This window comes from Alnus glutinosa, chromosome 2 (genome assembly GCF_958979055.1).
Source record: "Alnus glutinosa chromosome 2, dhAlnGlut1.1, whole genome shotgun sequence".
NCBI lineage: Eukaryota > Viridiplantae > Streptophyta > Magnoliopsida > Fagales > Betulaceae > Alnus > Alnus glutinosa.
The window spans coordinates 30,324,876-30,469,054 of record NC_084887.1 but is presented as its reverse complement, the minus strand read 5'-3'; the positions used below and the strand labels follow the sequence as shown (position 1 = coordinate 30,469,054).

Sequence of the window (144,179 nt, the reverse complement as noted above, 5' to 3'; positions counted from 1 at the left end):
TTACACTATCTTATATTTTAGAAAAAACAATATTAAAAAGCCACCTCAGCTACTAGCCATTTTCAATAAAACCCCATAAAGTGATAGGGTGAAGTTTGAAATATCAAACTACTATTTTGTGTCAAAAATATCACTTTTATGTCGTTCTCCCTAAATTACCCATATTTTCATAATAACTAAAATTAAAAATTAAAATAGAAATGCCACTTTTTCAATCCGTTTGTTTAGTTATTTATTTTGATTTTAGTGGCTCTTATCCATTGGGACCCTTCGCCAATAAAGATTATCTCCCCCCCCCCCCCCTTTAAACAAATAACTTTATTCTTTTATTATTTATCTTAACAATTTCACTTTCTTTCTCTTTTTTCTTTTTTCTTTTTTTCTTTTTATTTATGATGAGGAACCTTTTAAGACATGGTCATTTCATGTACACACTCATATCAACCAAATTCTGGACACGTGCAAAGTTTCTCCTCTACAAGAATCAAATAAGACTCCTGCTTTGCCAAGCATTACAAAAAAACATGTGAATACTAACGTATAGAATTTTACACGTGAGTGATTACAGTAACGTGATAATTCTTTGACGCGTTATCACATTACTGAAATCTATAGTAACGTGTAAAATTTATTTCATAACTCTTTTGTAACGTGAAACATTTTATACATTACTAGACAGTAACGTAAATATATACGCGTTACTAAACACTAACGTGGTAAATTTATGCGTTACTCTAGAGTAACGTGCAAATTAACCCATTAGTTAATATATGACCTAGTAACGTGATATTGTTCACGTTACTCAATATATAGTAACATGCATAGTAATGTTTAGTTTTATTACATTATTGTCTTTGCCACATGTTAAAATTGAATATTTGTATGCATATAAACCTCCCTAATTAACCATATATACCATATGTTTTGTAATAGAGATATCTCTAAGCAAATTGTTTGTGGCACTTTATTACCTATCGCAGATGCAATAGTCTAACTCTTTTAAATAACCCCATGTAACGTAGATATCTTGCGTTGACATATTTTCACAAAGATGCCAAATTATACAATGATTTCATCACATAATATGATACTGCAAGAAAGAGTACCAAAAAGCACTTCATGATTGAGCTACCAACAAGAACTTCATGAGCTATTCAATTAACAAAAGGATAAATATATATTACATCTTCCACAAAATGGGAGTACCAAAATATACATTGTCAAGGGTTTGTAGACCAAAACACAAAAAGTAATTACTATAAAATTGTACTTTCCTTGTAATATATTATAAAACAAATAAACTTCATGATTACATCGGTAATACACACAACACATAAACCTATCATCATCGTCTTCTATATAGTCGCCGGAATTCCATCCGGACTGCCTTGCCACCAAACAATTTGGCGTTCTTCCATAGTTGCAGCATGTTTCTACATAGCAGTAGGGTTGTTGATCTCTGGCTATGTGATTTGTTGATCCAGATGCCTTGAACATAGCCTTTTATTTTCCTTCGATATTCTTTTATTCTCGAGCCTCTTTGCCAGCAAAAAATTAAAGAAGACAAAATCCGCAAGCCCTAATGCTTTAATTGACCCCCATAGCAAATTAAAATAACACTATGTATGTACGATGCTTCAAGGTGTCCCTTTTCAGAAGCTTTTTCCAATAACTTAAGCCCTAGTTTCGGATTCTTGGAAGTGAAGTATCCACGCATGCCTTCTCTAAATATTGCTTCTGGGTTTCCACTCTCTTTGCAACGTCTTAAGAACATAGCTTCAGCATTTGTAGACCAAAATAGCAGAATCTTCTCCAACGATACTTGTTGGAAGATATGATCCTCCTCTGCCAACCCGCATAAATCACTGCAAGTGAGTTTTGCCTTGAAGAGGTCGGTGAAGGAAGATGAATGAACCTTTGTAAGAACTTTCATCAACATGTCGTTTGGAAGAGAAATAATGTCAACCTTGTGCTTCTCTTCATTTAAATCGGTCATGTCGATATATATCTATAATGACAAGTTTAAATCAGTTTATATAAGCATATAAAAAGACAAACATAGATTCATACTAAAGTATTTATAAACATCCATTACCGAATTTAATGGATTTATACTAGTTTAAATCTAATTTTAGTATGAATCTAATGGATTCATACTAAAATATAAAACCTAAATGGATATATATATATATATATATATATATATATATATATATATATATATATATATCTGCTGTTTGTAGACTTAGTTTGATCCCAAACAGGACAGTAATTGTGAGATTCATGGAAATATAAACAGCAGATATATTTATTTACTATTTAGGTTTTTATATTTTTGTATTAAAATGCTTGGCCAAACAGGTTTCTTGAGAGTCAAAAAGCAACTAGGAATCTCACATTTACTGCCTTGTTTGGGATTAAACGCAAGTCTACAAACATCATATATATTTATTTACCATTTAGGTTTTTCCATTGCTCTCCTCTCTACTTCGTAGCGTCTGTTTTCTTCACTATTCTAGCCTCCTTGTTTTTATACTTTTTGTTCTTCTTCATGACACATTCATCGCTGTGTGCACGGAATGCCAAAAAATTGATTTCATCTCGATGTCAGGTTTTCCCGCACAGACTGCATCTCTGTGGTGCTTTTTTTGATTCAATGCTAATGTTACAAATAAATTTCAATTAAATCTGTTAATTGATATTCTTATCGCATTTTGCAAAGAAATTTGTTCCATACTTATAGCTAGAGCTCAAGGGTTTCTCTTTCTTCTTAGGCGCCATTAGCGATGGATTATTGGCTGTGTGATTCATTTGGCATGCACGAAGTCAGAGAAAACAATCGTGGGCCTGGGGGCATTGAGCAATTGGGTGAGGAAAACGTAAATGTAGAACTAGCTGCAAGTAGCGCTCATAAATACTACGACATGTTTAAAAAGGCGGAGAAGCCACTACATGAGCGCACTAAACATAGCAAACTGAGTGCTACAGTACGCATATACAACTTGAAGCGTGTTGGCGGAGTTAACAACAATATTTTCTTGGCTTTCCCTGAGCTCATCAATCAGTTGCTGCCTATGTGTGAGGACAGTTTGCCAACTAATACATACGAGGCGAAAAAGTATCTCAGTGACATGGGGCTCGGGTATCAGAAGATCCCTGCATGCTGTAATGATTGTATGATATTCTGGAAGTCCAATGGGAAATTAGAGTCATGCACCATCTGTGTAGAATCTAAGTTGAATGATGAAATTCATTTGTCTCATAAAAAAGAACAAAAAGTATAAGAACAAGGATGTTGGAATTATGAAGAAAACAGAAGCTACGAAGTAGAGAGGAGAGCAATGGAAAAAACTAAACGGTAAATAAATATATCTGCTGTTTGTAGACTTGCTTTTGATCCTAAATAGGTCGTAAATGTGATATTCCTAGTTGCTTTTTGACTCTCATGATACCTGTTTGGCCCAGTATTTCAATACAAAAATATGAAAACTTAAATGGTAAATAAATATATCTACAGTTTGTAGACTTACTTTGATCCCAAACAGGGCAGTAAATGTGAGATTCATGGGAATATAAACAACAGATATATTTATTTACCATTTAAGTTTTTATATTTTTGTATTGAAATGCTTGGCCAAACAGGTTTCATGAAAGTCAAAAAGCAACTAGGAATATCACATTTACTACCTATTTGGGATCAAAAGCAAGTCTACAAACAGCAGATATATTTATTTACCGTTTAGGTTTTTCCATTACTCTCATCTCTACTTCGTAGCGTTTGTTTTCTTCACGATTCCATCCTCCTTATTCTTATACTTTTTGTCATTCTTCATGACACATTCATCGTTGTGTGCACCGAATGCAAAAAAATTGATTTCATCTCGTTGCCAGGTTTTCCTGCACAGACTGCATCTCCATGGTGCTTTTTTTTATCCAATGCTAATGTTACAAAGAAATTTCAATTAAACCTGTTAATTGATATTCGTGTCACAATTTAGAAAAGAAATTTGTTCCATACCTGCAGCTGGAGCTCAAGGGTTTCTCCTTCTTCTTGGGCACCATTAGCGATGGATTATTGGCTGTGTGATTCATTCGGCATGCACGAAGTCAGAGAAGACAATCGTGGGCCGGAGGGCATTGAGCAATTGGGTGAGAAAAATGTAAATGTAGAACTAGCTGTAGGTGGCGCTCAGAAGTACTACGACATGCTTAAAAAGGCGGAGAAGTCACTACATGAACGCACTAAACATAGCAAACTGAGTGTTACAGTAAGCATGTACAACTTGAAGTGTGTTGGCGGAGTTAGCAACAATATTTTCTTGGCTTTCCTTAAGCTCAACAATCAGTTGCTACTTGCGTGTGAGGATAGTTTGCCAGCTAATACGTACGAGGCGAAAAAGTATTTCAGTTACATGAGGCTCGGGTATCAGAAGATCCCTGCATGCCGTAATAATTGTATGTTATTCTGGAAGATCAATAAGTAATTAGAGTCATACACCATCTGTTGAGAATCTAAGTGGAATAATGAAATTCATTTGGATCGTGAAGGTCAACCCAGTCTGTGCGGGAAAACCTCGCACCAAGATAAAATCAATTTTTCGGCAATCCGTGCACACAACGATGAATGTCTCATGAAGAATAACAAAAAGTATAAGAACAAGGATGCTGGAATCGTGAAGAAAACAGGAGCTACAAATTAGAGATGAGGGCAATGGAAAAACCTAAACGGTAAATAAATATATCTGCTATTTGTAGACTTGTTTTGATCCTAAACAGGGCAGTAAATGTCGGATTCCTAAATGCTTTTTGACTCTCATGATACTTGTTTGGCCAAGCATTTCAATAAAAAAATATGAAAACCTAAATGCTAAATAAATATATCTACTGTTTGTAGACTTACTTTGATCCCAAACAGGGCAGTAAATGTGAGATTCATGGGAATATAAACAACAGATATATTTATTTACCATTTAGTTTTTATATTTTTGTATTGAAATGCTTGGCCAAACAGGTTTATTGAGAGTCAAAAAGCAACAAGGAATATCACATTTACTACCTATTTGGGATCAAAAGCAAGTCTACAAACAGCAGATATATTTATTTACCGTTTAAGTTTTTCCATTGCCCTCCTCTCTACTTCATAGCGTCTGTTTTCTTCACGATTCCAGCCTCCTTGTTCTTATACTTTTTGTTCTTCTTCATGACACATTCATCGTTGTGTGCACGAAATGCCAAAAAATTGATTTCATCTCGGTGCCAAATTCTCCTGAACATACTGTATCTACATGGTGCTTTTTTTGATTCAATGCTGATGTTACAAAGAAATTTCAATTAAACCTGTTAATTGATATTCGTATCACATTTTACAAAGAAATTTGTTCCATACCTGCAACTGGAGCTCGAGGGTTTCTCTTTCTTCTTGGGCGCCATTAGCGATGGATTATTGGCTGTGTGATTCATTTGGCATGCACGAAGTCAGAGAAGACAATCGTGGGCCTGAGGGCATTGAGTAATTGGGTGAGGAAAATGTAAATGTAGAACTAGCTGGAGATGGCGCACAGAAGTACTACGACATGCTTAAAAAGGCGGAGAAGCCACTATATGAGTGCACTAAACATAGCGAACTGAATGCTACAGTAGGCATATACAACTTGAAGTTGTTGGCGGAGTTAATAACAATATTTTGTTGGCTTTCCTCAAGCTCATCAATCAGTTGCTGCCTGCGTGTCAAGACAGTTTGCCAGCTAATACGTACGAGGGGAAAAAGTATCTCACAGACATGAGGCTTGGGTATCACAAGTTCCCTGCATGCCGTAACGAATGTATGTTATTTTGAAAGTCCAATGGGAAATTAGAGCCATGCACCATCTATGGAGAATCTAAGTTGAATGATGAAATTCATTTGGACCGTGATTGTCAACCCAGTCTGTGCGGGAAAACCTGGCACCGAAATCAAATCAATTTTTTGGCATTCCGTGCACACAACGATGAATGTCTCATGAAGATGAACAAAAAGTATAAGAACAAGGATGCTGGAATCGTGAAGAAAACAGAAGCTACGAAGTAGAGAGGAGGGCAATGGAAAAACCTAAACAGTAAATAAATATATCTGCTATTTGTAGACTTGCTTTGATCCCATCTCGGTGCCAAGTTTTCCCGCACAAACTACGTCTCCATGGTGCTTTTCTTGATTCAATGCTGATGTTACAAAGAAATTTCAATTAAACTTGTTAATTGATATTTGTATCACATTTTACAAAAAAATTTGTTCCATACCTGCAGCTGGAGCTCGAGGGTTTCTCCTTCTTCTTGGGCGCCATAAGCGACGGATTATTAGCTGTGTGATTCATTCGGTATGCACGAAGTCAGAGAAGACAATCATGGGCCTGCGGGCATTGAGCAATTGGGTGAGGAAAATGTAAATGTAGAACTAGTTGCAGGTGACGCTCAGAAGTACTACGACATGCTTAAAAAGGCGGAGAAGCCACTACATGAGCGCACTAAACATAGCAAACTGAGTGCTACAGTACGCATGTACAACTTGAAGTGTGTTGACGGAGTTAACAACAATATTTTCTTGGCTTTTCTTGAGCTCATCAATCAGTTGCTGTCTGCGTGTGAGGGCAGTTTGCCAGTTAATACGTACGAGGCGAAAAAGTATTTCAGTTACATTGAGCTCGGGTATCAGAAGATCCCTGCATGCCGTAACGATTGTATGTTATTCTTGAAGTCCAATGAGAAATTAGAGTCATGCACCATCTGTGGAGAATCTAACTGGAATGATGAAATTCATTTGGACGGTGATGGTCAACCCAGTTTGTGCGGAAAAACCTGGCACCGAGTAAAATCAATTTTTCGGCATTCCGTGCACACAACGATGAATGTCTCATAAAGAAGAACAAAAAGTATAAGAACAAGGATGCTGGAATCGTGAAGAAAACAGAAGCTACGAAGTAGAGAGGAGGGCAATGGAAAAACCTAAACGGTAAATAAATATATATGCTATTTGTAGACTTGCTTTGATCCCAAACAGGGCAGTAAATGTGAGATTTCTAATTGCTTTTTGACTCTCATGATACCTGTTTGGCCAAGCATTTCAACAAATTTAACACAAGAGGACATGGACCGACTAGAGGGTGACATTTGTGTCACTTTGTGCAAGATTGAACAAGTATTCCCCCCCGATTTTTTTACCAGCATGGTTCATTTGGTCATTCACATTGTTCGTGAGTGCAGACTAGGGGGCCTCGTACAGTATAGGTGGATGTATCCAGCAAAAAGGTAAAATATTGATTCTGTATATTCATTATTTTAATTAGTTTGTATTTTTTATATATCACAATGACTAATTGGCTGTGATTGACTGATTTTAAAATGTAGGAGCCTCGGGGTGTTCAAGTCTAATGTGCGCAATAAAGTGGCTCCTGAGGGCTGCATTGCGGAAGGCTACATAGCAACCAAGTTGGTGACATTCTGCTCGAGGTATCTGAAAAATGCACCAACCTTCCACAACAGATCCCAACGAAATCCTGATGGTCCAAAGGGGGCGGAAACACAAGTCAACCTCAATCGTACTCAGTTGAGCCAAATTCACCGATATATTACATTCAACTCTAACGAGTTTAATCAATTGCGAACGTAAGCTAAAAAAAGTTATAGCATGTGTTATATTCTATAATGTTGTAGCTTGAAATGGCGAATAATAGATAATGAATTTAAATTATAAATTTTAGAATGCACATGGATACGCTTAAGTGATTATGCGATAGAGGGCGAACTACGGACGATCAGTTGGAAGCCCAACATCATCAGCAGTTCTTCAGTTGGTACTGTGACTATGTAAGAATAATTTGATGTTTAGCTATTACATGTTTAACTTTTGGCCTACCATTTTACTTAATATTGCTCGCAGGTCGATCAATTGGATGATCAACATAGGATGGAGATGAGTGAGAAGCTAGTTATGCATTGTAGGCCCAAAGGAGAGAGCAGTTAGGTACAACTAACACGTGGTTAACGGCAAACTATTTCGGACTGTTGCACATAATGTTGGTAAGAGGACTCAGAACAGTGGCGTGTGTGTGCCGGCCATTGATGGCTTAACGTAATACGGAAAGTTAACGGATATAATTGAAGTTGAGTACTACGACCGGACTAAGTACGTTATGTTCAAGTGTGATTGAACGAACACCACGAGGGACAAAGGGTACAAGGTGGACGAGTATGGCATGGTACTTGTCAACTTCAATCGCCTTATCCACAGGGTAGACGGGAAGACTGATAACCTGTACGTGCTAACTTCACAAGTTGACCAAGTTTTTTACGTCGAAGATGAAAGGAACCCTGGTTGGGCTTGTGCCGTGTGGACTGAACCTAGGAACGTCTACAATGTTGGTTAGGGTGACAGGTCTCATGATGCATCTAACACCTACCACGAGTGTGAGCCGTTCCTATTAACCAGAATTAACGATAATGATCCGAGTGATGATTTTGACCACGCCCGACCATACTCAAATCCAATCTTAGCGTAAGTAATTCGATAAAACTTAACTGGTTTTCTCTTATTTATTTATACATTAATTGGCAATTGTTAATGAATTGGTGAATCATTTGTACATGTGGTAATAATTAATGTATGCATTAGGTAAGCGATAAAGTTGTCACGTTGTCAATCAATTAAAATCAATTCATGTTCGAGTGCATTATGTATAAATATATAATATTAATTTGGGTGCGTTGTGTATTTTGCAGGTTACCCTAGCACTTGACAGATATTCCACACCTCGTTTAAATGTTAGATCATCTGCTTGCAGCGGTTTAGGTAATAATTAATTATTTTTTTGTTATATCCTTATTTTTTTAGTATTGATGGCATTTCTTTATATTCCACATGTTGCTCCTTAAGTGTTAGTTTTAATATAATATTATCGTATTTTTGTTTATTGAGTTTGTTTGTTTTATCATTTATAGGTAATATGAAGCATGTTGTTGCGCATCCGTTAGTAGCTGTTCATGTATCGGCGGTAAGAAATTCGACTCATTCACATCTGTTAGTAGCTGTTTTATCATTGTGTTTTGGGTGTATTCTTTATATATACTTGTTTGTACATATATGAAAACATAAACATTGGTTATATTATTTTCAACATTTGTAATTTTTTATGATTGATTCTCAATGTATATTGTTGTGCTTGTTCTTTAAAATTAAATGTAAAATGTTGTGATTGTTGACGAATTGATGGATGGAAACATACAATTTGTTGTGATTTTAGGAGGATGGGATGGATGTAAATGGTCAACCGCTAAAAAAAATATTTGAAATACAGTAATGTGTGAATATAAATACGTTACTATATAAAGTAACGTGATAAATATTACGTTAGAAAATACAGTAACGTGAAAATTAGTTGTGTGTTATAGCATTCACTAACCTAACAATATTCACGTTACAAATCACAGTAACGTGAGGGATGAGTTTTGCATTACAACATCCACTAACCTAACAATATTCACGTTAGAAAATACAGTAACGTGAGGATTAGTTGTGCATTACAACATCCACATTATAAACCACAGTAACATGAGGATGAGTTCTACGTTACAACATACACTAACCTAACAATCTTCACGTTATAAATTATAGTAACATGATAATTAATTATGCATTACAACATTCACTAACCTAAAAATATTCACGTTGCAATAATTCAATAACGTAAAAATCAATTATGTGTTACAACATTTCAGTAACATGTTATTTGCACGTTACAATAACTCAGTAACGTGCAGTTTCACGTAACTCGAGCTCAGTAACGTGAGACATTTGTTGCGTTACTGGCCAGTAACACGATGTCAGATTTCCATGTTACAATACACATTTTAGCAACTTAAGGGATACTAACCTCAGCTTTGCTTTATTGGGGTCATGTTATTGGGTTCCAATAACGTGAAAAACGCATTTCTACATTATTGACTTTAGGTTAGTATTTACAAATTTTTTTGTAGTGGACGGACATGTCCCTGATAAATTGTTTACACTTAAGGAGATTTGAACCTTAAACCTCATGAGAATACAACTAAAACAACAATTTCACTTTTAACTATATAATTAACGAAGAATTATTTGTTATTAAAGAATGAAGTCTAATCTTCTATTTCGTGAGAGAAGAACCTCTTCCTTTTCTCTTAGAGAGTAAGGCAAACCGCATTTTAGTGAGGTCCTCTGCCACCATTGGTGGCTTTGCCAAGGGAGGAGAGAAGGTATTCTTTATCTTAGTACTCATCTCTTTCCTCTCCTCCGTTTGGGATCCCCTCCTCTCCTTGTTCCTCTTCTCCTCCTTTTCTTCTTCTTCTTCTTCTTCTTTTTCTTCCATTTTTTTTTTATCCACAAAACACTTCAACAGCTTCCTCTCCGCCTCTGGTTTGTCGAACCCAACCTCCACACCTTGCTTTGCGGTCGATCCTCCACCGCTGGTCATTTTGGTCCTGATTTGGTTGTTGTTTTTAGATTTGGTCTGTTCCAAGCCCGATCTACTCCCGACCCTTTTTAAAATAAAATATATAATTTTTAAGTTTTGTTTATTTATAGTTTTAATATATTTATATTTTTTTTTATTAAGATCGACACTTGTCGCCATCTTATTAGCGCTAATATGGCACCTAACGGAATCTGTAAAAATTTATAACAGAATTTGACTCTAGGGAGTAATTTGTAAATTAAGTCAACTACATAAATTTCTAAATTAATTATGATTTTAGAGGGAATCATTTGTAATTTATGCTTAAAAAAAAAAATTGTAATCTTCTATTCGGTCACTTTATTACACAAATTTTATATTAAAGAATTTAAAGTTTAAATTTTTTCCAGGAACCAAAAACTATAGGAGATTTGGGTACCCTGGACAAACAGAAACGACGATGGGACTGTTTTTATTTTCGCTGGACAAATCGTCTTCGTAGGAATCAATCGCAACCGTTGGACACTTGAACTAGATTACCAAATTTAACAAATTGAGACCATCCTGCCGGGAGGATTAGTAGGTGGAAGATAAGGTGAGGGATTTGGAGGATTTTTTTTTTTTTTTTTTTTTTTGGGACGGGTTTCGAACTTTCGAGAGGTTCATTTTGTAAATTTGTATAGTGTTTTGGATATTTTTATTATATTTATATTTTATTTTTCTCTGGGTTGTTTTAATTATGTTTTGACAATGAAATCGTGAATTGATTTCAGGCCCATATTGATTATTGAAAAGTAAAACTTTATTAAAAGTTTTAGCTGTCCATATTGAAAGTTTTGAAAAGCTTTTGATATAATGCGTTCACTATTTTTTTTTCTTGATTTTCCTAAAATCTTGGAAGGACGGAGAATCGGTGGCGGCGGAGTCAAGATTTTAGGTTGACGGTCAAGAATTTTTTATTTTTTAGAATTTAATTATAGTTCAATTAAATTATTGTTCTCCATAATTTTAGAGAACTTCAATTATATATATTTATAATCAATAAAATATAAAATATCTACTCATATAAATAAAGAATAAATAACCATATTTATAGTGTATTTGAAAAATTATTAGTTAAAATAAAAAAATAGCTTTTAATTAACTATTTTAGATAGAAATATATAGAGGTCATTGGAAATTTTAAAATAATATAACAATAAATTCACCATTTATTAATATATACAATATTAATTTTATTTTCGACTAGTTACCGAATGACAAGACCAACAACTGCCAAGCAAGTTAAATAGGAAAGAAAAGAAAAAGCCGTTGCAAAGAAAGATAAAAGAAAGAAAAGAAACAAACGCACACTCCAACCCCCCACCTCCCTTCTTTTATGACTGTTGCTTAACGCCACCCCCACCTTTCGTTTCTCTTGAAACACCACTCTGATTTTTCGAGTGCCTGCTTTTCTTCGATGGAGTGCGCCGCCGAGAGCCACAGCCCGGACGCCAATCCCGAGGCCGACAGCGCGCTGCAGCGAGCGCACTCCTCGTCCTCGGCCGTCAAGCGCGCGCTCCAGCTCATCCAATTGGACGACTCGGATTGCAGGCTGGAGGCGGCGCGCGAGATCCGACGGCTGACGAAGAGCTCGCAGCGGTGTAGGCGCCAGCTCGCCCAAGCCGTGAATCCGCTGGTCGCCATGCTCCGAGCCGGCTCCCCCGACTCCCATGAGGCCGCACTCCTTGCTCTCCTCAACCTCGCCGTCAAAGATGAACAGTAAGTTTGTTTTCCGTTCTTCGCAGGGGCGTCGCTGAAATTTGTGGATAATTTTTTAGTGGGTTTTGGAATTGGGATTCGAATTTTATTATATGATTTTCGTTTTTTTAATAATAGTGTAAATTAAATAAATATCCTCGGATCCATCAATTTGCGTGACAAATAATAGTCAGTACGGTGCTCGGAGATTCTGCTCCTTTTTTTTAAAAAAAATTAAAAATAAATAAAATAAAAAATCTTTGATTATCTGATTGGTTGGTGAGAAAGTGGGTAGAGAGAGAGAGAGGGAGAGAATGATTAATATCTTTATGCCTTGGAACCCGAGATGGGCCTTCCTTCTTTTTATTTTTTTGGATGAATGACTTTCCTTAATTTTCTCAGGGACCGAACACGTATGCCGGCATGGGTGTTCAGTTACATATCTGGTAATGAGTTTTTTAGAATAATTGATCGGTTAGAGTTTTAGGACGTAGAATATGCGACAGACTATGCTCTGTTTGGATGCTAAGAAAAACCCTAAAAGGCAAAACAAATAAAGAATTTTGCTCTTTCTTATGTGGGTTTCATTTTTTGTAAAACGAAATACTGTTTGGACACGTAGTAAAAAAAAAAAAATTGTTCTCGAAAATAGTCTAAACCAATGAATAAACTGTTAATTTGGTGGGGGGAATTAATTTTCGTTGTTTTGACCTTATAATTGTATATAATTTTATCTGCTTTTCGATGGTTAAAAGCTTCACACCTGTATCCTTTAGAAGGAATTGGATGCTTTTATGGTTGAAAGCCCTATGGGATTCGACTGAGGGTTGGTGGGTGGGTGGTGGTGGTTCCTTTGATTCACATGTTACTCGTTCTTTTCTTCTTTTTCTTGCTTTTGCCTTTTCTTTTATCTTCTCTCTGAAGTTTTCTTATTGTAATTTGGGTTCCTGTTTGGTGAGGTAGAAAACTTATACCTTGTGTGAGAGTGAAGGATTCTACCATTGTTTATTTTCCACCCTTTTGTGTGTTTGCTACTTTTTTTTTCTATCAAAGTGGTAGTGTTACTTTTTATCTTTCTATCTTCTTCTTCTTTTTCTTTTTGTTTTTAAACTTCACTTTTGATTTTCTGGCAACAAAAAGAGTAATAGTTACTTAGCAATTCAGGGGAAAGGATTATTATGTAGTCATTTGGATAAAAGATGTTATAATTGGAGTGTCCTATATTTGGGATTAGAGTATCTATATTTTTTTCGAAGTTAGTTGAAAATTTCGGGTGATAAATAGAACACTTTCTAGCAAGAATCTGGTCGAGGGAAGCTGTATTCAACTGTGTTATGTCGCTAGACCTGGGTATTTTTGTTGAAGGAATCATGCTTTGTGCTTGGGTAATTCCCTCATTTTATACATGTCCATTAATACAGATTCTGTTGAGCTCCAGTCTCTTAATTTAAGTGTTTCACCTTTTTGTTTCGATCTGCTAGAGTTGTGTAATGCACAATAGCCACTAGTTTCTTGATCAATGAGCCTGGATAATATAATTGTCTTTACTAGCAGATTGCAGACGAACTAATTTAGTGTTTAATGGATGTCTAAAAATTTCCCTTCTTTTATCTCGCAGGAATAAGATCAACATTGTGGAAGCTGGTGCGTTGGAACCCATAATTAGTTTCCTCAAGTCAGAGGATTTAAACCTGCAGGAGTATGCAACTGCATCTATGCTTACTCTGTCTGCTTCAACCATCAACAAGCCAATTATAAGTGCTTCTGGTGCCATTCCTCTCCTTGTGGAAATTCTTAGAAATGGAAGCCCACAAGCCAAGGCAGATGCTGTAATGGCCCTTTCCAATCTCTCAACACACCCTAATAATCTTCACGTCATTCTTGAAACAGAACCAGTCCCTTCAATAGTTCATTTGCTCAAAAGCTGTAAAAAACATTCAAAAACAGCTGAAAAATGCAGCGCTCTCATCGAATCTTTAGTGGGTTTCGATGAAGGCAGAACTGCCTTGATATCTGAAGAAGGTGGGGTGCTTGCAGTTGTGGAGGTGCTGGAAAATGGCTCTCTCCAAAGTCGGGAGCATGCAGTTGGAGCATTGCTGACAATGTGTCAGAGTGACCGATGTAAATATAGGGAACCAATTCTTAGAGAAGGTGTAATACCTGGACTTCTTGAGCTCACTGTTCAAGGAACACCCAAGTCTCAGTCTAAAGCACAAATGCTCTTGCAGTTACTGAGAGACTCTCCATATCCAAGATCTGAGCTTCAACCTGACACACTGGAGAATATAGTGTGCAACATTATCTCTCAGATTGATGGAGATGAACAATCAGGTAAAGCGAAGAAGATGCTAGCTGAGATGGTGCAAGTTAGCATGGAGCAGAGCTTGAGACATTTGCAGCAAAGGGCTCTTGTATGCACACCAACTGATCTGCCTATTGCTACTTTTACTTCTGAAGTTTCTTCAAAGCGATTGTTTTAGTTGCGGCTCTGTCTTTTCTTTTTCTTGTTCTTTTTTCCATATGGGGTTTGTAAGATGTAATTTTCCATAGCGAGAAGAAAGAAAATAAGGTATAGTGATGCCAGTCCAGGCCGTTTGTGGTGGTACCGGGTGACTGGTAAGTGTCAATAAACCTTAAAGTTGTATGGTTTAAAGCATAATTTTGTAAAGAAATTGTTGTATGAATGTTATACAGATAGTTAAAGGTTTTCTTTCTCCTTTTCTTTACGTGCCTTTCTTGATATGACAAGGGTGGTGAACATATATATGCATAGTTGCAGAAATGATCGATGAGGGCGAACGTATTGGTAAATCCTTTGACTCTCATGTCAGGGTCTGTTTTGTGACAGCAGATACTGTAACTCCGGGGCAGCTTCTGGTTCAACACTGATGGGCGTTGAGTCAGCATCTGTCTGTTGTGTGTTGAATTGATCTTTGCTTTCACGAGCGTCAAATTCCTCTCATTTGCTGGCTTGAATCCTCCGCCTGTTTTCTTCTTTTTTTAAGATTTTTCTGGAATCTTTATACAATGATTCCTAAATTGACAAAAAGAAAAAGATGTTAGGTAGGGTGGCCAAACTAGGCTTGTCAGAGGTGGGAAATTCTTAAACGTTGCACTCCCTTGTCAATCAAGTGCAACGGTTTTCTTACTTTTCTTTGTTGAGGTTTTTGTTTTTTTTTGAGTGTTTTGTTTTCTAGTCGAAGGTTAGGATTGGAGTCATGTCATCCCCTCCCTGTGCAGCGAATTGAGATCTGTTGTAATGCTTAAAGAGTGTTATATTGGGCGTAATAGCTCTTATATGAGCCATTTATTTAAAATGAACAACCTAGATTCTGAAAGAATCAGTGGCTTGAACCTTGTGCAAATCACAAGGGTAAGTGAACTTCTCCCTTTGGTTATGGGGGTGATTTTCCACCTCTCCTCCAAAATTAAGGGAGGTAATTGAGGGTGCGGGACCATCCTTTAGCGGCTTAATCATACGCAAAGGCGAAATTAGAATTTTAGGGTTTGAGGGACAAAACTAAAAAAAAAAAAAAAAAACTTTTTATGGGGGTAAAAAGTTAATTTTGAAAGAATTTGTATAATTTTTTTTTTTTTTTTTAAAAAGAAAATTATGGGATCAATTAGAGCAACATGCTTCTACCTTTGGCTATAGGAGTGGTTGAACCATCTTTAACCAAACCACCTATTGGGGGTGGCCGAAACACAAAGAGATGGTTTGCCCACTCCCAAGCCACCCCAATGGTCGAATTGGTGTTGCTCAACCATTCAATGCTCAAGGGGGTGGTCGAACCACCCCCAATGGCCGACTTTGTAACTTGCATTCGGTGCAAACTTGGTATACAAGCCACTTCTTTTTCTCTCTTTATGTGTTGTTGCAAAATCTCAATCCCTATGCAGCATTTACAAATTGACACATGGTTAAATAGTTAAACCTTTTGAGATTATGCTTTTATAAGTTAGACACAATCATGCTTCCTTTTAATTGAATTCTATGTTGTGCTTATTATAAGCTACATATGGTGCATAACTCATGGCGATATGAACTGCCTGAAAAGTGAAATGCCCCTTTATATTAATCTACTTCGACGCTTTATCTCCCGTTAAGAAGTGCCTTGGAAGCATTGAATTTATATTCATGAACACAAAACAAAACAATACAATACTGATAAGATAGAGAGAAAGCAGAAATATATGAAAGACTTTGTTATTTCTAATCGATGAGAAACTGTATAATGAGCACTCCTATTTGCAATGAAAGATGTGGGTATAATGTATATGATAAAGAAAATAAGGAAAAGCAAATTTGCTACATTATACCTTTATAATTGAATGAAAATATAAAAAATGTTTGTAATTTTTTATACGTGCGAAACGCTGAAAAATATTTTCGAATAATACTTATTATGTTAACCACCAAATAATTAAATTTACTTATCAAATTATGTTGCTTATTCACTCGCATGGCATATTGTAGTATAAATTGTTGTACCCTAAATATTTCCCATTCTTAACACCACAATGCCAAAAAAAAAAAAAAAAAAAAAAAAAAAAAAAAAAAAAAAGTTACACACCAAATTTTCTACCTATGAAGCAAAGAGTTTTTTTTTTTTTTTTTTTTTTTTTAAAAAAAAAAAAAATTTTAATTTTTTTTTTTTTTTTAAAGTAGATCCACCTTCCATATAAAATTAGCAATTTAAGCATAACCTTCTATACGGAAAAATCCATTTAAACAGTGAGGGAATTTCTCAAGAAAAAACCCGTTCCTCACTAAGAACAAGTGCTTCATTCACAAGACTGTTAGCAGTCTTATTGGCAATTCGCTGAATATGAGAGATCTTCCACTGACAAAGACCATTTAATACCCCACAAGCCTCCTCGATAATATGACCATATTTACTTAAATTGCAACCTTTCTTTCGCAGGCCTGCACCACCTGTGAAGCAATTGGCAAATTATTGTCCCTTGTTTTTCATATCTTTTTAAAAATTTCCATGCTTTTAGTTATGTCTCAACTTTTTCAATGTTAGTAATGTGAAAGGGACAAATGATTTATGTAGAAGGAGTCCCCTAAAATAAGTCAATACTTAAGATTGCACAAGCACCATTTTATTTATGAATTTGTCATACTTAACATGCTTGGGCCAATCAAGCAAAAAGGATTTAAAGCCGAATCCTTTAAGATAAAGAAGGCAACAAAGTAGGAGAAGTGGTATCTAAGACCAAAAATCACATAAGAGTGCAACTTAAATCCACTTGAACCATCCTTGACTTGAACATATTACCATAAATATTTAGCAATTAAAATTGCTGTTAAGCAAATCATAAATCAAGTTTAGATGAAATAAATTCTTAAATGTATATGTGATGTAATTTTGTTAGAGCAATCTGCTCTATTTTCTTAATTGAAAAATGAAAGTAACAAACTTATTAAAAATAAATAAAAATCCACTTATCCACCAGCCAAATCTCCAACAAATCCAAAATTAACGATTTTTTCTCAACTACTTCGAATTCAAAATGACAAGACTACCTGATCTTATCTTCAAAACCCCATTAAATCACTTCAACATATTATATATATATATAACAAACTTTCACTCTAAACCCCTTGAGGCTTGAAGTTTTCAATCTTAGATCATAATTAATTAATTGCTTTTCATAAGAATGGGCATAGAAGAGCAAGAAATTTCAACGATTGAAGAAGGTGTTGGCACATCCACCACCGCCAAATCCGATGGTGACACTGCCTTTTGTTCATCAGCTTCAGTAGTAACCATCACACAAAAGGTAGTGAATAAAAATAGTCACTGCTCTTCAGTCTTCAATATGTATATATATATATATATATATTCAGTTGAATATTTTGTGATGAGGTTTCTAAAATAAGAGTCTCTATTTTGGTGGTTTATATTATTTGCAGTTGATTGCAGAAGTGATTGGTACGTATTTTGTGGTATTTGCTGGCTGTGGCGCAGTCGCAGTCAATAAGATCTATGGTTCGGTCACATTTCCGGGCATATGTGTAACGTGGGGTTTGATAGTCACCGTCATGATTTATTCTGTTGGTCATATTTCTGGAGCCCACTTTAATCCGGCGGTCACCATTACTTCCGCCATCTTTCGTCGCTTCCCGTACAAGGAGGTCAATGTTCTATAAATGCTGTATATATATATATATTCAATGAGCTATGCAAATGAAATAGCTCTCTATTTACCAAATCAAACATTTTGGCCTCAAGAATTCACCCACATGGCTTATTTATAAACAACCAAGAGTTGATGGATCAAGAACAACCATGTCACAAGGGGTAATAATATTTGCTGATTAATATATTTTTTCCCCCAAAACACAAAAGGGTAAGGAGACAATTAGGGGCTGGTCTTCCTAAAAGTAAACCTAACCCTAATAGCACCTTTATCTGATAGGGCACCAATCAATGGACCCGTAACTTGGGAGATTCATAGGCCCTCCTTACAAATGGTCAAGCTATAACCTAATTCCAACCCCACTAGAGATTTAGTGATAGGAAGTTGGTGAACAAAAATTAGTGGGCATGAGTCTCGTTCCATTAATGTGTCTATGGAGAATTGAACTCATATTCTCTCCTCTCTAAACACATTAATTCCACCAGCCTCACACAACTCAAACAATGGAAATCCCTAATCTCACCCATTCCCTAGTTGCCATCCGTTCCTCCCACTCAGCTTTTGCCACCATTTGGCACCAACTCTGATGAGTTCATATCTTTTGTCTTCACCACCAAATTGGGCCCCTCTTATGACCCAACCAAGGGAGAGGCCTTTGTAGCCTTCCATCCTGTTAAATCAGCTTAAGCAAAACAATGCCAGGATATTCTCCTTGTCGAATACTCATTATTTGTCATTTTTAGTCTCCGAAAACCACACCTCACCAATAATCGGAGAATTGACAGCTTGATAAGAGCGCAAATCTCTGGGCTCACAACACAACTCATCGGGCCACTACCACCAGCCTTACTGACAGCTTTTCCACGTATTTGTACCCCTTATTAAATCTCCCCCTTTATAGTGGTAAAGATCCTCCTGGTTGAATTTTTTGTGTACTTTTATTTGTTATAGCTGTTTGTACTGTTTGACTAGCTCGTCTAAAAAGGAAAAAGAAAAAAAGAACTGACATTCTCCTCCTTACCAAACCATAATGGGAGTAACCCTCTTACCAATTTAGTCAACACCTCTTTGAGACTTTGATGATTTGTTGACTAATATCCATCAGGGTGTTATAGCATCTATTATTCCAATGAACTGCAGGTTCCTCTGTACATAGCGGCTCAGCTAATGGGATCAATTCTTGCTAGTGGCACATTAGCTCTAGTGCTTGATGTAACCCCTGATGCTTACTTTGGAACTGTTCCTGTTGGATCTAACAGCCAAGCCTTGGTTCTGGAAATGATCAGCTCCTTCCTTTTGATGTTTGTCATCTCCGGCGTTACCACAGATAGCAGAGCAGTATGTAATCCACAAATACCTCAGAATTTCTTTTCATACATGAAAAACTTTATTGTGTGTTGAGCACTTGAGCATCTAAAAAATCTATGTTATATTTCATTGTTCTTCATATTTTCAGACGCAAAAGATATGGTAAAAATCTATGTTAAGCCCGTTCTTTTTTTCTTTTTTTACAGAGAAGTGAACTAGCAGGGGTTGCTGTTGGTATGACTATATTATTAAACGTCTTCGTTGCTGGGTAACTCTCTATTTTGTGATAATGTTCGGGTACTCTTTTTATTTAGACTGACATGGCATCTTATGTGGATGGGTCCAAGTAATGATGTGTTACATATTATATCGTTACAAAACTTTTCAAATGATAAAATTTTTAGTGATTGACGTGGTAATTAAGTGTCGATTAGTTATTTGACAGTTTAGAAAAAAATAATTGCAGGCCGGTTTCGGGAGCTTCAATGAATCCGGCAAGGAGCATAGGGCCTGCTGTTATTAAGCATGTGTACAAAGGATTGTGGGTGTATATAGTAGGGCCAATTATTGGAACAATTTCTGGAGCATTTGCCTATAATCTCATAAGATCCACAGACATGCCACTTAAAGACTTGCTCCGGAATGGATCATTCCTCAGTGGTGCCACAGCTAAATAATTGCAGGCTATTTCCAGGACCCTCAGTTCCATTCCCCCCCCCCCCACAAGAAGCATTTTGTTAGAGGTATTTAATATATATAACTGATTATTAGGACAATTGTATATTTGTGAGTTGGCCAAGACCCTGCAAATCGTTTACAACAATTACTGTTTTTTTTTTTTAAAAAAAATAATAATAATTTGACGTGCTAATTTTGCTTTATATAGAAGTTTCTGCTCATGCTTTTTTTGAGATGAGAACAAATTTATTTGTAGAAGTTTGTATAATTATATTCTAGTAATTACGGAATAAACAGGATTGATAATATATATATATATATATATATATATAAATAAAACTTATACGTCAATTCTACAGATTCAATGATTGATTTTAAGAAGAAGAAAAAATACTCTCAAAAACACATTAACAATTAAGAGTCTAATCATAAACAATTAGGCATCTTATATGGAAGTGAAAGTGAATATTCATATGTCGGATCATCTCCGGATTCTTTCATTTCTCTTTGAATTTTGTATAAGAGTTTACATATGTTTTTCTTCTTCGTCAAAGATATGCACTTGGCCTTCCTTTCCCTTTCCCTGTATGGCGTAATAGGAGTGTAAAAGCATGTAGTTATTAACTACCTAATAATTTTTAAACGTCGATAACCATTAACTGTATTATCGTTTTTGTAAGCGGGTTAGCAATTTTAGAAATAGGCAGAAGTAGTTAATAACCGTTAATCGCATACCTTTATATATTATATATTTGTGGCGCATGAAAACATTTTTATCCTCTAGTTTATTGAGCTTTGTTACATTTTGAAACCCAATAACATATTAAATAGATCCCAAAATCATTTAAAATAAGCTCTAAAAGGATGCTTAAAGTAGTCCAAAACACTAAAATATACTCAAAATGTCAATTTCTAAAAGGCGGCTCTAGTTAGTAATTAGAGACAATAAACGCTAACCGCAATCAGTTGTGCTTCCATAGAACGCACAAAAAATAAAAATAAAAATAAAAAAAATCAAATGATATATTGAATTGTACTGGTTTTTGATATAAAAGTGCACAATTATCATAACTTCTGTAAATGATATGAGTTAGTAAAAAGTAGTAGATGTAATATAGAGTAAAACGTTTTGTATAGAAAAGTGAAAAGTTTTGTATTTTAATTAATTTTTTATTTAAATAATAATAAAAATTTTATTAATGTGATATAAAAAAAAAAAATGTGAATGTTTTGGTAATTTGTTATTAAAAAATGTAAAAAATGTGAGAAAAATAGAGAATGATTACGGCCCATTATCATGACATGGTCAGAGGCATCTCACTTTTTGGTGGAAGCGTTGTCAACTCAAATGGGAAGAGATTCTGATGATTTGATGCATCCTCTTTGGATTTTGTGTAAAATGCAAACATCAGAGTCCCGATTGGACATTGACGCCCGTGAAGTGCACGTGGGCGATTGACGGTTTCTCTTGATGGGCTTCCTCTGCGCCCTTTTACAAACAACCATGCGCCCTCCGCCCGTGAAGTGCACGTGGGCGATTGACGGTTTCTCTTGATGGGCTTCCTCTGCGCCCTTTTACAAACAACCATGCGCCCTCCGCCCGTGAAGTGCACGTGGGCGATTGACGGTTTCTCTTGATGGGCTTCCTCTGCGCCCTTTGCGCCTTTTTACAAACAACCATGCGCCCTCCGCCCGTGAAGTGCACGTGGGCGATTGACGGTTTCTCTTGATGGGCTTCCTCTGCGCCCTTTTATAAACAGCCATGCGCCCTCCAGCCACTTCTGGCTTCGGTAGAAGGCCGGATTGGAATTTATAAAAATTATTTGTTCAAAATTTTAGTAATTTAAACAAATAATATAATTCTTTTTTAGAATCTCTAGTTCTTATAAAATAAGTATTCGCATAATACAATTATCACTTTCAAGTATTCGTATTCGTATAATTATTGTGGATATTAATTGCTGTTATTATCTGTTATCCGTATATGAAATACTGACTATTTTGTGTCTTGGAATTGTAATTTATACTTATAGTAAATACAAAAATACATTATTTATAGTTAAACATTATTATTCATATCACACTTACTAATTATTTTGCTATAAAATTTCAATCCCATACATTATTTACCATCTTGCACCATCTATTTGTAGTTGGTAAATATAAAAAATATAGGAAAACCGCTATCCGCATATGAGGTAACATCAAAACAAAATCGTTTTAGTGAATTTAATTAAATATATATGATATTATAAACCGTATCTGCATACTCTAAAACTATTATTTGCATATGTGAATAGCGAATCTGACAGTTATTATCCGCTCGCATTTTCACCCCTAATTTGAACTACTCCATAATTTTTTTAGAATCATCTATTTTTTTAAGATTGCTTAAAATCATACGTAATAATGCGAGATAAACAAAATGTCTTAATTTTTTTTGCCCTATTTATGGTCTAATATCATAATGATGCGGGATAGACAAAATGTCTTAGGGCTAGTTTGGCAACTCATTGTCATTTCTCTCTTATTTTTTTTCACTTCTTTAAAAAATATCAAATAAAAAACATTATAACTTTTTTACACTTTTTACATCACATCAATCCTTTTTCTATTATTATTCAAATAAAAAATTCACTACAAAACAAAACTTTTTCACTTTTCTATAAAACATTTCCAAATTTTATATCACATCAATCACTTTTTACTACACAACACACAAATATTTCACAACCCAATCACTTACAAACAAGCCATTTTTTTGACCTATTTATGGTCTAATATCATAATGAGTAATGCTACATTCTACATTCTTATTTTACTGGATTGATATGACAGTATTTATTACTCCTTATATATATATATATATATTCAAAAGCTGATAATGAAAATTTTCACATCCTCATAATAAAATGAGGATGATATAAAAGTGTAGTATTAACATTGTTCTATCACAAATAGTGTTTACACAAAATATTTAATTAAAACAAGAAATAAACAGCAAACTCATGAGTCAAAGTTCATTATGTTATCATAAAAAAAAATTATAAGTTATTTCAAAATTTTAAATTAATAAAAAATTAATTAATATTTTAATAAATACAAGAGTTGGACTACCCCGCGCAGTCCGACGTGGGTGTGTTTTCTTTTTTTCCTTGAAAGTGCATTTTGGGTGTATTTTCTTTTTTTCCTTGAAAGTGTTTTTTTGAACCTAAAAGCATGTTTGATGTTTTAAGAGCATTTATGATAGTCTCACCAAATTTTACTAGTTAAAATAGTTAAAAATTACTTTATTCTATCATAACGAGCCACTTTTTCAAAGTACCTTTAACAGCTTCACTATTTTAACTATTCACAATCATTATTCTATTTTTTTTTCATATTTCTTTATTCTTTTTATATTTAATCTTTTTAAAATGTTTATCTTTTCTTAACGGTCGTATTTATGAGTACAAGGATGTTGTGTTGAGAGTTGAGAGACGAAAATGGGAGAAAGAAAGGATAAAAGTGGTGTTGTGCTGAGACTGATTCGTGTGAGAAAGAAAGGAGAAAAAAAGAAGGAAAAAAGAAAAAAAAAAAAAAAGATAAATTACAATTTTTATAGTTTTTTAATGATTTAGTGAGGGAATAGTACTCACCAAATTTTTTTGGTTAAACTGGTGAGACTGCTATGAGTAATTTTTAACTATTTTGGTAAGGCTATTGAGAATGCTCTAAAACGCAAACCCAAATATGCTCAAATAGTAGAGTATGTTTAGGATTGTGTTAAAAAATAAAGCTTTTAAATTAAAAAATAGCTTTTTAGAAAAAAGTTTTAAAATGATTGTGCTGAAAAATATAATTTTTAAAGTAAAAAATAACTTTTTTAAAAAGCTTAATTTTTGCTTTTCCCAAAAGGTGTGTTTTTGTACTTTTTTTTTTATAGTAAAAAGAATAAAATACTTTTAGAGATTTTTTTTTTCCTAATTTTTTTATTATCAAACATACCTGTTTTTTTGTTTCACACAAATTTTTAGCCATTAAAAGTACTTTTTAAGCTATCTAACACAACTTCATTTTGGAATTGTGTTGAAAAATATAGTTTTTATAGTCAAAAAGAACTTTGAGAAGAAAAAAAAAAATTTCATTTTCAATTTTTTTTTCTTTCTAAAAGTGCGTTTTAACTATTTTTTAAGGAAAAAAAAAAAACAAGTAATTTTTTTTTGAGTTTTTTTACAAAACATAATAATTGTTAGCTTAATTTGTACAACTTTCTATGTATTAAAAGTACTTTTTAAACTTTTTAACATAATTCCAAGCAGTCTTTTAGTCCGCAGTACTTGGCTCTTGTTCTCTCTTTTTCTTTTTCTTTTTTTAAATATTTATTTTTAAGTACATAAAAAACAAATTGCAAACAATAACAACAATAAAGGGCTAGGCAGCCCAACAATAAGTCTCAAACTAACCAGAACAATGTGAGTAAATAAATACAAGGGATTGTAACAAATGAACGATGCGACCTTATAGATTATTGTCATGGACACTAAGAGAAATGGCCACCAAGAAAGTGGTGAGACAAGGCATATCAGGGACGACGCAACTAAGAAGCACGTGATTGAGCACGAATCTCGAAATATCCATCAACTAATCCAAAACCCACATAAAGAAACTGTTGCAACAACACACCAGAAGGAGAACCATGACAACAAGGAAGGCATTGATAGAGGTCGAATCGAAACCATCGATGCGAGACAGAGTCTAGAGAACACCGCAAAACGGTTTGCACCATTGGTTGTATTGGCGGAGGAAACAACAAGGACGTACAAGTGCACGAGGACCATGCGCAATAGTGTGAGGGCTAGGCAGAGAAGCGAATGGCAGCAGTGGGGAGTGGAAGAGCCAAAAAAGACAATAATGAGACAAGTTAGTGAGCAACAGATAGAGATAAGCGGCGTGACGAATTAGAGAAAGAGGCACAACAATTTTGGAGAGAATGAAGCTACGATTCTAGGAGGAAGGGAAGAATCCTCTACGATAAATTGCCAAAAATGATTGATAGATCGCCAAAAGGCGTTGGAGAGAGCCTCACAAGAAGCGAAAAAGCTCTAAAGAAAATTCTAGGAAGAAATGTGAGTTTTTTTTCCTGTAAGAAAAGAAAAACCCATTGGCATTAAGCACGGCTGGCTAGCTTAGAGAGCAAGTCGAGAGAAATATAATAATATATATATGTACATATTTTTTGGTTGAGAGCAAGTCAGTCAGAAGGGCTGCTTTTTTAATAAACGTTTTAATTATTGTTACTTGGCTCTTGTTCTAATTATCACCAACATTGGAGTCAGCCCTCACCAACAGAGAGCACTAGCACGAGCACATACAAACAAAGCAAGCACACCCATACGCCTAAAACTAAACGGAATTGAAATGGCCAATGGGAAGATGTATTTTATGCTTTAGATCTAGCTGTATATCGTCGACTCAATATTAACATTTTTTTTTTAAAAAAAAATTTAAGTATAAAATCGTATACACAGCTAAATATCTAGTCAATATTAACATTTTTTTTTTAAAAAAATTTAAATAATTCAAATATAAAATCGTATACACAGTTAAATACGTAAACTTTAAATAAAATAAAAATAAAAATGGAGAGATCCTTGTCCAAAGAAAACCTCTGCTTCCCGATGCAAAAAAATGGACTAATTAAAGTACACTCTCCCACTCTTGTTCAGATTGAACAATTCCGCACCCGCTAAAACCCTAAACTTTCTCTCGATTTCCTCCACTTTCCCGGGAAAAGTTCACAACGACAACTAGACCTAGCGCTACTCTGTGAATGGGGGATCAGTTGGAGAGGCTGGGATCGGACGCGATGGGGCTGGTGGAGGGGGCGAGCAGCGCCAAGGACGAGCTGTGCATGGAGATCGACCCGCCGTTTCGCGAGAACGTGGCCACGGCCGAGGACTGGAGGCGGGCGCTGAACAAGGTCGTCCCCGCCGTGGTCGTGCTTCGCACCACCGCCTGCCGCGCCTTCGACACCGAGTCCGCCGGCGCCAGCTACGCCACCGGCTTCGTCGTCGACAAGCGCCGGGGGATCATCCTCACCAACCGGCATGTGGTCAAGCCCGGTAGTTATATGTATTCCATTTCTTCTCATCAGTTTAAAGAATAAAAAAAGACTCTTGAATTGCGCTGTCTCTTTGTTTGGTTTTTTGAGAAAATGTGGGAAAAAAGAAGAACTTGAAGCACTTTAAAAAAAAAAAAAAAAAGCCGTTGGAATTTTGGGTGCCACGAGATGGAGGAGGGCTTTATATTTGTTTTACTCCTGTGGCTGTCTTTTTTGTTTATCTATGCCGTTCACTGATATATATTTGCTGGTTTTGTAGGACCTGTAGTTGCAGAGGCTACGTTCGTGAACCGTGAAGAAATTCCGGTGCATCCTATATACAGAGATCCGGTAAGTGGACTCTTTATGGTTTTATTATTCTTTTTTGATCTTAACTGCAAAAATTCTGGGTAGCTAGCAACTTAATTGGAATTGCTGGTTCAATATTTTCCCTTTGTGATATCTTGTTTGGTTGGTGATTCTATTTTTTAGATGATCTGTAACAATTTATTGGAGGCTGGTTACATTAGTGAGTCCATACTTGAATTTTGGAGATGCTATGTGATGTCTATTTTTCTAGGAATAAGTGAGCTCATGCCTATTTTGTGGTAACTGAAGCAATAATTGCAATATACACATGCACAAACATACTGATACGATCTTTATTTTGGTGGCTATTTACAAAGAAATGATTTTTGTAATTTCTTTTAATGAACAAAATCATTAGAATATTAGTTAAAAAACACCTTGGGACTACGGTATTTTTTTCTCATAGAATTGGAGAGATTAATATTGGTAAAAGAAGGAACCATACTATGGACAAAAGGAATTCCTCTGGATGAGACTATAGACAGCACCATGCCTGACATCATTATCTGCATTTTGACAATGCTTGCACCCCCAAGAGAAGTTGGAGTCCTCACAGAAATGTTGATAAAGTTTGTGATATAAATGTTGCATTGCTCTCTCAAGATATTCTATGGTGAGTCAAGTAGGAACCATGTGGCATTATGCAGCCCTGTTGTACCCAATTTGTACCAATAATCTTTTATTCTATAACTTTAAGTGCAAACTGGAAGTTAAAGCCCCCTCCCAAAAAAAAAGAAAAAAAAGAAAAGAAAAAAGAGAGAAAGAAGAAAGTTCAATTCTCAATTTGTTGACATTAAGACTTGAGTTGTGTTCTGTTTCCAATGCAGACCTTTAATAGCATTTATATGAATTTTTAAACGATTTTTTTTTTCTTCCCATTTATGCATGCCAATTTCTCTCTCTATTTTTCTGTCTACTCTCTCCCCTCTTGCCCCCCCCCCCCCCCCCCCCCCCCCCCCCCCCTTTCTCTCTCAACTGACCACCACGGCCTTGGAGGTTGGACCCTCCATGTTGTGACTCAACCTCCATAGGCATGGAGGCCGAGCCATGGCCATGGCCATGGAGGGGAGGGGAGGGGAGAGAGAAATTGGGTGGCATAAGTGATAAAAAAGAAATTGGAGGGCTTAAGTGGAAAGAAAAAATTATTCGGTTAAAGATTGATGCAAATGCTAATGGAGGTCCTTGAATTGGAAACAGGCCATAACTTGGGTTTAATGTTAAATAATTGGAAACTGGAGTTTTAAAATCCAAATGGCTCAAAGCACAAGGGGTGTGAAATATATTCCTCCCGCAAGCTCATTAGTATCTTCCTTTTTTTTTTTTCTTTTCCTCTTTTCTCTTTTCCTTCTTGTTTTTCATTTTGTCTTTTGCTTGTTTTATTTTTATAAATAATTCAATTTCATTAAAAGCACATAGGGGCACAACCATAGTACGTAGGAAGTATACAAGATAAACCCCTAATATAGAGAAAAAGAGGAACACAAATCCAAAAATCTCATAAAAGTAGAAATGGGTAGGCTTTTGAATGCTGCTATCCATGTGTAGAGAGATTGTAAGATATTTTTCAGCTCTAACAAAGCATTCTCTCGATCTTCAAAGCTCCTTGCATTTCGCTCTCTCCAAATACACCACATTAGATGCAAAGGAGCCAACCGCCACACTTCCAAATCATTACGATTTTCCATTTGTCCTCTGCAACTCACCAACAATTTTCTCACCCCTCTAGGCATAACCCAAAAGATACTTGGTGGACATTAACTAGGAAGAAAGATTCCCAAACTAGTTATAGGAGAAAAAGGGATAATATATATGACATCTCTCGTACTTGGGCCATTTGGATTTTAAGATCTAAATTTTCAATTTGTTGACATTAAGACTTGAGTTGTGTTCCGTTTCCAATACAAGACCTTTATTAGCATTTATATGAATTTTTAAATGATTTTTTTTTCTTCTTCTTCCCATTTATGCATTCCAATTTTTCTCCTCTATCCCTCTCTCTCTCTCAACTGACCACCATGGCCTTGGAGGTTGGACCCTCCATGGTTGTGACTCAACCTCCATAGGCATGGAGGTTGAGCCATGGCCGTGGAGGGGAGAGAGAAATTGGGTGGCATTAGTTCTAAAAAAGAGTTGTTGGGCTTAAGTGGAAAGAAAAAATTATTCGTTCAAATATTGATGCAAATGCTAATGGAGGTCCTTAGATTGGAAACATGCCATAATTTTGTGTTTTGATGTTAAATAATTGGAAACTGGACTTTTAAAATCCAAATGGCTCAAAGCACAAGGGGTGTTCAATAAATTCCCCCGCCCCCAAAAATAAGACTAGTGGTACCTTTGTAACCTTCCTAAATTATGTAAATGAATGAAAACTCACGCAAGTTATGTAGCAATTTTGATTGGAAATTTGATTTGATCTTTGGGTGTGGATTGGTGTTTGGCTTCTTCACGAGGTAACAGATCTCTAGGGTTGGTCTGCCTGGAGTTTGTGCTAAAGAAGTTCATTAGTATCTTCATTTTGTCTTTTGGTTGTTTTATTTTTATAAATAATTCAATTTCCTTAAAAGCATAAAAGGGCGCAACCATAGTACATATGAAGTATACCAGATAACTTTTAATATAGAGAAAAAGAGGAAAAGAAAAATCCAAAAATCTCAGAAAAATTAGAAACAGGCAGGCTATTGAATGCTGTTATCCATTTGTAGAGAGATTGTAACATCTTTTTTTAGCTCTAACAACGCATTCTCTCGATCTTCAAAGCTCCTTGCATTTTGCTCTCTCCAAATATACTACATTAGTAAACACAAAGAAGCCAACTGCCACACTTTCAAAGAATTACGGTTTTCCATTTGTCATTTCCAACTAACCAACAATTCTCTCGTCCTTCTAGGCATAACCCAAATAACACCGAAGTAATGAAAAAGCGAACTCTATAATTTTCTTGCAATCTCACAATGAAGGAGGTGATCAATAGATTCCCCACTTTTCTTGCACATACAACATCAATCCACCTCAATAACGTTAATTTTTCTTTAGTTATTCAAAGTCAAGATTTTTCCTTTAGCCGCCATTCACACAAAGAATGCCACTCTCGAAGGAGCCTTAACTTTCCAAATACTCTTTCACGTAAAAAAGGGGAAGTTACATGAATGGATAACACACGATAGTAGGACTTCACTTCAAAATTTTTCCGTTTAGAAGGTATCCAGTAAATTCTGTCCTCACCTCCTTACCCTACTCTTTGAGAATACAACAACTCGAAGGAAGAAGAAACCACTTCCACCTCCCAATCATGCACTGGTCTTGTAAAGAAAATATTCCAAAGAATATTTCCATTTCAGAATTGCAAATGAAATGAACCACCACCCACGCATCTTTGCAACACGTAATACTAAATAATTCCGGATAAACAATCCTCAAAGCCTATTCCCAACACTATAAATCATACCAAAATTCCACCTTTGATCCATTTAGTATCTCAAACCCAACATATTTAGAAAAAACTTCTCCCCCCCCACCTTATACATTTCCACACTCCTTCTCTAAAGGGCCTGACAACCTCCTTAGAACACTAACCTCCTCTCAAACTACCATACTTAGCATCCACCACCAATCTCCACGAAGTCTCCTCTCTTAGCATACCACCACAACCACTTACCCAACAAGGCTCTGTTAAACTGAATCAGATTTTTTACCCCCCAATACTTCTAATTTTACTGGAGTACAAATTTTTGACCACTTCATTAAATGGAATTTTTGATGCTATTGATGCTATTGAAGAAAGAAGGGTATTAGGGGAAGAGGAAATCTTGAGAAAGGTTGAGACTGTAAGGGAGCTTGAGAAGTGTTCTCTTTTGGAAGAGGTGAGTTGGAGGCAGAAATCAAGGATGTTGTGGTTAAAGGAAGGGGATAAGTGCACTAAATTCTTTCATTCTATTGCCAATTCCAATAGGAGGTATAATTCTTTGAACTCCTTAGTGATAGGGGACTCTCTTTCCTCTGATCAGTCAGAGATCGGCGTGCACATCGTCAAGTTCTATGAGAAGCTGTTTACGGAGCAGTGCAGGTGGAGGCCTTCGGTTGAGGGTATCTCCTTTGATTCTATTCTAGAGTCAGAGGCCAGGTGGATAGAAAGAGCGTTTGAGGAGGAGGAGGTCAGGAATGTAGTTTCAGCAATGGAAGGAGATAAGGCGCCAGGTCCTGATGGCTTTTCTATGGCCTTCTTCAAAGAGTGTTGGGATGTTTTGAGGGGGGACATTATGGGGGTGTTTCAGGAGTTTTTTACCGGGGGTTCGTTCGAAAAGAGTCTCAATTCTGCGTTCATTTCTCTTATCCCGAAGTATCCAGGTGCTATCGATTTAAAAGACTTTCGACCTATCAGTCTTGTGGGTGGTGTTTACAAAATCATTGCCAAAGTTCTAGCTAATAGACTTAAGACGGTTTTGGAAAAGGTTATTTCGAAATCTCAAAGCGCCTTTGTCAAGGGGAGACAAATTTTGGACCCTATACTTATTGCTAATGAATGTCTGGATAGTAGATTAAGATCAGGGGAGCCTGGAGTCATGTGCAAAATGGATCTGGAAAAAGCTTATGATCATGTTAATTGGGATTTCTTATTGTTTATACTGAGGAGATGTGGATTTGGGGAAAAATGGTGCTCATGGATAAAACATTGTATATCCTGTGTGAGATTCTCAGTGTTGGTTAATGGCTCACCTAATGGATTTTTCAGTAGTTATCGTGGGTTGAGACAAGGGGATCCTCTTTCACCCTTGTTGTTTGTTTTTGTGATGGAGGCATTGAGCCGTATGATTTCAGCTGCGGTAGGAGGGGGCTTAGTCGAAGGATTTAGAGTGGGTAATGTTTCATTCTCACATTTATTATTTGCAGATGATACTTTGATTTTCTGCAGTGCTCGCCAAGCTCAGTTACGTTATCTTAGAAGCATCTTTCTTCTGTTTGAAGCCGCTTCGGGATTGAAGGTTAATTTGGCCAAGTCAGCTTTAATCCCTGTGGGAGAAGTAGCTCAAGTGGAAGGCCTTGCCGATATTCTGGGGTGTGGGGTTGCTAATCTACCGGTGAAGTATCTTGGCCTTCCGTTGGGGGCTTCCTTCAAAGCTATTCATATTTGGGATGGTGTTATTGAGAAGGTTGAACGTAGGTTGGCCAGTTGGAAAAGGTTGTACCTTTCCAAGGGAGGAAGAGTTACCCTCATCAAGAGTTCTCTTTCCAACTTGCCCACGTATTTTCTGTCTTTGTTTCCTTTACCGGCAAGTGTTAGTGCTCGTATTGAGAAGCTACAACGAGACTTCCTGTGGGGAGGAATTGGGGATGAGTTCAAGTATCATTTGGTGAAATGGTCTAAAGTGTGCACTCCAGTTTCAGAAGGCGGGTTGGGTATTAGAAATTTGGTGGTGTTTAACAAGGCCCTTTTAGGCAAATGGCTTTGGCGGTTTGGGACTGAGAGGGAAGCTTGGTGGAGAATAGCGGTAGATTCCAAGTTTGGAAGTTTATGGGGAGGGTGGTGCTCCCTTGAGCCTACAGGTTCTTTTGGGGTGGGGCTATGGAAGAACATCAGGAAAGGGTGGAAGAAGTTTGTTGGATTCTCTAGATTTGAGGTGGGAGGTGGGACTAGAATAAAATTCTGGCATGATTTATGGTGTGGGAACTCAACTCTTAAGGATGCTTTTCCTGTTTTGTTTGGAATGGCTCGTGCGAAGGATGCTTCAGTTGCGGATAATGTGGAGCTTGTGGGTGGCTCCAATCAGTGGAGCGTGCGCTTTTTTAGAGAAGCGCATGATTGGGAATTGGAGACCTTTGCTGCTTTTTTCCAGGAATTGCACTCGGTCAGTCTTAATAGAGGTAGTGAAGACAAAATGCGGTGGATCCCTTCCAAAAATGGTTTGTTCAAGGTTGGGTCTTTTTTCAGCTCTTTGGCTTGCGCTGTGAGAAGTCACTTTCCCTAGAAGAGTGTATGGAAGACTCAGGCTCCTCCGCGGGCGGCGTTTTTCGCGTGGTCCGCGGCTCTGGGCAAGATCCTAACGGGGGATAACCTCAGGAAAAGGCATGTCATTGTGGTGGATAGATGTTACATGTGCAAGAGAAGCGGGGAATCAGTGGATCACCTTCTCCTTCATTGCGATGTTGCATACGCTATGTGGAGTGCTATTTTTTCTCGCTTTGGTCTGTCTTGGGTTATGCCTATGGGAGTCTTTGACTTGTATGCGTGCTGGTGGACGGCTGGCAGGGCGAGGAGTGCCGTTATCTGGAAGATGGTGCCAACATGCATTCTCTGGTGTGTTTGGAAGGAAAGAAATGATAGGTGTTTTGAGGACTTAGAGAGATTTTTGGAGGATATTTTAGCTTCTCTTTTTTATACGTTGTATCTTTGGACGGTGGCTTTTTTGTCACCGTTGTCTTTTACATTTGATGAATTTCTTGTTCGTTTTTCTCTTTCTAGCTAGGTGCGTTCTCTTGTATACTGCCGGTGTATTAAGGGGCGCCTTACGCTTTTAATAAGACAAACTTATGACTTATCAAAAAAAAAAAAAGAAAGTCCCTCTAAAGCTTTTCAATTCTATTAGCCACACCTACCGGAATAGGGAAGAGAGACAAATAACCAGAACTCACGTAATAGGAACTCGAGAATCTGAGCGCACCTAGGGCTCATCTAGCAAACCCTTTAGTCTCCAATCTATAGCTTGTTGGTATGGAAGAATCTTTATTCCTTGAATCTTCTTTAATCACCCTTATGGAGGGGAGAAAATGTCTTGATATTTACTAGGCCAGGGTCACTATTTCCGATGTGATGCCTATTGCCCCCCTTATTTGGGGTTTTGAGGTCTAAATAACAATTTTAAATGTATACTTTTTGTTTTGTAGTTTATTGTATTGTTTTTTTTTTTTGCTTCCTTGTTTATGATCTCTGGAACGGCTAGCTTTCTAGTTTCCTGTTATTTTGCTCTTATACTTTGGTATTTAGTTTATTTATTTATTTTTTAAGTTCATATGCTTCTGTGTTAGTTAAAAATGCTGCCACAAAGAGGAGTAGGTCAATTTTGTTGGTCTATATATTTCTGTGTTTCTTTCAATGTATTCATTTACTTTCACATTGCTTTTGAAATGCTGTAAGAGTTTCAGAGCTATTGCACTTGGAGAATTAAGTTAGTTTGCTTTCAACATAATATATACTGTAGTTATGATTCATAGTGTATAGATGCTGTATTTAGCCAGCACAGGGCTTGTGTTAATGTGTATGCCTTATTGTCCTCATGCTGGCATGAATAATAGATATATCACTCAAATTTTAACAAATTTTCTATCCTATGTATATCTCAGTGGTGCTAACTTTATGTGAACAATCTTCTAGGTGCATGATTTTGGCTTCTTTCGTTATGATCCTGGTGCAATCCAGTTTCTCGATTACGAGGAGATTCCTCTTTCTCCTGAGGCTGCTTGTGTTGGACTGGAAATTAGGGTTGTTGGTAATGATAGTGGTGAAAAGGTATTCACATCAAATTTTGACTGGAAGTCACTCTTAGAGCTTAATTAGTTTTTGAGATATTTACAGTGGGGATTTTAATTCTTTCTACTTCAAGGGGTATAATAACAGATTGATTATGCCAATGTTTTTGTAACTTTTTATAGGTGAATAACATCCGTCCTTATAAATGTAATAAATAGTACTTCACATCCCCCTTTCTTCCCCAAAACAACATTTAGTGTCAATTTGAACAATAACACTAAATCTTGGCTTTAATTAAAACTTTTTTGTGTATAAAAAGGCTGGTCTGAAGTATTGCTATTTTTCCCTTATGTGTATTAAATTTTTGTTTGAAATATGTATATTGAGACACTGTTTGAAGATGTATATTGATGGTTTGATACTCATATGAGGCATGAAACTCGGTAAAATTTTGTAGATGCATGTAAGTCTTACCCACTTCTAGTTTGTAACCAAACTGAGTAATTATTATTATTATTATTATTATTATTATTATTATTTTTTCGTAATGAAGAAATTATAATCATTTCTGTATGCATAGTTTTGTTGTAGATGTCAGAAGATATATCAAGGACTCCTGCACAATGGGATATTTTGTAGATGATAGTCAAGCTTTAGTTAACTTTTTTTTTTTGATAAGTAAATGAAATTTTATAAAAAGCGTAAGGCGCCCCTCTAAGTACATTGGAAGTATACACAAGGAAACACCTAAGAAAGCAAAGAAAAACGAACAAGAAAATCAGAGAAACTAATAGACACGGGTGACAAAAAAGCCTCCGTCCAAAGATACAACATAAGAAAAAACGAAGCAAGAATCACATGTATAGAACAAGAAACTAGCTTTGACGATTTCACAGAAAAGAAAACAATAATAGAACAGCAAAAACATAGTTCTAAATGACACATTTGCTCGGCAAAAAGAGAGAAATTCAAAGGGCCTTAAGTAGCATACAGTTGCTGGAGTATTCTTTTAGCATTAATTAGTTCATTTAATAATCCAGGGCCATACAAAAAAGCAAAAAGCGTTGTCAACCAAGGCCCATGTTGTTGTATTAAGCTTTCACCAGTGATAAACAAAGTCTGATGAGTTGAGTTGCTCAAATTTGTAAAAGAACTGGGTGAATTGAGTACGTTTTATTGTGTGACTAATCTGGTGATCCAAATAAAACCTTGAACCTTTGAGTGACTGGTTCACAAGTTTGACTGCCTGGATCAGTCCAGGTTTGATACTATTAACAAAACTATCTAATTTTATGATATGAAGTCCAACGGTTAGGGTCTGGGTTCATTTCTATTTGTCTTTCATTTAGAAATGTGCGTGGGGTCTGGGTTCACGTGTTTCACCAAGACATGAATATCAAGTTAACCCCTATTGGTAAGTAGAGCTAAATTGATGATTATAATGTATAAAAATAGAGTGACTCCAATTAGTGGAGACAAGGCCACTTTGATTGTGGTGATAACTCCTGCTCTAGCTGTTGTATCAAAAATTCATCCCGCAAACACACATGCAGGCTTACATGCATGTCCAAAGATATTTGTGTATATATGATCCTCATGAAATTAAGTTTATGTATCTATGTATGTGTTTGATGTTGAACGTGGTAGTGTTTAGTGCAATTGCTAATGATTTATCATTATTACTTTCCTGGTAAAACTATGTAGTCTATGTTTGTGTTTGGTTCCTGCTTACCAACCGGCAAAAAAAAGAAGGGAATATTGTCATAGCTTCTTTCTCGATATTACATATATTTTGCCTCTGGTCCTAGCTATCATTAGATTATAGGAATTTGATTTATTCTAATACTGTTTTTTTTTCCATCAAGGCTCCTTCATTGATTTGATGCCAAATTTACAGGTTTCCATTTTGGCTGGAACTCTTGCTCGATTAGATAGAGATGCTCCTCATTATAAAAAGTATGTGGTTGCTTTACTAAAGTTCTATTTTGTTTGCTTTACTCTTTGAAGAAATGCACATTTGGAAAACATAAGTCAATGACATTTAATTGACATCAACCTGAGCAAATTAGAAATTCTCCTCTCTTAGGGATTTTTGGTTGTGGTTTTCTCTTATATAGTAGTGTGTATAACATTCTACATCAATGAGCAAATTAGAAATTCTTGTCTCTGAATGAATTTTTGGTTCTGTTTCTCTTATCTAGTTGTGTGCGTATTCAAATTCTACATCTATTGGTGGTGAGAGAAGATTATTTCATTAAAACTGAGTTATGATATTTTATTTTCCATTTTTTGTCATGAAATTCTTGAGAATGTGATGCAATTTGCTAGGTTCTGGTCATGGCTTCTCGTCAGCCTTTTGTTATGTGGGAACTATAATTCAAAACCAAGCTGAGATTCCCATGCTTGTGTACCTATGATATGTTGAAAACTTCTCATTGTTGACATTGGTTCTGCACACACTTTTATCTGTCTGTGTTCACTACCGAAAGTAGTAAATAATGATTGTTATTTGGTGTAGGGATGGCTACAATGACTTCAATACTTTCTACATGCAAGTAAGTATCTTAACCATTTATACGTATAGTATAAACTGATAATAAATCTCCAATAACATTTATAAGTGTTAGATATTTCTATTTTCCCTTCAAATTTCATCCATCATTATTTAATTCAGTAAAAAATGTATAATAAAAAACCAACAGTTTAACTGTTGCCCAGGGGTTGAACCAATGACCAGATAACCTGACCATTTTCCAGGTCAAATGTCTGGTAGGGTTTTGATAACTGGTAGTGACTTAGGAAAAACAATTTTCTTTTACTTTTCCTGTAATCAACCATCAAAAGTGTAACAATCTTTAGAACACCGTAGGGATGTTTCTGTCAGAATGTGACTCTTTTATTAGTGTTGGCAGTTGTAGAACTGATGAGGCTTCTCATATGAAGTACTTTAATTTGTAGTGAAGTACATGAGAGAAGGCTCATTGTTGATATTTTCATGTAACAGTTTGCTTACATACATACACGTACACATACATTAATACATCTGGTGAGAACTTTAGTAAAGTTTGTGGTGAGACAGTGGCCATGTTCAACTACATTGTTTCATATATTGGGAACTGTGGTTACTTGTTTTCTTGTTATTTGTGATTTAGTGGGTAATCAGTAATACCGGGATGGTTGCAGAGATGCTGGTATGTTACCAGGATGTTGTTCCGTTCTGTCTTATGCAATGCATTTGGGTAAAAGGAAATGCTTGGACCTTCGACAGGGTTGAGCTTCTTGTTTCTAAGTTGATACTCATTTATTTGGCCAGTCTTCAATTTGTTGGTGATATCAAACCGTTTTCCGTTTTCTTCTTTCCATGATTTTAAGAATTTTTACATATAATGACTTGTGTTATAATTTTTCTTACCTTCTCTCCTCTCTAGGAGTCTCTTGTTGTAAATTCCTCTGGGAACTTTTTTTTGTTTACAACCTGTGTAGTAGGGTCCTTGTTGAATTATAACCCACCTTGAGCTTGCTCAATTTGAACTTTGAAATTGAGGCTCAATCTTGGAATGATGGGGTCTTGGCCAAGCTCACAGTCAGGTTGAACTCGTCAACCTCACTCGAGCTCTCCCAATGTTTTTTAAAAACTAATTAAACAAGAAGTTCAGACCCATGCATGTCCACATTTATCGCAGGCACCTTAGAAATTCAAATTGACAACATTAGTAATTCGTCCACTTTCATTTGCAGGCCTTGCTTCTTTTGTTGCCTTTTACAATCTTTAAATTTAAAATATTAATTATTGTTTCGAATGGTTAAATTTGATGGTAAGTAATATCTTCTCTTGTTCCCTCTATTGTTTTAGTTTCTCTCTCTCTCTCTCTCTCTCTCTCTCTCTCTCTCTCGTTTTTTTTCCCCTTGAAAGCTAGCAATTGTTTTTGTTTCTTGGTTTGTTTTCTGCTGAATGGAACTTGGCAGTGGATTCATTTTCCTTCTGATCTAATCGTTTTATGTTCCAGTTCTTCAATCTTGGTACATTGGTGGCTATTTCATGTTGTCTTTTATGCCAGAGTTAAGCAACCAATTCTATGCTAGTATCAATTTGAAGAATTTCGCTGTGTTTTTCATTTCCTTGGAAGAAAATAAGTATCGAGGTGGCCTTTGGAAAATATTTTAATGGAACTAATGCCTTGTAATTTTTGAATGAATTTGTGTTTATTAAAGTGTGCTGCCATATTATACTACTGAGCCTCTTAACCATAAGGAGCAGCTCAATCGGTTGGGGACCACGCCTCATGAAGTGGAGATCACTATTTCGTATCTACCGTTTCCCTCTCTTTGGGGCCAATTACTTATATATATATATATATATAATACTGAGCCACTTAATTATGCTTGGTGTGGGCACCTAAAAAGCCTTCAAATTTACGTTTTTATGGATTTGGGCTTTTGGTGTCAGTCTATAGAAGGTACTGACATCTTACAATGCTCAATGGTGTGTCAAAATTGCTGCTAATTTGTGGGACATAGTTGTCATTGAAGAGCCATCTTCTTGACTCTGCTGCTATAACTGATTTTTGAAACTACTTTTTGGTTCTCTATTGTCAAATTATTGATCTGCTTTCTTGCAGCTTGAGCGTAAATGTTCTTGTTTCTTAGTTAATGATTTGGTTGCTTACAGGCTGCATCTGGGACTAAAGGTGGTTCTAGTGGTTCACCAGTTATTGATTGGCAAGGCAGAGCGGTGGCTTTGAATGCTGGGAGCAAGTCATCGAGTGCATCAGCGTTCTTTTTGCCTTTAGAACGAGTGAGCGCTTCTTGTATATTTGCTGAACCTTTATGCCATGCTTCCAGTTCTAATTGAGATCAAGCACAATCCTTCTAGTGGGGAGTGTGTAATTCAAATTTAGGCACTAAACATAGAGTGGCTTAATTGGCAGGTTGTGAGGGCATTGGGGTTTCTTCAGAAGGGCAGTGATTCTTATGTAAATAAATGGGAGGCAGTTACCATTCCTCGTGGTACGCTTCAGGTTTGTTGTTGATGTTTTATCCTCGCAGAGCTTCCCTACCATTAATGTTACATTTTTAATTATTTACTCTTACACTAGTACTACATTAGACAAGATTGAATATGTTTTGTTGAGTAGGCCAGAATTCAATTTTTTACCTGACTGTCATGGTAAATCATGGTGTTATTACTTAAATTCTAAAGCATGCTGCGTCTTATAATTTTTATTTAAGCACATACCAAGATAGGGTCTTAAGACTGGAAAACTATAGTACATCAGCTGAAAATTGAGGGCATTTATTGCGGAGGGTCTGGAACATAGAAAAGTACCCAGATCCTAGAATCGTTAGTATTAATGGTACATTTTCAGATATGCACTATTTGCAACATATGGTATTATGTCGGGTACTTTTCTTTTTACTTTTTTTTTTCATTATTTTGGATGCATGGGGTGGTGGGAGAATGGATTTTTGTGCACCCTTGCGTTTGATCACTGAGTTAATTTACTTGGGAAATAAGTAAGATGGAATAGAGACATGCATACGCCCATTCATGTGACTGACTTCTGGCAGTGAATACTGAGAGTCATATGAAGGAGATGCAAACTGTACCTAAATTAAGAAAATGGTTATGAAAAAGTTGTTCTTTGTGTAGACTGTGAAGTGGTTGTTTTCTCCTGATCTTTAAAGCGGTTGTTAATGATGCTTTTCACTCCAAAAGTCTTTGATGTGCCAGTGATGTCGTTATAAAGTTGTGTTAAAAACGTTGAATTAGTTTTGCAAATTTTTATTTTCTTGGTTTGGAAAATATGGATATTTGTTTACAATATCTGAGATTTATTGTTGTTTGATTTGGCTTTGTTAATCCATGGTATAGGTAACATTTCTCCATAAAGGATTTGATGAGACACGTCGGCTTGGCCTACAAAGTGAAACAGAGCAGGTCTCTGCTTTTACAAATGCGTTGTTTCCAGTTATTGTTTTGATAAAATTGGGGTTCCTCTATTTTTTCCTTTTAGGGATTCTCTTGTATGCTTTCTGTGTATTAGAGTTGCGCTCGTATGCGCTTTATTAATGATATGAAATTACTTATATAAAAAAAAAATTTGGGGTTCCTCAATCCTTTATTGTACTTTTGACTTGTTTAGGTGGTACGACATGCATCTCCACCGGGGGAAACTGGAATGCTTGTTGTTGACTCTGTGGTAAGTACATTTGTATCATTTTTTTTTTCCTATAAAAAAGAAATTAGATTTTGTGTTTCTAATGTTAATTTTTATTATAATTTTCTTATTATTTTTCAATTACTTATCAAAAAAATAATTTTCTTAGGACGTGTTGGTACACGTAATGACTAGTCTATTGGGAAAAAATAGTTATTACTGGGAATCGAAGAAGCTGGAATGGAATAACTATTCATATTCCTTAATTTGGTTGTAACATTGGAATAAAATACTGAATATGTATTCTTTTGTTGTTAAGGATAAGATAGGAAACTCACACAACACACCCGACTCCTACTCGGCCACTATTCCAGCCGCAATATCACCAAATGACAGCAGACAGCATCTAGAGAAATCAGCCGTGACTCAAGGAAGTTTCCCACAACAGGACAAGCGCATATCTCCTACAGCTATCAGACCTACAACTAGCATATCTCGCATATCTTCATATTCTCTCATTAATCCATTCCTTCTAGGCACACCAACGGCTCTATTACCCTATAGGACAGAATTCTTCTTTTTTTTTTTTTGATAAGTAATTAGATTTTATTAAAAAGCGTAAGGCGCCCCTAAGTACACCGGGAATATACATAGAAACCACCAAAGCCAACCCACAAAAGGAAAAACCCAAACAAACCCACAAAGAACAACCCTAAAACCTGAAACCCATAAAGAGCACCCAAAACACCCAAAGCCCAAGAAATGAAAGAAGCCCCCAACAAACTCTTGTAAATGACTATTCCATTAGGAAAAGAAATAGCTATTCCTAGGAATAGAAGGTGGCGGAATGGAATGGCTATTCCTTTTTTTTGATAAGTAAGAGAATTTTATTAAAAAGCGCAAAGCGCAATCAAGTATACAGGGAGTATACAAGAGAGACAACTAAGAAGAAGAAGAAAGCAAAACAAGGAAATCGTTATAACTAATCTCTAGAGGTGCGAGATACGCAGCCGTCCAGGAGTACAAAGAATGAATAAAAAAGGAAATGAGCTCCTCTATTGTTCTTTCTTTGTCCTCGAACTGTCTTTCGTTGCGTTCCGTCCACAAGCACCACATAAGACAACAGGGAACCATTTTCCACACGACCGCGCTTCGGGAGCGTCCCCCCGGCCACCAACAGGCAAATAAGTCTACCACCCGAAAAGGCATCACCCAAGACAAACCGAAGCGTCTGAGAATATCATACCAAAGAACTCGTGCAACCTCGCAATGAAGAAGAAGGTGATCCACAGTCTCCCTGTTTATTTTACACATGCAGCATCTATCTATCACAATGACACGTTTCTTCCTGAGATTGTCCAGGGTGAGAATTTTCCCTAGCGCTACCGTCCAAGCGAAAAAAGCCACTTTCAAAGGAGCCTTGGTTCGCCAAATGCTTTTCCACGGAAATAATATAGCTTCATTGCAAGCAAGAGCCTTATAGAATGTTCTAACATCAAAAGACCCTTTGCGAGCAAGGGACCACCAGAGCCGGTCTCCTCCATCTTGCCCAACCTTGGAGGAATACAATAAAGAGAAGAAGGAAGCCATGACATCCACCTCCCAATCGTGTACGTCACGAAGAAATCTGACATCCCACTGATAGGATCCACTAACCTCTACCAAGTGATCTGCTACCAAAGAATTCTTGGCACAAGCTATATCATACAGCACTGGATAAGCTTCCTTGAGAGGCATCTCACCACACCAAACATCATCCCAAAAACGTATCCTGCACCCATTACCCAAGATAATTTTGGAATGGAATGGCTATTCCTACTCTTTAGTTTGATAAGAACTCATATATTTTAATTGGAATCCAATCAAAATTACTAAAAAAATCCCACATTTTTAAAAAGAAAAATAAAAAGAAAATCAAATTATTTAAAAAAGAAAAAAAGAAAAAGAAAACCCATGGGTGGTCGACCACCCATTGGGGTGGTCAATGGGTGGCCGGCCAACTAGTGAAGGGTTTGGCTTTTTTTTTTTTTTTTAAAAAAAAATACATGATTTTTCAGGAAAATATTGCTTTTACCCCAAGGAATAGCTATTCTTCTTAGTTTTTAGAGGAATAGGTATTCCTCTTCGTAAATGAATAGGTATTCCAATGGGAATAACTATTCCAAGGAATAGACCCCTACCTACCAAACAAAAGAATGACTATTCCATAGGAATAGCCATTCCATTCCAGGGGTCTATTCCGCGAACCAAACGGGACTGTAATTATAGAAAACAATGTACACGGCACACTGTAACAGCCTATATATACCACTTCAATACAATACCTTAGCATCAAGTGCTAAAGGCATTTTACCCTAATCTTCTATTTAGTTTACATTTGTTTGGTACAATGCAATACACTAGTGAATGGAATCATATTGTGACCAAATTTCCTAAAACACCCTTTTAATACAATTCTATTTCACATTTTTAAATATAATTAGTTTTGGTATAACTATTTTTTTAAGTCATGCCCGATGATGCCATCTACATAAAACCAGTACTTGCCTAAATTCTCCCCAAATTTTTTAGTAGTGTTCCCACCGCTATTACCCACACTGGCATATCTTTCTTCTACAAAATCATCAAAATCTCCTTTATTCAGAAATGATTTGCTTCCATAGCTCCTGGTTGATATGCTTTTTGTGTATTCCTTCTGTCTTTAAGAGAGGAATTCTCGGTTTTTGTTATTTCAGCTAGTGACAAGAGGCTTAGCGGACCTGTACTCAATGTAACAAAGCATCTATCTTTCCCAGTTTCAGCTTCAACAACAATCCCAGAATTGTCCATGATTTGTGTGTGTGTGTGTGTGTGAGAGAGAGAGAGAGAGATATCAATCATTCTCTGTTGAGGGTTTTTTCGGGAAGATTAATCGATATGCTATCCCACAGGAAAGGAATAGCTATTCCTGTGGAATAAGAATATTCCTAAGAATAAAAAACAAACTTCATTTCAGGGGTTTATTTTGTATACCGAACGTACCCTTAGTATTGTAAAGGTAATGTTCTGTGAATTTTGACCCATTTGGTATTGGACTTATTTCAGGTGCCTGGTGGCCCGGCTCATAAGCATTTGGAGCCAGGAGATGTGCTTGTTCGTGTGAATGGGGAAGTAAGTTTTGCCTTGATTTACTCCTGACTTCATTGATTTATTGCAGTGAGCTATTGTGTATGATTTTAATCATGTATTGTAATTGCTGGACTATTTTGTTGGCTGCTCTGTTAAATAACATTCATTTCGAAAAAGCACCACTAGTTGACTTATAAAAAAAGGCTTACAGTAGTTCTTATGGAAGAAGATGAAATTTTGGAAACATAATGTTTCTGGTGATATTATTTTTTCCCAAGCCCGGTAGAGAATGCCATTTTGATTTTTTTTTGTTGTTGTTGGGGGGGGGGGGAGGCTACTTACAAGATAACTTTCTGAAGAAGTGTGTTGTTAATTGTTTGTTATTTATTTTTATTTATTTTTATCCTTTTGGTGATGGAGATAATTGAAAGAGCAGATTTCTAACAAGCCCCAATATTCTCTTTTTTCTATATTTTTTCCACACTCATTGGACATCTGTACTGCTTTATTTGCTCATGTGGAAGTTGACCATATGCATTTGGCTACAATCTAAGTGTGGAGTCGTGCAACATCATTTGGACATTATTCATCTTGTAACAAAGTTTAAATAACCTTGAATAATCATGCCTTAGTTTGTAGAAGAATATAATATAGATATTGTTTTCTACTACTGTTGAGCTATTTCTTGCTTGAGTTGGTTTAATGCATGCAAATCCTAATGCAGGTAATTACTCAATTCTTAAAGTTGGAGACTTTGCTTGATGATAGTGTGAACCAGAACATTGAATTACAAACTGAAAGGGGTGGGACATCATTGACTGTCAACTTGGTGGTAAGAGTTACTTTATTTGGTTTTTTTTGTTTTGCTAATGTTCAAGTAACCTTTGGTTACTGCCTTTTACTTTCTCTAGAGAAAAGTGTACTAAGGTATTCTGGTACATAGCTTGCTGTGAGAAATAATGAACTTGATCCTGGTGAGACTCACTTGGAAACCATTATCTGCATGCTGATATTGATTTTAAAAACTTCGTTGTAGCCATTCTATGTGTTGGTCTATGAAATTCTTGACCCATATAGGATTGTAGGTCTTACAGCGGCACCTAGCAGTAGCTGTAGTAAGTGACAAATGAAGCTTGTTAATTATTTAGGGGCTACAGTGGCATGAATAAGTGATGCAATCCAAATGGAGTTGACTGCTAAAAACTATGGACCCAAGGGTCAGTTTTGCAAATATGACTTCAAAATTAGGTCCTTTGCATTGTTCATAGACGCGGTTTAGATCCCTTAGCAAGGGCTCAAAGGCGAAGCCTGGCAGATTGAAAAAAACAAGAGAGAATTAAAATTTTGCAAATTGACTCTATCAATGTTAAACTAATTAGATAATATAAAATCCTTCCTGAGCTATTACTTAAAGATAAGCTACTATAATTATTTTCTTAATCTTTTTTTTCCTTGGTTGCAAGAAAAAGTCTGCATGTATATATATATATATATTTCGTTTTTGTTTGAGGGGGAGTGGTTGATGAAACACTGAAACTAGCATCATTGATTTCCATACTGATACATCACATGGCTTTTAAAGGCTGAACTTTATTATGGTTGTTTTGCGTGTAATAATCTCAGGAAATGAAATAAACTTGTATTGTTTCCCTCTCCTTGATGAAGGGTGGAGGCCACGGCTGCTGAACCAATACCATATGTTGATAGCTAAATTATTGGGCCAGATATTGGCAGCCTAGGCCTGGCCTTAGAGAGAAGTGGTGGTCCCAGGTCTTGGCCAGCTATTTAACATCTTTTCAAATGCCAAGTTAACTTGTTTTTGAAAAAATTAGGGTTGGTTTGGCAAAGTTTTGAGAAGTGCTTTGGGTTTTGAAAAATGTTCTGAAAAATGTGAAAATTGAGAAGTGTTTTGGTGGGGGTCACATTTGAAATAATGTTGTATGTGGGGTCACAAAAGAAAATTTGTTTGGTAAAATTGTTGAAAAGTGTTTCTGAAAAACAAAAAACTGATAAGTGTTTTTCTAAAAAATAAAAGAAAAAAAGTAAAAACATAAAATTAGGCCTATCACAGCTGGCCTCCATGGCTGGTGGCTGCCACCCCCTGTGGAGGTTGCTAGACAGATTGGCAGCCGCTGTGGTATCCGCTTCTCAGATTTGGTGGTGGCCACCGCGGGGCCTCCAAACAGATCTGGTGGCCATCGCGAGACCGCCAAACAGATCTGGTGGCGACCGCGCTGCCAGACGGTTTCGGCAGCCACGATCAGTTTTTTTTTTTTAATATGTATTTAAAAAAAATTATATGTAATTAGGCAGACTCCACACCTGAAAAATGAGCATGTGTTTGGTTGTTTTTAAAATGTGTTGTGCTTTATTTTTTGAGAAGTGGTTTGCATTTTGAAAAGAATTTTGTGGCTTATTTTAAAAAGTGTATTAGTGGTGAGAGTCATAGTTGGAAACCCATTTGGATAATTGATATTTGAGAAGAGTTTTTAGTTTGAAAAGCGAAAGAGTTTTGTAAAATTTTTCCAAACAATGCCCTAATTTCCTCCTTTTTAACAAATAAAAAGGAGGGGGGTTCTTTTGTATCTTGGGTGTTTGATGGGGGGTTTCTTTTGAATCTTGGGTTTTATTGTTTTATAGGAGATTACTTTGTATCTTGGGTGTTGGATGGGGGGTTCTATTGGGTTTTGTTTTATTATGGGGGTTACTTTGTATCTTGGGTGTTTGTTGGAGGGTTTCTATTGTATCTTGGGTTTCATGTGGGTTTTGGGTGTTGTGGGTATGTAGTTTCTTATGGGTTTTTCATGTGGGCTAGCTGGGTCGCTTCTGTGTATACTTCCTGTGTAATAGGGGCGCTTTACGCTTTTTTAATGAAAGTTTCTTACTTATCAAAAAAAAATTGTAGCTCAAGTTGTTAAGGTTAAGAAAGTTAAGTTTCTTAGGTTCAAATCTCACCAGTACAAGTAAAAACTTTTGGGCTGGGCCAGGCCACTGATAGTCAAGCTCGAGCTAAGAAAAAGCACCCAACCTTTGCCTAAAGCCTAAAACCTCAGGCTCAAGCTCCAAGATTTTTGGTTTTTCTGGGCTGGCCATTGGATCACCCACTCTATGGATGCCCATCCTTTTTCTGTGCTAGCTCCCACCTTCAATGGCATATTAGATTTTACCGATACAATTTGTTTTATATGTACTGTCTACTTGGTTATATTCTGAGCTTTCTATTATTTCTCCATTTTACTTTATCTTATTATTGCAAAATTTAATATCTTCTTTATATAACTCAGGTTCAGGATTTACATTCAATAACTCCTGATTACTTCTTAGAAGTAAGTGGCGCAGTGATACACCCTCTTTCCTATCAACAGGTAGGCTGCGATTTGTAATTATTGCTTGCTTCTTAAGAGTGGCACTTTTTATCCTCCATATTATTTACTTATTGTGCTAAAAATCCTGCTCTTTCCTTCATCGTCGTTAGTCCTTTTGACATAAGATTCTCGGCTGCTCAAGAGACTCTCAGTTGATGCGACAGTTTGACTGATTGGATGTGAATTTCATGCATGGCATGCTTCAGTTTGAGACTTAGGAAATGTAATTTTATAAAGCTGCTAAGCAAGTTCCCTCTTTCCCTGTAGCACTTGCTTCATTCGGGGTACTGCGGTATTTTTTGCATGTGATCAGATCAGGCGGAGGTTTTTACTACTTTTTGGAATGCTATTAGTTCAAACCTTTCTTGAATGAAGAGAGTATGCTTCAGTTGTTACATTAGTTTCTTCTTTTTATTTTTATTTTTGAGAGTGTTTGGCGGACTAAGGTCCCTTTGAGGGTGGGCTTTTTTGTTTGGTCGGCGGCCTTAGGAAAGATCTTTACTATGGACAATCTTTGGAAGCAGCTCGTCATTGTGGTTGATAGGTGTTATATGTGCAAAAGAAATGGGGAGTCGGTGGATCATATTTTTCTTCATTGTGAGGTTGTTTGTGCCATTTGGAATGTTTTCTCAGTCGATTTGGGCTATCTTGGGTTATAGCTAGACGAGTAGTCGACTTGTATGCTTGTTGGTGGACTGCCGGCTGCTATGTGGAAGATGGTGCATTCGTGCCTTTTTTGGTATTTATGGAGGAAAATGAATATAGAAGCTTTGAGGATCGTGAGAGGATTTTGGAGGAGATTAAGTCTTTGTTTTTCAACACTACATATATTTGGACCGCTTTTTTTTCTCCTTTGTTGATTAACTATCATGAATTTTTTGTTCTTTCTAGCTAGGTGGCCTTTCTTGTATACTTCCTGTGTACCTGGGGGCACCTTACGCTTTTAATGAAATTTTGATTACTCAAAAAAGGAAAAGAAAAATTGAATCTGACCTTCAATTAGTGTGAAGCCAAACCTGTTGAACTTAGCTTTGTTAAATTGTAGTATGGTCAATGCTGCTTTCTGCTAGCTATGTATTTTATGTAATTCTTATTATCATAGCAGACATTATAACTAATTTATATTTACTTGATGCAGGCCAGAAATTTCCGTTTCCACTGTGGCCTTGTATATGTTACGGAACCAGGGTAAGTTTATTTATATCTAGTATGAAGATTTACACGTTCTTTTGGTAAGTAACGCAAATTTTTATTGCCAAAAATGAGATAAACTATTACACAATGTAGAAGAAAGTCTTATAAAGAATTAAAAACGGCATTTCTAGAAAGCCCAATCCTTTGAACTGGCACCCTTGGATTTTCCAGCTACCTGCAGTCAAGGGTCAACAGCTTCAAGAATTATGGTTGGGCAATGGACTCAATTTTTTTTTTTTTTCATATGTTTTCACAAATACATGATTACACCTAACAATTGAACCTCCTAAAAAGGCGAACAAAATTGAAAGCCTTGATAGATATAGTTCCAACAAGTAGATTCATAGACAGAGATGTAGCCTCCTCCGTTAAGCAAGCCATTTATTCCAAACAATATTTATTGTTTCCCTTTTTGCAACGTGTATTATCATTGATAGTCAGTGCCATGTTTTTGGCCAACTATTAAATTGGTGGAAACAGAACATGGCAAGGCCATCTAACAAAGTAAGTTAGAAGGAAGGACCCAGCTAACCCAAGCCACATCTCTCAATCCAGCAGGTGCACATCACGGAAAATGAGTTTTGTATGAAGATTTATGTTACTAGTTGGTTTGGCGTATTCATCTATTGTCACTTACAATCTGTAAATTTATGTTGATCTTTTGTACTTTGTATTTCTATTTTTGTCAAATATATAATTTAAGACTAGATTGATTGTTCTCCCTAATTAATATTGGGAGAAGATATGCTCCCTGATATCATTATTCAATGGTTCCCTGAGTGGGTCACTGTAATAAACAAGTATTGTGGGGTTTCAATAGCCACCATACAATGCAGAAACAAATGGTCAATGGATTCTCCAGAAGTCTTACACATAGAGCACCATTCCATCATGATAATGTTCTTCAGCATCTGTTGTACTGTACTATTTCTTTCTTAAAACCCTTCCGTCCATTTCTTTAGAAGTTTTGATAGCATAAGGTTCGATATTGTAATTATTTGGAGTTCCCTAAAACTTAATTTGCCGCTGTTTTTTATGATCTTCATAACAAAGTTTTCTGTCCATTCACATACTAGTGTAGAATGAGTTGAAAGAGTGGCCAGCTAAATTGTGCCTGAGTTGTCAAGACTCTCAATAAGGCATTTTGAACTTGTGGCACTAACTTTCATGCCAATAATCCTGAGTTTGTGTTACAGTATGGGTATGCAATTCAATCGTATTGAAAAATTGGATAAATATGTGTTTGCTTTCAGTACTTTGACACTGTAGGCCATTTTAATATAATGGAGCTATTATTTTACCTATTGCAGATATATGCTCTTTAGAGCAGGAGTTCCTCGCCATGCCATCATTAAAAAATTTGCTGGTGAAGAAATATCATGTCTTGAGGAACTAATTGCAATTCTATTCAAGCTCTCTAGGGGTGCTCGAGTGCCATTGGAGTATATAAGTTACATGGATCGTCACCGGAGGAAGGTATGTGATGATTAGTTAATACAGTTTATTGATCTTTTATCACATCGGTGAATTGATACTTAGTACTGATTTCTTGTTTGGTTTACTCCAACTACTATTGTTCAACTAACAGAGGACAATATTCATGGGCCTATGGGGCCTATCGGTTCTTTCATCTAGTGTGGCTCTGGTCTCGATTTGATGGTTTACTTGTCTAAAATGAACCAAGTGAATGGACCTGTAGAGGCCTAGTGGCGTCGTTAACCTTCTATGATTAAAGTGGATAGTTGAAAAGATGCATTGCCATTGATTTTAGCACATAGATGCACCGACTCTTTTATCCATACAAGTCTTGGTTGATACGATGGCACTTGTAAGCATGAGAGGAACTAATTGTCCTTCCTTGGGTCTTCTGTTGTATGCTCTGTGCTATGTACTTTGTATTCGTTGTTGGTATGACATTTATTCTCTCCCCCCCCCCCCCCCCCCCCCCCCTCTTTGGTATAATTTAATTAGGAACTTTTTTGGCCCACCCTCCCCTTGTAGTTTCTACTGACTATTCTGACTTTTTTGTGACTGTAGTCTGTACTTGTCACGATTGATCGGCATGAATGGTATGCACCTCCGCAAATATACACTCGTGTTGATAGTACTGGTCTTTGGATGGCAAAGCCTGCTTTTCAACCTGACTCCCTTCTACTATCCTCTTGTATTAATGATGCTGGGAGTCTGGCAGTCCAGATGTTTTCAGTGAGTGGTGAGGCTAATGGTATGGAAGACTTACATCAGAGTAACAACCAGGAGTTGACTGATGGTGTTACCAGTATGGAAACAAATTGTGAAGATACTTGTGATGAAACACGACCTCGGGATGACTCTGTTGGGACAAAGAAACGAAGAGTGGAAGATGAATTGTCTGCTAACACAAATATTGTTGCTGATTGTTCCTTGCTTGATACCAGAGAAGTTAAGTTGGAGGATTCTAACACTCTGCAAAATGCTGTCTTAAGAGATTTTCAAGGTGCAACAGCAACCACAGCTAATGCTTCTTTTTCTGAACGTGTGATAGAGCCCACTCTTGTAATGTTTGAGGTAATTATCTTATAAAATCATTGTTGTCTTCAATCAACTGCCTAATTTTGTCGAATCGTGATGCGAACCCACTAGTAACAAAGTATAGAAAATGATAAATCGGCTACTTCGAGAGAGCAATTAGAGATCTATTCCTTATTAGAGTCGTCATAGTCTTAAAAGTCAAGACCCAATTGGTCTCTTATGTAATCGGTAGTATGTTGTTTCTCTATTTAAAGGGGAACTATTAATAAGAAAAGTATGGAGTTGATTATCATTTTAGAATACAGTTTTCTGTGTTTTGGAGGTCAAGGCTCCCTTGAAGTAGCCGATTTATCCTTTTCTATGTTTTGTTATTTGTGGTTTCGCATCAAATCGCCTAGTGGATTTTTACCCATCTAGTTTCTGGTGCCCCTTTCGCTTTATTCTCATGACGTTAAGCTTTAAAGGTTTGTACACTTTACCCTCCAACCTTGCTCATGATTCCCATCAATTAATCCTTGGACTTTGAATTGAAGTAATGTTACTTTTTTAGTTTTATGAGTGTTTCAATTTGGCCCTTTTATGTTTAATTATCCGGAATTTTCTAGGAAGAGGATCATTTTTCATGCAAGTGTGAACATATTTTATACAAATGTCATTATCATAAGTAAAGCAAGTTTAAAATCATCCCTAAAAATATTAATCTTAATAATTCCGTTTGAAAGTAAAGTCGCTAACTTGTACTTTCCTGTGATGTCAAACACCAATTTGGTATCTAATAACTGTGTGCAAGACATATTGGCATTTAGGTATGTCACAGATGAGGCCCCTCCAATTCAGGGAGTCTGTGATCTTTGGGCCAAATGATGCCTCCCCCCAACCCCCACCCACTCCACAACCAACACACACAAGAATGCGGTGTGGGTAAAGTCATAGGTTCACTTGTTTAGTTGGTTATATCAGGAATGTGGGGTGTCATTATTTGGATCACATCAGATAGAAATCTATTGGGACAGGAGGCCTTTTTTTCTCTCTCTCTCTCTCGTCTTTTGGTTTTGAAGCACCTTTTCCATCTTTGTTACTACTATATTTGGTAATTTTGATTCTAGAGTCACTCTTCCATGGTTTTAGTTTTTTGTTTTATATATATATATATATTCAATGGGTAGAACATGGTGGCATGGATGGCTTACTGCTTTCTTGTTAGGGAAGTGTTTCTTTCTAGGGCTTACATGTTGTTAATAAGATGGTCTTTATACTTGCAGGTCCATGTGCCACCATCATGTATGCTTGATGGCGTCCATTCACAACATTTTTTTGGGACTGGTGTCATTATTTATCATTCTCAAAGCATGGGACTTGTGGCGGTTGATAAGAACACAGTTGCAATATCTTCATCCGATGTGATGCTGTCTTTTGCTGCTTTTCCAATTGAAATTCCTGGGGAGGTAAATTTTTTAGATGTCAGTCAATCTTGAAAAACATTGTTTATTATTCTGCTTAAGTTTTTCAGTTTCTTTATAGGTTGTTTTTCTCCACCCTGTTCACAATTACGCTCTTGTCGCATATGACCCGTCTGCTCTAGGAGATTCTGGTTTCTCCGTTGTTCGGGCTGCTGAGCTACTTCCTGGTAGGCTTGACTTTTCACATTATTTCCTCAATTTCCATTTGTTTAATTTATGGTGAATTGGTCAGATTCCATATTCCAAAAAAAGTCAATATTTTTGCCGCGTCACACTTTTGCATCACTACCCATGTTTTAGCAAACATAAAGCTGGTCTTCTTCCATGTGTGCAATTAATAATTTTACTTTTACTAATTTCTAAGTCCATTGACGGTTGTTTTACCTAAGATATGCATATACAAGAAGGATTTTCATGCTTATACTTTTGAGACAGAGCCTGCATTACGTCGTGGCGACTCGGTGTATCTCGTGGGGTTAAGTAGAAGCCTGCAAGCGACATCCAGAAAATCCATTGTGACCAATCCATGTGCTGCATTGAATATTGGCTCAGCTGATTGTCCACGATATAGGGCAACCAACATGGAAGTCATCGAGCTTGATACTGGCAAGTTCACTCTGTTTTTAAAGTAGATATTATTTGTCCAGATGTTGACTTTGTTGCATTTCTGATGTCTTACCTTTCTCTGTATCTCAGATTTTGGAAGTACATTTTCCGGGGCGTTAACTGATGAGCATGGAAGGGTCCAAGCTATATGGGGAAGCTTTTCAACTCAGGTTTCCATTGTAAAATTGCTTCTTCTGATGTGCTTCATTATAGCATTACTCTGATGCATAAATTACTGATTTCAGCTGAAATTTGGCTGCAATACGTCTGAGGATCATCAATTTGTCAGAGGAATCCCAATATCTACAATCAGCCAAGTGCTTGACAAAATCATATCTGGTGCAAAGGGGCCACCTCTTCTCATAAATGGTGTCAGAAGGCCGATGCCACTTGTTAGAATTTTAGAGGTTGAACTTTATCCTACATTGCTTTCAAAGGCCCGGAGTTTTGGACTGAGCGATGATTGGGTGCAAGTACGTATTCATCCTAAGCAAATAGTTTATCATTTCTTTTTTCTTCTTTTAGTATGCAATGTGAATGCATTTCTCTTTGATTTAAACTTAAGTGATAAGGAAAATGGTTTGTTTATTTGTTTCTCTTTTTATTTTGAGTCCATAATGGCTTATTCTAGTTTAATGTGAAGAAGAATCTGATATTGATTCTAATATTATGGTTCCTAAAACATATAGGTGTAGATGAAGTATCCTATATTGCGGAATTTAGTAATAGAATATTAAAAACGTTCAATAATTTTGGGAGGTTTCAATAGAAATGACGTTTCTTTGTTAAGTATAAGTAACATGGTCTGCAAGAAGTGTGGACTCTAATAATTTCAAACTTGATTTTACTGGTCATAGTTTGATTATCATTATAGTTTTAATTAATCTTTGGTAAATGAGTAATTAAAACTTGAAAGTTAGGAGTCTAATTATATTCACTCTTCAAAACAGAAAAGTGAAGGCACATGGACATGTTATACTATGGTCAATGGAGTCTCGGAGGATTTTTTTAGCAGCTATTGAAGCTTATGCATGATTGTTTGGTTAATTTCTATTTCTAGGTTAGATGTCATAGATAATGGGTGTGTTGTCTAGATAATTTTCTTCTTTAATGGGTGAAGTGAATCATCCTCGAGTGTATTCTATTCCGATCACAAGTCACAAAATGGTTCTTTACTTGTTTGGGCTTGTGAATTTTTTTTTTCTTTCTCTTGGATATAGTTGTCTGCTTTACTTGAAGGTACACTGAAAAAATCAACTTTGCGGTGTTGTGTGGAGGCCTAGCAGAATTGGAATGAGAGAACATAAGAACATGTATAAAAGAATGGAAACAGATCTGAGGATGCAAAATGAATAGCTTTTTCTTGGTCTATCAATGCCAAAGCCTTATAAGTGCATTTATGTGACCAGTTTAACATATCTTGCGTATTAACTTGTGTTTCACTTTATGTATTGTTATGGCTAAATATCGTTGATGTTGCCAGGTTTAGATATTGGAATGGTGCGCCTGTTGTGATAAGTTATTTTTTATCATGTTACTTTGGTGTCCTTATTTCCTTTCTTTCTTAGATGAATATTATAGTAATACCAATATCCCTATTTTATAATTAGTAATTGGTGAATGTTCCGTGTAGGCTCTTGTCAAGAAAGATCCAATTAGACGACAGGTTTTACGAGTGAAAGGTTGTTTGGCTGGATCCCAAGCTGAAACTTTACTGGAACAAGGAGACATGGTCTTGGCAATCGACAAAGAGCCAGTTACATGTTTCCATGACATAGAAACTGCTTGCCAAGCATTAGACAAATGTGATAACACTGATGGAAAGCTTAACTTGACCATTTTTCGGCAGGTAAGCAAATAATATGTTCCATGTAGATTCCCATTTTTTATTTTCTCATTTAGTTAGGAGCAGGGTTTGAAGAAGGTATTGCGTAGGTATACTTGTCTGCTTCATATTATTGTGCACTGAGTCCTTATATAAGGAGCATTGAATGAATCATTATTAATAATTTCATCTGTGTGGTCTGCCAGGGACGTGAAATTGATATTCTTGTGGGGACAGATGTTCGGGATGGGATTGGCACAACTCGTGTGATAAATTGGTGCGGGTGTATTGTTCAGGATCCTCACCCAGCAGTACGTGCTCTTGGATTTCTTCCTGAAGAAGGTCATGGTGTGTATGTGGCGAGGTATGAGATTTGCTCATTACAAATATCTTATGCTTTTGTTGATATGGAGATAACAGCAAACATTTAGAATGTTGGCAGTGATGTGAAGGATATTTAATTTTAATACACGATAGCTATTCTGTTGGCATTCTCACTAAGAAGTAGCTCGACCAAGTGTTTGCAAACTGCTTGTTTCTGGATGTTGTATAGAAATGTTTGACACCCACAAAAGTTTTAAAAATGCTAATTTAGTAGTTAAGTGTTCAGCCTAATGCCTGTCAAACATCACAAAACGCCAACTTCCACTGTTGACCGAACCGGAGCCAAGCCTGGCTAATCGCCTCTCCTACTCTTTTACACTTTAATAAACTTTAGTACTTTCCCTTGTAAAGTTTCAACTAACAATGGATCATAACTTTGTCAAATTTACCAGGTGGTGCCATGGCAGTCCAGTGCATAGGTATGGTCTGTATGCACTTCAGTGGATAGTTGAGATTAATGGAAAACCGACTCCTGATTTAGAGGCTTTTGTTAATGTGACAAAGGTATATCCGCCAGCTCCCTCCCCTGCTCTATTTCAATATATGCATGTGTGCGTGCGCGTGGCACACTCGTGTGAGCATTCATGTGCCTCTGTACAATGTTTGTAGTTTATTAAATGCCAAACATGAAGAACAGAAATAAAATAAGAAGATTTCTTTGAGGTTTCAGATTTTGGATGAGAATCTAATTTTATGCTAAACTATGTGTTTGCATGTGTACCAAGTGATATGCTTATTTATGATGATCTCCTCTTAACGTAATTCAGGAATTAGAACACGGGGAGTTCGTTCGTGTGAGGACAGTCCACCTGAATGGGAAGCCTCGGGTACTAACATTGAAGCAGGATTTGCACTACTGGCCTACGTGGGAGTTGAGATTTAATCCCGAGACCGCAATGTGGCGTAGAAAGACAATCAAGGCATTAGGCTGCAATACTGTATGAAAGAGGCAATTCTCGTGCGACTGGACGGACACTTTTCCCTTGCGTAGGAAAGCACCATATGATCGTAAAGAGCCGAGAGTATCCTCGATCACCTGGAATCGTCGGTTCAGACACGAATTGGTGCTGCTGCCTTCCGGGGTGGATTACATGCTACGAGGCATTTTTATTTAGGGCGAAATGTGAATCATTATATTTAAGGTTCATTGTTAACTGGAAATATTTATACAAACTGTTAGATGAAAGAAAATAAATCTATATATTGTTTGACTCATTCTATTCCCTATACTCAATTTGTATTTCTATGAATACGTATTTCGGTTATTGTGCATCTATGAATAATGAAGTTGGGGACTAGAACCTAGACCAATGCCCTAGCATGCCCATCCTTCCAAGATATTAGGATAAATGTATTTTTTGGTCCATGCGATTTGATGTGTTTTAAAAGTGATTGATTAATCTCTGAGTCTAGGATAAGCAAAAATAAAATAAAATTGGTATCTACTGTTAGAAAGGTAGACAAATTCGGTTAGTGTGTCACATGAGCACCGCATGTTACAATAATTTTTTATTTTTTATTTTTTTAATTGTAAGCAATACTATAATTAGTGTTGATACGACACATTAATGAATTCCGTCAACGTTTCTATACGGTAGAGACCAATTTGTTGTTTTTGCTTGCTCTAGAGTGATTAATTACTCTTTAAAATCCAATGAGTTGTTTGTCAAAACCTCAAATTCACATTGGCAAAAAATGCATTTTTCTCCTAATATTTTCCAAATGTCTGCTTAGGTATGCCCAGCCGTTCTGGCCTATAGCAAGTTAAACCACACGGCGCTTCTGCATTAACCGGTTAATCTAGAAGCTTTATTATTTGTTTTCTACCCTTTTTTCTTTTTTCTTTTTTCTTAATGGTTGTAAACAGTATGGACAGCCTTTAGAAAGTCCATACAAAACCCTCATGAAAAATTAGAAGGCATGGACTGAAAATGGGAGTCTCAGAAGTAAGCATTTGGGCCGTCAAAAAGGGATGAAATAAGTCCAAAAATATGCCCACTTTGGACCTGCGTATGAGCCGAAATCCAGGCCCATAAGGGTTTCCAGTAATAAAGTAGACGGATTAGGGTTCACTATTCTAAAACTGGCGTGGAAAACTAACTTTTTTTTTTTTCTTTTTTTTTTTTTTCTAATTTTTAAATCTGTCCACACAAGAAGGAAAAGGGAATTCGAATTAGTGACCTCCACTTTATGAGGCGTGGTCTCTAACCGATTGAGCTATTTCTTGAAAACGACGTGAGAACTCTCTAGTGCTTCAATCAAGGAAAAAAATTACTTTGCTTGATTCATCAAAATAATAATAATAATAATAATAATAATAATTACTTAGCTTTTGTCAACCCCGCTAATCTTTAAAATTACTTCCCTGGTTTTTTCACGATTTCAATTTATTCATTGAGTTTTTTTAAATTGCATTTTAACTGACTTTTTCTTTCTCTCTCTCTTTTTCTTTTTCTTTCTTTCTTTTTTTTCTTATTCTTTTTTTTTTTTTTTTTTTTTTTTTGGGCGGTTTTCATTTCACTCATTTTGTCCAAAATGATCGGCTAGCATTAAACATCTTAAAACCACGTAAGCAGTTTTGCTCCGTTAATTACATGCCAAATGTTAAAAAGCAGGTATGTTTGTTAAGAGTTTTGAAAGGTGTTTGTGTTTTGATTTGAAAATAGTTTTTGACTTAATAAAAAGTTGAAATGTGTTTTTGGTAAGGTCTACATTTGAAAAACATTTTGTGGAGCTCGAAGAAACTTGTTTAGTAAACATCGTGAAAAATGTTTTGTATTTTCAAATAAACAAACATTGAACATGCTTATTTTTTAGGTACTTAAGCTGAAATATTTTTAAAAAAGTATAAAAGACAATATATATAAAAAGAAAGAGATGGCCAAACACCTTTTGAACCGTTGGGTGCCTTTGTGGCCACCTCTTATCTAGTTTGGGTGGTCGTGGTAAATAAAAAAAAAATAAAAAAGAAAGAGATAATTTCAAAACTTTTAAAAACATAGCAAGTACCAAAAGAGGTGGACAGTGCAGTAGTGGGGTGGCTTGCGTGGCCACCCCTTAATGAAGGGGGCAAACTTGTGCAGTTACACCCTAGTGAAGGGGTGGCTAGCGCAGCCACCCCCAATCGTGGGGTGGCTTGAGCGGCCACCCCCTATGTTGATACAGTTTCCGGTATGGTGTGAATCTGCACGTTCTTTTGATGTTCTTCACGCTTCTCAATAACTCTGCAAAACAACAAAACCTAGGGACCCTTCTGGGGATCCCGCTCCGATGCCTAAGTTAGCTTCTGTGAGAAAATAATGCTCTATGATAAAATTGAGTCTTAGTTTATACCTGGGGTATGAGCCTATTTATAGGCATAGAGGTGGAGTCAAATCTGGATTAGGACTCCTGCTCCTTGTTGATCTAGAACTGCTGTCAGAGTTCTAATTGGACTTTAATTCTTTACTAGACTTCTAATTGGATATCTTCTTATATTTCCAATCTGATATCTTCTTAGACTTCTGATATGATATCTTCTTAGACTTCTGATATGATCATTATTCTTATCTGTTTGGACCTTATTTGACTTTTGAATCTCCTCTTTGGATCGGGTTGAGTGGGATTTATCTCCAACAGTTACCCCCCAATTCCCTTATCCGAAGCTTGCTTGAATAATGGGAATTCAATGTCTAAGGAAACCCGATCTTTGTCTCCTTCTGAAAACCTGCTAACCTGCAAAACCTGAGGGTTAAATCTTACCCCCCATTACTTTCTTGTTTTTCCTTAGGGTTTTCTCCATGTCTCTTGGAATGGCTAACTCCTGAAAAACCTGCAAAAACCGAGGGTTAAATCCGACCCCCCTTTCTTCTTGCTCTCGGCTAGGACTGATCCGGGACTCTCGGCTAGGACTGATCTGAAAGTTTTCTTCTTGGTCTCGGCTAGGACTGATCCGAGAGGCTCCTTCTCGGCTAGGACTGATCCGAGAAGTTTCTTCTTGCTCTCAGCTAGGACTGATCCGAGAGGCTCCTTCTCGGCTAGGACTGACCCGAGAAGTTCCTTCTCGGCTAGGACTGATCCGAGAAGTTTTTTTTCTTGCTCTCGGCTAGGACTGATCCGAGAGGCTCCTTCTCGGCTAGGACTGGTCCGAGAAGTTTCTTCTTGCTCTCGGCTAGGACTGATCCGAGAGGCTCCTTATCGGCTAGGACTGGTCCGAGAAGTTTCTTCTTGCTCTCGGCTAGGACTGATCCGAGAGGCTCCTTCTCGGCTAGGACTGATCCGAGAAGTTTTTTCTTGGTCTCGGCTAGGACTGATCCGAGAGGCTCCTTCTCGGCTAGGACTGATCCGAGAAGTTTCTTCTTGCTCTCGGGTAGGACTGATCCGAGAGGCTCCTTCTCGGCTAGGACTGGTCCGAGAAGTTTTTGCCTGCAAAAGAAGCGACATCAACTGGTTCCCGGTCCCTAGACCGGGAACACTCCGATGCTTAAGTCAGCTTTATTCATTTATTCTGAAAATACTTATTCCCAAAATCTGGGGAAATTTCTGTCTAGTCTGAATTCAAAATAAAAGTCTAGTTCTTTGCAAATATAAATAATAAAAAATAAAAGCAAGCCTAAAATTCCCGAGAGTCCTTTTTATGGGATCACAGGCAGATACTGCTGTTGCCTCGGCTCTCTATGCCTAGGGCTTCTGCTTCCTCGGTCTTCTCTTCTTTCTATGTCATCTTGGGGATCATTCTCTTGATGCCTCTCGCCTAGTTGAGGACGGTCTCAGGGATAGTAATCCCGTAGCTGCTGATCTCGGGACTGATAGTCCTGATGATTCCGAGGCCTGTTATTTCCTTGCTGGTTCCGTTTTTCTCCCAAGAACCGAACCAGCTTGCCATTCTTTATGAATTCTTCTATTAACAACCTTAGGGTTACGCACCCCTCGGTGTAATGACCTGCTTGTTTATGAAAACCACAATATTTCCCTGCATTCCTATAAGGAGAATTACCTGGTATCTTTTGCGGTTCCCGAAACGCCGGATCTCTCTTGATCTCCATGAGGACTTCTGATATCTCGGCATTGAGAGGTGTAAAGTTGTAATCTTTGAACTTCTTTACCTGCCTCTGCTCTTCCCCATCAACTTTCCTGAATTCTTTCCTCTTCTTTTCTGGGGCTGTCTCTCGGGGTAGTCTAGAACTGGCCATAGACTTCAGCGTCTCTTCCTGATTAATGAATTCTTCTACCTTATCCATGAGGCCCTGCAAGGTATTCGGTTGCTTCCGGATCAACTTTTTCATCAAAGGCTCCTCGGGTGAAATTCCTTGATAAATGGCAGCAAAAATCATATCCTCGGTCGGATCTTCGACCGTAGCCTTCTCTCGGTTGAACCGAGCCATAAACTCCTTAAGACTCTCGTTGCCCTGCTGGTGCAATGATAGCAAATATCCCGAAGGCTTCTTCCTTGTTCGGAAAGCCAAGAACTCCGTTAGGAATATCTTGGACAGTTCCTTGAACTGATCAACGGAATTCGGGAGCAGCTTCCTGAACCAGTCTCGGGCATTCCCCGAAAGAGTAAGAGGGAAGGCCCGACATGCTACTTCATCGGGTGTCCCGTAAAGGTCTAGATGAGCTTTGAAATTCTCTAGGTGATCCAAGGGATCTTTGTTTCCTGCATAACTTAGAATTTGGGGTACCTTAAACTTATCGGGAAGCTGATAGTCTGCCACCCGTCTGGTGAAGGGTGAGTCTGTACCCATTAGGAGCTTGTCCACCATTACGGATCTACTTTTGTCCTTTCTTTCCATCTCCATGTACGTGCACCTTCTCTCTAGCTCGGCAATAACTCTGCTCAGATCTCCTTGGTGGTCATCCTCCCTCCGAGGATTAATGTTGCTGTTGTGATCTTCTTCCTCACGCTCATCCCTGTTCATCTCGGGATTGGGCTGTTCCGGCCTCCTTCGCAGCAACTCGGCATTCCGCTGTGTTAAGGATTCAATCTGGGCTTCTAACGCTGCTATGCGATCTTGATCTCCACCCCCCGGGGGAGGGTTCGGTGGAGGCTGCAAATTATTCTGAATAACCGGTTCTTGTGGGGCCACGGGCTGTCGATTGGTCTAGCTTCCGGAACGTGTGTTCATCACCATGCTGGATCTTCTTTTTCTTTTATGAGGAACGAATAATCGTTTCCCACAGACGGCGCCAAACTGTTGGTACAGTTTCCGGTATGGTGTGAATCTGCACGTTCCTTTGATGTTTTTCACGCTTCTCAATAACTCTGCAAAACAACAAAACCTAGGGACCCTTCCGGGGATCCTGCTCCGACGCCTAAGTTAGCTTCTGTGAGAAAATAATGCTCTATGCATAAAATTGAGTCTTAGTTTATACCTGGGGTATGAGCCTATTTATAGGCATAGAGGTGGAGTCAAACCTGGATTAGGACTCCTGCTCCTTGTTGATCTAGGACTTCTGTCAGAGTTCTAATTGGACTTTAATCCTTTACTAGACTTCTAATTGGATATCTTCTTAGACTTCTGATCTGATATCTTCTTAGACTTCTGATATGATCATTATTCTTATCTGATCATTATTCTTATCTGTTTGGACCTTATTTGACTTTTGAATCTCCTCTTTGGATCGGGTTGAGTGGGATTTATCCCCAACACCCTAGTAGGAGTGGCTTCACCACCACTGTTAAGGGGTGGTGTCCTACCTTGCGGGGGTGGTTCCACCCCATCTGATATTTTTTAATTTTTGTTCACTTTAAAAATGATATATGTATTTTTTTAAAACATGTGGCATGTGACGTGATAAAATTACTTATGTGGCATTAACCCTTGTTAATGTCACGTAACTAGTTTTGGATGAAATGAGTGAAATGAAAAACGTGAAAAAATTTGACAATTAAAATGCGATTTTAAAAACCAGTGAGCAAATTGAAATCGAGTGAAAATCTGTGGAGTTATGATGAAATTTTATAAAAACAAACATTAAACAAGAGTTGGTCCCAATAGCAAGTTGTTATAGTACTCATATTCTACTTCTCTAGAGGTTATTATGGAGTTTAAGAACCAGATCGACTATCCTAGCTGGAAACCAACCATCGGTATGTAAATTTCTTCCCATTGCTAGGTCGGTTTCAATTTTGGGTTCAAAAAGCAGACGACTTTGGGGTTTAGGGTTTGATAGATAGGTGTTAGTGTGGGAGTGAGAATGTGTGTCGTATTTCTCATTCCAGTACTATAGATATTTCATAAAAGGGTCAAATGAAATTATGAGAAGTCAATGGAGTTTTAATTAATCAAAATAAATATTAGAGTGCAATTATAATTTTTTAGTGGAATAAATTGTAATTAATGGTAACCTAAAATAAGTCATGAGATAACAAGTGTTCTAATCCCATTGAAACTAATTTTATTTTTCCTTTGGGTCATTTCTCAAGCTAATTATTTTCCTTAAGGGTTTGACCTAATTGTACAAAGATTATTTTCCCATTGGTCGTGTATGTTAACGTTGTGGATGAGGTTATAGGTTTTCTTAGTCCTACTTTGACAAGGATTCCTAGTACCATGTACACTGTAATTTACATGCCTGGGTTTTGTGTATGCATAAGAACTCACACTCTTAGTCTCGTAATCAAAAATGAGAAGATCAAAGATATAGAGATCTCAAAATCCTAGAGACACATGCAAATTGAGAGAAGAGATTCAACCTACACATCAAGGTAGCCAACTTTGATGTATGGTTTCATACCTTTGCAAACTTTTGTTTTTTGTAATATGATGCTATGCTTTCTTGATGCTTTTTTTTTTGTTTTGTTTTTTTTTTTTTTTTTGTTTTTGTTTTTAGAATCTTCTGTTGTATTTAATGTGATTAAATCACATGTCACTGCTTAACTAGTTAACCATCCAACTCCTTAAACATGAAAAAAAAAGGCGAGGTTTAATTTCCTCTAAAAAAAAAATAAAAAATAAAAATTCTATCCTTGTCAATAAGAAAGTTATGAAGCCTATATAGAAACCCTATATTTTAAAAGGGGTGCCGGAATCCCTCGATCGACAGATATGGGGGTACATGCGGATGTGATTATTTACAATATTCGCAACTGCATCTACAAAATATGAATATCACTTTTATATATCCGTATCTACATCAGCATCCGCGTTATGCTTTTACTATCCGCATTCACGCAATTATTGTGTTTATTAAATGCGGTTATTATCTGCTACCTGCATATTAGGTGATGGGCCTTTCGGACATGTTTTAGTCTATTAGGCCTTTTTTGGGTTACTATTAATACTTATTTTAAACGATTTTGAAAATAATTTATGTCAATTTTTAGTGTTTTGGGCTTGTTTTAATTTTTTTAAGCTTTAATCTTTTGAAGATATATTAATTTTACATTAGTTTTGCCTATTTGCAAACCAACAAAACCAATGTAAACATAACTTATAACCAATCCAAAACGACGTCGTTTTGGTGAATTTATTAAATATAACATATATAAGAAATATATGTTGTATATAAATGGTATGCAAATGCGGTTAATTAATTACCGTATCCGCATACCTTAAAAAATATATTTGCATCAATATATGCGGATAGTAATTTTTATTAACTGCATCTGCATATACAGATAGCAAATAATGAATAGCAGATGGTTACAAATAGTAAATGCGTATTATTAATATCTGTCCGTTTTTACACCTCTACCAACATAACCATATCATAGAAACATTTTGGCACTTGTGGTGAACGTAAGATACTAAGACATGTGGTGCTTGTGATGGTTCAAAAAACACATCGTATTTGTAAGATTTGGTGTTCATTCAATTCAGGAGTAGCAAATATTAGAAGAAGAAAAAAATCATGCAAACGACACAACGCGTGACCACCAGAGAGATTAGTGTTTTTTTACGAGAGCTAAAAATAGAGAGAGAGAGGAGGTTATTAAACGGATGGTAAGTAATGTTCGGTAAAGATTTTTGAGTTAATTTTTTTTTATTAATTGTAAAAAGTAATTAATGTGATATAAAATATAATTTTTTTTTTTTTTTTTTTTATATAAAAGTGAAAAAATTTTGTATTTTAGTAGATTTTTTTATTTAAATAATAAAAAAAAAATTATTGATGTAATATAAAAAGTAAAAAAAATTGAAATGTTTTGAACTTGATTGTTTTTTAGAGAAGTAAAAATAAAGAAAAGAAATTTGTGATACGTTAAAGCAACCCACTGTGAGTGTTTGGTTTGTATAAAAAGTTGAATAAAGTTGAATAATATTCAACTTTTTTCAAAAATAAATCATATTTTATTTAATTTTTTTAAATTTTATCTCACAAAGTCAAACCTCGTAATTCGCACAGTGTATTTAAATAATATTCGTATTCAACACCCAAACGGACCATCCATCGGATTATGCATCTGAACGCTAGGATAGATCAACACTGCATTGGTGAACAGTGCAACACTATCTGTAGCGTTACACTGTTCACACATCTATTTTTTTTATTGTATTTTCCGGCGCCAAGTTGCTTCTTTTTCTTTATGTTTTTTTTTTTCATTTTCCCTCTGCCTTTTCCTTTCCCTATCTTCTCTCCCTCTTCTTTCTCTCGTCTCTGCGTCTCTCTGTCTCTCAAGGTCTGCTCTTTCCCTCATCTTCTCTCTATCTCTCAAGGTCTTCTCTCTCTCTCTCTCTCTCTCTCTCTCTCTCTTGCATTATGGTCTCTCTTCTCTGTTTTCATCCAAGACTTGTGAGGAAATCGTCAAAATCACCTGAGTTTTGTCAAAATCATGTTGGTCGTAGAGAGTGAACCTAGTTTTTAGCCGCATTACCCATCCCCTCCCCGGCCCCTGCTTCCCGTCGCACCAGAGAGAGAGAGGGAGAGAGAGCCAAGAGTCTGAGAAGAAGAAGGAAGAAGAAGAAAAGAAGAAGAAGAGGAAGAAGGTGAAAGGAGTGGGTGTCTTCTGCCGTTGTTGTTGTCGAGTTTTGGAGGAGTTTGTGGGGACAAGGACAGGAAAAAGAGTTATTATTGCTCCTATGCAACAGCCCGAAGGTACTTCCAGTTCTTTTTCGAGTTTCAACCCTTCTCTGTTCGTTTGCATCTTATGTAAGTTTTTGTGATAAATGTTTTCTTTTTTAAGATTAGTCCATTTCTTTTTTGGCTTATTTTTTTATCTATTAGTGGGATCTATAATAACTGGATATTGATTCCGGGTGGAAAATTGGATTGAATCTGCAACCGGGTGTTTATTTGGCTACCGCACTTGCAACATTTTTATGAATTTAGGAAAAAAAAATGTCTTCTTTGGTGGTGGATTTCTTGACTTTTTTGTTTTAATAACTGGTAGTGAACCAACCATACAGTTAATAACTGGTTGTGGATTTCTTGACTTTTTTGTTTTAATAACTGGTTGTGGATTTCTTGACTTCTTTCTTATCAATCATGTTTATTTTGATCTTACGGTGACATTTTCGGGTGGAGGGAAACTGAAAAATGTGCCAGATCATGCTAAGAGAGTTGTGGTAATTTGGTTGCTAAGAGAGCTGTTCATGCTCAGATTTCTCAGAATAATGAAATGACGAAGATATATGTCCACAAAATTCTTACTTTACCAACTTTTGATACTTTAATCAGTTTACTTTCTCTTTGCAATTGACAATTAATTCTGTTCTTCCCCCTGCGGCAGAGCCCCAACTTTCCTCTGTATGTTTCCTTCTGAAAAACTTTTGATTGAAATGGAGTTTCTTACACTACTTCATTGATGTTCAGCATACATATTTATACTACAAAGAAAAATATCAAGAAGGCCTTTAAGAGTATGGTTACAAGTATGGACAGTATGCTGTCATGGCAGGTTTGTGAATTCTAGGTACTGTAGGAATGGGCTGAGATGGCTTGCTGTCTATGGCTTGCTGTCTTGCCTTGTGGTGCACGAGATAGGTTGAAAGTGCTGCAGTGTAATTGCAGAATGAGTTGCAGCTGGTGCTGTCCTGGAGATTGCAGTATGGTGTTCTGCAGCAAGTACATTTTCTGACTTGTGAGTTGAGTGTACCGTGGCTTCTTGACTTGGGTTGCTTGGATGGTCTCTAACACCCCCCCTCAAGCTAATGGGGGAAGGAACCACCATGAGCTTGGATCTGAGGAAGGAGAACCGGGCAGAAGAAAGACCCTTGGTAAAAAGATCAGCAAGTTGATCATGAGTAGATATAAATTTGAGCAAAATGTCTTGATTGAGGACCTTTTCCCGAACAAAATGGTAGTCAACTTCTATATGTTTGGTGCGAGCATGGTAGATAGGATTGGAGGCCAATGCTAAAGCACTCACATTGTCACACCAGATTGTCGGAGCTGTGGAGAGGGAGAATTGGATTTCACAAAACAACATTCTTAACCAATAAACCTCAGCAGTAGTGATAGCAAGAGCCCTGTACTCTGCTTCAGTGCTGCTTCTAGAGACAACCGGTTGCTTTTTGGCACACCAAGAGATCAAATTTGAGCCAAGAAAAACGGCAAAGCCAGTGGTGGATCGTCGGTCATCCAGGTTTCCAGCCCAGTCACTGTCACAGTAGGCAGTGAGATGTAATGAGCCTTTGATATACATGAGACCATGATGAACCGTAGCTTTGAGGTATCTTAGAACTCGTTTGGCAGCAGACCAGTGAGCAGTGGAAGAGGCATGCAAATGCTGACACAATTGATTGACAGAAAATGCAATATCAAGTCGGGTTAAGGTGCAGTATTGGAGTGCACCTACAATGTGTCTATATTGAGTGGGATCAGGCAAAGGATCTCCAGCATGTTGGGATAGTTTGATGCCAGATGGTGAGGGAGATGTGGAGGGTTTGGCATCTTGCATCAAGGTTTTGTGGAGCAAATCAGTGATGTACTTTGCTTGGCAGAGGTGTAATCCATGAGTACTTCTAGAGACCTGAATTCCAAGGAAGAAATTGAGGTTTCCAAGATCTTTGAGAGGGAACTCTTGTTGAAGATTCTGAATGATGCAGTGAATTAGTTTGGCATGAGAACCCGTGATGATTATATCATCTACATACACCAACATAAAAATATGAATTGAGCCATAATGTAGAATGAAAAGTGAAGAGTCAACAAGTGAGGCAGTGAAACTAAGATCCAGGAGGAATGAGGATAGACGGTTGAACCAAGCTCTTGGGGCTTGTTTTAAGCCATATAAAGCTTTGTGGAGCTTACAAACATGATCTGGATGTGTTGGATCAACAAACCCTTTAGGTTGTTCCATGAAAACATTTTCAAGTAGTTGACCATGAAGAAAGGCATTGGATATGTCTAATTGTCGAATAGGCCAATCATAGTGAACTGCCAAGGAAAGAATTACACGGATGGTGGCAGGTTTGATTACTGGACTGAATGTCTCAGTGTAGTCTATTCCATTTTGTTGTTCATATCCTTTGGCAACCAACCTAGCTTTGAATCTTTCAACTGAACCATCTGATTTTTGTTTGATCCGGTAAACCCATTTATTGCTAATGATATTCTGGTTTGGAGGGCGAGGACAGAGAGTCCAGGTTCCATTAGAAAGTAAGGCTTGATATTCTTCAGTCATAGCCTTAATCCACCTAGGATCAGAAGCTGCCTTTTTGTAACAAGAAGGTTCAATTTCAGAAAGTTGAACATGGAGCATTTTGAGAGGATATTTGGTGGATTTGTATAACTTGAAACCTGGGAATTGTTTGGGATGGTGTGATCCAGTTTTGGATCGAGTAGTCATGGGATGCAGGGAGGATTGTAGTGGAGGAACTGAGGCAGGGGTTTGTACAGGCTGTGTGGAAGGAGCTGAATTATGTGATGCAAGTTGTGTAGGAGACGTAGACAACTGAGTAACAGGAGCAGGTTCAGAGGAGATAATAGGAGGAGAAGATGCTACAGGTTCGATCAAGATAGGAAAGGATGATGTAGATGTGTTAACAGGTGAATGTGCTGCAAGTTCATTGTGGTGTATGATAGATTGAACAGATGAAGCTGGATCAGTAGAATAAAAACCAGAAATAGGAGATGAATTAGAGGGAGAAGGAAGGAAACTTACTAGGGTAGGAAAAGGCAAGTCACCAACTGCATTGATCTTGGAAGGCAAGTGAGAAGAGGCATCATCCTTGGCAGGAAAATTCTGCTCATCAAAGACCACATGTCGTGACAAATAAACTTTGTTGAAAGTAGGATCTAAGCATTTGTAACCAGCATAGCTATAACCAAGAAAAATACAAGGCTTGGATTGATACTCAAGTTTATGAAGAGTGATGGGCCGTAAGAGAGGATAACATTTGCATCCAAAGACTTTAAGTTTTTGGTAATCTGGATCTTTATGATACAACTTGAAGTATGGTGAGTGATGATTCAATGTTGGTGAGGGAAGTCTATTGATTAAGTAGACTGCCGTGAGAAAGGCATCAACCCAATAGGTGTTAGAAAGATGAGAGTGAGCCAGGAAGGTCAAGCCAGTTTCTAGAATATGTCTAAGCTTTCTTTCAGCCAAGCCATTCTGTTGAGAAGTATAAGGACAAGATTTTCTATGAACAATGCCATGTTTGGTGAGGAATTCTTGAAAAAGATTTGAGGTGTATTCTCCACCTCCATCCGATTGAAGTTGTTTGATGGAGGAGGAGCATTGTTTTTCTGCAAGGAGCTTAAATTTGATGAAACATTCATACACTTCAGATTTGGTTCTAAGAGGATATAACCAAGTGTATCTTGAGTAATCATCCACAAAGATTATATGATATTTAAATCCACTTATTGAGGAAACAGGTGAAGTCCATATGTCAGTGTGAATTAAGTCCAATGGTTGAGATGTTTGACGAGTTGAAGGAGAAAATGGAAGTTTCTTAATCTTTCCCTTTTGACAAGAATCACACAGAACAACTTTATTGGAATTTAAAGATGAAACAGGGAGATTAAAAGAGTTAACAACTCTGGACACTACATCAGGTCCAGGATGACCTAATCTAGAATGCCATATTAGAGAAGAAGTCTTAACTCCTAACAAAGCTACAATGCCACGAGCTGATCTGTGTGAGTTCCTTTGAAACCGCAAAGGGTAAAGGCCATTTTCACTCTTGCCTTCCAGGAGGATTGCTTTGGTGAGATTGTCCTTCACAAAAAAATGAGATGAAGTTAGGATAAAGAAACAATCATTATCCTGGCAAAACTTTTGAATAGACAATAAATTTGCAGATGCATTAGGACAATGAAGAACAGATTTAAGCTGAAAAGGAGTTGAGGAGTTAGGATTGGAGAAGAAAGTTGAACCAGCATTGTTAATCATAAGGGCAGCTCCATTTCCTACTTCAACCATGTCATTTCCTTCAAATGGTTGCTGGATGGAGAGATTCTCCATATTGTTTGTGATGTGGGCATTGGCACCACTATCAGCAAGCTATTCTTGATCATCATAACCGGAATTTGCTTGTGCTGCCATTGCTGCTAGCTGTGGAGGTGAATGTTTCCCTTGGTAGGAGTAGTTCATCCTATGAAAACAATCAAGAGCTTGGTGGTTGGTTCGACCACATATCTGACAAGGAGTCCTTGTAGAGTTGGAGAAGCTTGGTGTGGGAGTGGTTCTATTGAAGTTGGTCATGCTACTGGAAGGATGAGGTCTTGGTTGAAAACCTGGGAAGCCTCTTGGAGGTTTGGAATACTGGTTGAATCTTGATGGTGGCCTGCTAAACTGCTGAGGAGGCCGGTTGAAATGTTGAGGAAATCTGCTGAATGGCTGAGTTCCTTTGTTTCTCTGATTGGGATTTCGAGTCCCCGACTTTTGTGCAAAGAGAGCAAAAGTAGACATCTCTGCAACAGCAGCTTGTTGTTGATTGAGCAGCATCTCATGATCAAGAAACACATCTTGAAAGTCTTCAAAGCTTAAGGATTTCTCTCGGGTTGTGACTGATAGAGAAGCAACCAGAGAGTTGAATTTGGGATTGAGGCCATTGACAATAAAAGAGATAAACTCTTCATCATCAAGTGGTTTTCCAATGATGGCAAGTTGGTTTGCCAAACTTCTTGCAGAATGTAGATAATCAGAACAGGATTGGGAACCTTGTCTCATGTTTTGTAGTTGCTTTTTGATGTGGGAAATCCGGGAACGAGATTGGCTTGCAAACTTAGTAGCCAAAGCAGCCCATACCTGTCTTGAGGTATTCAAACCATATACGGTTGACATAACTTTTTCTGAGAGAGTAGCATTAATCCAGCTTAGCAAATGTTGATCTCTCTTGACCCACAAAGAGTATTCTGGGTTGGTGACAGATTGACCTTGTTCATTGGTCAAAAATTGTTGAGGACATGATTCAGTACCATCAACAAGTCCCATCATTTCATTGCTTCTAAGGATGGGTAGGAAGATAGACAGCCATTGAGGGTAGTTGCTGCCTTCTAGTTTTACTCCAAGCATCTGTGTGCAGTTGGGAAGAAGAAGGGTTGGTGTGTTTGATGAGGCTGAGCCAGTGGAGCTAGAGGAAGCCATAGGGATGATTGTTTGAAGGAGTTGAAAGAAAATCTTTGAGGAGTGGCGTAGGCCTTAGTGCTCTGATACCATATTAAAGTCACTTGAGCCTTACTCATTCCCAAAAGGCACCTCAAGGGAAGAGGTTTGCTCAAGGCTTATAAAGCCCACAACCCAAGCATACCTTGGCAATGTGGGACTCTTAACACGCCCCCTCACGTGTGGCATCTTTTGGCCAAACACGTGTTTAATATCGGGAGGAAAGGCCCAACATTGTCCAAGGGCTTGTGGCTCTGATACCATGAAAAACTTTTGATTGAAATGGAGTTTCTTACACTACTTCATTGATGTTCAGCATACATATATATACTACAAAGAAAAATATCAAAAAGGCCTTTAAGAGTATGGTTACAAGTATGGACAGTATGCTGTCATGGCAGGTTTGTGAATTCTAGGTACTGTAGGAATGGGCTGAGATGGCTTGCTGTCTTGCCTTGTGGTGCACGAGATAGGCTGAAAGTGCTGCAGTGTAATTGCAGAATGAGTTGCAGCTGGTGCTGTCCTGGAGATTGCAGTATGGTGTTCTGCAACAAGTACATTTTCTGACTTGTGAGTTGAGTGTACTGTGGCTTCTTGACTTGGGTTGCTTGGATGGTCTCTAACACCTTTTGTTTGACTGTTTTCTTTTATAAAATGGTTCTTGTGTGTTCTGTCGAACTCTCAGATGACTACAGGCATCCAGCCCTCTTTCTTCTTGATGGAGTGTCTTCCGTAGCTACTCTTGATTTCCATATGGACGAATAGGGTATAGATGTGGCTTTAACTGGATCTCAGAAAGCTCTCTCTCTTCCTACTGGAATTGGCATTGTGTGTGCAAGCCCTAAAGCTCTAGAGGCATCTAAAACTGGAAAATCAGTTAAGAGTTTTCTTTGACTGGAATGACTACTTGAAGTTCTATAAGTTGGGAACCTTTTGGCCGTACACCCCTTCCATCCAACTGCTTTACGGTTTGAGAGCAACTCTAGACCTCCTTTTTGAGGAAGGACAAAATAGATCAATGAATGAGTAATACATTTTTTTTCCCCGAGTAAAAGATTGTTGTATAAAGATCATAACAAGAACAGTAAAGCAATTTAGATCAGTTTGATACATCTTTCAATGGTGCATGTTGTTGTTCATTAGTGCATGCAAAACATATATCGGATCTACTACCTTTCATTCAAAATTCAAGCCAACCATTTAGATGGTCATTCAATAATTTTATGAACATAAAAACAAAGATATGAAAAGTTAGTTGGGAGTTGATTGGTAAAGTAAAATGATAAAAAGTAAGAAAGAGAGAAAAATAATAAAATAAGAATATAGAGTTAAGAATAGATAATCAGATGGAGTGTGCCTTTTAAAACCTATTAGCTAAACTAGATAAAATGAGTTTTGGTTAGTTATTTTAGATTGAAATTTATACGATTCATTGTGAATGCTCTTAGCGAGTTATTGATTTCAAAATTTTCGCCCAAATTTGGTAAGTATCTCAAAAAAGTCAAATCTAACAAATTCTTTATAACTTTTTATTATTATTATCTTGACTCTTCTCAAAATTTCAACTCAAATTTGACTTATAAATTGCCAAATTTCATTAGCTATTGAATTTTTTTATCATTTTCACTTTCAATTCCCGCCTTTATTTTTCACTTTTCCGCCTCACTACTCTCCTCTCTCTCTCCTCTCTCTCTCTCTCTCTGTCTGAATCCACCGCATTTGTCGGTGGCCATGCATTTCTTTCAAGGTATTCTCCCTCATCTCAAACTATTACAGAAGATTTTCTTTCGTGAATTTTTGATGGGTTGATTTATAATTATATATATATATATATAATTTTAAGAGAAAGTAATTAAAAGCTTTTTGCTGTAAACAAAAAATACAAATAAATTCCTTGACCCAATTTTGTCATAAATTTGATGTCATGTACGACATCAGCATCTATCATTGTAGAAAAAAGACCACTCCCTCATATTTTTTTTTTTCCCTTCTTTTTTGTTTTTGTCCTTTTTCAATATATTTTTTTGTTTTTATTTTTTATATTTTTAAAATTTATTTTATTTTTTTACTGTAAGTGACATGTGTCATGATTGGTGGTGATAAGGTACCGGTTTCTTGTCAAAATTTTGGTAGAAAGTTGGATCGTGGAACTATTTTTTTTTTTTTTTTTTTTACCACAATGAGTTTTTAGTCATTTTTTAAAGCTCATAGAGCTATTTGCTTCTCATTGAAATCACAAAGACTCATTTTACATTTTCCCTTAATTTTATGGAGTGGATTGCAAATAATTCTTTTTTAAGAAGTAAAGATGTAAAAAAAAAAAAGATTTAAAATAGGATATAAATTTCATCAAACCAAAATTTTAAAATGTTATGTGCCATTTGAACATATAAGAAGTACAATTTTATTATTATTATTATTATTATTATTATTTTTATTAATGCTATTAGAAAAGCCTATGAGAAGCACATGTACTAGCTTCTCACCTGCTAAGATACATATGATACTTTTAAAAGACTGGATTAGAGAAATTTTTTCTAATCCAATTAAAAAATAAATAAATTATATCCTTTAATTTTCTTTTAAACAAATTTAGAAGTTATTTTTTTTAACATATTTTTTAGTAGAGGTAGAGGCTAGCCATGACCCCTCCCTTCTCCGTTGAGAATTTTTTTTGCATATAGTATAATTTACAACGTTAAATTATATCAGTAATGGTTCTTCACACCCATTTCTAGTGGGAAGCTAGGATCTTGTTCTTGTGGGGGTGAGATTAATATATAATTAATTAATATAAAATAATATTATATTTTGATGTGGTTTACCCAAAAGCCAACATAAATGCTTTCTTTATTAATTCTAAACACCCTAAAGAAAGTATTGCATGCCCAATTAATGGCTTTCAATATTTAATTATTTATTAATGGTATGCAATTATTTTTGGAGTTATTTTCCTTCGTATCAACATCTAAACCTTCTTGAAAAAAATATTAAAAAAAAAATTCTAATACGTTCTTTAATTTGCTCTACCATATTGTTGGTATCTTTACTTCACATTTAGAAAACATATTCTAAATTTTCTTGTATTTTTATGAAATTAATTCATATAACACTACTCTTTATCTAACCATTAGTCAAAGTATCAGTTTTGATAATGTTTAAGAGTTGATTCAAACTACACACTTAAAAAATCAAACATTAATTCATATGAAACATAATTGGGACCACATCTTCGACCAGATCTCTCTCTTTCTCTCTCTCTCTCTCTCTCTCTTTCCTAGTCCTTTGATGTTCAAGATCAAACCTCAGAGTCCGTGATCTTCCGTTGGGTTTGCGGGGGCATATTGAGATAACAGTTATAAAAACTCAAAAAGCCATGTCAAAAAAAAAAAAAAAAATGAACTCAAATGACAAGAGTTATAAAATGATAAATTAAATTTATTATTGTTAATGTAGAAGTAGAAAATACTTGTAACATTCAAATACTTTCTCTATAAATAGAATCTTATATACAACCAAATGAATCAATGAGGAAGATGTAGACAAACAGGGCTTTCCACTTTAATTGTATGTCTCTCTTTCTTGTTCCACTTTGTGTTCTTTCAAAAAGAAAATGCTAGTACACGTTAGTTTTAAAATAAGCTTATTTTTGTAGGGCCACCCACCCCCTTTCTCTCCACTGCTACCCATTTTTTACTAGTTGATGTAACATATTTTAAGTGGCACTCTATTTTATGCTACCATGCGAACATTCTATTTGATAAGACTATAACATATCAATCATGATGATCTATCTTGATTATGGAAGTGTAGACTTTTGATTGATATGTTAGTGCGGTTATAATATACTAAACAAACCACGTGAGTTGTTATTCTATATAACTACTGTCAATATGAATAACTTGAACTCACAATTACTTAGAGCATTGACTCTCAATCCCAAGAGAAATGTGAATTCAAATATGAAGTGGATGTCGCTTTAATATATTTAGGAGTGGCATATTTTATGTTCAAAATCTCAGTTTGTTGGGTAATCACATGTAGTATTGTAGGGAGTGGGGACACTACTCCTCAAGATGGATATATGAAATATCCACTTGAGATAAATTTATTGGTAATTAATTATTCTAAGTCTCTGATCGAAATATTTTAGTAAGTAGTTACTAAAATTAAATGAACTAAGTTAAATTTTTGATTTCAAGAGTACAAAAATAATCAAGAAATTAAATCGGTAGCTCAAAGATTAAGAGTTAGTGAATTAAAGAGATAATTTTATTTATGACTTTAATTCTATTATGAATATTTCATAGATGGGTCAATTGCGATTATAGGATGTCATTGGAGTTTTGATTAATCAAAATAAATATTAGAGTGCAATTACCATTTTTTAGTTAAATAAATTATATTTAATAGTAAGGGTTAATTACCTTTGGCCCCTATGAACTACCACACATTTATATGTTATCCCATAAACTGAAATCTGTCACATTCAGCCCCATATATTGAACTACTATTTTGTTACAAAAAATCCCGTAGTTAAGGAATCTCGTTAAATCAAATGGCCGGAATATGCCTTCTTTAGATGTTAAATCTTGTTAAAGGATAAAAATACCCTCAAATACAAAAAACCAAAAATTCAAAATTAAAAGACTATATAAAATAATAATAATAATAATAATAATAATAATAATAATAATAATAATAAAATTAAGAATTTAATAAAAATATAAAAACAAAAGAAAAATGTCTTATACTTTTTTATTTTTTATTTTTTATTTTTAAAAAAAGGAAGAAGAAAAGAACAAGGGGTCGTCATTGAACCACTCCTAGGGGTGACAAAGCCAATGACCACGCTCAGGTGTTTGCAGATAGATCGGCCACCCCTAAATTAATTACAACGGCCCCAACAGAGCCTGTTAGGGGTGTGGTCATACAATCTTCTTTCCCCCTTTTTCTATCTCTTTTGGTCCTCTTTTATTTCGATGTAGTATGGTGAGTATATCTCTGATAATTGTCCCAAACAGCTGAAGCAAGATCCAAATTCGCTTTGAGCGATCCCTGAAGAGCAGGAATCCGCTGATTCTCAATAGGGAATGAGTTATCCCAAGCTATAGCTAGCTTTCACATGAGAGATTTACGATCGTTTTAATCTGCTTCAAAACATAGAATTAATGCTTGAATCTGTGCTGCATTTTAAGGGACCCCGATCAGTCCATATACAGAGATTTTCTCCATTCCCCACCAGGTGGCATGCTCCACTCCCCAGCAATTGATTATTCTTAATTAATTTTCCCATTCCATAGTTAAATTTAACATGAAGCCCATGAGGAGGAGCTTGTGATTTCAACAAATCACTTTTTTTAAATACTTCTTTCTGAGAGCCTTAATCCAAAGCAAATCCTCATCCCTAAAGATTTTCCAACCAAGTCTAGCCAACAGAGCTTGATTTTGGCTAAGCATGGATCTTAATCCCAAGCCTCCCATACTTTTTGAGGTACAGATAGATTCTATTCCAACCAAGCAAAGTTAAATTGTGCTTTTAAGAATTCTTAAACCCCCAACAAAATTTTCTAAACACAGCATCACTTTCATTAATTGCAGAAAGAATAAGGTAGCAAAGAGGTAGACATGGAGTAGATAGAAATAGAGGAAGCAACCTATTTGATAAGAGTAGTTTTAGCGGCCTGGGATAAAGTTTTGGCCTTCCAACCAGAGACTCTAGGCAGCAACCTCAATTCTTTGCTAAAGTAGATTTTAGACGTAGAATAAGTGCAAGTTCATTTTAGAATGATATCAGAATCACCAAATAACGACATATGGTACTGGAGTACTATATGATATAGTCCTTAATGAGAGAATTTATAACATCCCAGTCTCATATTGAGAAGATGAGTAGATCATATAAAGTATGTTGGTTTTTTTTATTGGTTGCATTCTGTCGAAAAAAAAACACTACCATATCAGGGACTCTGTATTTCCAAGACTGTCAGAAATTATATTGTAGAATAATTGATCAATAATAGAAATGGTTGAATAAGGCAAGATCTGCATTGTATCTTTCAGAGAAGGAAATAAAATATTTTGAAGACTTTACAGAATCAGCATAGTTGGTTTCCCTGCAGCCCGTCCAGACGGCCAGAAGCAACGTCCAAACGCTAGTCACAGATAGTCAATGCTTGATACCTGTCCGGACGTCCCATCAAACGTGAACCACAGAAAGCTCCCGTTCGCTACCTGTCAGGACGGCCTAACGGACGCGAACCACAGAGAGCATACGTTTGCAAGGACATCCAGGTGCAAAACTGAAGACTGTGGATGAAGAAGCTTTTTCCTGCAACCATCGGGACGCTAGGTCAAGTCGTCCGGACCCCTTTCAGCAAAACATGAAGTTGTTGTTGCCCGTTTGGATGCCTAAAGTCATGTCTGGACGCCGCTGTCTAGAAATTCGTTCCTGATTTGTTTTAAGATTTTTGAAATCTATTTAAAGGAGCTTCTAAGCATTATTTCTTTAAGAATTATTGTGTAGAATTTTATTGTGCTAAGAGAAGGTTTTTAGGCATAAACGTTTTATGTATATCTCTCTTAGAATCTTTGTTTATTATGTTGTAATCGTTCAACCGTTTGAAGTTGAAGTCTAACTAGAGAGGATTTCTAGTTAAGAGATCAATTGAAGAACTCTATAGACAGATATAGGAGAGAGACGTGCAAGTATAAGTATTTATTAGAATTTAAGGTATGACTACTGTAAATATATTTTGAGTACGAATGTCTTGTAACTAGCTATTTCTTCTTATAGTTGATTTTTTGGGTTTGGCTGCCCTGAAGTGATTTTTCTCTTTGGTACAAAGAATTTTCACTTCATAACCAAATATCTATGTTATTTCTTTTTATTGCTTTTATATTTGATTATCTGTTTGATTGCGGTAATTTAGGAATCCAAATTTATTTTCAGAGTCGGTGATTTATGAAAACATTCATACGTTTTAATTCACATATTGTTTATTTGTTAGATATAACCAAATTTTATAAGTGATTTTAAGAGTAGGCCCCATTTAATAACCCCCTCCCCTCCCCCTTCCCCTTATTTTTTACCTTTCTAAAAATACATCTATTCAAAACATTCTTAACCTTTTTACTTTTTATATTACATCAACAATTTTTTATTATTATTTAAATAAAAAAATCTATTACAAAATAAATTTTTTTTTACTTTTTCATATATATTCTTTCTATTTTATATCACATCATTTACTTTTTACTTACACTAAAAAAAAAAAAAAAAAAAAAAAAATCATAAGTAAAGGGTAGGAGAGGGGAGGGGAGGGTGATTAATATACGGGGCTATGTAATTCGGAATTCATCTTCCTGAAATTTAGGATGCTGTCAACTGCACAGCCGCACAGGCTAGCATTTCTTGCTGTAAAGAATGCAAGACTGACATATTAACCTTTTGTAATGCCATCAGCAGACAGAAGTGATAGAAAATGAGTAATTGAGTGCCTTTGTCTGTTAGACCTCATAATATATGTGGTGAGGTTTGGAACGCATGGATTTTGTGGATAAGAAATGCTAAAAATACTCTTAGTGAACAACAATTACACGAACTCCGATGTATCTTAGGATAGTGTAATTGTTGTCCACTTGGATCATTTCCCTTCGTGGATATTGGACTTTGGAAAATGTGTCTATATGTAGGAACTCTTTCATACTACTATTTACAAACTATATTTAAAAAAGTGGGGTAAGCCCACGCGACTAGAACAAGAGCAGACTGAGCAGTGAAAGCCAAACGTGCTTTTTAGTACTTTTATTCATAAAATAAATAAAAACTTTTAGTTACCACTTCTAAGGCCTTCCATGGAGTGCTCTTTCGGTGTGAGAAAAGGTGCATGGACCGAAGAGGAAGATATCCTTCTGAGGCAGTGCGTTGAGAACTATGGCGAAGGAAGCTGGTATCAAATTCCTCTCAGAGCAGGTAGTACAGTGAGAGAGAGAGAGAGAGAGAGAGAGAGAGAGAGAGAGCAAGTTTAACATTTTTTGGTTAAGCAAGTTGTTTCTTTTATTTCATGTTTTCTTATATTTCATGTTCTATAACATTAATCCAGGAAAATGAAAGTAATTTCTGTTTTCAATACATAATGCAATCCTCATCGGAGCTTAGTTAAGAAGTTTATATCGGTTTCTTGCAATTTGCAGGCTTAAATAGATGCCGGAAAAGCTGTAGAATGAGGTGGTTGAACTACCTAAAGCCAAATATCAAGAGAGGAGGCTTCAGAGAAGATGAGGTCGATCTAATGATCAGGCTCCATAAGCTCTTAGGCAACAGGCAAGTCTCAGTTAATATTACTCCAACTGATCATAATACAGGATGGTCGGTACTTTGATCAAATTAATAACTCAATAGTTCTTTCTTTTTTTCCTTTTCCCGAGAACAGATCCATATATGGAACAAATGCATGTTTATATGTTCAAGTGAACAGATTTTCCAATTTTTCCTCAGTTTTCCCGCGACACACTTTATGAGTGATATAGGGCCACGCTCGATGTATTTCATGGCAATGAGCTCCTTGGTCTCCTTATGCCTCATCAGTCTTGCCACACCGAAATCCTCGGCCAGGTCCCAAATCCTTGACCATCTCGTATTTTTCCATCTTCATGGAGTATTTCTTTCTATGCTGCTTCAAGAACTATATCAAATATGATGTCAATGATTCACTGTGCATATGCAACTCCTTTTACAGCCCAGTTCTTGCACGCATGAAAACTGAAACCTTTCGGGCTGTACGTAAATTGTAATGTAACTGTACGTGTGCGCGAGTGCGTGTAAAAGGAAAGGGTGTGCGGTAGCCGGTAGGAGACTATGATGCGGTTATTTGTAATAACCGCAACTATATCTATAAAATGTAAAAATTACTTTTAAATAGTTGCATCCACGTCCGCATCATATTTTTATTAACTACATTTGTGCGATTATTAAATACTGTTATTAGCTATTTGCATATTGGGCAATAGATATTTTAGGCATTCTTTGTGTCTCTATATATTATGACATATTTTAAACGATTCTGAAAAAAATTGTTTTCGACTTTTAATTTTTTTTTAAGCCATAATCTTTTAAAAATATATTAATTTCACATTATTATTATTTTTTTTGTACAATACAAGAAAGTAACACAGATTACACAGTCAACCAAACTAATGTAAACATAATCTATATCTAATAAAAAACGACGTTATTTTGGTATTAAACACGAAAACGACGTCGTTTTTGTGAATTTATTAAATTATATATATATATATATATATATATATATATATATATATATATATATATATATATATATATATATATATATATATATATATATAAAGAGCATGCAGAGGCTGTTAATAACCTCATTTGTATGTACAGATAGCGGATAACGGATGTGAGCCGTTAATAACCGCCCGCATGAACACCACTTAGTGTGTTAGATCGGATCCAAACATTTGGTCAAAGGATGGCTCGACCACTCCTTGGTTTTTTCTTTCTTTCATTTTCTTTTAGGTTTTTTTTTTTAAAAAAAAAAATTAATTTTTGTTTTAGTTTTAGAAGCTTTAGAATTATATATTTTTATTTTATTAATAGTATTTTAGTCATCGTGAGAAATTGACAATTTTTTGGTAGTTTGGACCAATTGAGAATTTGGAGAGGGGGAGAGGAGGCCAAGGGGGGAGGACATTGTCAATTGAGTATAACATAAGCATATACATAGCTTAAATTGTAATTGTGCTTTGACTAATATATATTTTAAACAATAAACTTTCACTTAACCATTTGAACTTCCATGACATTTGCCATTTGCAATTACCACCCCAAAATTCAAAAACTCTAAACTTAGTGTATTAAACTTCTAATTTTTTGCAATGTTATATCTCCGTTAAAAGTTTCTGTTAAATCTAAATGGAGAGAGTGAAATTCTTAAAATACCTTCAATTTAAAACTGAAAAAAATAAAAATAAAAATAAAAAATGATCTGGTGGGTCAAACCACCATGTGACCTGTGGGTCAGTAGACCCATGGCTGTGGGTCTAGTCCTGGCCCAATATGGGTGAACTTTTTTTTTTTTAATTAAATTTAAATTAAGGGTAAATTTGAAATTTTATAAAATTTTCAGGGGTATAAAAGGCCATTTCATCCCTTTTGCAGTCTGATTTAACCTCAAGCCTTAATGGAGATGTGAAATTACAACAAATTAAAAGCTTGATACGCTAAATTGAGAATTTTTGAACTTTGAAGGGTAGTTGCAAGTGTCATAGAAGTTCAACGAGGTCAATGACGGAGAGAGAGGGGGGGGGGGGGGGGGGGGGGCCGGTGGGGGCCATGGCCCCCCCTCAACTCTTAAGAGAAACAAATAATAATAAAAAAAAAATTAAGGTAAAACAAAAAAAATTAAATTAAGTTTTTTTTTTTTTTTAGATGAATCAAATTAAGGTTTTTTTTGCTTATTGGCCCCTAGCAAGATTTTTTTTTCCTTGCCCCCTTCCCTTTTATCATCTCTTCAACTATTGTCAAAACTTTTTCCTTTAATATTTAACAGGTAGTAAGGGACATGCCTAAGATCTAACAATGGAAAGATCTTTATAAAGTTGTAGAGACTGTGTTCAAAGTAAACGAAAAGGGTTTAGTAAAGTAGTGCATTGGAAGAAGACATGTGTAGATTTGAGGAGTCACAAGCTTAACCAAGCTCGATTTCCTAAGAATGTGTGAAAAAAATAACTGAGACATTTTTTATTTTTTATTTTCTGAATCTTTGGACAGTGGTTTTCTTTACTTTTTTTTTTTCTTTCTAAAAACTCTTTTTTTACTTTTGCTTATTGATTTTTAATTTGAATGGAATAATAAAAATATCAAAACTAGGTTATGTTTAATTTACTTAAAATTTGCCTTTATACATATGCTTTAATCCCTATTTAAGAAAAAAAATTATTTGGCCCCCTCCCATTAAAATGTCTGGCTCCGTCCCTGAATGAGATTAAGTGAAGTTGCTAAGAAAAAAGAAAAGAAAAGAAAAGAAGAAAGAGAACAAATATGTAGATAGAGTTTGAGTCGAGCTATATATAGCTAGAGCTCAAACTCATTTGGCTATATAGCTGAGTAATGTGCCTTGCGAGCCATACTCAATAACTCCATATAGGCCTGAGGCTGAGGGCTAGCTCTAAAATTAGTGTAAATTTTATTTTATTTTATTTTTTGTGTGTGTGTTAAAAAAAAAAAAAATTATTGGTCTATTGGTGCTCAAAACAAGTGTACGTCTTTATAATTTGTGGTATTGGGTAGATTTGTACTTAGGATTTGGGTTGAAGAATGTTCAAGAAAATCAAGTACAAGAAGCTCCATTCATAGACTCGTTTACTGATGCCCGGACGAAATGCTCAAACAATGAGCCTCGTATGCAGGGTCGTCTGCTAATGTCCGGACGATGCCTAAACAATGAGTTTCGTATGCAGGCCCATTCACACATGTCCGGAAGAATTGGAGAAACAAAAAGTTTTCGTCCGCTAGGTTGTCCACACATGTCTAGAAGAATTGTCAAGATGGCCAGTTTTTTGTAGTGTGGAAACTTTCGTGCGCTGGGTTGTTTGATGGTGTCTGAACATGAAGTTGTTTTAAGTATTGAAACCTAGCTAAAGGATGTCCGGACGACTCGTTAATCTATTCGGATGCTGCCACAGAAAATCAAAACCGACTTTAAGTTTGAAGGCTGATTTTTACAAGTATATAAAAGGACTTTGAAGGCACAATTTTTAGTGAGCTAAATGGTGCAATTAACTACTAATATTTTGTGTTTTCATACGTTGTGAGCTTAGCAATTGTTTATGTGCCAAGAGATATTGTTGGTATGAGCTTATAAAGTTCAATCTCTTGGAGTGATCAAACCACAACTAGCTTGTCGTTCTACTTTACAAACCATTTTTTGAAGCTTACCGATGGGTTGGAAATGAGATTAATAAGAAATATTGGCTAGTGAAGGAGCTAGAGCTGCTATGGTAGGAGACAATAGAGGAGCTTGTCTACATACATATTTTCTAAACCATTATAGAGGGCTGTAAGTATGTTTTGCATGTATTTGAATCTTTTTTAGTGTTAATTTCTTCGGTTTAGCTACTTCGGAATAGTTTTACGTACCTTTGATGGATTATTCAAAGGGTTTCCGGCGGCCGCTTTGTCAACAAAATCTTGGTGCCTGTGTTGATGTGTGAATGCTTTTATGTTTTCTAGTGGTTTGACATATTTATTTGCTGCACAATTGTTCATTGTGAGCCTTAGAATCTAAATTTCACGTCTCAAATTTAGACAGTCAAGTTGAAGTGGCTCTTAGCTCATTCACCACCCTACACCTATCTTTTTGAGTTTGCTAGGAAGAACTTCTAGTCAATGTGAATGAGAATGGAAAGAAACCCGTTCTTTCCTTAAAGCTCACTCTAATTACATTACATCTAATTTTGTTCATGACGGAACAAACGGAGTCTTACCCTTCCACTTTATTTATTTCTCTCTTTCTTATTTCCTCCTTATTTTTGTATGCATGCTAAGTTGCTAACATAGTCTTCTTTTGTAAACAGGTTTCATAGTTAATTAATTGCATATTTATTGAACATTTTGGTGATATTCATATTAATTCCCTGTTTGTTTAGATGGTCACTAATTGCTGGTAGGCTTCCGGGAAGAACAGCTAATGATGTGAAGAACTTTTGGAATACACACCTGCGCAAGAAGGAAATTTCTCACATTAAAGACACGAAAGAAAAATCACAAGACATTGTGAAAGTGAACGTGATAAAACCTCGACCTCGGACTTTGTCTAAAAATTTGGCCTTGTTAAATTGGAAACCTACAACTACAGAAAGCTTTGAACCAAATGACAATGCGAGCAACATATCTCCCTCGTTAATGCTGTCGGAGAGTGGGATTAAATGGTGGGAAAGTTTGTTAGATGACAAGGAAGGTGATGAAAGAGATATTTGGGCGAAGAAAATAGTACCGGAAGCAATTGTTGGGAACACTTTTGATGAGGATGACTTTAGTTGTTTTGCTCACACTTCTTTCGACATGAGCCTTTGGGATTTTCTAGATGCATAATAGTTATTTTAGTTTTAGAAAACCTATTCCTTTCTTTATAGTAGGATTATCATTATGATCAATCTTACGCATTAGATTGAGTCCTATTGTTTCTCTATTTCTGCATCCTAATTTCTATCAAAATATTTGCTCCTATAATAAAGTCCATATCAAGAAACTTTTACATTGTAATATTGTATGTAAAAATAATTTGAGCTTTCATAAAGAGAAAAAAGCTCAAGATCATTATATTTTTTGTTGATGCTTGTGAAGTAATAATTTTCCTAAATCAGGAGATAAGTTCATTGGCGATGAAGCTTTGTTTTTTCATTCACAAGTTAGTTTGTCCGTTTGAATTAAATTAAACTTTATTTTGTTAATTGATAATGATTATAAGCATGATATATTCACGTCAAAAACTTTCTTGTAATACGCAAATATTTGTTAGTGCTGTTGATGTTAGCCCCACAATACAAAAGGGAGTAAACATCAGGGATCACCAATTAAATCGTCGTTGAATGTGATCTGAAGCTACGGTTTTCGTGATCGTTGGCATTGTGATTAGTTTAGCGGTGTTTTTACTTACGGATTTCGCTTATGTGCCGTAAAAAAACAACGGTATATATGTTGTAGCTTTTTTAACGATCTAAATTTAATTAAATTCTCACTTTTCTCATGGCTGGAAAGGTACTTGAAACTAATTAAAAAAATAATAGCACATGTGCGGTAGTTTTTCTTATAGCATCTAACCCAAATCTTTAACTAAAATTGCCGCCATTTTAAAAAATTAGGTGAAACTTCACAAAAGGGTATCAAACTATAGCGCTTTTTCACTTAAGGGTACCGATATAGCAAAACGTTCAATTGCGTATATGTATTTATCAAAACTGTTCAATGTCAGGTATTCCGTCAGCTTCCGTTCTAAATCGATGACGGAAGTAGAGTCATGTGACTTTTACATGATTTTTAAGGGCAAAGTACCCGTTTTGCCCCTCATCTAAAACGCAAGACAAAACACATAAAACACAACATATTAAAATTAGCTTAAAACGACAAACAACGTCACATGAAACGTAGCCCATCTCCACGCACTGTTTTAGCCCATCTCCTTCCAGAAACTTCAACTCAAAACCTGCTTCTCTTCTACCTCGCCATTCTCAACCTTCAACCAAGAGCAACCAAGACTTCAAAACAAGGCCGGCGTCCATCTCAGAGACACTGGCGTCCATGGCCGTCATTCTCAGAGGACGCCGACCAAGCTATGGCCTGCGTTCTCAGAGGACGCCGGCCAAGGTGTTTTTCGGGTCCTCTGTATTTCGTATCTCAGAGGATGCCGACCAAGGTTCAATCTCCATCTCTCTCGCTCTCTCCATTTCTCTTAGATAGTGTGCGGGGTGATCATCATCACAGCAACCCAAACATATCCCAGCCGACACACACACACACGGTCAGAACAGGGGGGATTATCTCCAAAACAGGGGAACAACCCAAAACACCACAGTACCCATAAACCGCACACACCTGAACATCACACGGTTGGAATACCACACACCCAAAACATCATCAACTGAACCCAAAATACCCAATTTCATCAAGCATCACAAAATAATAGAGGATCCCCACAAAAATCAGTAACGATCCCTCAAATCAGCAAAATTATCGGAAAACTCCTCAAATCAGTAACAGAGGATCCCCACAAAAATCGTCGGAATCAACCTCATCCGCCTAAACTCGGTGTCTAAACTGCCGAGAACTGCATCTCAAGCCACCGGAAACCCATGAACGATGACCACTGGAGACCCACGAAGAATCAGGTCTCTCTCTCATCCTCTGGGTCACTCTCGGGTTGCTTGGCCGAAGAAGATGGTGTTTGGGATTTAGGGGGCTATTAAACGGTGTCGTCTTGGGGGCTATTAAAAACCCTTTGTGAAGTTTCATACGATGATGTTTTGAATGTGGGATATCTTTTTGTAGTTTTATGTGTTTGAGCATTTTCTTAAGGGGCATAACAGGAAGAACGTTCTTAAAAATCACATGAAAGTCACGTGACTCTACTTTCGTTATCAATTTAGAACGGAGGCTGACAGAATACCTGACATTGAACGGTTTTGATAAATACATACACTCAATTGAACATTTTGCTATATCGGTACCCTTAAGTGGAAAAGCGCTATACTTTGATACCCTTTTGTGAAGTTTCCCCAAAAAATTATTAGCGGATATTTTTTTCCAAAAAAACAAATTGCTATATAAGCATGTTTAGGGCCTAACTTAATTGTAGTACCCTGCTTTAAATCAGGATCAAGAACACCCTATTAAGTGTCTGAGTGATGATATCAGTACGTGGAGGAATTAGTCACAAGGTCCTGAGAGAGAAGAAAATGAAATTTTAAACACTTAGGATAAATTTTACCTGAAGACCATCCCAACAATATCTAACGGAAAAATAAGAAAGCCATTTGATAACCATCTGAATGATCCACACCAGTTTTGAAATTTAAAAACCTTCTGAACGGTTCGGGAACCATCAAAACGGTGACAATGTGCATTCGAATCAAATGAAGTCATGTCTACACAAACGCGGGAGAGGGGTTAAGTATATAAACCCTAGGATAGGCTTTAGCCTAGGATTCACAAATTTTTTAAGGAATTTCTCTTAAGGAACATAGAAGTTCTCAAATTTTCTGATTCTTAATAAAAAGAAATATAATTTCCAGCAGTACAAGAAATTTAATAAAACCATTTAAAGTCTTGTACGTAAAAGACTGAAAAATGAAAAAAAGAATTAATTTGTTAAATTGTACGTTACGGGGCCTCAAGTATGGTTGGCACAGGTTTTTAAGGGGTAGTTCAATCGGCTGGAGATCACGACTTATAAAGCGAGGTCACTAGTTCGAATATTTCATCTCCCTTGCATGAAAATGCATGTCAAGAAAAAATATATATATATATATATATATATGGTTGGCACAGAGCTTCATTAAATACTACTCTTTCTCGTCGTGGCAGTAAGCACCGAGTGTCCGAGTCACTGACAGCTAGAAAGTGCAACAATGTTGTCCAAATTATAAATGCATGTTTTAAGATTCTTACCGGCTGTACGTTTCAATCGTGTATATATAGTATAGCATATATATATAAGCAACGAGCAAGTACAATATGAAAGATGGTGAAAAAATAAGTAATAAAATTTTACATATATAAATTAAATTGTAATAAGTTTCATATCAATTGTTACGTAAATTTGAAAGGAATTTGTAGTAACAACAATAGTATTTTTGCTTTTGTTTTTTCTAATTTGGTCGTAATTAACCTCTTAATTTTCCAGCTTCATAAGTTGGGATAATCTGGATTAATTCATTTGAACAAATTTTTGACACAAGCCAAATCCGTGGCTCGACTTTTTAGAGATTTGATTCGGGAATTCGATTCAAAGAAAACCAAAAATAAGAAGATTTGAAGTATATATTCCTATTAGAAAATTATAATTACTAGCTTGGTTAAAATTGATGAGTATTTTATTGGAAAAAAGAATAATTATTACTGGAGAATAAAAAATGGTGGAATGCAATAGTTATTTCTACTATTTAATTTAGTGACAATACATATGCTTTAATTGAAATTGCGTCAAAAATTGCTTAAAAAACCACACATTATTATTATTTTTTTTTAAAAAAAAAAAAAACTTGAAAACTGATTGGAGTGGTGACCACCCAGCAAAGACTTGGGAACCACTTCGAGGGTGGTCACGACCACCCCTGGCTCTCTGGCCACCCCCCAAATGCTCCAAGAGTGGTTGTACAGTCCCCGACTACATCTGTGTCAGGCTGACTAGCCACACTATAACGTAGGATTTTGCTTCTTCTTCTTTTTTTTTTTCTTTTTCTTTTTTTTTTTTTTTTCTTTTAGAAAATGTAGTCTATTCCTTTAAAAATAACTATTTCTCTCATTTTTTTAGAGGAATATATATTCCTCTTCGTAAGGGAATATTTATTCCAATAGAAATAATTATTCCAAAAATTAGAATCCTACCAAGCAAATGAATGACCATCCGATACAAGAGTCTATTCCGTGAATCAAATGAAATATAGGTCTCCTTGGTTCTTCTTGCTGTTGTTAATTATATATCCAAGTGTAAGTGGCAACACATAATTTTTGTTTTAATTTTTATGTGCCCCACTAACTCTATATTCACGCTATACTACCAATACCAATTATTGCATTTGTTTTTAGTCAAATTGGAACTTCAATTATATATTCTGCATTCAAAACAAAAGATTGTATTTCGATCTCCATAATGGACCACGGATTATATGTTAGACAAGACACAAGTAAAATAAAATAGGAATAAATAAGAACCAGCAACATTCAAATTAAGCTAAGAACAGACCTAATTATGCTTCTCCGACCTTCAAACCCAACCAATAATTTAGACAAATTAAGAACAGCCGCTCTATATGATCATCAGAGTCTACCAATAACCATCAGTTCTAGCACTCCACAACCAACCAAAAGCAGAAATCCCACAATCACATTCCGCCCGACACCTGAGTAATACACCCAAGTGTTATATGCTGGATCAGTCACGTACAAATCCCCCGGCACACCTGTCACATAAATGAATCGTGGTGGTGGCGGCGGTGCCAGCGGAGTGCAATATGGTGTGGATGGATTCTTTGGAGCCGCTGGGGGCGGCGGCGGAGGTGGTGGTGGTGGAGGCAGTTGCTGGGCACACGGGTTCACACAAGGGCATGTTCCGCACTTTATTTCTGTATCTGCCTCCTGAGGCACCGATGTTTGGTCCAACTTCTCTGAAAGGGTAGCACTAGTTGGAGATGAAAATGATATGAACAGAAAAAGATGGAGCATGAGAAGTTTATGGGGGCTCCAACAATGCGTTGGCGATATCATTTTCCGGTGAAGGGCGGCGTCAACGATTCTTTTTTTGTTTATGAACGCAATTGGATTGATCAGAGAATAGGAAAGGTGGATGTGAGTATATGGCTTACGTTGGGGGCATGGGGGTATGTAGAAAGGCAAAGGTCATGGGTATTATTAGTAATAGGTCATTGTTTTTCAGCTTTTGTGGAAAATGCACGGTTGATTGTTGAGAGGGACGTGTTATAATGAGCCACTATGAAAGAAGATGCAATGGTTTTGAAAGCGAATTGCATGTGGGTGTCGTAAATGTAGGGGACCTGATTTCTTCCAGCTTTGGTGAGGAGCTTTTAATCAGAGACAATAGGTATATGTTCCAATTCTGCCATCTGTGGTAGCAATAATTCTCTGTTTATTGCCTCAGAATACTTTTTATTAAGAAGACCTTTTTAGGATTATGGCATCAACTAATTAGGTGGTGATCCAAGATCATATTTTATGCTAAAGCACGTACGATATGAAATAAGCATGCCATTAGAGCGATGGATTTTGTAAATTGTTTTCAATGATTGACTGAGTCTCCTCCTTTGTTACGAGAGTGGGACACAGAAAGATAATGGAATGATATGATTGATTATCAAATAAAGGAAATCGAACCAGATTTATGCTCTGTAAAACTGTAAAGAAGCCACAAGAAGTTTAATCAAACTTTTAGGATGGATCTATGAAATAGTTTTTATTTGCTTTTTGCTTTGTTTCTCTCCCAACAAGAGAATGCATTATTATATATGCGCTTTACATAAAGTGTAAGGCTGGCATTATTCTTCCACTTGGGCTTTCCATTATTATATAATATTTTGAATCTAATTAATTATAATGGCTTCAACGTACCTACTGCTATAACCTTTTTTAATTTAACAAATTAGTTCCCGTAAATCTTATAATGACATTATCAATTGCTAAGAGATCGATTTTGATTGAGTGAAATTGCTAAGAACATATTCGGTTTTTTTTTTTTTTTTTTTTTGCATTAATTCACGATCGAAGATGTTTCCTTGGTATCACTTTCTTATCAGTACTAATTGGAATCATTGCAAGCATAGAGAATGCACCGTCAAGAGTGTAGGGCAATTGTTCTTGCAATATTCCACATGTAAAACTTGGTGATCCGATGACCTGAAGGGACATCGATCTATTTCAGCTAATTTTGTTCAGGTGGTTGCATTTTAATAACGTAGAAGGAATCATATACCCTGGCAAGAGATCAAAAAGGAGTGATCAACTTTAATCGAACTTTTTAATCGAAGCAATATTGCACCATTCTTTCACTGCATGGAAAGAATTCTCCAGCAAACCAACTTTGAGTGTGTGTATATATATATATATATATATATATATATATGCGGTGTAAAAATTCCCACGATTCCAGGTGAAATTAGAAAAATATAATGTGGTTTACAGGGTAAGGTCTTTTATCTTACAATTGCTGTATATCTATATAAAATTATTGCCATTGCTTACGCATGTTCGAGCATGTGGCAAATCATGTTCCAGAATCACTTGGATGTTTCAAATCCAATTGTCGTGATCTTTAAAATTATTTGGCAAATATATATATATATATATATATATATATATATATATATATATATATATATATATATATATATATATATATATATATATATATATATATATATATATGCGCAAAAAGATATTGTTAAGCAAAGGAGGGATAAAGGGTTCTTCAAGGAATTAGATAAAGAGGACAAAAAGTTAGGAATAAGGAGTCCATGCTTATTGATGAGTGATTGAGAAGCTTCACAATCCAGAAGCAAAGGCTGTCCCACAACATAATAAATTAGCATCTTTTATTTAGAAAAAAAAAAAAAAAAAAATTAGCATCTTTTCTTCTTCGTTTTCCTTTTCAACTCCCTCCCAAAACACCCCATCACCGCAAATTAATCCATATACACAGCAGTTAAAAGCCAGGCCTTTTTTATTTTATTTTTCTTCTGAGCAACTCTTGATCTCTTGACTAGAGATCATATGGACCTCATCTATATGTCGTTGAATTAATAAATTATTTCCCTTTCAATCGAGGTTAACTATAGTCCATATGGGTGCACGATTTTATTTATTTATTTTTGTATTTTTTTTAAAAAAATTATGAATACTAAAAAAAAAGTTTTTAAATTTAGCTTGAATGGTTTAAAAAATATAAAACAATATTAAAAAAACATGTTTGGAAAGGCAAAATAAATTAAATATAATACAAAATTTATGTTTGAATGATAGTATTTTTTTTTCAGAAATCAAGGCATTTTTTTCGGAAATCGAGGCAATCAATGAGTCAGGTTGTGCAATGTCGAATCGACTGAAAAAGTTGATTACTCTCTAGTAAATTCCATGTTTTTGCAGTGCGGAGGAAGAGACATCGTGGATGGTCATGATTTGGTCCTCATTGTTAAACAGATTAACTTGAACGGTTGGATTTCGCGTGTTTTTGGCCTTGTTTGATAAGGGAGTGTGAGCCGAAGATAATAATAAGAAGTGATAGATGTAATATTAAATAAAAAGAATTTGTATGAAAAAGTGATAAAATTTTGTATTTTAGTAAAATTTTTTTATTTAAATAGTAATAAAAAATTATTGATGAGATATAAAGTTAAAATATTTTAAAATTTATTAATTTTGAAAAAAGTAAAAAGGGAGATAGAATTTCTTCTCCCTTACTAAACAAACCCTTTATTCGGTTTTAAATTGTCCGGTGAAGCACGTGTTGTAAGAGCCGAAAAACATCCAATTTTCTTTTTATTTTTTTTTTAGCATGGCTGCATAATCTAGTTTTTTGTGCATATTGAAATTCCACTTAATTAAGCTTTTTGCATTGGTTTTGAAGAAAAAATGAGACCTTAGTTGGAATTCACATGAAAATTGGGTTTTACAAAACGGGTCAACCAAACGGGTTGGACGAAAAAAAAGATAATAATAAAAAATAAAAAATAAAAGAGAAGAAAAGATGAATTTGGCACCCAAACGTAAATCTTGAAAAAAGAATTAGATTGAGTTAGATTTTTGGGTTACCCAAACCAATGCTTTAAAAATAGGAAAATGTTAGATTTACAACACCAATACAACAACTGTATAGCAATCCCTCACATGAGGGTGGGTCTCACATACTGGGGCCCACCCTCATGTGAGGGGTTGTTGTACAGTTGTTGTTTTGGTGTTGTACAAGAATCAAATCCCTTAAAAATATTTTTAAAAGCCGAGCTAGACGATATGGCATATACAAAAATTTTATCATCTACCGACCACGTAAGAGTATCTCCAGCAGATTGTCTGAATGTTCAGTACAAGCTATATTTAGCTAATTTAGACTATTTTTTTGCTCCAGCAAATTATCTTCTGAGTTTTGAACATTAAAATGGATTTTTAGCTACAACAAATTTTTTTAATGTTTTATTCAAACTCAAACTTACTTTTGTGGGATTATGTTTGCAAAAACATGTTTGCGCAACGAAAAATATTAATTCTCATGTCAAGATTGACTTTAAGAAAAATATATGAAGAACTATGCTATTAAAATTAAATTACAAAGCAAAAAATATTTACTTGAAGAATTCGGTCACTCCTTGACTTTTTGGGCAAAACTTTGCTCATTGCTTCTTATTGAAGAATGTACGTGTGATCTCAGGGATAATAAGACATTCAGATATTTTCATCAATGATTGATGATAACTAAGAGTGTGGGCTTTTACTTTTGTTCTTCAAAACTTAAACTTATTCTCTAGAGTTAATTCAAGAATATTAGTTTTTAACAAAAACTAAAGAATTATTGTTATCAATTAATTTTACAAGATACATGCCAATCTATTTATAGGCTCTGAACACTAAGAGATGTGTGGGATATAAGTAATGTGGGACAAGTAGTAGTAGAATTTCTGGTCGAATTAGAACTTCCACTAAGGATGGCTAAAGCTAGGAATACCCTAGCCTCCACCTCCTAAGAGTTGACGCAAAGGGCCAGGGAATAATTCTTTGGCTCATGTGTCATCTGCTATCCCCTTAGGCTTGGGTTTTATCTGAAGCCCAATCTCTATCTCTTGCATCTTCTGCACAATTTCTCTTTAACCCATGTTTTAATAAAACAAGCAGTCGAATAAATAAAAAGTCCGACCTCTTTAAATTAAATCAGCCTAGTGAGGGACTTAAAGGAAAAATAAAAACTATCCAAAATAGTTCCGACTCATAAAGTCACTATTTAATTACAATTGATTCCACTAAACAATTGTAATTGCACACTAGTTTATGGGTGCGTTTAGGATTGCGATTTTGTAGACAATAAGTGCGATTTTAACCAAATCATAGAACATAGATCGTTTGGGAACTGCGTTTTTAAAAATTGCGATTTGAAAACGCAGAAAATCTGCTTTTTCAAATCGTAGATAAGATGATGTTTTTTTTTTAAAACGTAGAATTTTAAAGGTAAATTCGCGATTTTAAAGGCTAAACTGCGATTTTGCCAAACACTTAACTGCGTTTTTAAAAATCACTTTTTTGAAATTGCACATTTTAAAATCGTTATTTTAAATCGCACTTTTTGAAATCGCAAATCTAAACGGATCCTATATTCTTTTATTAAAACAATTAATTCATTTGACTTACTTAATATTGACTTTTGATTCATTCATGAAATCTTTTGTCGCAGAATTAATGCCAAAGTACTGCCACTTAATTCTCTACATTTTTATACTTGAGTCACTGATTTTATTGTTATTATTATACTCGTACTTGTGAAAATAAAAAGAAAAAAAACTTACCACATGTACATAGTATGTTGATATCTCATACTAAAATGCCTTGGCCAGAGACTGAAAATACCCACCAATCCATAAAATCCATCTCAAGGGAAAAAAAATTTTACGTCATTATTTAAGAAAAAATTATTTGGATTCGTTCTTGAGAAAAATTTCCTCACAATGGTAGATGTGATTATCCAACTCAACAGGATTGTTGACCCAAATAAATGTCTCATCCATAAATGTATCAAAGCAACCTCTATTTCACATATGAATATACAATCCTCTCAAGATTTATGATTAATATGATAAGTAGTCTTCTAAGAGTTATTGTCTTTCCATATTTACAGTATCTTTTATGAAAGACAACTCATTAGTTCGTTCAGTGCATAAAACCTACACATCATCAACCTAAAACCTTCAGCTTCAGTCAATCAAGGAAGATCATTGAGATTGATGTGTAACAGTCTTTCATAAATGGAATGATTAATTCCATTACTGACTGTGAACTATATCATAATTTAGAACTACAAGGATTATGGATTAAGTCATTGTGCTAGATATTGGATTTTGAAAATAAATTGCTTCTTCTTGTGTAGCCAACCATGAAATATATATAATTGTTTTTGACTGTGTTTTATTGATTAAACTTAACAAAAAAAAAATTCTTCACTTTTGTTGAATGGATTTTATTTTTTATTTTTTTTTTGTAGGTTGTTGAATGGATTTTAATATTCTTAAAGGCAAGGAAACACAGTTTACATACCCCCTTTATCATGAGGGGTATAATGAATCTATGAATCTCTAAACCCAAATGTTCAAATGTTTGAACCTCAAGTTGGGATTGAATCTAATGCTAAGAAACCACGAGATGGCAACTTTAGCATAGAAGAAGATATCCTACTTGTCAAAGCATGGATAAATACTGGTATACATCTACTGCTAGGAAATGAGCAATTAAGTGGGAGTTCAAATAGGTTCATCATTTTCTGTGTCCCTTTTGCTTCTGTAACCTCCTTGTGGGGCCCATTGAAAAGACCGGATCACTTGTTTGACCAATTTTCTACCTTAATTTTGTAATTATTTCTATGTTGTTGTAGTTTGTGTTGGGTCTGTTGTTTGGAAGCTCACCCAATTTTTGTTTTTAGGATCATCCACTCTTTTTTCCATTCGGATCAAGAGTCGAAAGCATCCTCCCATATAACCATTTCCTTATTCAATTAGGAAAAAAAAGACATTGGATGAGAATTTATGATAACTACCATGCCAATAAGACCTTCGATACTAATCGGACTCGGGTACCTCTAACTAATCGATGGTCAGCAGTTCAAAAGAGCGTAAATAAGTTTTGTAAATGCTTGGCTTAAATTAGGACAATGCATAATTTCTATTGGTTGTTGTGTCAACGCATCAATCCACCAATGGTGATAGTGTTTGATTTTGATTTCCTTTTTCTTAATTTTTAAGATTACTTAGGCAAAAGAGTTGTATCAGGAGCTGTCCATTTCCTTTTGAACATTGTTGGAATGTATTGAAGACATCTTCAAAATGGAATACCAACAAGGAAAACTCAACAAAAAGGTCGTTCGCATATGCATCTTTGCCTTTTACTCAAGCTTCGATAAATCTAGTGAAAGAAAATATATCCGTTAGTAATTAACTTTATAGATTTGTAGAGACGCAAAGGCAGGAATTGAGGCTGCAAAAGAGCGGTTGAATAAACAAGAGAGAAAAGATAGTGCTAATGATATTGTTGTGAGGTCTCTAAATGAGATGGTCGAAAGAGGAAGGATAGCGGCTGAGATGAAACTGAAATTTATGGAAATATTGAATGCTTGAGAGGAAGAGAGGATTCGAGTTGAGCAAAGTAAGGTTCGAGCAGATGAAGACAAAATTATATTCCTATCTGACAAATCGAAATCCTAGAGAGTCGAAGGATGAATTAAAACATGCTTGAGTTATGTTCATTGTTCATGCATATATTCTGCACTTTTTGTATTGATTGATTCTTCCATGGAAGCTTAATTTTTTAATATTTTAGGTACAAGGATTTGTGCCTAATGATTCTTCCCTGGAAGCTTTTGTGATATTTGAAATGATATGCTTGTAATATTTTCTTGTCCGTACTTTCGGAAAATGATGCTAAAAACGACTCTTGAGGCAAATTATAAATTCTCTGTTTCATGTTCTCTAATTTGTGCATGTTTATTCTCAATAAAATTTGTTTTTTCTTCTTGGAAAAGAAAGTACTATTTTGATAGCCTAATATGCTGCATCTCAATATCTGCTATGTGTCTCTCTGTTATCAGTTTATATGTAGAAGTAGGTCTGTATGGGCTTTAATGCCCACAAGATCAATGCTTTAAAGCCTTTCAAGTTATGTGCATCAATTATGTAGAAGTGTTGGTAACTCTTGTGGAGAGTTTTTATTTTTTTTTATTTTTTTTGAATAGGAATAAAATGTGATTGATTTGATATAAAGTAGAAATAAGTTTGAAATTTTTTATGGAAAAATAAAAAAATATTGTTTTGTAGTGAGTTTTTTTATTTAAATAGTAATAAAAAATAATTGATGTGATATAAAAAATAAAAAAAAATTAAAATGATTTGATGTTGACTTTATAAAAGAATGTAACAATTCTGTAGTTACCTAGGGATATTTGTGGATAATTCTGTAAGTGAGAACAAGGGAATTGAATGGAATAAGTTGTATGGTAATCAATTAATGGATGGAAAAACAAGTATTGATCTGCTTCGAGGGAAATCAGCCTCCTGTTTAAGAATAACTCTATTACAAAAGACTAACAATTTTCATAACCTCTTTATTACAGAAAAGCAGGCTTTATACAATTATTCCAAGCCCAACTAACTAACAAATTCAGTTCAGTCAGCCTAGTTGTAATAGCTAACCCAACTGGTTTGAGCCCATGTCCAGCTGATGCTCGACTGATGCTTGGCAATCTCATGAATCATTCTCTGAAAGCCACATAAGCCTCCTTATCCTTATCTTTATCTTGAAAACAGTTCACCTGCATTAACAATTTGCTCTCATCTTGTCCCCATAATACTGCATCTGACGAGATGTGTTGCATCTCTATCTTTTAAATTAGAAAAATGATACTCTTATAACAGGTGCACTCGTCCCTCTCATATGAGGGTGAAGCTCACATATTGGACTCTACCCTTATGTGAGGGAAAGAGTCGTAGTTCCCTCTCATATGAGGGTGGAGCTCACGTATTGGGCTCTACCCTCATGTGAGGGGAAAAGTGCATTTATTGTGCACTCTCGTAGTACAGCAATCAGTTTCCATCGGTAACCATGTGAGACTAGTGACAGAGAAGTGAAAAAAAAAAAAAAAGAAGGAAAAAAAGAAGGAGAGTGGTCTAGTGGAGGGAGTTTATCAAACGAAAAATGATTGGGGGAGGCAAACAACTGTTCCCAACTTACCATCATCCTCTTTTTTGATCTTTTAATAAAAAAAATTAAAATTTGTCCCATCAAAGAATAAATTTTGATTTTTTTATTAAAAAAACAAAAAGAGAGCAATGGAGACGGAAACCATGTATCAGCCCTCGTACTCGATTTTTCATTTGGTTAGCATTTGAAGTAACTGCTTGCAGTAAAGTGGTAAATGCTTGAAGGAGGCTGTTGAGTTGGGTACGGTTGGGAGTAAATGCTTGAAGGAAATTGATTGGACGAGGATTTATATGACTTGTATATTTCAGTGGGCGAGGATTACGGAGGATATATGTTTTAGAGAAATGCTTGGTTGTACACTCCCATCCCACTCCTATCCCACCCTTGTCTACGTGGACCAATAATGTTGTTAAAAAAATCTGGGTCCCACTACACTCTCCCTTCTATCTCTCACATTATTGGTCCACGTAGACAAGGGTGGGATAGGAGTGGGATGGGAGTGTACAACCAAGCATTTCTCTATGTTTTATTAAAGGGAAGTACTAGAATTTCATCCCCCATCCCACTCCAATCCTACCAATCCTAAGTTTTAAAGGTTGAAAATTGATTTATTAAATAAAAAAATTAAAACACTTAGAGTTGATGAGATTGGGGTGGGAATTCTAGCATTTTCCTTTATTCAAAATGAAAGAGTCCACCAGGTGATCTATTTGACATTATAAGTTACTTTTTAATAAAAAAAATTTTTTAATGAAAATTGGCGGGTAATTTGTCTCCTATCAATCATTGTTATAATTAAAAAATAATTGTTAGGGGACGTTTTACTGTTAACTAGCATTTTTAATAAAAAAATACTTTTTTTTTTAAAATCTAAAAGCATATTTTAATGAAAATGGGCAGGCAGGGGGCGGGTTACCGTCCTGTGCCAATCATTGCTCTAATTGGGAAATGATTGTTGGGGGTAGGCTTGGTAATTTGGGTTGCCGTGTCAACCCATCGGGTTAGCGTGTCAACACATTTAACTAATTTGGTAAAAAAAAGTGTAATTATCGCGTCATAAATATGTTATAAACGTGTTGATGGGTCATAAACGTGTCATAAACAGGTTGACGGGTCATAAACGAGTTATTAACGGGTTGGCGGGTCATAAACAAGTTAGAGTCTAAACCCAAACCCTATATATTTGTGTCGTGTTCGTATCGAATTCGTGGGTTGTGTCAAAATTGCCAAGCTTAATTGGAGGGCGTTTTACTATCCCCAACCGGCATTTTTAATAAAAAAAATGTTTTTTTTTTTTTTTTTTTTTTTTTTTTTTTTTTTTTTTTTTTTTATCAAAAAGCATATTTTAATGAAAATGTGCGGGCTTACCGTCCCCGCCGATCACTGCTCCTCTTAATTAGGCTTGAATCTTGTTTAGCATACAACTGCATGCGCGCGATTGTTTACCACGGCAACTGCACTGCAATATAGTCATGCATACTTACTAACAATTACTTCGATAGAAAAGAATATAATAAAATAAGAGTGTTGGTAGGAATATAATAAAAAAAAAGTGAGAAATAATATTTAAAAGAAAGTAGAGAAGAGAAGTAACATGTTACGTACTATAGGGTTTGTTTGTCTAGCAACATTACAGAACAGCACCGTTTATGTACTTTTTTTATTTTTTTTTATATTTTTCACTACTAATCAACATCAAAACATTCTCACTTTTTTCACTTTTTATATCACATCAATAATTTTTTATTATTATCCAAATAAAAAAATTCACTATAATACAAAACTTTTTCACTTTTTTATACAAATTATTTTTATTTTATATCACATCATCAGTTTTTACTAATTTCAAAACTAACAACCACACTACTCTGTTCTGTACATATCTTTGCTAAACAAGCCGCTAGTTGCCGGATGTGAGCCACCTCTTGAATGTGCTTCTTTATTCCTACTTTAGTTCCGATTGGGCTTTTAGAGAATGTCATTAAATACAACTAAAAACAAAATTATGCCATAAAAAGTATAAAGCATTTTACGAAAAATAATTTCGAACGACGGTACGTAGAACATCTTATTATTTTTCAATTGACCATAGTGTACGTAGAAAGATATTATCCTCGCATATAATTGACGACGATAGAACGTCTTATGAGATCGACTACGTACGGAAAAACGAAAGAGATCGACATACAGAAAACTAACAATAAAACGAAAAGATCACTTGACTGCATGCAGTAGTACGTACTGCAGCAACACGATCGAACTCATCACGTACGTACAGACCGGACAGTCTTGATTTCATTGGCATCTCTGATTCCTACCCATTTTTGTGAAGATTATAGACTTCCAAAAACGAGGAATTATGGGCGAGAAACACTTGGATTCGGAAAAGCGAAAGCAAGCAGCTCTGGATCGTTTTCAAACACAGCCATTTCCTTTTCCTCTAAAGTCACCCATGCCTCTGTGCCCTTACCACATTCCATATCCTTAAAAAGAATACGATTGACAAAGGATATGTTGACTCCCCCAGAAGCACCAACCCAAAGTGGCTTCCCCCATCCAAAATCAATCTCGTTGAAACCAAAATTACACCAATTTGTAAACCCAAGTGATACGGGCTCTTCATTTTCAAGCATTTCCGCTATCATTTCCGCGTAACCACTAACCAGGAAAAACCCTTCATCACCCCGTAAACTTCTCATAAAATCTCCATTGACTTCGTCGATGGATTGCCTTACTATGGTCGCCAAGTCCCGTAGGATAATATTTGTCTCAGCTGGGTCATACACTGCGTTGGCTACTATTATCACGTTTCCCATGGAATCAGCTGACAAGGGTTGCCCCATTCGCCTTCTAATGTCCACTGCATGCTCTAACAAGAACGGCCTTGGCAAACCCGATATCTTCATAGAGGCACTAATCAAACATTTCCACATAAGTGCAGTCAATGCTTCGTAGCGCGTAGGGTTAGACAAGTATTCGCCTTCTGCTTTGGCCTTCAGGTTGGCTATCGCATTGGCATCAAACACAAATCTCCTTGTGACGGATATTGCTTCTTTATGCCAAGCGACCATGAATCGATTTGAACAAGTCAACGACCTCAGATCTCTTGGAGGAAAGAGCGTCGATGCAGTGGTGAAGTCGGGGCAAAATAGTTGCTGGTCATTAGCCAGACGTCCACGTGCGATGGTCGCCCAACTTTTAAGGAATGAACTCACTGTGATTCCGTCAGCGACGGTGTGAAGCACGCAAACACCAATGGCTATTCCACCGCAATTGAAAACATTAACTTGAATAGCCAGGCAGACCGCTGAAGCACGGTCTTGGCAAGCCACCCAAGGCTGGCATGGAAGCAATTGGTTCAGTAAGTCTATTTTGGGTGGATCGAGGAAGTCAGACATATTATAGTCGACAAGGGCTTCTGAATATGAGGCTCCCTCGTCATTACATTGGATAGAGAACTGATCCTTTTCCCTTCCTGACAAAGGGTAAAAGCGTGTTAGAGCTTCCGAGAGTGATTTCTTCAGCTGGCTTGATATTTGAGCTTGTTTGAGAATGCCATCAGTTGTAGGGTAAAACAAGATTGTTGGAATATAGCTTTTGGGAGCAATCTGGTCGAAGAGGGAGAATTTTAACGTTTTGAGGTGAGAGGGCGTTGGTGATGAGGGCTTGATGGTTTCTCTTGAAATGATACGAACTTGCATGTCTGTTTTCTTTTTCTTTTTCTTTTGTGAAAAGAGATACTGTCTCGATCTTTAATTTGGCTTTCTATTTCGACAGACGGCAAGCTTATATATATAGGAATTTGCATTCTAAATGGGAGAATTTTTGCTCACATTGTGAGTCTCACCACAGGTGTTGAATCTACCGCACGCAAGCTCCCAACCCATTTACTCCATGGGCATAATTTGGACACAATACCCTCTCACGTGAGAGTGTGGCTGGCTTCACTTTCATGTGAGACAGTGAGAGGGTGTTGTGCTTATGTTATGCTTATGGAGTGCAGCAATCAAATCCGATGTTCTCCCCTCACATGAGGGTGAGGTGATTGGGCCCCACCCTCATGTGAGAGAATATTGTGTCCATGTTGTGTTCGTGGAATGCAGCAATCAAATCCCGTATTTAATTACCAGTAAGATTCTAGCTAGTTTAACTTGGGATCCTATTATTAGCCAATGAGACTGTAGTTCAGCTTCTTTTCTTCTTCCTCTTTGTTACAATAAGCACCAATAATTTCTCTAAGTTAAGACTTGAGTTTAGGAAACCAAAAACTTCAATTTAAAAAACAACTTTTAACTTCTCTATTAAATAACCTTCTTAGTTTTGGGTTTGTTGAGCTTCCAACAAGTGAAAGTACGTAGTAAAAAACATTTGCTATCCAAACACACGTGGTTTTTACTCCATCACACGGTTCACACCATCCCCAATTGGGAGTTGCTCTGTTATTTTTCATTATTAATTCTGCAGAACTGATCTTGGGTTGTATCACTGTTTGTACTAGACTTGCAACTAGCTCAGCCTTTTCTTTCTTTTTTCTTTTTTAGTTTATGAATAAGCTTCTCATTGACAACTAAAACAAATTACAGTACTCAATCAGCAAATACAGCTGAACATCAAAGATACTACAACCAGTATGATCAGACTTCTTACAAAAACTGCACAAGACCCAAAAAAAAAAAAAAAAAAAAAGAAGAAGAAAAAGGGAGAAAACTTCACTTAATTATAATCTCTGATTTTTCATCACATTTGCAATTAAACACTCAAATTTTAAAAAAAGACGTCAATTTAGAGCATCTATCTTTCAATTTTTTTCAATTACAACCCTCTATTAAAATTTTCCGTTAAATCCTATAAGAATTTCCAAAATATCCATCATTTTTTTTAGGAAAAAAAGAAAAAAAATTACAAGAATTTAGGTATTGGCAAGAATTTGACAGAATTTGCAAAAATATTCATGCTGAATCTTTGAAACTTTTTCTATTTTTTTTTTTGTTTTAAAAAAAAAAAAAAGAAGTATTTTGAAAATTTTAATAAGATTGATACCCTAAATTAACACTTTTTTAAATTTAAATACTTAATTGCAAATGTGATGCATGTCCTCTTTATCTAATTTCTTGAACAACCCTTTATCCCTAGCTAGCTGACTTGCTCCTTTGCTTAACATATTTTTCTGGATATATATATATATATATAGTGTGTGTGTGTGCGCATCTTTCACAAAAGTTATATATATATAACTTGAGAAGTTGAGCTGGTTTCTGGTGTATTTGTTGAGTTGGCTTCGGGTGCATGCTTCTTTTTTTTCTTTTTTTGGAATAAGGAGTACATTCTTATATATTTATGAGTGATTAATCAGAAAGCTTCACAATCCAGAAGCACAGGCTGTCCCACAACATATTAAAAATTAGCATCTTTTGGAATGGAGTAGATTCTTATTGATGAGTGACTGAGAAGCTTAACAATCCGGAAGCACAGGCTGTCCCGGTCCACAACATATTAAATTTAGCATCTTTTCTTCTTCGTTTTCCTTGGATCACAAAGAAACCCAACAAAGCCCGGTGGTTCAACCAACAGAGGCACAACCATGCTCATTAAAATCTGTACGATCACCATCACCAAACCATATGAAGAATCAACTCCCAACTTTAACTCTACCAAACCGTGGCTCAAAAAAAATAAAACGTAGCAAACACCATAGCCAACCAAACAAACCTTTTACCCACCAGGGCCACCAACACAAATCTTGTGTTTCAAGCACTGATACCATCTCTTAGTGGAGATGGAAAATGCCTTCAAAAAGTACCTCGTTGGATTCATGATTGCATTTTATGGTGCCACTTGTTTCCTCTAGCTCTTCTTTTGTTGATAGTGATAGGCTACGTCTTACACGAAGACCCAATCCCAAATACATGGCATAATTGACATGGGAGTAGAGAGAAGTGGGAGATGAGTCGTCCCATGAGCAAAGGAGTACTGGTGCACATATAAAAATAGTTCGGCCACTTCCTTTGTTTTAACTTCCATAAACAGAGTATAAGTGATGGGTTGCCCACATTGACAACGTGTGATATGGGTGTATGTCGTGTGGTGTGTCTCATGTTTAATATTGTCCTATATATGTTGTTTAGTAGAGCAGCAGCCTCTAGCTAGTGTCGTGTATTGTAGAGTCAAATTGTGGTATAACTCCTACACATTGTGTATCGTCTTTCTCATTTTAATTAATGAACTCTTATTTGATTAAATATTTTTCTCTGATTGGGACCCAAAAGATAGCTTCCAATTTGACCAAAACCAAAAGCTATATTATGGTTTTGCCACATGTAAAGGCCTTTGTATCTTTAACTAACAATCATTAATTTCTTTCGGGAAATGCTCGAATTACAAGAAGTGCACTACAAGTGCATGTATTATCTCCCATTTCTTTCACTATTACTGGTAGGGGTGGGCACAGGGCTTTTGGGGTGGGGGGCGATTTTCCGCCCTTTTTGCCCCCCGCCACACAGCCCTGCGGGTTACTTGTTTTGAACCCGTGAACCACAATGTTTAGGAGAAAACCGTGAGGTGCGGGTTCACTGGGGGCGGGTACGTGCGGGGCAGGGGTGCGGGTTTGACGGGGTAGGTCCTTCTGAGTGGCATTTATGTAATATAACCAGAAAAAGAGGGATAATATCGGAGTGAAAAAATCTAAACGTATGAAGTAATTTGACTAAAAATAGAGAAAATTGAAAACCTGAAATGGAATAAATAAATTCTCTATTGATGAACAGCTTGGTGAACTTAATGGGATCTTCAGAAAAGAGTCCAAGCTGTCATTGTAACCACTCCAATCTGATCTCTCTAAATGTTTCTCTTGCAAAGTCACAGTCTCACATACGTTTGTGAAGTTGTGCTCCACCTTCAACTGCAAGGGATGGCTGTGATTCTGATTCATGAAGACTAGAAGAGACTAGAGAGTTTAGAAAAATGAAGAGAAGACTCATGAGAGGAATTACGCAGCGCTAGAAGAAAAGAAACAAAAAAATAAGGGCGAGGGGGATGCTGCGGCGCTAGGGTTAAAGGGGGTAGGTTTTTTTTTTTTTTACTTATTTCTTTACGCGGGGCGGGGTGGGTCCCCAGTTTTTTTTTTTTTTTTTTTTTTTTTTTTTTTTTTTTTTTTTTTTTAAACCGAGACCCGCAACCCGCCCCGCCCTGTGCGGATTCCTTAATTTTTGACTCATACCCGCAATAAAAATCAGAAAACTGGTGCTTCACGGGGAGGGTCAATGCAGGTCCTACGGGTCCGATCGGTTTTCGCAGGTCCTGCACACCCCTAATTGCTGGCTATGCTTTCTAGGATTCTGAGCAAGTGGGCAGTGAAGCTGAGAGCTACCTGAGTTGTGATTGGTGCATAACAAGGTTGCATAGCACATGCACAACACAAGATACATAGGGTGGAACTCATGTGGTGAATCCTACTCATATGGGTCTCACCACATGGGTCTCACTCATGTATCTTGTGTTGTGTATGTGTTATGCAACCTTGTTGTGCAAAAATCTTTTCCCATAAAAGAATGAATGCCAAAGGTGGTTGGCCAGCCATAAGAAAGATGACGTTATGGCAAGGGGTCTTTTTTTTTTTGCTTCGTGTTCTAAGTGTTTTTGTAACGAGCCGCCTTTTACAAAAAAACGTAAGTAAAAAATTTTGAATTTTCACGTATCATTATGACATCAACAATGACGTCATCAAAATATAGATTAGTAGCGAAATATATTTTTCCTTTTCAACTTACGAATCATAACACATTGAGCTAACTGAAATACTTCTAGACATTTATTCTGAAATCCTTCAATTATACATTGAAATAAGTGTTATTGATGACACTTAAAACATACATGGAAAATCTATCAAATACAAGTATTCCTCTAAGTATACTATTTTCTAAAGGAATACAAACATTACAAGGAAATCATCAGCCACATTAATATCAGCTTTAACTCTTCAATGCTAACATAATCCAATCCTTTAATATTATAATCTTTTGTACCTGCATAATGGATTGTTAACGCCCATATATAAATATATGGATCAGTCAACTGCTTTCAATAATATAATGAATATGCATTTATTTATTAAATGCAACACAATGAATATATAACTCTATAATTATACGTAGATGCAATTCATGTTATGCAGGCATGAAGAGAATATAAACATGAGAATAAAGCAGTAATGTGACAATTTTATATGCAGTATTTTTAAAGTTTATTAAACAGTTACTGGAAACCTATGGTTCCAGCTGACCAAGAACCTACTGTCTTAGAGCATCCTCATCAAACTCTCCAAAATTTTCTCTAAATTTAACTCAAACAATCTACTTTTTTGATTTTATCTCTTACTTTTGAAAAACTCCATACATCAAACTCTCTAAATACTTCTCTATTTTAACTAAATATTATATTTTATTGGTTTTGAAAATAACTACTTTTAACTGTCAATATTGGTTTCATTCATCAACTACTAATTGTTGAAGCCAAGCCACTGTGCTTTAATTAAATTAATTGAACCAAAATTAGTCTGGACTTTTATTGTCTTCAACAACCAGCTAATCAACTTATTTACTGCACTTTGACGTCCAACAATCAGCCAAGCAAATTATTTATTGCACTTTAACGTCCAACTACATGCCAAGCAACTTAACAACCAGCCAAGCAACTTATTTACTGCATTTTAACGTCCAACAACATGCCAAGCAACTTATTTACTGCACTTTAACTTCCAACAACCAGCCAAGCAACTTGTTTACTGCACTTTAACGTCCAACAACATGCCAAGCAACTTATTTACTGCACTTTAACTCACTGTCTACCAGTCAAGCAACTTATTTATTGCACTTTAACGTCCAACAAGCAACCCCCGAGTTGATGATGAACGTCCAATGTTTTTTTTTTTTTTTTTTTTTTTGATAAAGAACATCCAACGTTGTTGTCTTGTTGAGGAGAAGATGAATTTATTGATGATACAAGGCATGGCAAATATCAAACAAAACAGGTGGACGTTGCTTTAAGACACAAAGGAGAAGATGAATTTATTGACAATAAATAAGACATGACAAATATCAAACAAAAGTGGATGTTCCTTTAAGACAACAAATGAGAAGATGAATTAATTGATAATAAAGAAGACATGACAAATATCAAACAAAACTGAAACCGGACGTTGCTTTAAGACAACAAAGGAGAAGATGAATTTATTGATAGTAAAGAAGACATGACAAATACCAACCAAAATTGGTTGAAGTCCGAATTTTAAACTTAGTGAAACTCAAAGAGAGTTCTTCAACTCAACCTTCGTGAAGAGCTTGGTAGAACTTATCTTGACTTTCAATATTTGTTTTCTTGTTATGGCTTGTTCTTCTTTTTACAAAATGCTTCTTATGGAGTCAGACTCTGATGAAGAGTTGGAGATAATTGCAAATCTTGCTATGGAAGAAGAAATATTAACATCACATGGTCGTCCTAAAAAACGTCGCACATTCATCCGGCGTGACCGCTTGCAAGCTGGGGAAGATCTTTTTCGGTACTACTTTGCTGAACCACCAATATATCCTCGCAAATATTTTCGAAGGAGATTTCGAATGAGTCGTGATCTTTTTTGCCGTATTCAATATGCGGTTGAAGCCAAAGATCCATATTTTGTCCAAAAAAGAGATGCTTCCCAAAGGCTTGGTCTTACTTCCCTTCAAAATATTACCGCCGCATTTAGGATGCTTACATATGATGTTACAGCTGACTTTATGGACGAATACTTGAAGATTAGAGAAACCACTGTCGTTAAGAGTATTAAAAGGTTTGTTCAAGCAATAATTTCAATTTTTTCAGAACAATACTTAAGTTCACCCAACAATGAAGACATCGCTAGATTGCTAGCAGAAGGCAAAAACCGTGGATTTCCAGGCATGTTGGGGAGCATTGATTGCATGCACTGGAAATGGAAAAACTGCCCAACTTCATGGCAAGGTATGTATTCTGGTCATTGTCACGAACCAACTATTATTTTGGAAGCAGTGGCTTCATATGATCTTTGGATATGGCACGCTTTTTTTGGTTTACCTGGATCTCATAATGATATAAACGTATTGGAAAGGTCATTTATATTTTCTGACCTCGCTCAAGGGCGTGCTCCTCCTGTTAACTACACCGTTAATGGTCATAACTATAATATGGGATACTACCTTGCTGATGGCATATATCCACAGTGGGCGACATTTGTGAAAACAATTTCATCTCCACAAGGAAATAAGAGAAAACACTTTGCTGCAGCCCAAGAGTACGTGGACCTGCACGATTTGCAATAGTACGTGGACCTGCACGATTTTGGAAACTTGAAACGCTCAAAAACATTATGATGGCATGTGTAATTCTACATAACATGATCGTTGAAAATGAGCGGACTAATAACATAGAAGAAGACTTTGAATATGGACAACTCAATGAACCACTTGAACCAGTGACACTCGGGGCTATAAATGACTTCAGTGAGTTCATTCGACGCCATCATTCCATTAGAAACAGGGAAACTCATTCTCAACTCCAGTTGGACCCTGTCGAGCACTCATGGCAACTAAATAGCGAGGCATAGGAACTACATATTAGTTATAGATATTTTGTACTAGTTATTAATATTAGCATGTTATGTTTTTTTTTTTTTTTTTTTTGGTATTATGTGTTGGAATGACTAAATATGTTTATAATGTTATTATGAGTGTCATTTCCGAACTCTTACTCATAACTCTCTGTCTACCAACCATGGTGTACCTATGGTTTTTTGGTTTAGTTTTACAAATAACTCCAACCAATGACAGGACTGCAAAGACAGAACTTTTGCTTAACATGTGTTTTTGAAGTTCTTTTGCTTGAATACCTTCTATTGATGAAAGTAAGGGGGAAATAAGAAACCCAGGAACCTCTTGAAGAAGAATCATTAAAGACGTAATATTCTTGAAGAACTACCTAAATCCCACCCAGAAAACAGAGAAATTTCTACATCTACAAACATTCAACCAAAAAAAAAAAAAAAGGGAAAAAAGAAACATAATAGAAAAGAAAAAAAAAAAAATCATAAAATCAGAGAGTCGGGTTTCAAATTTTTTGTTTTGAAGTCTCTCTTAATGCTTCATAATCAATATGGCTTGTAGAGGTGGAAACATATAATACAAAGATTTATAATATTGGGACTTTTGAGTAAATCTTCTGTAATATGTCTACGATTTTGACACCTAATTAAAGCGCAAACCCAAGAACATTTTTTGCTTTTTATGTTTGGAGGACAATTTTCTGACTCAGAATGAAAAACAGGGCAGAATTTTTATCTATCCACTTGAAGAATAGAATATCACTTTCAGAAAGCGAAAATGAAAAAAAAAAAAAAAAAACATAATAATAATAGCAACGAACACATGCAAGAACACATTAATAAAACAGGGCACTGAAGAGAAAGCTAAAGACGAACAACAAGAAGAAGAAAGAAGAAAAAGAAACGTTAAGCTAGGTGTGAAAACATAATAAAACAGGGCACAGTAACTCTCTGCCTTCTTTTTCACATGCAAGAACACATTAAATGCGGACACCGAAGAGAAAGCTAAAGACGAACAACAAGAAGAAGAAAGAAGAAAAAGAAACGTTAAGCTAGGTGTGAAAATATTGGAGAGGATCGAGTAAACCCAATAACAATCACAAAGAGCTAGGTGTGAAAAACAAGTGCAAGATGATGGGAGTTAGCACACATGCTTCTCTGCCATGTTAAACTATTCCAATTGAGCTGCTTGAATGCTCACCAAAATAAATCTAACATATTCTTGTTGCAACAAACTTCAAATACCAAAAAACTAATGTTCAACAACATCACCATATTCCACCCACCAAAAAACTAATGTTCAACAACACCACCATATTCCACCTGACCACCCATATCATTTAAATTACATGAGGATTATCAAAAACCTATTCAAAGTAGTCATGGATATTAATTTCTAAGCATAATCCTAGTCAAAAGTACTAGCCTAGCAAAATAGGACATAATTTTGTGTGGTGCTTACACTAAAAGCAAGGGCCACTGCAACCTTCAAGGATTGTGAATTTGACCTTCAAGGATTGCCTTTTTGCGTCGGCGAACATATTCTTGGCCATCTTCATCCAATTGACTTATATCCATCAACATAAGTTCTTTTATCTCTCTCTCTCTCTCTTCTTTCATTCAAAGCGCTTTTTCTCTAAGGCGCAATTCTCCATCTCTAAGGCGCACTTCCTCTTGCTTAAGAAGAAACATCTCTTTGTCTTGCTCACGTGCTTCCTTAAGCAGTTTCATTTTCTTCTTCTTGTCTTCATTTATGTCACTTAGGATCTCAATAACACTTGGATTCGATTTTTCTTTGCTCTTTCGTTTCTCCTTTTCGGCTTTCCGGCCTATTGGACGCTCTATGTCTTCAAAAGCTTTGTGAGAGGCTTCCTCATCACCTAGATTTATCACAACTGGTTTTTTCTTCAATTTTACATTATCCATGTGAGCCATCCATTTTGGATGAAACCTCAAAACAAGCCACGAATGTTCAAAGTGAAAGGGTGATTTTTGAATATCTAAATACATTTGTCTTGCCTGTCCAATCTGAAATTCATTAGCAAATACAACATAATTAGAATCTTTACAATAGGCATACTAAACATGATAATGTGACAGTATATGTCTCTTACATGCTCAATGTATCCACCATTTAACACACTCAAGACCATAATTAGAACATACTTTGTCTTGCTCAGTCAAGCCACTTTGTGACCTCTTTTCAATTTGGGCTAAGAAGCCACAAAACTTGTTTACTGCAAGTTGAATCGTTGACCACCGATTCATTAAAGAGGTCTGATTACGGTTGGCTCCAAGTACTTTATGTTCGTGAAAGTAGTCACAAATTCTTTCCCAATAAACCTTATGTTTTTGCTGATTTCCTTGAACAGCATCCATGGAAACATAAAGCCACGCCTCCACAAGCAAATTGTCATCGGCAATGGTGAAGTTGCTACCCCGACACGATTTTTTAATAGTACGTTCAACCTCAGCTTGGGGTGAAGCCTCTTGGTGTTGACTGATTTCATTTGTGCATTCAAACCCAAGATCATCTTCAGTTATAAGATTGGTGTAGTAACCGGATTGAGGAGTTTGTGAATCCATCACTAATCAGCCCTTATAATCCAAACCACACACCAAAATTTAGTTAAAACCTTAAACAATAAAAAAAAATAACCAATTTAAGAAAGGAATAAGCAACACAGTTTAGCATGAACTCTAAAAACATTAAACAATAAATGTGATTGATTGATTTCTTCTTATCAAACCAGAATATAATAGAGTTAGGTGTGAAAAACCAGTGCACCACTGCTACTTCACATGCAAGAAATGCCACCATACGAACAATGAGTTATTTTTAACGCCAATATTTAAGAAAAAAAGTACGACATTTTTTGGAATATTGGCCAGCATCTTCGTCTAAACAATGTATCCCACAATAACATGGGACAGAGCACATCCAATCTAGATTGTTATTTTTTTTTTTGTTGCTTTTGCTTTTGTTTGTGTTGTTTGTATCCATTTCTTTTTACTTCACCTCTGTTTTACATTTATGGTACTTTTCTGGCTCAAAACCAAAAGTAGTGAAGAGACACCATAATAAGGAGTGGAATCTGTCAGTGCAAGCTTAAGCCATATAAAAGCTCCCAAAAGCCATTGAATACGGGAGGGCCCCTACGATCGAAGAGGCATATATCCCGTCTTTGTTCTTTGTTCATCACTTGCCACAAAAAACAGTGACACATGTGGCTGTGGACAGTGGTGAATAATAAATAGTACCACCAATATGAAACTGCATGTACTGTGATTCTACAGTGAACATGCGAATGGCCAGAAATTGAGATTTTGTTCCAAGTGTAAACAATGTATCCCACAATAACATGGGACAGAGCACACCCAATCTAGATTGTTATTTTTTTTTGTTGCTTTTGCTTTTGTTTGTGTTGTTTGTATCCATTTCTTTTTACTCCACCTCTGTTTTACATTTATGGTATTTTTCTGGCTCAAAACCAAAAGTAGTAATGAGACACCTTAAGAGCAAGAAAAAAAGATCAAATACTTAATTACAAACAACTAGAGCAAAACAGTATTTATGGAGTAATATGTTTTCAACAATTTAAATTTAAGTTCGAATTGTTTGCAAGAAATTTAAATGCACTTTTTTCTTATTTTACCTTGGGGTATCTTTCACAATGTTTTGCTATCTAAAAGTAACTAGTTTTTGTTTTCTGTTTGCTCCTTGTGGCCTTTTCTAAGGTTCCAGGATTGGTTTTCTGTGGATTTGTTTGTAATGGGGTCATGCCAATTGAATTACAAAATATCAAGTTGTACACTTTCAGTCTGATTTCTCTTTTTAATGATAAAATGATTAAGGAAAGCTCAAACAATCTACACATATCTTGAAACTCTTAAAAGATTAAAAAACATCCTATTCCAACAAAAGCAAAAATAGAAGCTTTCCCATGAAACCATACACAGAGTTTTAGACCTGGACCACAATTGCAAAATTCAAACAATACCTAGCTGATGGACGCTACCACCAACCAACTTGTAGAAATTGAACTTGAAGTGGCCATGGGAGAAAGCTTTGGAATTACATGACTATAACAAAACACTTCCCCCTTCATATCTAGGCTCTCAAAAGTCACTAATAGATCCCATGAAACAAAAACATCTCTTTTATGGCTATCACAGAATCTAAAAAAATTCTCCAAATTTGAAGAATGAATCGTCTTCAAAAAATAACTTAAAATTGGACAAAACACAATAAATAAAGTGCATATTAATTCTCTCACAAGCCACTACAAAAAAAAAAAAAAAAAAATTTCATTAATGGCATCTTTAATGCTGGCGTTTATAAAAAACGCTAGCTTTGCCAAAGGTTAGCTGGCATATTTAAAATATGCCAGTAAATTTTATTAAAAATCCTGGCGTAAATTCTAATGCCATTAACAAAATAAGAATTGCCAGAATATATTGGTAGTCTCTTGCCTGGCATATATTCATCTAGTCATATGCCAGGAAATTATTTTTCCCGAAGGGGGGAAAATTGCGCGCCTGGCATGCTGAAAAAAAAAATTGCTTCCTTATCAAGTTTCGTTTTTTTTTTTTGGGGATAAACACGCGTGAACGTGCAGGACCTCTCTCTCTCTCTCTCTCGATCAAGTATATACCAGTTTTCTTTATATATATATCTGCCTCTCACAAATTTTTTTTTTCTCTATTGCTCGATCTCTCACAAATCTACTCCTGGAATCCGCTCCACCATCGTTGATCGACGCCACTAGCCCACCAGCTCGCCTCCCTCTAATCATTCGGTGTTTTTATTTTTATTTTTTTATTTTCAGTCTTCAATGCATGGATTCTTGTTTTTTTCTTTTAGTAAATACGGTAGATTTCAATTTATGGATTGAATTTGTTGAGTGAATGTGGTGGATTTTAATTCGATTAGGTGTAATAATTGTTGGAGGCTCATTTGTGAAAAACCCTATATTTTCGTTTGGATTGGGTTCGTTTGTTCTGGTTAATTTTTCGTTATACATAGAAGATGCACATGGTTTATAAACATTAGAACAAAAGGGGTTATAGTCCCTGTTGCTTAGCATTTGGACATGATTTCATTGTATAGTTTGTTTTGGGTTGACATAGATTGGGTGTTTGCTCTGTATATATGTGGGTGCAGGGGCGGAGGGAGGAGGGGTTGAGAGAGGGGTCAAGTGCCCCCCCTCACTTCCCAAAAAATTTCCTAACTCTGGTAAAAAATCCTTCTGACCCCTTGTTTGCCCACCCTTAACCATTCATCAGGGGCAATCATTGTCCTCAGCCACCCACTCATCAAACATCAAGATTCACGGGCAAAAGACTCACGCAGGCTCAGCGACGTCTTTGATTTTCGTTTTTTTTTCTGTTAGTTTCAGCTTTTAGGTTAGATGAAGGTAGAAGAAGATGACACATTGTCTTTTAGTATTCTCCAAAACGAGTGGTTTAAATAAACAAAGGTCCAAACGCTGCGTTTGAAGCCTGCTCAATACGTTGCTCCCTTTTTCTTTTCATCTTTTTTTTTTTTGCTTTAACGCGTCACTATTTGCTACCAACTTAATATATTTATCTTGATCTATTAAGGTGCCGACAAGCTCAGAAAAGCAAAAGTTACTCAATGTTTCAGTGGTTTTTTTTTTTTTTTGGAAATCAACTCAATGTTTTAGTTGCAATTGAAGTATTGAACGAAACTCAAAAGTCTGAACCAAGTTCAAGCCATCAAATTGTCATTCTTCTTACACTAGTTATTTTAGTCTGTCAATTTTTTTTCTTCAAGCCGTTCAGAATTCAGATCAATTTTTTTTTTTTTTTACAATTTCTTTCTTCCTTTTTTTTTTTTTTTTTTTTGAATGGGCAACTTCTCTTTCTTGAGAAGCTTCAGATATTCAATCAAACTTTTACATTAATTAAATTTTTATATTCACATTGTTCTTTTAAATAATATATATTTAGTTTTTGTTACATATTTTAATTGTATGAAATATATAATTGTAATTTGTAGCTACTTGATTAGAGCAGTTACTTGAGCAAGCTGAGCCTGCGTAAGCTTCTTTTCCATTCGAGCTTGTGTAATAGCTTTCTTTAGCTCAGTTGGTACACTCTCATCTACACTCAGTCAGGATGTCAAATGACATATAAGCAGAAACTCACTAGAATATAATGAGATACTTCTAAGCAAAAGACAAACAGCATTTCACAGAATCAACCCAAGACAGTGTACTTGGAAGAAACAAATACAGCAAGAGTTTAAGCGAAATTCGGGGTTCTTTCAGGAAGAGAAAGTGGACATAGATGGATATGAGACACTTTAATAAGTGCTAGAACAATTTAGCCAGTATAAAAACACATAAAGGAACAAATATTCGATAGAGTAATCTTTTCTAGTTATGGGTTGTACTTGGTGGGTCCATTTGGTTATTCCATTATGTCCTTTTATGGTTTTATTAGGCTCCTATTTTTATTTGTGTGTTTTTAACAGATATTTAGTTTGGTTTAATAGTATAAAAACACATAAAGGAACAAATATTCAACAGAGTAATCTTTTCTAGTTATGGGTTGTACTTGGGTCCATTTGGTGCTATTGTGGTGCTATTGTGATATGTAATATAATGTGTCTAAAACTCAGTAAATCTACAATTTACTTTAGTTATTCAACTTAGTCAAATACTATGCCTCTCATCTTTTAGGAAATATGCAATGTTAGATCAAACTAAGACAAAAAGTGGGTGTAGCATGCTTCTAAGGAAATCTGTAAATTAATTTCACTAAATCTACAATATTAGCTTAGTTAATCAGCTTAGCCAAATATTAGTCCTCTCATCTCTTAGGAAATCTGCCATGTTGGATCAAACTAACACAAAAACTGGGTGCAGCATGCTTCTAAGGAAATCTGTAAATTAATTTCAGTAATTACTCAGCTTAGTTTTATGAACACTTTCAGTGTATATATAAGTTTATTAACCTGCATTTTTTTAACAGAATTTAGTTTTATTTTTTTTTTCCCTCAAAATAACTTATCTATTAGTTTCCATATAACAAGATGCCACTAGTTTCATAGACATTGTAGCTATCATTTCATTTAATTTCTACTTTCTCTTTTTATATTGTCTGGCCTCAAAATTATATGGCTTTTGTGAATCACCTTGAAGATTATGGCTTCTCTTTTTTCCTTTGGCATTAATATTGTTCTTATGTTTTTCTTAAAAGTCATAATATATAGTTAAAAGAAATATCTCTAGTCATAATATTAGACATCCCTTTGCTCTAATTATACATCTTTGTTCTAATAATTATTGAAAATTCATAGTTATTTTAATTTATAATGCAGTTTAGTGATGGACAAGAGTTGGATCACAATGCCTAGGTTTGATCCCAAGTATAGGAATGGTGTGTTACGCTTTATTGAGTTTGCACTAGAAAACACAAATACACTTGGGAGATTAGTTTGCCCATGTGATAAGTGTTATTTTCAGAAGACACTACCTTCTAGTGATGTATACAACCATCTGGTATTGGGAAAAGGGGGGTTTATGCAGAGTTACACAACATGGTTCATGCATGGAGAACAACTGTTAACCGTTACTGATCAAGTTAGTAATGCTCCCGTCAATATGGACCCAATTCATGAAGGCGAGAGTGGGATGCAATCCCTCTTGCATGATACTTTCCCCATGCACGATATTCGGGTAGATGAAGGTGGGTCTTAGATGGGTGTGGAAGACGATAATGTAGCAGAAGAACATGATGAAGAATGCACTGAGGAAGCTAAAAGGTTATTCGACTTGTTGAAAGAATCAAATGAGCCGCTTTGGTCTGGATGCCCCAATCACAGTATATTTAGTGCTACTGTTGGGCTATTCAATTTGAAGTGTGAAAGTGGATGGAGTAACACATCATTCTCAAAATTGCTCGGGTTTCTTAAAGGTATTGTTCCAAAAGATGCAAAGCTGCCTAAAGACACATATCAAACTAAAAAATACATGAGGGACTTGGGGTTGGAATACAAGAAGATCCCTGCATGTCGCAATGGTTGTATGTTGTTTTGGAAGGACAACGAGAAGTTAGAAAGATGTACAAAATGCAAAGCGTCAAAGTGGAAGCAGACCGAGAGTTTGGATGATGATTCATCACAAAAATCAAAAAGAAAACCGGCGAATGTATTGAGGTGGTTTCCTTTGATTCCAAGGTTACAAAGATTGTTTATGTCAACAAAGACCTCTTCACACATGAAATGGCACTATGATCAGCGCACCAAGGATGGGGTACTACGGCATCCAGCCGATGGTGAATCCTGGAAGACATTTGATGAGAGGTACCCAGAATTTGCACTTGACCCACGCAATGTTAGGCTTGGTTTAGTGTCAAACGGATTTAATCCTTTCGGTAATATGAGCAATTCTTATAGTACTTGGCCGATAATGTTGGTACCGTGCAACTTACCCCCGTGGATGAGCATGAAACAAGCTTCTATTATGTTATCCTTGATTATCCCAGGCCCAAGTGCACCTGGAATGAAAATAGATGTATACCTAGAGCCACTAATATCAGAACTGAAGGAATTATGGGATGTCGGAGTACCAACTTATGATGCAGCCACAAAGGGTTACTTTACTATGCGTGCAGCCTTAATGTGGACAATAAATGATTTTCCTGCATATGGTGATTTGTCTGGGTAGAGTACGAATGGGCGCGCTGCATGTCCATGTTGTATGCATAATACCCGGGCGAAACGCTTAAGAAATGGACGTAAATTTGCCTATATGGGGCATAGGCGATGGTTGCCAATGAATCATAGGTTCTGGAAGGATAAGAAATTGTTTGATGGTACGCAAGAATTGGATCCTCACCTATTGTGCTAAATGGAGAAGAGATCATGTCACAGTTAGAAGGACTTGGATTTGTTGCAGATCAACCTTGTGTAGGGCAAAAGAGAGGGAGCCGTCGAACTTCTACGGTGGAGCCAGTAAAGTGGAAGAAGCGGAGTATATTTTTCACATTGCCCTATTGGAAAGATAATTTGTTGCGTCACAATCTTGATGTCATGCACATAGAGAAAAATGTGCTCGACAATATTATAGGCACGCTGTTGGGCATGAAAGGTAAGACGAAGGATAACTACGAGGCACGTCTTGACTTAGAAGAGATGGGTTTGAGAGGTGAACTACACCCTGTCCAAACTAACCCTAACAAAACAATTTTACCGGCCGCATGCTTCACAATGTCTAATAAGGAGAAATATGACTTCTTGGCGGCATTGGCAAATGTGAAAGTGCCAGATGGGTATGCTTCAAATGTATCACGTTGTGTGAAACTTAAGGAATGTTGTATTAGGGGTTTAAAAAGTCATGATAGTCACATCATCATGCAACAACTCATGCCAATAGCACTGCGTGGAACATTGCCAAGGAAGGTTATAAAACCTTTAATAGAGCTGTCTTCTTTCTTTAGAGAAATTTGTTCCAAAACATTGCGATTAGAAGATTTGGATCGCCTTGAAGGTCGAATCCCATTCATTTTGTGTGATATGGAAAGAATCTTTCCAGCAGGATTTTTCACAGTGATGGTGCACATTGTCATACATTTGGTTCGTGAATGTAAGTTAAGTGGACCCGTTCACTATCGTTGGATGTATCCTATTGAGAGGTACGATACAATTCATTCAATAAAAGTTATTTTATACTCCACAGTACTCAATTATACACTTTTATGTAATATATATAGGTGTCTACATCGATTCAAGATAAATGTTCGCAACAAAGCTGCACCAGAAGGGTATATAATGGATGAACAACTAACATATTGTTTGCGGTATTTGGAAAATGTGACAACGGTTCACAATCGGCCGCCTAGACAGTTGGACGACTCTAGAGGGGCGGTTCGTACTGTCGAACTTGACGACACTACATTGAATCAGGCACATAGATATATCCTCTTAAACTTCGATATGTTCGCTCCATATCGCACGTGAGTTGCAATTTTAATATCATGAGAAAAATACTATTTAGATTATATGACCGAAATGCTGACGTTAACAGGTGAAATATGCAGGCTTCACGTTGACGCACTAAGTCGTTCAAGCGATATGGAAAGCGTAATGATAGAGGATTTGAATAAGAAGCATATCAAAGAATTTCCAGATTGGTTTAGGGACTATGTAAGTGTTATGTCACACAGTTATACCCATGGTAAATTTATTGCCTGCCTTTTGTGAAATTATATTCACTCTAATGATGTGACTCCCAAATATCAGGTTCAACAAATGGATGAGCTCCACTTAAATGAATTAGGGGAAAAGTTGAAGTGGCATGCCATAGGGCCTCTAAGAACAGCATCAGAATTTAAGCGATATGTCAGCAATGGCAATTTGTTTCGTACTATTGAGAACGATCAAGGAAAGACAACCCAAAATAGTGGAGTTAGTGTACTCGGTATAGATGGCCCGACATACTATGGAGTGCTAACTCGCATATTTGAGGTGCAGTATTACGATGGATCACGTTACGTGCTATTCAAGTCAAATTGGGCAGATATAACATGTGGCAGGGGATGGATGAAGGATGAATAGGGCTTAATCCTTGTGAATTTCACTCACCTAATACATGTCGGTGACAATATCGCTAATGATCCGTTCATATTGTCTTATCAATCATCACAAGTATATTATGTTACGGATGATAGGAACCCAAATTGGGTTGCCATAGTTCATACAAAAGCAAGAGATGTGTATGATGTCGGTCAGGGGGAATCAAACGAAGATAATGATGAAACTTATCATGAATGCGAGCCTTTCGACCTTCAAATCCAAGATATGCATGCAGAAGAATTTGATAATTATGAGTTGGTTCGATATGATATAGAAGGAACAACAGTAGATAATTCTATGGTGGTTCGAATAGGAAATACTTCTGGTTAAAATACTTAGGTAAATATAGTGTTAACATGTTTCAATACGTGATAAATTTTGTTCATACTTTGACAATGTTTTTTAATGTGTTAATCCTATTATTTCGCCTCAAAATAAACAGATTGATTAAAAATTAAAATTGTTGGTTTCACTGCTAACACATGTTTTCATGTCTACAGGTATAAATGGCGCCTCGTAAATATAGACGTTTAATCAATTCATCAGTTTCTGTACCACCGCACCAACCAATAGGCACCAATGATGAGACCCAATCACTGGATCGGGAGACACAAGATTCACCCGCACCCATCATAGGACTTGATGCACAGTCGTCCCCTACAACACATGACCTTCATGTGTGGCCATCTCAAAGCACCTTGAGGGCCCAACAAACAACTTACAAAAGGGGAGTGGTCATGACTATTGGTATTCAGTTTGTTTATGATTCAATAGTTTGGTTTACTTATATTTTAACAATTTGTTTTTAACGTAAGTTTTTTTTTTTTAATTACAGATGAGAATGGAATTCGTGATACATGTATCGTAGGTGGAGCGAAAAATGTTTGGCAATTACGTGGTGAACTACGGATTGCCATTCTAATGAATAATGATGGTCAGGTAATTGGAGTGGGTAGCGAGAAGTTCCCCCGCTTTTGTTCTTCCCTTGTGAGAACAGCTAGCTTGTGCCCTCTAATCCCCAACGACTGGAGGTCTGTGCCAAATGACAAAAAAGAAGCAATGTGGGAGATTATTCACGTGAGAAAAGAAATTTATATATACATTTGCTTCATTTAGTTGTCTTTGTTAATTATATTCACTATCACTATTTGTTGGAAAGATAGTACTGACACCATTGTGATTATAACTTCAATGTAGAGGAAGTTCGAGTTTGAGACGAATCTTCCACTAGAGGTTGTAAAACAACATGCATACTCGGAATTGTCAAAAAGGAGGAGGGAGTACAAATACGAACTTAAGAAGTCATTGAACATCCAGCCAGGTGAGTCTGCAGAACATGTTATTGCCACGTCTGATCCACAACACATTAGCAACCTTGTTGATTTTAAAGCTAAAGTTCGACATTGGTGTGATCCCTAAGTGCAGGTAACAATATATATATATATATCTTTATTACCATCCCAACATTTGTTACGCTTATGTATCTTACTATTTTATTGAAAATATGTAGAGGAAAGCCCTTCAAAATAAGGAACGTCGGGCCATGCAAAACATTCTACACACATCCGGGTCAAAGTGCTTAGCGAAGTTATATTTTGAACAGGTACGCATTGAAAGAGATGTTAAGTGGGTGCTTGCATTAGATGGCTTTTAACATAATTATTTTGAATGTATGTTTTTAAATTCATAATATGTAGGAGTCAGGATCAGGGAAAGGCCCTAATAGAAGCTCATTATTTATCGAAACTCACACACTCAAGGATGGCACTCCTGTGACAACAGAGGCGGGGGATAAAATCGTATGTGTGTTTGATTTATTTTGTTGGAATAATTGCTCGTTTTCCAATTTTTGTTTTTTAATGGTTGTTTGAGTTTTTTTTAATTGGTGTCATAGAAGTAAGTGACAAGACAAACCAGTGATTTGCTAATACGTTTATCTTGTTATAGGCACTAATGAAGGAGATTATGTCGAAATCGCCTCCATTGACGCGAACGCCCACATATGGTTGTATAGATTGGGATCCAAATGACGCATATGGACAAGTATTTGGCAAAGAAAGGCCTGAACGCGTACGTGGATTGGGCATTAGCTGTGCATCTGGCTTTAAGGCCACATCCTCTTCCACGCCACAAGTCCCATCTAACTATTCACAATATGTTAACATGGCTCAGTTTTTCAAGGAATTTGAGGAATTAAAAGCTGCATTTCAGAATTTGCACCCATCGATAAATACATAACATTGTCTTTATATAATGAATACTTTTATTTATTTTTTTCATATTATGATCGAAATATTTGGTGTATGTAGATGGTCAGTTAGCCAAACTTTGACTCTGATTATCAACCTATTCTCCCAAATCTCCCCGAATGTGTCACCAACGCAGATCGTCACAATGATGGAGTGGATGGTGAGGAAGAAGATGATTAGGTATAAACTTTAAATCCCCAATGTTTTACATAAATTAGTAGAGGCATATGATACTAAGGTTTTTTTTTTTTTTTTTTTTCCATTGTTAAATTATTGATAGCTTATCTTGTTTTTCACTGTTAACTTATTGATTTATTGCTGATTTGGCAACTTTCGAACTTAGCATGCATATTATGGTTCTTACATTTTTTAAGGAGTGAGATGTATCAATATAAATTCTACTTGTGTAATTTTCTGGAATATTTATTTGAAAGTGTCTTTGTGTGCTTTGTGTGTTAATTACTATGATTGAACACATGGTAGCTAGTGTAGGAAGGCATAAGTCAGTTTCGATTGTTTGTGTTGATTGAGATAGCAGCATTAAGAGAAATGTATTAAAATGAACTTCCATTATTACATCTTCATTTTCTGTAGATATATCAGAGGAGATATGTATTGCAACTGAAAAGATGGGTAAGCATGTGATTCGATACTGTTTTCGTCGTTTTATTCAGTGAACATTATGATTTTGTATCACACATCAAACACGTGCTTTGATACTGTTTTCGATCAGAGTTGGCTTTAAGGGCATGGCAATACTTAAAAGTGTTATTTGGACTTCTTTGTAGATTTATGACAAATGATTTGAAGTACAAATGTATGAGATATGATTTCATGATTACCATTGTTATAATTTTAGGTTTCTAATTGTTACAGTGGATGAGCAGAAACTACAATAACCTTGTCTATGAATTAGCCAAACCACTCCTGCAGCTTGTGAATACTGCCAATCTATGTGCAATCATCTTGTCTAAATAATATCTTGATCATCCGTGGTAATTTTGATGCGATATTCATATCTGATTGATGGTGATTTCCTATTGTTGTCACTTATGTGGTGGTAATCGATTAAACAAATCAGTGGAATTCCTAAAATTAATGCATAGTTAATGGATGTATTCCTACTTCTTTTCCGAGTGATTAATCGTGCTAAGGGATTTGATTTTCTAAGATGTTTGTGACAGTTGTTACATGATGTTCCCTTCTTTTTTGATGTTAACATGGTGGTTTATTAAACTTTTCAGCCAACAATCTGGAAGCAGGTGGAATGCTTTTTTGTACAAAACAGGCGACCTGACTACCCAGTCTTTGCATTTACACCTACAGCATTTGTACGTGCGGAGGCGCCTAAACCTGCGGTGGGGCTTGATAACATTTTGCCTTTCTGTCACTGATGATATGGAGAGCAATCTAAACAGAAGTTTGTTTATGCTGAGAGCTAGAGGGATGTCAATCAGAAAGTCTTTAGGTCATTAGTAGATTTAGCTTGAATATTATCATTAATTATAGGATGATAGCACATTGAGATACTACTCTTTGTAAGCCCAGATTGAAACATTACTCTTTTGTTTGCTTACTTTCAAATATATATTATATTTTTCATTTTTGACTGATCTGGTCACGAGTATGAGCGCATGAACTTATGTTAATCATGTTTTTATAATACGAAGTAGAAATGCTTAAAAGCTTAAAATTGCTTACATTTTATGGAGGGGCGTATAATATGTAATTTAAGACTTTTCCTGAATTTAAATTCCATTACTGAAATTGCTATTTTTCAAATGAATGTTCCCATGATATATGTATAACAATTTTTTTTTTTAATATATTAAATCATCTTCCTGGCGCATGCCCTCCCGGCACGTGGGCATGCGCCAGCTGGAAGCTAGCTCTTCATCCTGATTTAATTTCCGGGCGCATAACTTCTTTCTTGGCGCAATTGTTGGTGCCAGGATAAGCTGGCGTATAATATATGTGCCAGCAAATTTATTTTCCAGACACTGTATTAGTGGTATTTGTAGGTGCCAGGAACATGTTTCCTGCCATTTATTAATGCATTCCTGGCATTTAAAAAATGCCAAGAATGGGCATTTTTTTTTTTGTAGTGAGCTCCTTGTTTGTTTGTTTATGTGAAAAGGCCAAAAAGGCCAAAGGGTATAGTACTTTTACGTATCTAGTACCATCTATTAATGGAATATCATCAATTAGTTCAATTGTGTAAAATTCCAGCAAATTACAAAACATCATGTGAACTCACAATTGAAATGAACACCCAACCCATTGTGTGGTTTTCACTGAATTGAACACTTTTAACTAGAGGCCCCATATATTCCTAGGCAAATGATGAACAAAGTTGTTATTGTTATGGCATAAACGCACAACTCAATCATAACTCATAAAATTTTAAGAGCAATTTTAATAATAATAAGAACTACAACTATGATTATGAAGAACTAAAGTGTGTAGCTAATTACTATTTAATCAAACCGGAGATTTTCCATCATGTCATTTCAGTTTTATTCGTCTATATTTTGATCACAACTCAGTAAATGAAGGAAAACCCAAATTATACCTCTTTGGTCTGAGCTTATCATTTTCTGGAAAGAGAACACCAAAAAGCAGAAGACCTGGAATCATCCAACATAGTCTAACGCCATTTTCTCGTTTAAAGAATTACTTGGAGATTGAAGAAGCTTTAGCCTTTGGAACCGTACGGCTAGCAATAAACTTGCAAGAGGAGACTCAGGAGAGAGAGAGATCTTCTGGCTATGGATAATTTCAGTTACCAGTCTTGTACGACACCATTGATAAAATGAAAGCTGACAACCTTAAATTGATAAAGTGAGGAAATTTAAGCTAAAACTATAACAACATTCATAAACCCAAATTATAAATGAAAAAACCCAATGCAGTAGTTCATTTATTCACATCTATAGCAATACAACAAGTATTAATTCCAAGTTGCAGACAATCATCATACCTAGATGAAAAAAAATTAGATCTTTGAACCTGAAATCAATACCCATATGAAAAAAACCAAATCTTTGTAAAAAAATCGAGATGGGCCAGAAGAAATTGTCACCCAGACGTCTTCAAGTGCAAGAGAGGGAGATAGAGAGAGAAAGAGTCACCTAGTCACCCAGACGTTAATGGACTCTCTCTCGGTGTTGTATAGCAGAGAGAGCGAGAGAGAAGGAGAGACAGAGGGAGAGTCAGAGGGAGAGAGAGATATATGTACCATGAAGAACTCAGCTTTGAGAAGAGACAGAGTGAGAGAGAGGGAAATTACCGTGAAGAACTCGTCTGGATTTTGATGAAGAAATTGGGCCAGCTGCACATAGAGATGAAGCGGAAGACTGATGGTGCGGAGGAAAATTGAGATGGGCGAGAGATGAAGCTGAAGAGTGATAGCGCGGAGGAAAAGTGTGATGGGCAGGAAGTGAGAAGGAAATAATATTTTATTGAATAGCGTAGGAAAAGTGTGGGTTAAATTTGATGAGAGTGTCTGACAGATATTAGTTTGGAGAAATTATAGGGAGTTCAATGTATGGTGTTTTTTGAGACCTTTCTCTAAATTTTGGTGAAATTTTTAAGTTGGAGAGGCCAATGAGGATGCTCTTAATCGCCTGTTTGTTTTCTTTTGCTGGATGCTAAGGTCCCAACTGACCAAAAACCTATGGTTTCAGTTGCTTATTTATTATCTTTGGCTGGAAGCCTACGATCCTAGATGACCGAAAACCTACGGTTTCAGTTGCTTATTAATCAGTTTAATTAAAATAGAAAATATATAAATTCACATGTACAAACAAATAAACAAATCTATAATCACGACATTATAGAAAGCTACAAGTAAGTATTTTACTTACTACCCTTTGGTGCAGTCTCTTAACTCATCATTTGCAATAAACACATTTATATACATAGAGTGTTAATATCAACACCCATAAATCCTAATTGTATAATCTATATAAACATAGATACAATTACCCTTCTTACTTAGAAATCACTTAACATTATTATTTTATGGAACTCACTCAAAACCCAGTAAACTCATGACAACTAAGGATAACCCAAATCACCACAATCAGAACAGGGAAACACACACAATCGGTATATACACAAATAGCTCAACAAGAATCCCATAACTTTAGCATGTAAACACACACAGCAATTACAATCCGGGTCTCTCACCCCTAATTGGCCAACGACAAGGATTCAACAAGAAAACCCCAAAATATCAAAACCCAACATCACAGTACACACAACTAACTCTAAAATCACCCAATCAGTTAAACCCCCACTCATCACAATCTCCACAACTAACATACACGGCCAGAACTGAGAAACCCATTCACTCAAAGTCACAAATACACTGTCAAGACACACAAACAGGGCAAAATCACACTACTGAAACACAACACACACAGTCATGCGATCAAGACCCCAAATACCCATAATTGGTCCATCAAACATCCCCACTAACAGAGAACACGGCCGACACAGAAGAGACACACAACCGGTATACATCCAACTCACAACCCAAATCCACAAATCACCCAACAAATTGGTTGAATCAAAACAGAGAACAACAAAGCAATCAACAATAATTTGAGGTAGAATCACAAGAAAAACAGAGCATAGCGGTGATTTTGAGAGAATAAGAAAACTCTGTTTCTTCAATTAAAAAACAGAGCCTTGTTTTTTTCATAACTGTTGCTTTCTATTGCAGTGTCTCGGCAATATATTGCCTGATTTTTTTTGGGTGCTAGACCACTCGTTTTCGCCGGTCAGAAAACGTTTGGCCTGTTCTCCACCCGTCACAGTGGTCCTCGATGGTCAGAGGCCACCAATCCACGCCCCAAGGCTCAGTCTGCTCACACCCACGCTGTAGTTCCGACAGCAGTAGCTTCAACCAGTTCCGATTCACGCCCAAGCCGTGCTGTTCCGCTAAGTTCCAGCCGCTGGTTGCTATATTGGCCTCTAGTAGCTCGCAGAGGACGAAGACATTCTGCCGAGGAAAACACTGCTTTTCCTCTCATTTGTTTGGTCAACACATCCAGAAGGTTCTTTCCTATTTTGGGTTCTTCTTTATTTCTTTACCTTTTATTGTTTTTGGGTTCAGTTGTTAACCACGGGTCCACAAGCCAGCCATTTACTTATCCCACATTTATTTTTCAAGCCCATCTGTAGAAGCCCACAGACCAGAATAAACTACAGTTTAGTGCCTTCCTATTCAAAAAAAAAAAAAAAAAAAGAAGGAAAAGTACATATAACCCCCCTCAAACTACCACCTCATTGTTAATGTACCTCCCAAACTACCAATTATGTCAATGTCCCCCCTTAAACTACCAAAAAATGTCAATCTCCCCCTAATGACAAAAATGCCCTTTATAAAATTATTAAAATAAAATAAAAACTAAAAAAAATATTAAAAAAATAGAAAATAACAAAATTTTATTCCAAAAAAATAATAAAAAATTAAAACTGTTTTTTATTTATTTTATTTAAAAAAAATTAATTAATTTTCAGTTTTTTTTTTTCGTTTTTTTCTTTTAAAAAAAAAAATTGTTCTTTTTGGTTTTTTTAATTTTATAAAAACTGGTTTTTTTTTCATTTTTTTTAAAAAATTAGTTATTTTTTGTTTTTTCGTTTTTTTTTCTTTAAAAAAAATTGTTCTTTTTTGTTTTTTAATTTAATAAAAACTGGTTTTTCTTTTTTTCATTTGTTTTATTTTTTTATTTAAAAATAAATAAATTTCTGTTATTTTTTGTTTGCTTTCTTTTTAAAGAATAAAAAATTTGTTCTTTTTTTTATTATTATATTTTTCGTTTTTTATTTAATTTTTTTTAAATATTTTTTTTTAGTTTTTATTATTTTTTTTTCTAAGTTTTTTAATTTTAGTTTTAATTTTTTGAATTTATGAGGACATTTTTGTCTTATTCAAAAAAAATTAGGATCATTTTTGTCTTTTTGTTGGTCTTAGAGGGGATTAACATTTTTTGGTAGTTTAGGGGGGGGACATTAACACAATTGGTAGTTTGAGGGGTACATTGACAATTGAGTGGTAGTTTGAGGGAGTTATATGTACTTTTCCCAAAAAAAAAAAAAAAAAGGGTCTCTACTATGGCTGAAACCGCACCTTCCGCACCTCCTTTCCAAGATCCCAACCATCACCTCTACCTCCACCATTCTGATCATGTGTTGGCATCCCAGCCTCTTAATGGGGAGAATTACCAAACATGGAGTCGAGCAATCATTATGGCTCTCAGCATCAAGAACAAGCTTGGAATTGTTGATGGAACCATCTCTCCACCGGCAACATCCTCCAATGATTTTCCACAATGGAGTCGTTGCAATAATATGGTAAAATCTTGGTTATTAAATTCTATTTCTAATGACATTTGTACTAGTGTTATTTATTGCAACCTTGCTTGCGACATCTGGTTGGATCTCAAAGAACGATTCTCCCAAGTGAATGGCCTCGCATGTTTCAACTAGAGCAAGACATCAACACACTTGTTCAAGGCACCATGTCAGTGGCCACATACTTCACAAAATTGAAGGGGTTATGGGATGAACTGTCAGCACTTCAACTCAGTCCATCTTGCACATGTGGTGCACTAAAGGAGGGCCTCCAACTACAACAATGTCAGCGTACCGTAAAGTTCCTCATGGGTCTTAATGAATCATATGCAGCTGTTTGTGGCCATGTCCTCTTGATGGAACCATTTCCTTCAGTCAATCGTGCATATGCTTTGGTCCTTCAAGAAGAACGCCAACGAGGCATTACAGCCCCACCTACCGTTGAGGGTATTTCCTTGGCTGCAAAAGGCAACCTGCCACCAAGGACAATCGATATGGTTTTCAAAAGAAGGAACGACCGAAATGCACTCATTGTGGTCATGACGGTCATACTACTAAGCGGCGCTATCATCTTCATGGATTTCCTCCTACCCGTCGCAAGATTGACTCTGGCTCCTCATCTAGCTTGGGTTTTGGTGCTAAGCCTTGTGCTCACCAAGTTTCCACTACCAGCAGTTTACCTTTTACACTTGATCAGTGCCAACAACTCCTTGCAATTTTGAATAATGTTGCTCTACAACAATCCATGGCTCACTGAAGCAGGTAGTACTGAATCATCTCTCTCAAGTACGTCTTCTGTCTTGTCTACTGACTCATTATGTATTCTTAATAGTGGTGCTACTGACCATATGGTTAGTACTCCCATAGTCTTGACCCAATCCTATCTTGTTCATGGTTGTACTATTCAATTACCTGATGGCTCTTATGCTTCTGTAACTCACACTGGATCTGTGATTTTTTTCCCCATCCCTAGTTCTTCATAATGTCCTTTGTGTTCCTACTTTTAACTTTAACCTGATCTCTGTGCGCACACTATGTCGGACCTTGCATTGTCTCATTATTTTTTCTTCTGACTTTTGTTTCATCCAGGACCTTCGCTCGATGAAGATGATTTGTCTAGGCACTGAGCGGAATGGCCTGTATTACTTCACCAACACAAGACCCGCACGATGTCAAGTGGCAAAGTCGACTTCACAGCTTTGGCATCGCCGATTAGGTCACCTCTCCAATAAAGTTTTGTCATTCTTCTCCAATAATGTATCTAAAATATGTAATTCAGATTTGAAGAATGTCTTGTTTGTCCTCTTGCAAAGCAAACACGTATTCCTTTTCCAACTAGTCAAATTTCTTCTACTGCACCTTTTGCATTACTTCACGTTGATATATGGGGTGGTTACCACACAACTTCCATTAATGGGGCACGTTATTTTCTTACCATTGTTGATGACTACACCGGATGTACATGGTTAGATTTGATGCAACATAAATCTGAGGCTCGTTCCCTTCTACAATCCTTCATTAATCTTATCGAGAACCAATTCTCCACTACCATCAAAATCATTCGTAGTGACAATGGCCCTGAATTCATCATTCCATCCTTTTATTCCGACAAAGGAATCATCCATTAGACCAGTTGTATCTCTACTCCACAACAAAATGGAGTTGTTGAACGCAAGCATCGTCACCGTCTCAATATGTCTCCAACCTTACTCTTTCAGGCTCATTTGCCCCCATGTTTTTGGGGAGATGTTATCCTAACAGCTGCCTATTTGATCAATAGAACCCTACTCCCCTTCTATCTAGCAAATCTCCATATGAGAAGTTATATAACTCGAAACCTAACTACCATCACTTGTGAGTTTTCGGTTGTTTGTGCTTTGCCTCCACTCATCCACAAAAACCCTCAAAAGGGATACCACCTCTATGATCTCGATCACAACAAAACCTTCATCTCTCATGATGTTATTTTTTATGAAGACCATTTCCCTTTTACCTAAACTTCCCCCGAGGCAACTCACCAGGTCTTACCTATCCCATTTGATATTCCTGTTGATGTATCTACCCACTTGTCACCTATTGTTACAGCGCCAGTTATCGCTTCTGCCAATCAGTTTGTCCCTTCACCAGCTCCAATCACTCGGCGATCCACTTGGTCGACCCAGCCACCTGCATACTTGCGTGATTTCCATCTCGAACAGGCTCTACCATCTCGTACCACTCAATCATCTGAATCAGCGTTGGTGCCTTCCCAAGGTACCCCTTACCCCCTTGACACATTTTTATCTTACACGTCTCTCTACCACCATTGTGCTTTTACCACTGCTATTTCCCTTGCACAAGAGCCAAAATCCTTTTTGCAGGCCATGCAGGATTCTAAGTAGCGTGATGCTATGTGTGTTGAGGTGGATGCTCTTAAGTCGACTCAGACATGGACTCTCACTCCTCTTCCACTCGGGAAGAAACCCATTGAATGTAAATGGGTCTACAAAATAAAATATTACCTAGATGGTACAATGGAACAATATAAAGCTCACTTGGTGGCTAAGGGTTACAACCAACATGCAGGCCTTGATTATACGGAGACCTTTGCTCCTGTCACTAAGATGGTGACTGTCTGCTCTCTCCTTGCCCTTGCTGCCTTCTGCAGATGGCACTTGCATCAACTTGATATCAACAACGCCTTCCTCCATGGTGACCTTGACAAAAAAGTGTTTATGCACCTTCCTCCTGGTTTCAGATGAAAGGGGGAGACTAGAGTTTGCAAACTCAACAAATCCCTTTATAGCCTTAAATAAGCTTCAAGACAATGGTATGCGAAAATCTCTTCCATTCTCATTGGTTCAGGTTATAAACAATCCAAGGCAGACTACTCACTATTTGTCCGATCCCACAAAGGTAACTTCACAGCTATTCTTGTATATGTAGATGACATTATATTGGCAGGCAATAACTTGGAACAGATTCAAAAACTTAAGAAACATTTGGGTGACCAATTCAAACTAAAAGATCTTGGCAACTTAAAGTATTTTCTGGGCATTGAAGTGGCTCCTTCAAAGAAAGGCATCTTTCTATCACAAAGAAAGTATGCTATTGAAATACTTGAAGATACAGGCTTCCTTGGCGCCAAAACTAGTACTTTTCCCATGGAGCAAAATCTGGAACTCAGTGAACATGATGGAGACCCTATTGCAGATCCCTCATCATATCGTCGACTAGTTGGTAAGTTGATTTATTTAACCATCACCAAACCTAATTTGGCCTATGCAGTACAGATGTTGAGTCAGTTCATGGACAAGCCACGCACATCCCATTTAGATGCAGCGCATAGGGTGTTACGCTACATCAAGCAGTCTCCAGGACAATGAATTCTTTTATCAGCCACAAGCAACATTCAATTACATGCATTTTGTGATGCAGATTGGGCACGATGCAAAGACACTCTACGCTTAGTCACTGGATATTGTATACTCCTTAGAAACTCACCAATATCTTGGAAAACGAAGAAGCAAACAACAGTATCCCGTTCCTCAGCTGAAGCAGAATATAGAGCTATGGCCTCAACCTGCTGCGAAATTACTTGGTTGAAACAATTATTAGCATATCTTTAGATCTCACATCCACAACCAGCGAAATTGTACTGCGACAACAAAGCGGCCATTCACATTGTGTCGAATCCCGTTTTTCATGAAAGAACAAAACACATAGAAATTGATTGTCACCTCATTCGGGAAAAAGTGCAAGATGGGATAATTCAGACTTTCCACATATCTACCACTCAACAACCTGCTGATCTATTTACTAAGGCGTTGGGTTCAAAACAATTCCATCACCTACTTGGCAAGTTGGGTGTCATGAATATCCACTCCAACTTGAGGGGGAGTGTTGAGGAAAGAAGTATGAGCAACGGTCACAAATCCTTTGAGAAAGGAAAATCTCTAGCCAGCAACGTTCACATCCCTTCTACGTAAATGTTTTCCATGTATAGAAGATTATGACATTAATTGCCAACGGTTATGTAACCCAAGTTTATTGTATATATACCCCATCATGTAGAAAGATTATTATTAAGAAAAATTTTCTTCTATATTCATTTATCACTCGCTATACCTGGTTTTGTCAGAAGAAGTAGTGTTTTTTATTTGAAGGAAGAGTTCCATTTATAGGCGAATGAAGTAAATATAAACTTGCTCAGCAAATTGTATGACTTGCTGATGAAGTTGATGACTCATGGTAGTGAGTCACCGTAATAAATATTAAAGGAATATATTCCTCTAGATATTTTTACTTAACTCCAGTTAAATTCTATCTTAATTAATTTAATCAGATTTAAAGATAAAATATCTAATTAATCCAAGGTTAGGTTTTATCTAGTTAATTTAATCTGGGTTAATCTAAAGATATTTATTTAAAACTTACTAATTACCTTTCTACTGCAGATATTTATCACCTTGAGTTTTTATCATTTTAATCTAACTCTTAAAAATATAATTTTAAGTCCGTTTAGAGCCTAGTTTGTTTCATTGCAAATATTATTATCTCAATAATATTATATCATTGACAATATTATTATTCTAAATAATATTGTGCCAATAACAAAATTTTATATAATAATATTATAACCTATAATATTATTAATTAGCTCACTTAAATAATAAGTCTGTCTATTTATCAATTAATGATAGGTGGCGGATAAATATGCATTCATCAGAATAATATCGATTGAGCGACAGGTATTGTCAACCGAGCGATTGGTCGAGTAATGATAAGTTTTGAATTATTTGATTCAAAACCCCTTAATTTGTCTTTGTTAGACCTAGTTTGTTTTGTATACATAATGTTTTGTTGTAGTTTTGTGTTATGTCTTATTTTCAGGTCTTAGTTGAAATCTAGTTCAGAACACTTGAATTAGACCTGAAAATACATCAATGTCAATTTGGTCATTTCCAGAGTTCAAGGTTGATCCTGAAAAGATAAAAATCGTCCAAGGCATTTCGATCGATCGATTATTTGCATAGTCAATAAATCGATTAATCTACTTTCAGTCGACCCAACTTCGATCAATCAAGATGCTATCGATCGATTCTCAAAACATGATAAAATCGATCGATCAAAGTTCAATCGATCGACATATATTCAATCGATCGACTTCGCATCTTCCAAAAAGTCTAGATATTTCCAAATCTTTGTGCGATCCAAATCAAAAGTTGAGTTCTATAGACAGAAATGGACAACGACCAGCTTTGAATACTTGGCTAGAATTAACTCTTCCAGTCTTTTTGTAAATCCAATTCTCTATAAATATGAGGATTATGATTTAGGTTTTTTTTTTTTATGCATCTTTTGGGGTTTCGGATTTTCTCAAGTGTATCACTTAATTTATTGTGTTTTTAGTTTCCTTTGATGCACGTTTTCTGGGCCAAAATCCAAAGAGCAACTTCTCCTTCTTTTTCTTCTTTGTTCGTCATGTTCTAACTTAGGTTTTATTTTCTTTTTGTAATCCGAATTTCATAATTTTAATATAGTTGTTTTTGATTCATTTTCTTCTTGTTTATTTACTGTTTTCCATAGAATTAATGTCCAGATTAGTTTAATTCATGCCTAGCTAAACTATTTCTTAGGGATTTGATCAAATTATTTCCAAAAGCCATGAAGTGTTCTTGATGTTCTTGAGATTTTATTGATATGTGTGATGATTGTATAAGACTAGAGGATATCAAAACTCATGCTAAAAGGTTTTGATATCAATATTCCAATCTATTTACTCATGAAAAAGAGATTTACTTGTCTATGAGTTTCTTGGATTCTAGAGTAAAACGAACGTTCTTGAAATAGAACGATGTCTTTTGCAATGGTTCAAATTTAACTTGATATATTGTAACACCCCGCTTTTTACAAAAAAAAGTAAGTGAAATTTTTTGAATTTTCACGTGATATTACGATCTCATCAGAGTTAAATATTGGCAACAGAATATATATATATATATATATATATATATATATATATATATATATATATATATATATATATATATAATACAGACTTGGGATTAAATAACACTTCAGAGCTTCTAACTGAAATACTTCAAAATAGTTATATAGAGTATGTCAACATAATCATACAAAAATAGCAATCATGCCTCACAGGGCACATATAATTATACAAGTCAAAAGATCTAGAGCTTAATAATTACATAACAGCAGAATATAAATATTGTCTTTGAAAAATGAGGCAATCTAGCCTCAAATACTAGTATCAGGATCCATCTAAGGGTCTGGATAGTCCTGATATTCCTCCTCTAACCTAATTTAACACATAATACAGAGAGAAAACAACAACACAAAATACTAAAGTGAGTTCGTAGTTTCCCATAATATAAGGAGTGCTGATTTATTTAATAAATGCAACATTATGCAATATGACTTTATAATCACATATATACGTAATATATAATCTATGGCCGCAAGTCATAGACATAAATTGAATATAAACACGATCATAAAGCAATGATATGATAGTTTTAAATGCAAAGTTTTAGGTATTTCCCTTTTTCCACTCCCCTGTTGACCTAGGCACGGTTAACGTCTTATTTGAAGCCTGAGCTTCCTCACTTTAACTTTTAATTATATTCTTTGAGAGTCTAAGCTCCTGAAAACCTAGGTCTTCCCTGGTGACCTGGGTACACCAATTGTTGCATTTATTATTCTCTTTTTTGGTACTTCTACATTCACTGGACCTAGACAACCAGTGAATCGTCATGTACTAGTATGGAACTAGATCCACAGCTTGTTATTAAACAGATTATTAAAATAATAAAATATGCAAAGTCATATGCGCAAACAAGTAAATAAAGCAGTAAACACAATATTGCAGGAAAAATCCACCAACTTCGTCCTCAGTAAATATAGAGGTACTTACTAGTTTCTACTCCAAAGATTTTTCTCTACAACTGCATAATTACAATCATGTAATAATATTAAATTAGTGAAAGGCATTACTACTGCTTCACCTATTTATTAGAGGTTATTCTTCTATTACAACGGCTACAAATTTAAATATAATAAATATAACCTTATACTCATTTTATTTCGATTTAGTTTTATTTTACACCAAATATCCATATTAATATTATAATAGTGTTACTAGAATTATTCTCTCTTCCCAAAATACATCTTCTTTTAAAAATACTATATATATATATATATATATATATATATATATATATATATATATATATATATATATATATATATATATATATATATATATATATATATATATATATCTTTATAGCACATAGTGGACATTTAAGTTTAAAACAAGAATACAAATGTCATTTAATTAAGCACACACATAATCTTGCATCTTTTATCAAATGCACAAGTCTGCACACACACCCATTTAACACATATATTTCACTCATCCTCACAACCCACATGCATTTACACCTTTATTTCTTCCATGTCATGCACACATTCACATGCAGGAATTAAAACATACATGTAAGAATTTAAAACACAAGCACTCTTTATTCATTTTCCTCTTCACCCACAACCCCTTACACTCCAAACTCACTCACACACACTTTCACTTTAACTCAACAACACACACACACACATATATATACTCCTTTACAGCACACACACTCACATGTTTACATAAATCATCAACAACTCACACACACCTTCCTTAGACTTACTGATTTGTAGCTCAAAATTGGCCAAGAGCTCCTTGATGCTGCTCTTAAAGTAGCCCAGAAAGTGGTAGTGCTGTTGTCCATAAAAGGAAGAGCACCAACGAAGAGAATGATGCTATGTTTTTTAGTGTAAAATAGAGACAGTTTCTGCTCTAAATTCCCTACTGATTTTGTGATGGAATGAGGGTATGAGACTTAAATCTAGCTTACTAGGTGTTAGAAAGCAAAGTGAAACAAGGGAATTTTCATGCTCCAAGTTGCTGCACTAAAAGAAAAGACAATAGCAGGTTTACGTGAGAGATATAGAGAGAGTTGCTGAAATTTTGGTTATTCTTTTATGAAAATTGATCATCCATGCATTCCTTATATAGCAATCTTGGATGGTCGAGATTAAACCAGCAAAAAGGCACTTCAATGGTCGGATTGAAGCCAAATAATCTCCCAAAATCGTAGCCCAAATCCCCTAGGACACTATTCCACATCTTTAGGCATTGATTGCTTGATATCTATAAAAATCTAGTTGGTAATGAACTAAATTGGGCTAACTAGACTAATTAGATGAGGATATGATCGTCTGGAACCAAAAACATGGTGTGAGTTTAATTGATACGTACTATTGCGAAGTGGTTCAATATATAAATTTAAAATTCACATACGTAGTCGTCGAGACTTGAGCGTACCAAATAATAAGTCGATCAATCGGCAGGAGTGATCGATCGAGCGATTGGTCGATCGATAGGCTAAAAAGTGATCAATTGAGCAACTAAAAGTTTTGATTGATTGCACCAGTCTTAAATTCTATTTAAGACGTTCTGTCTTAAAATCTTGGGCGTTACAGTTCTAAGTGGTAGGAGGTTAAACGTTAGTTTAAAAATTAGGCGTTAGATGAACTTTAAAATACGACGTCCTGTGTTTAAAATTTCTCCCATTTCATCTTGACTGTCTGTTTTTTATCAGCAGATATGCTGTTATTTCGTTTTACAGCACTAAAGTCAGATCCTGTTTTCCTTATCTCTTCAAGAAGTGATATGTTACTACCCCATGACATAATAATTGACTTTTTTATTTTTTTTATTAAACAAAAAATCACAAAACCATGTAAATGGGTTGTGGTCTTGTTTTGTGTTTTCTTTTTTTAAAAAAAAAAAAATTAATGATCATGTCATTAATTGTGTCTTTATAGGGCAGACTAACATTTCTCCTGGCTGAGTGGCTTCCCTACCCCCCCTCCCTTTTCAACTCCCTCCCAAACCACCCCATCACCCCAAATCCATATACACAGGAGTTAAAAGCCAGGCCTCTTTATTTTCTAATTTTTTAGCAACTCTTGATCACTTGACTTGAGATCATATGGACGGATGGACCTCATCTATATGTCGTTGAATAAACTATTTTCCTTTCGATTGAGGTTAACTATAGCCCATATGGGTGTGTGATTTTTTATTTTATTGTTTTTAAAATTCTGAATACTAAAAAAAAAAAAAATTATGTTCCGATAGTTTAAAAAACATAAAAGAAAATTGAAAAATCAGATTTGAAAAGGCGAATTAAATTAAATATAATACAAAATTTATGTTTGGATTCTGATAATTATATTTTTAATTTTTTTTTTTTTTGCGGAAATGAAGACAGTCAAAATCAATAGGTCATGCCGTGCAATGTCAAATCAACTGAAAAAGTTGATTACTTTTGAGTAAATTCCATGTTTCACGGAGTGGAGGGAGAGACTGCGTGGATGGTGATCATAATTTTGTCCTTATTGTTAAACAGATTAAATCGAACGGTTGGATTTCGCACTCTTTTATCCGATGGTTTCAATTGTCTAATGTAGCCCGTGCAGCAAGAGCTGAAAAATATCCAAATAATATTTTTTGTAGCTTATATGGCTGCATAATCTTTTTTTTTTTCCTTTTTTTTTTTTGCGCATATTCAAATTCCTCCTAAGCTTTTCGCATTGGATTTGGAGAAAAATGAGACTTGCGTCAGAATTAAGAGGAAATCGGGTTTTACAAACGGGATGTGTTTGTTTCCAGTAGTGCTATAAGAGCATTAGCAGCAGACACCCAACCATTTTCCCTAAATTTAGGGAACAAAACTACTTTTTAGTTTCTTATCTAAATATACTCCACAACTGATTCCCTTAATTTTTCCTATATCATTAAAATAATATTTCTTACTTTTAATATTTTTTTTAATTCCAAAAAAATGATTGTCTCTCAACTCTCTCTTCTCCGTCTTTCTTCTTTCTCTCAACCTATCTCTGCGTCTTGCCGTCTTTTCCTCTCAACCGTCCCCCTCTCTCTCTCTCTCTCTCTCTCTCTCTCTCTCTCTCATCTACATCTTCTCCGTCTCTCTCAAAAGGCTTTCACTCAAGACCCATTTACAAGTCAAGAAGCGAAAACCCATCTCCAAAACCCCCAACTTTCATGGAAACTTATGTAAAAACGCTTGCCTTTTCTCTTTCCAAGACTCCCTGGACCTTGAAAGTCCCCACTCTTCAATTTTTCGTCTTCGGCTAAAAGCCCCTGCAGAAGCCCAAATGCCATTTTCCTACAAATTCCTTCCAGAACTGTAGCTCTTCTTCTTGAAGCTACTATGCAAATGGTGGGAGAATGAGTTCTTCTTGAATTGGCCAGGCGCTGGCATTTACTCGACTGAGAACGGTGGGAGAACGAGTTTGGCGAGGCTGAAAGGGTGAGAGAGGTTTGTACGTGAAGGGGAGAGGAGAGGGACGTTTTTTATTTTTTAGTAAAATAATGTATTGGGTAGCTACACTGCTACCCAATACACAAGGAATTACTGTAGCTACCCAATGCCTTTATGTATATTTAGGGAATCTGTTGTGGGAGCTATTTTGTGATTTTTTCTAAAATTTTCCCTAAATATAGGGAAATGAACCATTATAGGGTAACTGCTACTAGAGCTCTAAAGGCCATAAGGCATACCTTCATCATTTTATTAGTAGATTTTTGTGTCTATGTGGCACTTGGTGTGGTGAAATAAAAGTGTTTGAGAAGCTTTTATAATTCATCTCACCACACCATATGTCACGTAAACACAAAACGTCCACAAATAGTGTGATGAAAGTGTGCCTTATACCACTACTCGTTTATTGTACAACCCATATGCACAATTCTCACGCAACCCAAGACATATTGGTGAGATCCAATGAATTTCACCAATATGTCTTAGAGAAATGATATTTACACAACTTTTACACAATACACTCACATGAAGTGGGACCCACCACATGAGTCCTACCCCCATGTGAGTGTGTTGTGTAAAAGTTGTGTAAATCTTGTTGTGTAAGGATCATGCTTACATGGGTCTCAAAACCTGGTGCTTATATTCAACTAAGCGTGCTTATATAGTCTCAAAACCTTCTCATCTTTCCTCAACTGAGAAAACCATATATAATCTCTAGCATTTCATCAACATCTCCAAGTATATCCCATTTGGACAAAAATTAGCGATAAACTGGTTTATAGTCAATTCTTACAAATCAATCTGATAAAGTAACATGTATCTCATAGCATCTGAGAAACACATATTTTTTTAATAGCTTGTGCTTCTCATATATTTTTTTAATAGCATATGATTCTTGCATTTTTTTTTTAATTAATACCGTTTCACATGCTTTAAAAATACATGTGACTTTTTCATACTGGTTTGTACAAATTGACTGCAAACTAGTTTGTAGCTAATTTTTGTTCATCCAATTTTCCCATAGTTTGCAAACATATCAATAATGGAATTCCCCACAAAATACATAAGAGAGACGTAACCAAAGCGTACGTGGTATGCCATGATGAGAGTGTCCGTTGGGAGGTGCGGTTTGAAAATAGAAGCTACGGATGCAAAAAAAAAAAAACAAAAAAAAAAAAAAAAAAAAAAGTCTAGTTTCATTACCTTGCACATTTTTTATATATCTCCATATAAAAAATGTGCAAATTCACCATTGAATCTATGAGACCACATGTATGAGTTCTACATATTCAATGGTAAATTTGAAAAAAAAAAAAAAAAAAAAAAGAAGTTCAAAAGATGTATAAAAGAATGATACTAAACATATCTAAAAAAAAATGTAAAAAAAGTATAAAGCATTTTACAAAAAATAATTTTGGTCAACCGTAGAACATATTATTTTGGGAAAACATTACTTATCATCCATGATCTTTCATTACTTTTACAATCATACTTTTAAACTTTAAAAAAATGTTAATTTAGTGTATTCATCTTTCAATTTCACACCTCCATTAGGATTTTTTGTTAAATCTTGTCAAAATTTTCAAAATACCCATATTTTTTTTAAAAAAAATATATATATATATACAAAAAAAAAAAAAATCAAAGATTCATGCATGTGTATTTTTACAAATTCCGTTAAATCAATACCACCGCCTAAATCCTTGTATTTTTTCCCTTTTTAATTTTGCTAGGATTTAATGTAAAATTCTAACAGAATGGAGCAGATGAAAAAAAAAAATTGAAAGATGAATACACTAAATTGTCAATTGACACTTTTTAAAATTTTTGAGAATGATTGCAAAAGTGATAAAAGATCAAGAATGATAAATGAAGTTTTCCCTATTATTTTTCGGTTAATCAAAATTTTCAAGTGCAGTCAAACAGTACCTAAAAATATTGAAAGCATTTTGCTAAAAATATTATTTTATATCGAAACAAATTGAAGAATAAAAAGTTTCAAAACATGAACTACTCTCCAATTAGAGGAGTCCAACTCTGAACAAAAAAAAAAAATGACGATATTTTCAATAATCAACCAATAGAATTAGCCGAGCAAGTCTTCACTCGATCACCTGTTGAAGACATAGAATTATCATATAATGATGTCGTTCCGCTCCAATTGCTTTACAAACGACGGCAAGCTACTCAACACAAGATAATGAGGAATAAAAAGTTCCCAAAAGAAATTTAATTTACATTGAATGAGTTGGTTTAAGGATATTTTTTAATGCAATCTTTTTCTCTCTTCTTTTTTTTTTTTTTTTTTTTTTTTCATTGTTGCTTTAATTGGAATTCAGATTCATGACAATTTAACTTTTAATTTTTAGATTCAAAAAATTATGCTTACAAACGTACGTGGTAAATTATATGTAACATTTTGATCCAACAACTCAACCTTTTTTTTTTAAAAAAAAAAATTATCTAATTTGTAAATTATCTATTATTTTGTACACGTATGTACTTTGTGTAAATATCGAATATATAATAACATGTTAGATGCAAATATATAATAATACAATGCATGAAAATACACCCACGCATGGCGTGCGAAGGTAATTTTGGGCTAGTAATTTTATTTTATTTTTTTTTTTTTTTGTTATTTGATTTAAATTTACACTTTGCGAGCCAAATTCTACTCCCAAAAGGCACTTAGACTACAGAAAAAGAAAACCGACAGATTGAATTGTAAAAGTTTATAGGCATTACTCACTCTCAAAAGATGTCTTTTGAAACTGAGTAAAGCCCATAGACTTTTACATGGTATCAGAGCCGGTTCCTTAAACGATGATGAGAGTCCATGAGCCCATTCTCACTCTCAAAAGACGTCTTGAGAAAGGAGGGAACATCATGACATATAAAGTGTCAAGGTCAAGTTAATCTTGTCGATGTGAAACACTGTAACACACCTCCTCACGTGACAACTTTGGCCAAACATGTGTTCAACATACGGGAGGAAAATGTCCATTATCGCAAGAGACCCACTTTAATATCGTGTAAAAGTTCATGGGCCTTACTCACTCTCAAAAGACGCTTTGAGAGAGAATGAATGTCCATGACTTATAAAATTTTCAGATCATGTATCTCTCGACAATGTGGCATACTTTAACACGAATATTATTGAAAAAAGCTTAGTACACAACTTGTTGTGCAAAAATCAAACCCCAATATCATTTATTTGAGAAAGAAATTAACTCAAGACATAGAGAAAACTACATACAACGAAAAGACTTGACTGTATGCAGTGCAGCAATGTACACGCGCGAGATTGATGTAACGATCGAACTCACAGTGTCTTTATTTCATTGGGGCATCTCTGATTCCTACCGATTTTTGTGAAGATTATTGACTTCAAAAAAGAGGAATTATGGGCGAGAAACACTTGGATTCGGAAAAGCGTAAGCAAGCAGGTCTGGATCGTTTTCAAACGCAGCCATTTCTTTTTCCTCTAAAGTGACCCATGCCTCTGTGCCCTTACCACATTCCATATCCTTAAAAAGAACACAATTAACAAACGATAAGTTATCTCCCCCAGAAGCACCAACCCAAAGTGGCTTCCCCCATCCAAAATCAACCTCGTTGAGACCAAAATTACACCAATTTGTAAATCCAAATGATTCCGGCTCTTCTTTTTGAAGCATTTCCGCTATCATTTCCGCGTAACCACTAATCAGCAAAAACCCTTCGTCGCCTTGTAAAGTTCTCATAAAATCGCCATTGACTTCCTCGATGGATTGTCTTACTATGGTCGCTAAGTCCCGTAGGATAATATTTGTCTCAGCTGGGTCATATACTGCGTTGGCTACTATTATCACGTTTCCCATGGAATCAGCCGACAAGGGCTGCCCCATTCGCCTTCTAATGTCCACCGCATGCTCTAACAAGGACGGCCTTGCCAAACCCGATATCTTCATAGAGGCACCAATCAAACATTTCCATATGAGTGCAGCCAATGATTCGTAGCGCGTAGGGTTGGACACGTATTCGCCTTCTGCTTTGGCCTTCAGGGTGACTATCGCATTTGCATCAAACACAAATCTCCTTGTGACGGATATTGCTTCTTTTTTCCAAGCGACCAAGAGTCGATTTGAACAAGTCAACGACAGCAGATCTCTTGGAGGAAAGAGTGTCGATGCAGTGGTGAAGTCGGGCCTAAACAGTTGCTGATCATTAGCCCCACGTGCGATGGTCGCCCAACTTTTAAGGAATGCACTCACTGTGATTCCGTCAGCGATGGTGTGAAGCACGCAAACACCAATGGCTATTCCACCGCAATTGAAAACATTAACTTGAATGGCCAGGCAGACCGCTGAAGCACGGTCTTGGCAAGTCACCCAAGGCTGGCAATGGCATGGAAGCAATTGGCTCAGTAAGTTTATTTTGGGTGGATCGAGGAAGTCAGACACATTGTAGTCGACAAGGGCTTCGGAATATGAGGCTCCCTCGTCATTACATTGGATAGAGAACTGATCCTTTTCCCTTCCTGACAAAGGGTAAAAGCGTGTTAGAGCTTCCGAGAGTGATTTCTTCAGCTGGGTTGATATTTGAGCATGATTGATCAGAAGGCCATCATTTGTAGGGTAAAACAAGATTGTTGGAATATAGCTTTTGGGAGCAATCTGGTCGAAGAGGGAGAATTTTAACGTTTTGAGGTGAGAGGGCGTTGGTGACGAGGGCTTGATGGTTTCTCTTGAAATGATACGAACTTGCATGTTTGCTTTTTTCTTTTGTGAAAAAAGATAATGTCACGATCTTTAATCTGGCTTTCTATTTCGACAGACGCGTACGGCAAGCTTTTTATAGCAATTTGCAAGTTCAGGTAGTGGATGGATACGTATTAATTAATTGTTGACAACATCCAGAGACGTGTGAAAAAGGCAAATTCTGAGTTGGTTGTCGACAGACGGCAAGCTTTTATAGGAATTTGCAAGGGCGCGCATGTAGTACTGGATGGCCGGGGTACGTATTGTTAACATCCAAATGAAGAAGATAATAGTGTAAGAACACATCATTTAAGATAGATATAATTATGAGACCAAGAAAGAGATAGGGAATTATGGTGGTTTGGCACAATATTGCTTATGTTCATACTTTAATGTTTCTTTTTTGTTACATTTTTATTTTATTTTGACTATATACAATACTCTATTTATAGATTAAGAGTTTGAACGTTACATGTTTATTCTACTTATACATTAATAACAATAAATTTAATTTACACTAACCATCTTGTAACTTTTGAGTTCTTGTAATTCTTGTCTTAATACACCCCTACAAACCCAATGGTAAATTATGTAAGTTGAGGTTAGATCATGAACATCAAAGAATACAAATTTTTTACAAACCGATTTGTAGAAAACTCTTTCATCATTTAAGATAGTAGGAAAAAAAATTGTGAAATTGGACTTGGGGTATGCGAGTAGTAGAAGGGGGTAGGGATGTTTGAGGTAAACGTGAGAAACTGGAAGGGGCTTTGATCGAAGAGATTTAAGGCTGATTTGAAAGAAATGAAGAGATTGTAGTGAAGGTGACAAAAGATGGGGTTCTTGCTCTGCTTTTTTTTTTTTTTGTAGGGTATCCATTCCATTTTCCAATCAAATTGTAGGTAAAGAATTTGATTGTGTGGACCCGGCAGTGGTTGACGAAGAGGAGGGAGTTGTAGACGTATGATGGCCGGGATAGTGATTGAGAAGAAAACATAATATGAGATCATAAAATAATTGGATTGGTGCCTTTAGAAGGCTATGTAAGAACAAATAATTTAGGAAAGAGATGATAACAAGAAAGAGAGGTAGAGAATTAAGGTGGTTCGGCCTACGTGTGGACGTCAATGCTTTTTCTTGACTATATTTTTTAATTTCCTTTATTATTTGATTATATACAAGACTCTATTTATAGAAAACGAGTTTGAATATTATACGTCCCTCTTATTTTTACATTAACAACAATAAATTAATTAATTTATACAAATCATCTTATAACTTTTATCTTTTGAGTAATTGTAACTCTTGTACATCTCACAATAAAGAAAATTGGTTTAAAAATGACAAAGAGCTCCTCAAAAACATGAGTTGCTTTAATGTGTGTACTGTGTAATTCTATATATTGAATAAGAGTCCAAGAAGCTAGAACGCATGTCAGCTATATATGGCATGCTTGCGTTGTAGAACAGTAGAAGAAAATTCTGCAATTAAGACTCAAGTTAATCTACAACGGGTCACTTTTTCACCCATATGGGAAAGTCCATAATAATGCAAAGATCCACAACGGTAACTTGCAATACAAAGGCCCACAAACAATCAACAACGGTAATATTCTAGATAGAGATAATATCTTCCTAAACCAAGGGCATATCTGATCTCCCATGATTTATGGTGAAGCTCGATCTGTATGGGGTTCGTTTGCCCTTTGCTTTATGATCACCAGAGACGTATAGAAATTTGCAAGTGCATGCAGTGGAAGGGTACGTGTTGTTAACATCCGGCCAGAGACGTACACGTACAAGACGTACGCCAATTAAGCTTTTATAGAAATTTGCAAGTGCCATGTAGTGGAAGCGTACGTATTGTTAACATCCAGAGACGTATACGTGCAAAAGCCAAAATTCAAGGGCCAAAATTAACAAATTAATAATTTTTTTAAAAAGAGGTAGGGCTCACGGGACCCGCCAGCCCTCCTTAATTAGTTCCGTCACTCGCGTAATACGTATAGCTAGAGCTTCTAACTAGCTTGCCACGTTAATAAAAGTGATCATATATAGTCAATCTTATTAATTTCTCTCGTGTGATCTCTTCGATGGCTGCTATCTTTCTAGCTAGCTCAACCTATTACTACTTGGACCCTCTTAATTGTTATTGATACATCGGCAAACAACAGAAAATTAAACCTAAGTTTTTGCCCAACAAAGAAAAAAAATATGTTCTATATATATATATATGCTCCACAGTGTTTATATGTCACCATACCTATACTTTAATCTAAATTTCTTTTCACTCCAAAAGAAATTCCCCAGCTCTCTCGAACCCTCAGCTCGTCCCTTCTCTCGAAAACCCCACCTTCAATACCCAAATCAATCGGGTGAGCTCTTCCTCTCTCTCCCCTGTCCCCACCACCCACACGAAACTTTTTCCTCACCCTTCCTCTATAAACCCTTTTTGTTTTGCATTTTATTTTTCTCTTCTTTTGTATAGGTTCTGAAACTCAGATTTACCGCTCATCTCTCTCCTTTCATCACACGCCCCTCGACCACCATTGTTGTGCCCTTATCCACTTTCCGCTGCTCCACTATATATTCTGCATGTGTACCCCATGCGCCGTCACAGCACGCGTGAGCCGAGCTATATACGTACACGTTACATCGTTTCTTCTGATCTCTAAC

The 144,179-nt window shown here is 36.0% G+C and overlaps 10 protein-coding genes across 10 annotated transcripts; 5 read left to right on the top strand and 5 right to left on the bottom strand.

Moving 5' to 3' along the window:
* Positions 1-1,579: 1,579 nt before the first annotated feature.
* On the bottom strand, positions 1,580-1,996 carry LOC133860492 (putative F-box protein At1g67623). The gene has a single exon (XM_062296083.1). The coding sequence runs from the start codon at positions 1,994-1,996 to the stop codon at positions 1,580-1,582; it is 417 nt and encodes a 138-aa protein (XP_062152067.1).
* A 9,792-nt stretch (positions 1,997-11,788) lies between these two features.
* LOC133859361 (U-box domain-containing protein 4) lies at positions 11,789-14,923 on the top strand. The gene is made up of 2 exons (XM_062294749.1): positions 11,789-12,218; positions 13,816-14,923. The coding sequence occupies exons 1-2, from the start codon at positions 11,917-11,919 to the stop codon at positions 14,675-14,677; spliced, it is 1,164 nt and encodes a 387-aa protein (XP_062150733.1). The 5' UTR covers positions 11,789-11,916; the 3' UTR covers positions 14,678-14,923.
* Positions 14,924-17,864: 2,941 nt separating this feature from the next.
* On the top strand, positions 17,865-20,334 carry LOC133860491 (probable aquaporin NIP-type). The gene is made up of 5 exons (XM_062296081.1): positions 17,865-17,987; positions 18,121-18,342; positions 19,488-19,685; positions 19,862-19,923; positions 20,122-20,334. Exons 1-5 carry the CDS (start codon positions 17,865-17,867, stop codon positions 20,330-20,332), a joined length of 816 nt encoding a protein of 271 aa, XP_062152065.1. The 3' UTR covers positions 20,333-20,334.
* A 5,626-nt stretch (positions 20,335-25,960) lies between these two features.
* On the top strand, positions 25,961-56,072 carry LOC133859360 (protease Do-like 7). Its single transcript, XM_062294748.1, has 24 exons — positions 25,961-26,437; positions 26,696-26,766; positions 34,151-34,285; positions 36,144-36,202; positions 36,765-36,801; positions 38,916-39,041; positions 39,175-39,264; positions 40,119-40,184; positions 40,390-40,446; positions 43,489-43,554; positions 44,237-44,344; positions 46,797-46,877; positions 48,016-48,065; positions 49,382-49,547; positions 50,109-50,618; positions 51,845-52,027; positions 52,104-52,209; positions 52,478-52,648; positions 52,739-52,818; positions 52,894-53,121; positions 54,282-54,497; positions 54,680-54,837; positions 55,250-55,361; positions 55,625-56,072. The coding sequence occupies exons 1-24, from the start codon at positions 26,146-26,148 to the stop codon at positions 55,799-55,801; spliced, it is 3,345 nt and encodes a 1,114-aa protein (XP_062150732.1). The 5' UTR covers positions 25,961-26,145; the 3' UTR covers positions 55,802-56,072.
* Positions 56,073-78,186: 22,114 nt separating this feature from the next.
* Positions 78,187-83,555, top strand: LOC133861245 (transcription factor MYB114-like). Its single transcript, XM_062296985.1, has 3 exons — positions 78,187-78,310; positions 78,532-78,661; positions 83,014-83,555. Exons 1-3 carry the CDS (start codon positions 78,193-78,195, stop codon positions 83,456-83,458), a joined length of 693 nt encoding a protein of 230 aa, XP_062152969.1. The 5' UTR covers positions 78,187-78,192; the 3' UTR covers positions 83,459-83,555.
* A 4,346-nt stretch (positions 83,556-87,901) lies between these two features.
* LOC133860490 (uncharacterized) lies at positions 87,902-88,348 on the bottom strand. Its single transcript, XM_062296080.1, has one exon. The coding sequence runs from the start codon at positions 88,346-88,348 to the stop codon at positions 87,902-87,904; it is 447 nt and encodes a 148-aa protein (XP_062152064.1).
* A 10,254-nt stretch (positions 88,349-98,602) lies between these two features.
* On the bottom strand, positions 98,603-100,272 carry LOC133859190 (stemmadenine O-acetyltransferase-like). Its single transcript, XM_062294517.1, has one exon. It carries the CDS (start codon positions 100,237-100,239, stop codon positions 98,896-98,898), a length of 1,344 nt encoding a protein of 447 aa, XP_062150501.1. The 5' UTR covers positions 100,240-100,272; the 3' UTR covers positions 98,603-98,895.
* A 5,667-nt stretch (positions 100,273-105,939) lies between these two features.
* On the top strand, positions 105,940-106,869 carry LOC133860489 (uncharacterized). The gene has a single exon (XM_062296079.1). It carries the CDS (start codon positions 105,940-105,942, stop codon positions 106,867-106,869), a length of 930 nt encoding a protein of 309 aa, XP_062152063.1.
* A 1,898-nt stretch (positions 106,870-108,767) lies between these two features.
* Positions 108,768-109,733, bottom strand: LOC133860488 (glutathione S-transferase T3-like). The gene is made up of 2 exons (XM_062296078.1): positions 109,314-109,733; positions 108,768-109,175 (listed from the first exon to the last, which is right to left on the bottom strand). The coding sequence occupies exons 1-2, from the start codon at positions 109,731-109,733 to the stop codon at positions 108,768-108,770; spliced, it is 828 nt and encodes a 275-aa protein (XP_062152062.1).
* A 30,334-nt stretch (positions 109,734-140,067) lies between these two features.
* Positions 140,068-141,522, bottom strand: LOC133859358 (BAHD acyltransferase At5g47980-like). The gene has a single exon (XM_062294747.1). The coding sequence runs from the start codon at positions 141,511-141,513 to the stop codon at positions 140,167-140,169; it is 1,347 nt and encodes a 448-aa protein (XP_062150731.1). The 5' UTR covers positions 141,514-141,522; the 3' UTR covers positions 140,068-140,166.
* Between the last annotated feature and the right edge of the window lie 2,657 nt (positions 141,523-144,179).

What these genes read in the sequence shown, in the direction of transcription:
- LOC133860489 (XM_062296079.1), top strand. Translation starts at nt 105,940, where the DNA reads ATGCTTCTTATGGAGTCAGACTCTGATGAAGAGTTGGAGATAATTGCA.
- LOC133859190 (XM_062294517.1), bottom strand. Translation starts at nt 100,239, where the DNA reads ATGCAAGTTCGTATCATTTCAAGAGAAACCATCAAGCCCTCATCACCA.
- LOC133859358 (XM_062294747.1), bottom strand. Translation starts at nt 141,513, where the DNA reads ATGCAAGTTCGTATCATTTCAAGAGAAACCATCAAGCCCTCGTCACCA.
- LOC133860488 (XM_062296078.1), bottom strand. Translation starts at nt 109,733, where the DNA reads ATGGATTCACAAACTCCTCAATCCGGTTACTACACCAATCTTATAACT. An exon ending in GCTTGACTGAGCAAGACAAA is followed by an intron (nt 109,176 to 109,313) that starts GTATGTTCTAAT and finishes AATGAATTTCAG; the next exon opens with ATTGGACAGGCAAGACAAAT.
- LOC133860490 (XM_062296080.1), bottom strand. Translation starts at nt 88,348, where the DNA reads ATGATATCGCCAACGCATTGTTGGAGCCCCCATAAACTTCTCATGCTC.
- LOC133861245 (XM_062296985.1), top strand. Translation starts at nt 78,193, where the DNA reads ATGGAGTGCTCTTTCGGTGTGAGAAAAGGTGCATGGACCGAAGAGGAA. An exon ending in TCAAATTCCTCTCAGAGCAG is followed by an intron (nt 78,311 to 78,531) that starts GTAGTACAGTGA and finishes TGCAATTTGCAG; the next exon opens with GCTTAAATAGATGCCGGAAA. An exon ending in CATAAGCTCTTAGGCAACAG is followed by an intron (nt 78,662 to 83,013) that starts GCAAGTCTCAGT and finishes CTGTTTGTTTAG; the next exon opens with ATGGTCACTAATTGCTGGTA.
- LOC133859361 (XM_062294749.1), top strand. Translation starts at nt 11,917, where the DNA reads ATGGAGTGCGCCGCCGAGAGCCACAGCCCGGACGCCAATCCCGAGGCC. An exon ending in CTCGCCGTCAAAGATGAACA is followed by an intron (nt 12,219 to 13,815) that starts GTAAGTTTGTTT and finishes TTTATCTCGCAG; the next exon opens with GAATAAGATCAACATTGTGG.
- LOC133860492 (XM_062296083.1), bottom strand. Translation starts at nt 1,996, where the DNA reads ATGACCGATTTAAATGAAGAGAAGCACAAGGTTGACATTATTTCTCTT.
- LOC133860491 (XM_062296081.1), top strand. Translation starts at nt 17,865, where the DNA reads ATGGGCATAGAAGAGCAAGAAATTTCAACGATTGAAGAAGGTGTTGGC. An exon ending in GTCGCTTCCCGTACAAGGAG is followed by an intron (nt 18,343 to 19,487) that starts GTCAATGTTCTA and finishes AATGAACTGCAG; the next exon opens with GTTCCTCTGTACATAGCGGC. An exon ending in TTAAACGTCTTCGTTGCTGG is followed by an intron (nt 19,924 to 20,121) that starts GTAACTCTCTAT and finishes AAATAATTGCAG; the next exon opens with GCCGGTTTCGGGAGCTTCAA.
- LOC133859360 (XM_062294748.1), top strand. Translation starts at nt 26,146, where the DNA reads ATGGGGGATCAGTTGGAGAGGCTGGGATCGGACGCGATGGGGCTGGTG. An exon ending in GATGCTCCTCATTATAAAAA is followed by an intron (nt 36,203 to 36,764) that starts GTATGTGGTTGC and finishes TATTTGGTGTAG; the next exon opens with GGATGGCTACAATGACTTCA. An exon ending in GGGGAAGCTTTTCAACTCAG is followed by an intron (nt 52,819 to 52,893) that starts GTTTCCATTGTA and finishes TACTGATTTCAG; the next exon opens with CTGAAATTTGGCTGCAATAC.